This window comes from Lissotriton helveticus, chromosome 6 (genome assembly GCF_964261635.1).
Source record: "Lissotriton helveticus chromosome 6, aLisHel1.1, whole genome shotgun sequence".
Lineage (NCBI taxonomy): Eukaryota > Metazoa > Chordata > Amphibia > Caudata > Salamandridae > Lissotriton > Lissotriton helveticus.
Genome location: NC_136067.1, coordinates 693,157,405 through 693,301,583, shown reverse-complemented (window position 1 = coordinate 693,301,583; position 144,179 = coordinate 693,157,405).

Here is a 144,179-nt window from a genome sequence, read left to right as displayed (position 1 = left end):
CATATCTCCAAAGCAATAAAAATCCAAGCGATAGCTGCGAAATGTGCGATTATCACTGGAAATGGGGCGATAATCGCACAGTCATAGGCAATAGCTTGATGAGAGGGGAGGCATGTTTAGCCATAATATCATCCTTCCATAGGATATATTGGCTAAGTCAGATTAACCCCTCCCATGCTCATGACGAGCTCAGCTCGTCATGAGCCACGTTGGGTGTGTGCTCATGACAAGCTGAGCTCGTCATAACGGTCAGAACGCTCGTACGTGGGGCTAATTCCCCTGCTGTGCTGAACGTTCTGAAGAAACGGGTGTGGCCGTGACGAGCTCAGCTCGTCATGAGCACACGGCCACCTTGGCTCATGATGAGCTGAGCTCGTCATGAGCACCAGGGCACTGTGCGCGCCCCCGCCCCCCAGCACAATGGGGAATTAGCCCCGCAGGCAAGGGGTTAAAGGCAGGCATAAGGAAAGTAACGATAAGCGTGGTTAGCGCTACTTTTCTTATAGCTGTGCAGGTTAGCGATTGTCTTGATAATTTGAGAAATGTCTGTTAGCGACATTCTCCATGTTAGTTTAGCAGGGTACGCCCACTTTGATGATATGCGCCATGGAGAGCCAGAGCGTTAACTGCAGTAATGTATCAAAGTATTGCAGGTTACCAGGATGAGGTAATTCTCAAGACTAGCCTGGGAAATTCTGCTAATGTTGCAGCTCACAATGTGAGAATGGAAAGGATAATGGAACCTGTGTTGGTGTAATAAATGGGGGTTGCCCAAAGATCGTTTTTTCATATTTTTATTAGGTGGCAAAATAGCAATATAATAGTAAGTTTATCACAAGGAGTGGTATAAGAAAAGAAAAAGAACAATATCTGTTCCCAGAAATAGCAGGTAAGCGAGGTATTAAAATACAACTGACAGACTGACATATTTTCCTCTCCATTTTCTTTTTCCTATCAGAATCTAGCCCAATACCAGATGTAGAGCTATATCCATATTTATTTTAAAGTGCAGAGTGCAAAGTACAGAATTACATACATATATACATATACATATTTAAAGGGTTAAGTGAAAATGTGCAATGAAACCCTATTTATGGGAAGGGCACAACTCCATCCTGCTCAAATAAGCCATGGAAGCTGAACCACGCATTCAGATTATAGACAATAAAGTGCATATAGTGATCAAACATAGTGCAATATACAATGTGCAAACGTGTCTAAAGTGCAGTGAGCAATATAAAAACTAAAAAACTTCAGAGCAGCTGCAAGCGAATCGGTCTCAATACCAACAACTACAAATTTCCTATTACTCTTCCATATCACTGTCCCCTACTGCACTCTGCGGGAAATGCCCCCACAACTGTCCAAATCTCTCAATTTGTTTTTTCCTTTTGGCATACGTATATTCTAGATTTTGTGTCCCACTCATTTTAATTTGCCATTGGCCAAAAGATGAACATCTATAAGATTTCCAGTACTGTAGAATAAGTGACCCAGCAATTGACGCTGCCATGAAGATAAACTCTGTTCTGATCGTGTAAAAAATTCATTAACCATTGATACCCCGAAAAGAGATACTAATAAACCGGGCTCCACCTTTTAAGATATTCTATGGGATGAAAAGATAAATATAGGGTGGCAAAATTAATACAGGGCGTGACAAGTAAACAAAATATGTGCACAATTTCCCTGCATCATTATAGTGCATCTAAAAAGGTTGTTTGGGACATTAGGAAAACATACATTTAAAACATGGGGGGTGTAGCATCGTGCTACAATAAACACAGACACTTGGTATCATCTAAGCTGGAGCTTTATTTAGTACATCTAGCTCGTACCCTGTCCCTACTCTAACTGCCCTCATCCTGTCCTGACTCCTCCTCTTCCCTCAGCCCACCTAGCTCCTCCCATCCCAGCTACTAGACTGTCAACTATATTACATCTCCCCCCTTCTTAACAAAATGAGCTTAATGTCTTCAGTGTTCGCAATTCTTCAATCCACCACACGGGTCGGCGGACAGCCTGTTTTTCAAGCTTCAGTAGTGTTGAATCAGTGGTGGGCTTGGCTTTGGTCAATCTTTCTGTTGTCTTGATCAAGGCATTCTTGATCACGTTGCGTGTAAACTGTTGACTCTCGCGGTCCGCAGTCCCCATGTTTCCTTCCGGTGGTGTAACTACGGTTGGTTCAAATGCTCGATCTCTTTCACGAGTGGATAATGTTCCGGTCCTCTTCCGAGCGCCCTCATCTACTTTTGCTTCCTTTTGTCTTGTCCGGCCGAGGGCAGCACTGCCCTCAAATTCAGAGTCATGTATATCAGACAGTACGGTGTTACCTGATGAGACAGTCTTGGTTTGGTTTGGTAACTCATTCGCCACATCTACCCTTACTTCTTTTTGGCTAGTCCGGTCGAGGGCAACACTGCCCTCCAATTCAGGGTCATGTATGCCGGACAGTGCGGTGCTATCTGATGAGACGGTCTTGGTTTGGTTCGATAACTCATTCACGGCCTCGGGTTGTCTGGCGAGCCTGTGAGCTATCGGTGCATGGGCATGTTTCTCTCTCATCCGATGATATTTCTCTACTGACACGTCCGGCTTTCCTTGCGGAGTGACTGGCTGGTCCTTTCTCATCCGGTTACTGAGGTACACTGTCTCTGTCTTCCTTTTGTAGGTCCTGTGAGTCAGCCTTGCGGACCCCTTCAGGGGTGACGGTGTCTGATCTGTGTCTGAATATACTTGTGCCTGACATGACAGGTTATCCTGATCTGTGTCTGAATATACTTGTGCCTGACATGACAGGTTATCCGGTGAGGTGGCTAAATATTCAGAGACCTTAGTGTGTGACATGTTGCTCTTGACGGGAAAGATGTCCTTTGGTTCCATGGTGCGTTCGGGTGGTTGACGCCATGTCTGTTGTCGGGACCATGACTTGGTCGACTCACGGGATTGGACAGACATGTTCTCTGGGTCAGAGAAGTCTTTTGTCGACCTCCAGGATCGGGCAGATGCGCTCTCTGAATCAGAGGAGGTCCGGGCCATACCCCTTTTAAAGGATCGGACAGATGTGCTCTCTGAACCAGAGGAGTTCCTGGCCATGGACGTGCTTTCCGGGTCAGAGAAGTCTTTTGTCAACTTCCAGGGTTGAATGGATGTGCGCTCCGCATCAGAGAGATCCTTCTTCCCATTCCTTCTCAAACATTTCTTTGAAACTGTCTTGGGTAATGGATTTTGGAAGTCCGTAGTCCGCGACAAATTGCTCTTTCCCTTTGAATTGTCTTTGATATGCTTCTCCGTGTGCCTTTGTTGGAGCATCTTCAATGCTGTCTCATTTGGGGGTTCATTTGATGACCCCGTGCTTGTTCCTTGTGCTTGATCCCAAGCTTTTGCCTCTTTGTCCTTCTCGCCTGAAGTTAACGATTTCCTCTCCGTTTCTTCGTTGTCGCGGGAGCCAAATATGCATGGATCTTTTCTGATTCGTTGCTGTGGAAGATCAGTCCGTCTTGTGCGATCTGTTTCTCCTTCACGCTTGTTTGATGCTCTAACACCTCTGATCTGGGGGTGATGTGGTCTCCTGCCAGATGCTTCCTTGGCCTCGTCTTCACTGCTTGACGACTGATGTTCCTGCGCCGACTTCAGGTGTTGACCAGTGCGACCCCTTCTTCTAGGGTTTGTCTTTCTCTCCCACTTGTTGTGCAGGATGCCCTCTTGTCCAGGAGTGCGATCTGTCCCATTAGACTCTCTTTCCTCATCAGAGTACTGTGTGTCATGCTTTGAATGACTCCTTGAGGAACTCTTGAGGGGTGAATGACTCTTTGGAATTGTCTTGTGGATGGTTGACTCTGAGTCATCTGACTGAATAATCCTTGGTTGACTTTGAGTAGTCAGACGCTGAGGAGTCTGACTCTGAGTAATCCTTGTCGCTTTCTTTGTCGCTGTATCTTTTCCGTTGTCTTTTTGCTGGTCTGCCTTCCCTCTCTCTCCTTTCAGTTTTGTTTGTTTTCTGAGTTCTATCTTCCCAGGTATCTTGATGGTTTGCTTTCAGGTGCACGTCCCTGAATCTGTCTCTTGCTTTTATCTGCATTCCAATTTCGGCCTTCTTGATGATTTCCTTTAACGACCAATGCCCTTGCAGGATCTTGCGCTTGGTGTCAGGGTTTATGCAACCTTCAACGATCCGAAGTCGGACCGCATCCTCATTTGTAAAAGTGTTGAAGTGGCAGCCTCGTACCAGACTTTGTAACCGAGTGATGAAGTTTGGCAACGGTTCGCCTGGTTCCTGCCGTGCTGTATTGAAAACTATGCGATTCTGATCCACATCTGTCTGTGCGTTGAGATGGGCACAGAGCTCCCTTTGGAGTCTTTTGTAGATATCTGTATCCTCTTTGGAAAATGTCCTGATTGGGCAGCGGCCCTCAGGACCCACCAGACGGAGGAGTAGTATCAGACATTTTCTCTCTCTTTGCTCACCATTGGCTTTTAAGAAATCTTCCAACGCTTCGAGCCACCAGTGTCGTTTGAGATCCGAGATCCACTCATCAGTCTGCACTGTTGGGGGCGGTACCTCAGTGTCTGGAGTGACCCGCTGTGCTACGTCTCTTCCCGCCATGAGAGAGGGAGATTCTGGTCAAGGTCTTTGGTCTGGTTGTTTGCTTAGAAATTGATAGTCTTTGTAACCATCCCAGTATGCGCTGTATGAGCTGGTGAGCGAACTTGGATGGTTCTACTTTCTCCGGGGTCCTCTGTAGGACTGCCCTCCTCTGGGTCTTCTGCAGTTCTGTCCAGCAGCTCTTCTCTCTTCGGCGCTTTTTGGTTTGTGCTCAGTGTCGTCTTTATCGGTCTCTTGCATTTGCTTATGCTTGTTCCATTGTGCTGTTGTCTTTGCTTGGTCCTTGTGTTTGCTTGTGCCTCTTTTATTTTAGAGACACGTGCTATTTCATTGCATTCGCCACTGCGTATTCGCTTGCGTTTCTCAATGTTCGCGTTTCCACCCTTGCTGACATTTGTTTTGTCAATGCATGTTTGTTTATTTGCATGCACCAATACTTGTTTGTTTCCTTTCGCCACTGCTTGTTGGTTCCTACTCGCCACGGTTTGTCTGTTGGCTCTTGACAGTACTTGTTTGGTCTTCGCCAGTGCTTGTTTGGCCTTCGCCAGTGCTTGTTTGGCCTTCGCCAATGCTTGTTTGGTCTTTGCCAATGCTTGTTTGGTCTTCGCCAGTCCTTGTTTGGTCTTCGCCAATGCTTGTTTGGTCTTCGCCAATGCTTGTTTGGTCTTCGCCAATGCTTGTTTGGTCTTCGCCAATGCTTGTTTGATCTTCGCCAATGCTTGTTACTAAACTCAGTTTGCCTGACCTCAAAATGGCCGCCTACAGTTTGCACAGGGAGGATGTCCCAAAAGTTGCCTGACTCAAAGATGGCCGCCGTGGTTATCTGCAGGCACTACTTTCTCTCTCTTCATTCAACCCAGTTTCTTCACACAGGACTCACCGGCAGTTGCTCCCAGGGTCAGCATACTCCTGATTTGGCTCCCTCTGGTCAAGGCTACAGTCAGGTGAGGTTGGGGTGGGCTCCCGCCTTACTTTGCAGGGTCCTTCGGCGGCGGCGTGTCAAAACCCACGCATCCGGCGTGAGGTTTTCCGACGCTGGGCTCTAATTTTACAGCGCTCGGCAGCGCTTGGCAGTGGACCTTCACGGGGGCAGTCCACATCAGGATTCACTCTCTCTCGGCCACAGCAGACATCAGGTGAGCTTGGGGTGGGCTCCCAGCTCGCTTTCGCAGTTCCCGCTCTCTTGCACCGATAGCATGCCAAACCTCACGCATCGGGCGTGAGGTTTTCCGACAGCATGCCAAACCTCACGCATCGGGCGTGAGGTTTTCCGACGGCATCCAGGCTCCGGTTTCGGCGCGTTCAGCCGCGCTTGGCAGTTAGCTCTCGGGGACAGCGTCCTCTTCACCAAGGCACCTTTTCTTTACTTTGAGGTTGCTGGACAGGGTCGGAGTGGGCTCCCGACTCCTGTTTCTTCACCACGGCTGGGCACCACGTATCCACCGGGACTCGCGCTTTCGGCGCGAAATGGTTCCTGTCACCGAGCGTTTCAGTGCTCAGTGTCGTGACTCTCTTGGGGCTCCCCAGCGTCGCTGAGGATCGGGGTCACTCACTACTGACCTCCTTTGCCTGTTATCAGCTTTACTCGGCAGCGGAGCTCTTCTCTCGACGCTGCAGGGACAGGGTGCCTTCACACGATCTTGTGGGCTGCATTCACGCTGATCCCATCCTCGTCGCCAGTTGTAGCATCATGCTACAATAAACACAGACACTTGGTATCATCTAAGCTGGAGCTTTATTTAGTACATCTAGCTCGTACCCTGTCCCTACTCTAACTGCCCTCATCCTGTCCTGACTCCTCCTCTTCCCTCAGCCCACCTAGCTCCTCCCATCCCAGCTACTAGACTGTCAACTATATTACATCGGGTATAATAAAGAGCCCATCTGGTAAAAAATGAATTTGTTTACAATTGACTATCCTAAACAGTTTCTGCCAAAAACACAAATGTCTGCCCACTGAAATTGAGAAATAGCACATCCAGTACCTGCTACAACATTTCGGAAACACTTTGGAACACAGCACTGTTGAAGTGGCAGATGCAACACTTTGTACCAACTCCCAACGTCCATCAATTCATGCTTGTAAAATAATTAAAAAAAATTCACAGACAATGGATCAAGGTCAGAATTAGCATTCCGGAGCCAGCTATAAATTTGGGCACAACTGAACCCCCAAGATTGATTCTAGTATTCTGACTGACCTAGGGCAGGGCAGTTATGCGCTATACAAATGCAATTTTTCATTTTTCACCTAAATGCTGCCAGGTCTTCTATCTACCATTAATACTAAAATCAGGTAGAGTAACAAACCCCAATCTATTTCATAATGCCGTTATAACTTGGGGGATCCGAAGACCCAAACTATTGTAATCTTGTAGAAAATAAAAAACTGATGAACATCAAAAACCTTATATTTCAACCGCAATTATTCAGGAATCAGCCAGCAAAGCTTTACTCCAGTGGCATGGAGAGCACGGGACCCACGTCTGGGCATACCCGTCCCACTGGGGGGTGACAAATGCAAGAAGAGCAATTGATACACAGAATGTAGAACAATGTCATACATTCACCCCAGTGCAGAGATCTGAGTCTAAATCCGTTGTTTTTTTGATAACCCTGCCATTCCAGTCTGGTTAGATATCTAATTGGGTGTGTGGGCTCCCACGGTTCTGGAAGATCCTCGGTGGAAGCATTAAGCAACAGGATTTCCAATTTGTTACGGTTGATAATATAACCCTCAAATAATGTAAATTCAGTAAACCTGTTGAGTGTTTTTTGGATATTGGCTTGGTATACATACAGATATATAATATTATCGTTCACAAAGAGCTTTGTATATATTGAGAACTGAAGGTAGAATAGAATCGTCATTTCGCAAAACACTAGCCAATGGTTCAATAAAAAAAGTAAATAAAACTGGTGAAAGCGGACACCCTTGACCTGTTCCACATGAAATGTGCACTTGCCCTATGTTGTTAGAATGGATAATGATTATGGCTACCACTCCTGAATAAACATTCTTGAGCAAGCTTACAAATTGTATGGGAAACCGAAACCTCCTTAAAATCTCAAACAACTAACTAGGTCAAAAGCTTATTCTGCATCAACCTTTATTTTGGCAACCTTAGTTGTATTACCCAAAAATGTAGTCTATGGCCTGGATCAAATAATAAGTATTAATTACCATAGACATGTTGGACAGAAAACCGTTTTATTACCTGTGGATTAATTTCTGAGCAGTAAGAGCCAGCCGATTGGTTAAAATCTTGATAAAACGTTTATAGTCTGCATTTAACAAACTAATAGGCTTTTTACGAATTAGGATTGAGAGCCAATTTATCTTTTTTCAAAGAACTTACTACAATAGATTGAATAAAAGATGGAGCGATAGTTCCACCTGCAATTATCTCATTTAAAAGATTTAGCAATATATCTTGAAGTTGCATAGCAAATTATTTATGCATCTGAATGGGAATGCCAAATGGCACTGCTGCCTTGGCGTTGGCCAGAAATGTCAAAGCTGTCCTGAATTTCTCTTCTGATATTGGATTACCTTGACTTTCCTGCTACTGAATTGATAATTGAGGAAATGGAATTGAATTAAAACAAATTGTGCTTAAAAATATTTTCTAGATATCTTCATTGTTAACCGTAATACTGTTAGTATCAGGATCCATTAACGCTGATATCCGATTGGCATTGGCCCTAGATTTAGCTGACCAAGCCAAGACGCAGCTCAAATGCTCATGTTCCTCATAAGCTTGCTGATATGCTGTCTTCTCATTCACTTTTTCCTCTGCCAAAAAAAAATCCAGAAAATTACTTTTGCCCAGTTGTAAGGATTTCCTAGGAAACAAAAAGGATGAACTTAGACAGCCCTTGATCTCACTCTCTATAGTGGCCTGCATTCCCTCAATCAAGGCCCTATGGGTCTTCTTTAAGTTTGCTTTAACCCCTTCTACGCTCATGTCAAGGTCAGCTCGTCATGGGCGTGACCTGCGCTACGCGGATGACGAGCTGACCTTGTCACGTAACGCGGGATTTTTAGCGGGAAAACCGCTAGCACGCATGCGGTTAAACGCGATAAACTGACTACCAAAGCAGGCCTTAAATGCTTCCCAAATACTTAATAAAGAGACTTAATTAGCATTAGGTCTAAGAAAAATCTCAATAAAAATATACACCTAATTTTTCCAATGATCAAGCAATAATAAGGACCTATCAAAACCCCACCTAGTATTTGTAGCATTTACTGACCGAGTTTCCTCTTGGAAGGAGACCTCAGAGTGATTCAAGAAGCTATTTCCAATAATTTGCAAATCAAGTCTGTTGAACTGAGGTGACATTTTTTAAAAGCCAATCCGTGATGCAGATTTAAAGTGTTTAGAAAAGCATGTATAAAGTGTAGTCTAGCATCAGGGTTCGCTGTACACCATAGATATAACAAGCTATACGTGAAGCCTCAAGCCGGGGATTCTGCAACAAATTTAAATCTCCCCCCAAAAAGAATTAGCCTTCTTACATCCATCAATGATGAGTACATTTGTATAAAAGGGCGCATCTCATCCTCAATCGTGCCGTAGTAGTTAATAAAATTGATAAGTTGGGAATCTAAATGTGCACCCACCAATAACTATTCTCCTTGACTGTCTCTCCTTTCAATTACCTACATAAGAGATCTAGAAAAGAAAATAGCTACTTCCATACATGACGGTCCCGCAGATAAAAAAAGCACAAGAAAATTATGAGGGATTAGATAGCTTAGGACTATTTGATTTCAAGAGAGTTTCTTGCCAAAAAATAACACTCAGACTATGCACTTTTAGCCAGAAAACTGCAGCCAAATACTTTTGTCTATTGCCTAATCCCTTTTAATTGCAAGAGATCATCTTCAGAGTCCTAGCTATTCTCACCTTAAAATATGCAAGGTTTTTACCACTTCCTGTGACAAACCTTCAAATTGAACAAAAAACCCACCATTTTTACACAGAACCTTCCTAGTGCCAAACTCCTCTCCTCTCCTGCTGGAACCCCAAGACCCACCACTACCACAAAATCAGGGACCTCTAAGGCCCCCATACTAAAAGGAAGCTTTCCTGTCAGCTCCCACCTATACCCTAAACCCCCGTTATATGGGTGCCCTGGAATTGCACATTGACTCTGCCAAACCTCCCTTCACTTCCCTCACCCCGCCCCTTCTCTGCCGCTCAGCCTGCAAAAAAAAAAGAATCATAATCACATTTGTCAACACTTAGATGGGAACAAAGAGGGCACTGTTGACACATACCAAAATTTCGAAACGCCTATGTCAAAAAGCATATCAAAAGCTCCTGAGATCTCCCCCAATCTGAATGTGCTTTAACAAATCATTTGCCTCACTCTCATGGGATAATGTCCAGAAGCGACCCTTAAAAAGAACTTTCGGTTTAGTTTGCTGATAGAAGGCCGCCTGTGCTCCAGCCACCTTAAATAACCTGTTCAAACCTTTAAATTCTTTCCAGCGGCGAGCAGAAGACAGATTTGATAAATCTGAGGCTTGACGCTTTCTTCCAGCAGAAACACCTTCAATTGGATTGCTTTAGATAGGATCTGCTCCTAGATCCTGAAATTCCAAAAATTGACTAATACAGTCTGTGGCTGCTTTAAATTTAAGAGTGCATGAAACGGGACCTGATGAGACAGTACAATGGGCAGATATGTAGGTGAGTTCACAAGAATATACTTTTTTTTCCGAATCACATTTTTATTAAGTTAGCAGATAAAATAGCCACATTTCTAAATGGAGGAGAACAATAAAAACTGATCGGTATGATAGCATTCAGGCTGGTGACTTCTTTGTGACATTTACAATACAGAAAATTAAACATTTTTGGCCTTTGAACATCAGCCCATAACTTTATAACCAATCGTGCCATGAAGAATATGCTTTTTGATCAGAGACTACTAGCATGCCCACACCTACTGCCAGAGCCTATTTGACCTCTGGGACACCAACAAATCTTAGGTTAGAGTGTCTAGAATGGTTGTCTAATTCATCTAGCTTCACTCTAAGTGAAAGGATTTCCTTTGTAGCAAACTCAGCTGATTTCAATTGCATGTTCATATTGTCCTCAAGGTCCGAGACCCTTTGCTCAGCCAGGACAAAACACTCCGAAAAGAGAGTTAACTAGTAATCTGTTTTGCTCATCTGCTCATTTAGTGATGCAATCGCCAAAAGTTGTGAACTTTTGAGATCTATAATTTCAGTTAACCCCTTGCATGCTGGTGACGAACCCCAGCCGTCACGCTCCGAGGTGCTCGTGTGCGGATGACGGCTGGGGTTCGTCACGGCCCCGCCCTGTTCGTTTGTTTACCGCACAGCGGCGAAAACGGGCCAGCAGCGAAGGAGTTAAAAGGATTGTGAACCAAGTATTAGGAGGGATTTCATCCTCAGGAGATGTTATTTGCTGACAATTTGATTTTGATAGCAGCATTGGTAAAATGAGATGCTCGGTTTCCATGAAAGGGGGCCTCTGCTTGTTAATATTTAGAGTGCGGACCACTGATTCGTCCCCTGATTTGCCCCTAGCTAGCTGCCTTAGCTTTCGGCTGTTGGTTGGGGTACTGTGAACGCTAGGCGAGTTTTGTAGTTAGTTCTGTTCAACAGGTTTTTTTGCCCTTTCCTCTCCCTATTTTCTGGCTCTGCCGTGGAGGGTTAAATAGTGGGTAATGGTGAACTGGATTCACTGGTGCACATTCCTCCGACTCATGAGGTAGTATCTGAACCTGGAGTTGTAATATCAAGGGGGAAAGCGTCTGGCTAGTACAGTTAGTAAAGGTTTCTTGCTTCTGGTGCTGAAGCAAAGAAGAGGTCTCACTTAATCCCACCACAGGGGCGTCCTGCCTTACTGTTGTCAACCCATCCCCCGAATTAAGGAGATCTGAACCTGCAGCCTTAGCCACCATTGAGATCTGATCAACTGAAGTTCCATGTTAAGGCAGGAGGGTGAGGTTGAGGCTCGCCTCATAGTGCTTTTCCCCTGGTTGATTTTCCCTTTGGGGCTAAGACAGGGTTTTGGACTTTGGCTTCTTAGGTAACGCCTCAACAAATTGGGCCGTATGAGTCCAGCTACCACCCAACCCCTGCAGCAGTAGCTTTAACTATTATTCACCGCTAAAGTATTGAAACGGGGTAAAAAAAACCTGGTCAAGAGATCTTGCCACAATACTTTATTGTCCCGGGAGTCCTGGGGGTCCTAGGTCTCACCCTCAGTATGCTATCACGATTTAGGAGTGAAACGTTTGATCTGCTAAAGTCGAACAGTTCCACAAGGAGCTCACCAGGGGTGTGGGGGGCTACTCTGGCGAAGGCTAGCTTCTGTGTCTTCTTTTATGATACGTCTATCTTCTCATCTCCCAGCTCAGCATGCGGCTCACAAGTGCTCCTGGGTTACCAACTTGTAGCTCTTGCCAATATTTTTGACCCACTCCTACACGAGCTCACCAGGCTGCCCACTATGGTGAATGCTTCTAAGCTAACTTTCAGGTTACTTGTGGCTTTCATCGCTTAGCTGCGCTGGACTCTGTCTCAGCGTGTATGGCAAGATCGCCGAGCTCCCAATATCATGCTAACTCCCAGGATCCCCAGGGGATGTTATTGGTCTCGCCCTTCAAATTTACTGGCCCACAGAAGAGGATCCCACTACAACTCAGACCGTCATCAAACATGAATCATCTCCGCACTTCATCATCCTGCTTTCAGTCGCTTTCAATCGTGATGGGCTCCATTTGGGGCGTTCGGTGTGCGGCGTGCTGCATCCATCAATTATTGTCTCACTTCAGCCATTTTCAGCCATTGTGCATGCGGTGTGCTGCACACAACAATTTTCACGTACGATGTGCAACTTGCTCCATGCATAATTTTTCCTCCCACACCTCTTCCCCATCCCGCTTAAGCCGCTTTCAGTTGCGTTAAACTCCTCACCCATAGATTCTTGTGGTATTAACTAGTGTTCCCAAAGGTTGATGTTGGCCACTTTTCTTTTAACTTTGAGATGTGCAGACCTCTATGCTCACCCCTTTGATTATTTGCTGAGTGTGGCTTAGGCCAACACTTATTTTGCTATCTTGACCGATCTTCTGAAATACTGACACCTTCAGCATACTTTTCCCATTTTTCTTTTTTTCCCATTTTCCCTACCTTTTGAGACTCTAGATTAATCACACATTAATAATTTCAGATTCTAAACTAGAGGACTTTAGAGATTACTCATGTTTTGGAAAGAACATTGAAGACTCTTCTGTGAAAACCAGATTCCGCTGTTAATTCTTTGAATTGCTGTGACTGAACTTCTTGTTTGTCTCATAACGAGGATCCTAAACTTCTTCAGGAGGTGTGGCTATTCAGTTGTTATTCTGTACCTTTACAGCATGGTGTAGAGATTTATTTGCATTAACCTGACTGCTAACTTGTAATAAAACATCTTGATTTTATTTACTGAATAATGTTCCTTATTGTGTAACGAATTGGGTTAAACTGTTAATTATATGTGTTTGACCAAGTGATAACTCCAATGATCTCTCAGTTGAATAAAAAACACATTGGATAACCAATGGTAAGTGGTTGGCCCAGCGCTGGATCATCACTTTTACACCAGCAAAATCCATACACTATGAAAATCATAGTTTTTCATTCCATATATCTTTAAGTTTTGAGAATTTGGTGAATGTAAAGAAATCTTTGCATTTTAGATCTATGCTTAAGCCTGCATGGGTGTTTGCTAACTCTGCATTGGCTTCTGACTGAAGCAAAAACTCATTAAAGATTACCTGCATCACCCACCAAGCCCTTCGTGGCTCGGCCCCCTTCCTATCCGGCAGACAGGCTAAAAATGTATAGTGTGCATGGTGACTCAAGGAGTGCATGAACTAATTCTTTCTCCTAAAGTCTCCCACCTTCAAATGAGAATTGTATATGAGACATGCCTTCTCGGGAAGTGCAGCAAGTATTTAAAACTCTCTTCTGCATTTACTTTGCATGATCCCCACCTCACACCTTTAAAGAAGAGCTCAAAAGTATTCTAGTTGAAAGACATTTTGACTAAGTTGCTGAGTGTACCACCAATTTGTCCTATTTGTTGCTCAGTGGCCCTGACTGTCCTATGTTTATTGTTTATTCGATCAATTCACATGACTATTGTTTCCAGGTTCTCTTGTAAAATGGTCATGTTTGTGCTACATGAAACAGAATTATTAAAATAAATAAATAAATAACATGTCAAACGCTTTACAAAAATCAGACCCATAGAGGTGCCCTTCTGGACTCCTCCCTTTAAATTCAAATCAGCCCCCAAAACTTCTATTGAGATCCAACAACTACTGTCTGCTCCTCACTTGATGTTAGGTTGTCTACACTTTATTCTTTTTAGCAGTTTGCTCTACTTATTTTCTAAAATGATGGCAAGCAAAGACCCATAATCAACTAGCATCTCCACTTCCTGACTACTGCCCGAAAGCTAACATAAGTCAATTTGATTACCTTACATAATACTGTGAGTATAAAAAACAATGAAAGGTACGCTGTTCCCCAAGGTGATTTAAGGTGGATGAACCGAATAATGGGTAAAGACCCCAACAACAGAAGAAAGGGAGGGGAATTCTCCCTTTCAGGACTAAAACCCTCACACACCCAGCAAGCTAGGTGTCATGCTTTATCATCTGGGTTTTGCTCCTCGTCAAACTGGCGGTGCAATGTCTGACGGGCACCCATAAAGGGGCTCTTTATCGAAGATCTTTTGTCCCTGCCAGTTGGTGCTGTGGGTGTGAGGGCCCTAGGGGAAGTATAGATGTCGGGAAGTGGTGATGGTTAAAATAGGTTAGGTAATCCACTACGTGACTTTAATGGTGTGGCTATCTACCTTATTAAAAACAATGAGGAGAGACTGCTACCTGGTACAAGGATCCAGGAGAGTACGCTCTACTTATTGATCAACATGGTTCATGCTATGTGTTCGTATAGATACAATGCAATTCATCAGGACCTAAATAGTGATTAACTATCTACACGCTGTGGTAGGGGGAGTTACCTACTACACAGGAAACTGAGGAACAGGCAGAGAGTCTTGCCACTTCTTAGTGGGACCCTACTAAGGAGAGGATTATAGTTTCAACGGTCTTCTCTTGTGTTGAGCACCTCAAGAGTAGGTACCCTATCCGCAGAGCAGAAGCCGCCAGTTCACCTACCCGCAACGTCACGGTGGTAGCGAGAAGCTGGAGCTCTACTGAGAGTACCACATCCTTAATAACTCCACTAACTCCCAGTGGTCCTTGAATGTGTAGAAGTTTTTGTAAGACTAAAATCTTTCTGTAGTACATATACATCAAATTCGCTGCAGGGCAGTCCATGTAGATGGCTAAAGCTAGCGCACTACACACCAGCCATGTAATCTTGTCATAGGTCTTTTCTTCCCATACAAGACATTGTTTTTCTTGCTCTACACACTTTTGCCCTTCTTCACTGATGCCATCTAGACAAATGCAAGCATATTGTACTGAGGCTTTTCAGATATGTTACTACCAATTCCCTCCCAATTTGTTGCATGCATGCCAACATCTGCAATTTCTAATGCTCTCTACAGAGAAAGACCCTCCTCAATTAAAACTCTTCCTTTACTTTTTCCTGTACTTCATTGTAACATGAAATACTCACATATTTGGTCAAATCACTGCTCCTCAAATTCTAGTCTAGATCCCAAGATTGTGCAGAAACCTTCCCAACTTCATTTTGCACCCTTTTATGGAAATCGTGGCATTCTATGAGAACAACTACATGGGATGCCAATCAAATGTCTTAATAAAACAGAATCATTCAACTTCTCTTCTGCCAACAAATGTTGAAAGATAGCTTGCACCTTGTCCTCTAAACAATGGAGAAGTAATGACTTCTTTCTGTATAGACATCAAATAACAGCACTTCCACTACCCGTTGTAGTACTGGAAGTTCTTTCCTGAGTCCTTCAATTTTTCTATCCCTTGTTTATTTACAGCTTTTATACCATCTGTCCCTACACACATTTGAAACTCATGCTCAATATGCTGGATAGTAAGTGATGCTTCACATCCGTGGAGGTACAGCACTCAGTTAAAGTGAGCTGTACAGTGCATCTTGAGGTCCACCTCACAGTTTAGGCCCAATAAAACTTAAAATTGTCTGAGGTTGGGTATGCATCCAATCAGAGATGATGCAGCCTAGTAATTTGGGATTGCTTGTCCCTCTTTTTGGGTGGCCCCAGTGTATTTCACATACAGTTGACCCCTGCCTGCAATGGTAGAGTCAAGAAAATGATGTAACAGCATATTACCAGGAGAGATTACCAGTAGTGAAGTTTAATTCAAGCATTTATTTCCATGTCTTGGTTTTTTCAGCGACTGACGGGTGTATGTGAAACCTGCATATCACAAGCATACTTGCAACACTGCCTGTTGATGATTTAATCATCCAGTGTGAGTAAATGGGTGCTGTTAAGCTGGTGTGTAACATCATTAGGTGGTAAAGCATGATACATACGTAAATCACAAAAAGCAACTAGTTGCAGATTGATTGTGTAAGATGCATGAACTCTATGTTGTACCGTTAAATAAATAGAAAATACAATTTGTGCAACAGAAATATTTTAAAAATGTTTCATTTTTTAAGTGTGTCCACACATATTTTAAATTGTACAATAATGTACCAGGTACACCACACCATGTATCAGACAATTGTGTACATGCTACCTCTCTAGAACACTATGGGGCCAATTACAATGTCGCCATCTGCTGCTGCAGTCCGACCGATGCATTACAATGTGTGCAGTCGGAGGCAGCAGGCGGAGGGACCATCTTACACTTTCTGACGGGCTCAAGGAGCCCGTTGGTGCATCGGAAACACTTCATAATCCCTTAATGACGGCTTCTCTACCATTGGGATTATGATGTTGGTTTCTGACAGCCATTCCATGTCAGCTTTTCTGACATGTAAAGACTGTTGGAATCGACATTGGGGGCACCTAGCAGGGCCCCCTTCCCTCCTGTCACTCTGCTCTGGGGCCTGAGGTGTCCCCCTAAACATACATTCACTGTGTGCCACACGATGCAGGGATGTTTGAAAAAAAAATCAATATTTCAATGGCAGTATGTGCTGTGGGCCTTTTATGCTTGCCTCACAAGCTTCCATTGAAAAATGGATGTTTCCAACTGCCCTATGGGTGGTCACATCCAAATACTGTATTCGGAACCGCAGCTCCCAATCTGCAATGGTCATGTCCACCCGACATCGTAATAAACCCCTATGTGTTGTTTGCTTTGTTGTTTAAAAAATGCAAACAAGCATAAATTCAAAAAGTTATTTGTTCAGCCAGTTGTATATAGCACGTTTTCTTCTTGTGCCACTATATCAATTCAAATACAAACTGATAACTATAGTAAGTATGCAAAAAACCTCCAACCATCATAAGCCACCAAGCCTTAGCCTTCTGAAGAATACAGAAAGTAAGAAGCCTGTGTCAAGTGTGACCAAGCACTGGTCTGCAGTTGACCATTCAAGTACCCACTCTCTACAGGGAGTAAAAGACTGTTTGATGACATGTACCAGCATGCATTTGAAGAGGCCTGGAATAGTTTTGCAAGAACCAGTGTGCAATTTCACCCCTTGTTAACCAAAAACGGTGTTTGGCATCTTGTATTTTTCTTGTCACATTAGTGCTTTGAAAACATTTTTTCCAATCAGAGAATGATTACTTTTATTATTTTCGCACAATGTGATGTATTTAAAATCCTAAAACATGTTTTTAACTCATATACATTGTTATTACTGTTTGACCTGTGATATGCTCCCAGAATCTTTACCGAGTGCCTGGCACCAGTGGCAGTCATCTTAAGAAATGGTTGGTCAAAGATCCCACATTCCAATCTGCAAAAAGATCCAGCTTGGTCTGTTGGCAGCTCTTTCAGTTTATGGAGCTGAATTTGAACACAGAAAAATGATCTATGATGCCATCCCAAGTGCTGTGTTTCTAGGTGCCTTTCTGAACACCACGGTCGCCTAAGCTTACTCGACCGCAGAGTGTAAAAAACGTAATGGAGATGGCCACTTCCCTTGCAAAAAGAAGGTCTTCAGTAAGAATGTTCAAGTCAATGTTGGGGATGCTGTCTTCATGCATTCCATTAATGCAACATTGTCGACTGCACATGACAGTTATAGGAACAACTGGATGGACAATAGATACAGATGCATGGTTTATTCAACATGATCGATATCACCCCCTACGATGAAGCAAACTTTGTCATGGTGGGGAAAATAAGTCAATATCTTTCCAGGTCTTTCTTCGAGGCAGCACAACCATGCTTCATAATGTCAATGGATGCTTCACTGGAAGGTTGGGGGCTCATCTAGAGGAGCTGAACATCAATGGAAAATGGTCTATTCAAGAAGCACAAATAAATAAATCTTCTAGCACTAAAAGCTGCAATCCGGGGCCTGGAATCGTTACTACCCAGAATTCGCAATTCCTCTGTCCTGGTGGGAATGCACAACACTGCCACCATGTTGTATCTTGCCAAACTAGGGTGAACAAGATCAAAAGGCCTCTCCCTGCTAGCCCAGCAATTTTGGAAATGGTTGGTAAAGCCCGGCATCTCTCTCCAAGTTGACAAAGAATGGTGGGCGGAGAATCTCAGCAGAACAAGTCAATGCCACAAATGGGAAAGAAATCAGACTCAGTTTTCTCGAATCTTCAAATGATGGGGTACCCCAACTCTGGATATATTTTCAACTTTGGCAAACAAGAAATGCAAGCTGTTCACAAGCAGGCACCCAGAGAGAGGATTATGGTGGAATGCTCTTCAAATACAATGGACAGGAATGTTTACATATGAGTTTCCTCCCTTTCCCTTGATTCCCAGGGTCAATTCGCAAGATGAAGATGGAACCAAGCCATCTCATTCTCATACCCCCTGCATGTCCAATCCAATAATGGTACACAAAGCTTCCTCTCCTATCTATGTGTGCACCCCTGCAGTTTCAACCAATGGAAAATCTCATCTCTATTACCAGCGGCCAGGTGCTGTATCCTCAAGTAGTCTCTCAATTTGCTGACATGACACCTCATGACAATGAGCTTGGATCTCTGAGTGTCCCAGTGGAATGGAAGTCTATCCCGGAGCAGTCATGTGTTTTCGCCACAAATCCTATTTGGCAAAATGGAAAAGATTCTGTTACTGGTGTCTTAAAAACAATAGACATCCTTTTCGCTCTTCACCGGAGCAGCTTCACGTGGCGAAGTCATGTTTGGTACACTCTTCAATCAAAATGCATTTCCACCGGTGAAGCATCCTGCAATATCCTGGCAGCTAAATACCGTTTTTTCCAATGCATGAAAGCCCCATTTGAACCAATTCATAAAGCTGATATGAAATAGGTTTAATGGAAAACAGCTCTTCTATTGGCTCTTACGTCATCCAGAAGGGTCAGCGAAATTAAGGCCTTTACAGTTGTGGAGCCTTTTTTACGATTCAGGAAGGATAAGGTGTGGATGAGAACAAATGTAATGTTCATCCCGAAGATCCCAAATTCTTTTCAATTGAATGAGCCAGTCAATCTATCAACATATTATAAAACCCTTTCTCCACTACAAAAAGGGCTCTCCACTCTCTGGATGTTAAACATTGCTTGAAATTCTATATTCACAGAACACAAGCTTTGAGAAAATCACTCCACCCAGGAAGATTTACTCACTTTCTAGAAGTAGCATAGACGGTTGTGTCTATTGCTTTTCTATGGCTGCTATGTACTGCTTATTTGAAAGGCTATGGGACTCCCACCATGACGATGGGGAAGATTCAATCATGTGAATCTATGAAAGATGTCGATACTTGAGAACCACTTTGTACAGGTAAGTAACTTGTGTTTTACCAACTGTTACCACCTCCATAACGGTAATCTTTGAGACGCTATACCAATGTTCCGCTTCTAGTCTCTACTACCACTGGTACCCGGATTGCTGGAACCTGCTATGGATTTGTTTCTGACACCAGCTTCTGTTAAGGCTGCTGCATTCCACCTTCAGAAGAAATTCATGCCTTCAGATAAAGATCCTTCTTTCCTACGTCCAGACTCTGTTCCAGACTCTGTTATAGTCTCTGCGACCCGTAGGTTATATGCTACAGCCCCTTCATCCACTGTTCCTGATGACAAAGAGTAAAAATTTGGATCTGGGGTGAAAGGTACGTGTGTACTTCTGCTGTCTCAATGAAAGCAGCCAGCACTACTGCGCTTCTGAGGTGTTATAACAGATCTCTTTGAGATTCCATCCAACAATTCAAAGAGGGCACATCAAGACTTCCAGGAGATCATCAGCGAAAGCATAATTGTGTTTAATCAAATCATCGATGCTGCAGCTGATACTTCTATTCGTGGAGCACATGGATATGGTCATAGCCTAGCTCTGTCGATCATTGTGGCTCAGTCTTACAGGGTTAAAACCAGAAGCATAGCACAGTATCCTAAATCTCCCTTTTTCAGTGAATACAATATTTGGATCTTATGCTGATGATGGAATATCTCGCATGATGACTGAATTGAATGTGCTTAAGGCTGTTGGACTGGAGAAAAGAAGGGATTATAGAAGACACTCCTCTAAACCTTATGATTGCCGGTACTATCATCAGAGGGTTCAAACCCCTAATTGGCCCAACAGCATCAGCAGTCACACAGACCCCAACAGCACAGATGTCAGTGGAAAGGCAGAGGCCAGCAACCATCTGCCCAAACCAGTAAACTAACACTGCATGAAAAAAATGTAGTGTGATCTTTTCCCTCTTCCATTATCCACTCCGGCAGGGCCATGCATAACATGTTTCAATCAATCAATCAATCACTGTATTTATAAAGCGCGCTACATACCCCCGAGGGTCTCAAGGTGCTGTGCGGGGGGCTGCTACTGATCGAAGAGCCAGGTCTTGAGAAGTCTTCTGAAGGTCAGCAGGTCCTGGGTCAGTCGTAGGCTGGTAGGGAGAGTGTTCCAGGTCTTGGCGGCGAGGTAGGAGAAGGATCTGCCGCCAGCAGTGGTTTTCCGGATACGAGGAACTAAGGCGAGGGTGAGGCTGGCGGAGCGGAGGCTGAGGGTGGGGGTGTGGAAGCTGAGTCGGTCGTTGAGGTATGTAGGTCCGGTGTTGTGTAGTGCTTTGTGTGCATGGATGAGGAGTTTGAAGGTGATCATCTTGTTGATGGGGAGCCAGTGTAGGCCTCTCAGATGGGGTGTGATGTGGCTGCGTCGGGGGACGTCAAGGATCATTCGTGCTGAGGCGTTCTGGATTCGTTGTAGTCGTCTCAGGAGCTTGGTGGTTGTTCCTGAGTAGAGGGCGTTCCCGTAGTCGAGTCTGCTGGTGACGAGGGCCTGGGTGACGTTTTTTCTCGAGTCGGGGGGATCCATTTGAAGATCCTGCGGAGCATTCGGAGGGTGTTGAAGCAGGACGCGGAGATGGCGTTGACTTGCTTGGTCATGGAGAGGGCGGAGTCGAGGATGACCCTCAGGTTGCATGCGTGATCGGTGGGTTCCGGGGCGGTGCCTAGCGATGTGGGCCACCAGGTGTCATCCCAGGCTGATGGGGTGGGTCAGAGGATGAAGACCTCCATTTTGTCTGAGTTCAGCTTCAGTCTGCTGTCCTTCATCCAGTTGGTGTCTGCCTTCATTCCTCTGTGGAGATTGGCTTTGGCGGTGTCGGGGTCTTCGGTGAGGGAGATGATCAGCTGGGTGTCGTCAGCGTAGGAGATGATGTTGAGGCTATATTGTCGTGCAACGTGGGCGATCAGTGCCATGTAGATATTGAACAGCGCCGGGCTGAGGGAGGATCCCTGAGGGACGCCGCAGATGATCTTGGTGTTTTTTGAGCGGAAGGGTGGGAGGCGGATGCTCTGGGTTCTGCCGGGGAGGAAGGATGAGGTCCAGGCCAGGGCCTTCTCTTGGATTCTGTGGTAAATAAATTATTATTTACACTATCATCATTTCTATAGATGCAAAAAGGATCAAATATAAATGAGGAGCAGAGTCCGTGGTGTTAGAGTCAATGGGCTTTATTGCATTAACTCGAGTTAAGGGAGAGCTCCTTTCACCAAGCAGGTTCAGGAGAGTTCTGGGCTTTATTCACAGAGTACAATATTTATACATTCTTTGCATACATAGGGAGGAGCCCTCCAAGCAGAAGGAAAGAAAAAGATATGAGGATGTAGGCGTTCACTGTAATGAGTCATAGGTGGGTGGGTGCAAAGAGGGGGCAGCAAGGTCAGCAAAAACTCGCACTGCCTGTTTGCGTAACTTTATCAGACTTTTACATGAGGGCTGTTTCCTTTCTGTTGGTCAGGGAGGGCCCTGGGTGTCAGAGTGACTAGCATGTCTGGTCTTATCTCTAGCTCGGGGCAGCATGCAGATTGCTCTCATCTGTAGAAGTGTTGCTGCTTCATACTAGCAAGTTGGTTTATCCCTTCCTGTCCACCCCTTGTGTAACTGTCTTGGAGGTTTCCCTTGACATGGGCCCCACTTATCTCTGAGAGCCGACAGCAAAACTGGGCCTTATCTCTGCAGAGGGGCTTCTGCTCGCCTCCTGCTCAGGGCCGGAATGCAGCTTTATCAGGTCGACCTTTGTATGACACTGGTAGGACACCCCGGGCTGGGCCTCTTCTCCGTGACTGCTCAGCAAAATATCTAATGTGCTGCAGAGAAATGTAACATGTGCCTTTTTCAGGGTCTGGCATGGAGGGGCCTGGTGACAGAGAAATAAGGCCTCTGAATGTGAAGTAATGCAGGGGTTTTTATTCAACATGGCAGATGGTGAGAGGGTAGCGCGTGGGGGCACAAATACATATAAATATGTCATTTTCTTCCTTCCCTCCTTGTCCCCAAGCGCACCCCTCTAATACACCTCTATTTTCATCAGGCCGTTAATGTGTTCTTGCAACATGATCTTTTCATTTTTTCTGCTCTGCACATGTGGACGGGGAATGCAGGCAGTGGCGCACAGACCGCAGATGGCCGGGCCACATTGTATGCAGAGGCAACAACTGAAGATGATAAACAGTATTGATCCTACTACAGTCAACACTTTCCATCGCCATGTTGATACTAATCCCCACAACCAGCTGCTTAAGGACCATTCTCCTTTATCCATGTCTAGCTGACTTGACATCTTGTGTAGCTTGGCAATGGCCTGGTATACCGTAGGTGCGTTATTTGGAATAAACACACAACAACTCGTGGAGATCAATCTGCATACACCACCACGGTCAGCCAGAACGATGTCTAAAACAATGCGATTTTGTAGGTTCATGAGTCTGTCCGCGACCACCTCGGCTGTGAGATTAGAGAGGGCACCTGCCGTTGCATCTATCGTATTTTGCACCACTCGTGTGAGGTGGCGGATGTTCCTGCTGTTTACCATTGGACCCCAAAATGGAATGACTCCGGCAAAGAAGTCTCCCGCCTCCTGCCCTGCTGTATCTTCTGTATCTATGACCCCCTTTCGCCGTCTGTTATAGACAGTCAGAGGCTCAATTTCATGATAGTCCGCAGGGACAGTGTAGGTGGGGGAAGGAGAAAAGCAATGTAACAAGTGCCGGACCAGCCCTGTGGGAGCCATGTATAACCTTTATCCCCACATATGAAGTAGGTGCCCTGTGCGGCTATAAGCCGTGTGTTGTTTGTTCCATTCAAATTTACTGTGTGATTGCAGATGCTATCACCCATACGTATCTTTCCTTTACTTTGGACACAAAAAGGGGCTTTCGTTGATGCCACAAAAACAGGTGAAACGGATCTTTTTCTCCTGTCCATATACTGATAATATAACTTATTAGATCTGTTACCGTGGTCAGCATAGGCTTCCTGCTCTAGTGGGGTACCACATGCCCTGTTCTTTTCACCTCGCCAACATAAAATGTATAGGTGATATCGGAGCTGAGACTGCTCTTTTGTGTCCGTGTTGGCCATATAGGAAGCTTTGTTTGTTTCCCACCAACCAGTACAAGAGCCTTCATAAGAAAAAGGGAGAGTGATGAAAGGCATGCCTTTGGCAACTGTGTGGGGAAGAAGACCGCACACCCAGCAGTTGGATGTGTTTATGGCCAGTTGATGTTGTTGTAAAAGGGTGTTGAAAGTATTGTTCTTAAATTCATTTCTTCTGTTCTCTAAGTGTACTGGGAGCTCAACATGTGAGTGTACTGTGGTGGCGTTCTGTGAGACAGCAGGTGGATAGAGAACATGTAAGAACCAGCCAATACTTATTACCACAATGCTCATAAAAATTACAATAATCAGAGACACTATACATCTGCTGTGTAATAGCTTGCAGTATTTCTCTCTCATATTAGTCCTTTTTAGGTCTCGCCTAGACGAAAGCAAAGCGAAGCTTTGCTGTCTAGGGCGAGACAACTTATGTAGTTACTTTTGGGGGAATGTGGACAGCAGAGTTCCGCGCGCTTTTCCTGGCCGAGATTTAACCTCGGGAGCGCGCACGTCGCCGTGCCTCATATTCCCATTCGCAAACAAAGCCACTCTCACGCATGCGCACATACACACACTGCATACACACACGCACCCCCCCTTAAACAGACACACGCTGCATACACACACGCACCCCCCCTTAAACAGACACACGCACGCACGCACGCACAGACACACTCAAACAGACACACGCGCGAACACCCCCACCCTCAACCCCACTCACCGGGCTCCTCTCCCCTTACGCATGGGAAGGCACTGTGGAGCTCTGTGCCAGAAGGAGCCCTGTTTGAAATCACCGCCGCCTCCCACAGCGGCATTGTAGGGAAAATCAAAGTTGCCTCCCCGTAAACACCGCCGCAGCCCGGGAACCTCGGGAGCCTCAGAAATCCCGAGCGCAGCTCCTCTGACGTCAGACGAGGAGCCGCGCTGGGATTGGTGCCGGTGGGGCCGTTGCCTAGAAACGGGAGACTCGTCGACGCCGGGCGGGAGGGGCTTCTCCGCTCCTCACCCGGGCAGCGCCTGCTTTTTTTTATCAAGCTACTAGATTTGATAGTACTGGCGCTGCACTACTGCTCGGCTGTGTAGTCGGATTTACAAACACGGCTATTCATCTTTCAAAACGTTTTTATTTTTTTCAGAAATGCAACGTTTTCGCTGACAGCAAACTACAGCATGCTCCCAGCTTTTCATGTATTTCAAATACAGCAGATGCGCAGAGACACGGCAGAGGTTGGGCGCCCGTTTCACACGTTTCCGTCATTTTAAATGGGCCACAATATTATGCGCGGGATCTAACAGTGCCCACCAGCTTTCTGCTTTCATGTAACTGTTTGAGATTAAGATTCAATGACACCTTTCCGTCATTCATGCCAGAACAGGGGGCACCAATAGAATGCTACATGTACAACTATATATATTTATTGATTGTACCTGCTTGTCCAGTAAGAGATAGATGCAACTGTGCATGCTGGTACTTGCTGTGTATGCACTGACCCAGCTATGTGTGTTGCTGTTGATTGTACCTGAATTGTTCTGTAAGGTAGATGCAACTGTGCATGCTGGTACTTGATGTGTATGCACTCATCCTGCAATGTATGTCGCTGTTGATTGTACCTGAATTGTCCAGTGAGAGTGCCATATTTGTTTGCTCATGTTTGTAATTTTGTAGCCAATCCCGTGGAGCTGTATATCTAAACCACTGGGTGTTGCGTATCCAATCCTGCAGAGGTTTTTGGAAAGGAAACAGTCTTCAGCTCACATCCTTTATCACAAAGGTAAGTAAGTACCAAGCAGGCAGGCATAAGTAAGTACCAAGCAGATCTACCTTCACCATGCAGTACTTTACCACGAAGGTCAGTTTTATTTTTTAGATAACACCATTTTTATTTTATTTTTAAAAGTGGTTTAGATGAGGGTAATGGTAAAGGGAGGTAAGGGTAATGTTAGGGTTTAGGTGTGAGTAGATAGAGGGAAAAAGGAGATAAGGATAATTTTAGGGTTTAAGAGTGGGAAGAGGTAAAGTGAGTTGAGGATAATATTAGGGTTGGGGCGGAGGGGGAGTAAAGAGAGCTCAGAAATATACAAGCATTGAAAATGCAATAGGTTTCGCCTTTAATTAAGTTAAAGCCATTTCCTTTGCTAATGGTATTGTATAGCAAATCAAATGGTTTTAACTTAATGAAAGGCGAGACCTATTGCATTTTTAATGCTTGTTTCTTTACTGTTCACTAGTTTATTCAAGTCAGACATCATGTTCAACCGCTTCACCACCAAGTGGACTTAGACAATCAAACGTCGACTGACCTTCTAGATCTCAGTTTGGAAGTGTACTCTTGCTGGGGAGTCTTTTCCAAAAAGGGGGGCTCAAAGTCTGTACTGTCTTTGTTTTTAGCAAATGTTCCGGTAGTCCCAAAGTATTTTTTACAGTGACTGGCATGCAGCCACCCCTTTCTTCCCTCGACTTTGATGGCCGTCCTCGTCGTCAGCAGGACTAATTTTGGTGCCTTCCACCTGGGGTCCAGAGGGCTCGTCCGGTCGAAGTTCCTCACTAGCACCCAGTCCCCTGGGGCTATGGCATGGTCCTCGACCTGGGTGTTGTCAGGGAAGGCAGCGGCAACCTGCGAACGGCAAGAGAGTAGTGCAGACATCAAGGAAGCCATGTAATCTGTGAGCATAGTACTGTCAACATCAGTTATTCTTTTAGGCATTGGTGTACCCCACATATTCGGCGGTCTTCCAAAGACCACCTCATATGGGGATAGGCCGGTTCTAGAATGAGCTACCATGCACATGTAAAAGAGGGCAACCGGTAAGGCTACCATCCAAACCACGCCCTTTTCTACACAGATTTTAGCTAATTTTGTTTTGAGGGTCTGGTTATGTCTCTCTACTAAACCTGCTGCTTGGGGATGCCTTACACAATGGAACTTCCAGGTATATCCCAACAGAAGGGACACCTGTTTCATGAGCTCAGAGGAGAAGGGCTGGCCATTGTCTGAGTAAATGACACGTGGCAACCCGTATCTCGGGAAGAACTCCCTCACTAACTGTTTGGCTGTTGTAACTGCAGTATAATCTGGGACGGGGTAAGCTTCTGTCCATCTGGTTAGGGCACACACTATTACCAGGACATACTTGTAACCTCTACATCTGTCCATTTGGATAAAATCCATTTGGAGAACCTCAAAAGGGTGATCAGGGGGATGAAATCCACCCTGTTCCATTGAGATGCCTTTTCCAGGGTTGAATTTGCAACAAATCATGCAAGTCTTCACTTTCTGTTTTGCTGCCGCTCGCAAGTGTTTGTTAAACCAGATATTCTGCAGGCCATCCAACATTCCCTTCTCTCCCAAGTGTGCCGGGCTATGTGCTGTCTCTATTATCACCTGTACCATAGAATCTGGGAGGAACCATGGGACAGATTTATGAGGCCCTTGCGCCACGTTTACGCCGCTGTTGCGTCACGCAAGGCGGCGTAAACGTGGCGCATCCCTACGAACGATTTACAACGTGACGCATCTAGGTAGATGCGTCACGTTGTAAAGCCCTGCGCCGCTTGTGGGCGTTCCGGCGCAGGGTGAGCGTTCCGGGGCAGGTGCGTCTCGCAAAAGTGGCTGAGTGAAATCTATAAGATTTCACTCAGTCACTTTCAGGCCAATGCTGCGTCAAAAGCCTGCGCCTGCTTGAAGCAGGCGTAGGTCTTGACGCAGCATTGTTAAGATGGGGCACCCCCGAGCCTTGCTGGAGCTGCGTCGCGCTTGCGACGCAACTCCAGCAATGCGCCACCTTAACGGCACAGATGCGTGACGCATCTGTGCCGTTTTTGCCCCATGGTGCGCCGCATTGTAAATGCGGCGCACCATGGGTGGCGGAGCTGTGGCGCACTGTGGCGCACATTAACTGGCGCATCCCTGGGGATGCGCCAGTTAACATAAATCTGCCCCCATGTCTTTTTGTTTTTAGTCATCCAACCCTGGTCAGTCTGGACCCCTCCTTGTTCAGTCCATTTCTTTATTTCATCTGGAGTGGCATGGGTCTGTATATCTTGTACATCTTTGGAGGGATCCCTGACTGTCATAGTCCTTGTCAGTGGTAATACCTGTGAGTTTGTTATGTCAATTGGAGTCTGAGCTGTCTGTTTAGCAGTTCGGTCTGCCAGGTCATTACCTTGGGAAATGACATCTGTGGCCTTGGTGTGTGCTTTGCATTTCAGGATCACTATGGCTGTAGGTAGGTGTATTGCTTCTAACAAGGTCTGTATGAGAGGGCCATGCTGTATCTTGGCCCCGTGTGAGGTCAGAAAACCTCTCTCCCTCCATAGTACCCCAAAGTCATGAACTACCCCAAACGCATATTGTGAATCAGTGTAGATGTTAACCCTTAACTGTTTTGCTCGTTTACAGGCTTGCATTAAAGCAATGAGCTCTGCTGCTTGTGCTGACAGGATATCTATTCTTTGTGTCTCTATGATCTCATGGTCAGTAGTTACGGCGTATGCTGCCACTAATTCTCCTGCCCCTGTTCTCATGCATGATCCATCTACATAAAACGTTATGTCAGGGTCTGGGAGTGCAACATCTGTCAAGTCTTGTCTTGGCTTCGTCACTACATTTATTACTTCCACACAGTCATGGGGTGTGGTGTCATCTGTGCTTGAGGGTAAAAGAGTGGCAGGGTTGAGTATGTTACATCTTTTAATCTCTATGTGGGGTTGAAATAGTGTCAGCTCGTATCCTGTCAATCTTGCTACAGTCAGGTGTTGTGTCTGTGTCCTATTCAGGAGAACTTCCACTGTGTGTGGTACTTGTACTGTCAGGGAGTGTCCCAGCACTATCGAGTCACTTTGTCTTATGGCCAAAGCTGTGGCCGCAACAGATTTCAAGCATGCTGGCAGAGCCTGTGCTACAGGGTCCAGTGTACTAGAAAAATAAGCACATGGCTTGTGTTTCCCTGCTTGGTCTTGTGTGAGAACAGATAGTGCTGTTCCATCCCGCTCTGTCACGAACAGGGTGAAGTGTTTCTTGTAATCAGGAGTGGCTAAAACTGGCGCTTGACATAATGGCCGTTTTAGTTCCTCAAATGCTAGGGTGTGCTCTGATGTCCAAGGGAGGACGTTAGAGGTGGCCGCCTCCAATGTAGTCAATTGTATGAGTGGCTTGACTATGTGGGCATACTGGGGAATCCATTGTCTGCAATAGGAAGTAAGGCCAATGAATGCACATACTTCTTTCTGTGTTTTGGGTTGTGAAATGTTGGAAATCAATTTAATTCGTTCTCCTACCCTCCTTGGACAGCAAGTGCCCTAAGTAAGCCACTTGCTGTTCACAGAACTGTAACTTCGAAGGGGACACCTAGTGCCCCTTGTTCGCCAGAAAGTGAAGGACCGTGAGGCAAGCCTTTTCACAGTCAGGTTATGATCTTGCTGTGATGAGAATGTCATCCACGTACTGTATTAATGCTGTGTTGGTAGGCATACTTATACTGTCAAGTTGTCTCTTTAATGCCTGACTGTAAACACTGGGGCTTTCTGTAAAACCTTGGGGAGCTCTTGTAAATTTGAAGCTGCGTCCTTTTAAACTGAATCCGAAAAGATATTGACTGTTAGGATGTATTGGAATGCTGAAGAATGCATTCTTCAGGTCAATGACCGTGAAAAATGTTGCCTCAGAATCAATGGCAGTAAATAATGAGGAAATGTCTGGGACCACTGGGTATTGTGGGACCACACATTTGTTCAGTTCTCGAAGGTCAACTACTAGTCTGTAAACTGGGGGTGCTTGAGGGTCTGTGCGTTTAAGAACAGGGAGGACGGGGGAGTTACACACATTCGAGTCTGTCTCCACCACCACCCCTGTTCAATGAGTTCTTGAATTATTTTTAATAAGGCTGTTTCAGCCTCAGGTGGAATCCTGTACTGTCGTATTCGGGGTAGGACTACTCCTTCCTTAAGAGTGACCTCGTGTGGTGTTATATCCATGTAACCTACGTCAGTCGAACCTTGTGACCATAGATACTGTGGGACATCCTGAAGTCTGGGATCAATATCTCTAACCGTGAAATGCCCTTTGAAATCACGCAAAAACAGTCTTACTCCTTCTGTTGAGCAACAGATAACTGCTCCCAGTTCTTTTAGGGTCTTTATACCTAGTAAATTTTCTGGACATGTTTTAGTGAGTAGTAGGTCTGTGGTGCGTGTCAGTGGACCCACCCCTAAAGAGACTGGTTCTGATACTTTGTTGACAATTGGCTTTCCAGAAAATCCCAGGGATATATTCTGTGAGCCCGAGAGAGGTGCCCCTGGGACCTCGTCATGACTGATGGTAGTCCTGCTTGCCCCTGTGTCAATCAGAAACTTTCTATCTTGGCCCAGCAAACGAGCATGTACATAAGGACCCTCTTGGTCCACAGGAACTGGGATAAGGGGCAAGCAATCTTCCCTCTCGAGGCTGTTTCATGAAAAAGATTGGTATTCTGGGTAGTCTGACTGCGTATACTGATACATTTGAGGTGCAGCGCCAGCGGGCGTCTAGACCTTCTGCGGGGTGGGGGCTTGTGTCTGCTGAGTGTTGTACTGTCTAGGTGTATAGGGCCGTTCCTTTGTTTTACCTGTGGCTATATTGTGCTTTAGGACGGGGCATTCCCTTACAAAGTGACCCTGTTGTTTACAATAATTGCAGGTCCCTTTAGTGGGTGCGGTACCATTCTTGTTCGTGTTTGCAGGTACTGTTTGGGCAACTAGCACCTTCATTTTTGTATCCTTCATGCGCTTCTTTTCTTGTTCTTGTTCTTCCCTTATTCTATTTTGGTGGTATTGCAACATCTGTAACATTTGTGAGGGGCTATTTGCTTGCCAAGTACTCTCAACCTTCAGCACTCTATTCCTAATCTGAGGAAGGGCGTTATCTACCAGTTTGGTCACAAAAAGGTGGGGATAGGCTTCACTACTGTGTTGTAAACCTCTGTTGACAGCGAAGCATTTCTCCAACCTAGTGTAGTAATCGCTCGTGTCTTCCTCTGGTTTCTGTTTACATGCTGAAATTGTATCCCAGTCTTCCTTTTTAGTCGTCAATAGTCTTGGTAAAATTTGTATAAGGAGTTCGGGGAGCTCCTTACGTTTTTTCACCAAGGCCATCCCCCGCGGCCCTACCTGCATCTTCAGCTTGCAACTCTGCCCATTTCAAAGTTTTATTTCCCACATCCCAGTCTTTCTCTTTAAGTTTCTCGTAAATGCCTGCTGGTAACAAGACCTTTAGTAACCTTAGGATATCAGGGTAAGTATAGTCTCCTATACGGAGTATATCTTTTATTTCTCTGTGAAACCCCCCCGGGTCTTTATCATGGGAAGGTAACAACCTCTTCATTTCCAGTATTTCTAGCTTGGTGAGAGGATATAGACATATACCCGCTGGACAGAGCCATCTTGTTTTCTTATGGGGTGGACCTCTCGCAGAGGGTACTGTCCTCTGGGGCGAGGATCGGGTGTCATTGAGGCGGACATGAATTGTTCATATTGGAGACGCAAGTCTAAAATGGTGTTAATCAGTTCTGGGCCCTGTTTCATCCATCTATCTAGTATTACTTTTTCCAGTATTTTATATAATTTGCCAGGGTGGTGATATTGGCTCTCATACAACGTGATCAAGTGTTGGACCATATAGATGCTGGCCAGGCGTTGTTCGAGTGGTGGGAGGCTCAGGAACATCTGGGCCACAATGTCGGGATTATATACATGATGTTGGGAAACCCACTGGGTGGCCAACCGAGCCAACTCCCTCTCATGTGGCGTGAGGGGTGGCTCGTCGTCCATCCAATGGTCTAGGGCCTTTTCAGTTGTTTGAAACAAATCCTCAGGAGAGATGTGTGTTTCCTGGTTAACCCTTGTTTTCTGAGGTTGATGGTGTTTGGCGCCATTACAGTGCCGTGCTATGCCCAGAAAATTCATTTTGTCTGCCGGCTCGTTGTTATCCCCTTCCTCTGACACACTATCCCTGCCTTCCTTCTCGACGTTGCGTACTGCTAGTATTTTCTTTTTAATCTTGTTCGTCATTGCTTCTGTCTGCGCTGCCTTATCATGTTTACCGTCATTGATGTTGTCGCTCCACTCTATTAAACTAGCCTCCACGTCCCCATCACCCCCATCAAGTTCCCTGATCAGACAGTTGATAATAAAACGGAGGATGTTGTTCTTAGCTTTTACTTTTCTATTTTCCATAGCTTGAGCTACGCATTCATGGTTCCGTCCTGTTCTGATGAACTCATACAAGGCATTTAAATGTGTATTCATATCAGGCAGTCCATCTAGCTCTGCGATGGCTTGCCTTACTCGTATTGATATGGCGCGCATTGGACCAGTAATACCTGGCTGTAAATCATATATACATCTAGGGAGTTCGACGTCATCCTTTATTTCCTTATCCCCCCCCTTCCGCACCCCCGGAAGCCTGTTGTTGGTTCTGGACTGGCTGGGGCACGGCCTCTGGTGGGAGCGGGGGAAATGGTGTGTCTATGTAGGCTGGGGGTGGCTCTGCTAGGTAGGCGGAAAGGAACGCCTCTGGTGCCGTTGGTTTAATTTTAAGGGGTACATCTTGGGGAACTTCCTCCTTGATCCCCTCTGAGAGTACAGGGTAGATACCAGTAACAAGAGCGTTTCTCTCCCTATCCATCTGTTCTGATCTGACCTGTTCACCCTCATCTGGTAACTTCTTTTCTTTAGCCTGTTCTGACATCTGTCTACCTTTCTCAGCTTTGTTGAGTTCTTTCTGGGCTCTCCTATTCGCTTCTTTGCGCCATAAGTCAATGGCTTCTTTTTGAGAAGGCCTTGATTTCCTTTTCCATAGTTCCTCTTCTACTCTCATGATACATTCTGCATCCCATGTTCCCGTAACAGGCCATCTATACATTGCCTCTAAATCCTTTGTATAATCTACCCAGAGATCAAGGTATAAAACGGCGCCTATGCCATGTTTGTTATACATAAAATGGCCGGGGGTATCTCTTGGCGGGACATTAACTGCCTCTTCTAATATTCCCTTTTTAGTGCCTATTTTACGCAATTTTGAAAACAACGGCATGCTGGAACCTAACTAAAACAATTTCAAACTCAAAACATATACAACATATACTTATGTACTGAAATACAGTACAACCATACCGGTCTCGTGAATGAGACACTTCTTTACCGTGTTCATTAAATGAATCCGTCTTTATGCGTTCTCAGTGGTACTCACCGGGAAGCAGAACTTGAAGACCTGGTCATCGGACGCTTGACGCTTGCGCAGGAATGGCGGACCTCTGAAGACCTCGGACTAGGCTCTCTCACGGGTTGGGCTCTGGGTCAGGACGCTCCGCAATCTTCCTCACCGCCTCGTGTGGATGTCTGGTTGCAGTCCGCCTCCTCCGTGGGCCTGAGGGAGTTGGCGGGAAGTCCCGCTGGCGTGTACACTTGAGGTCCGTCTAGGCTGTAGAAGGGGGCAGGGGCCGGACCTACATTGCCGGCGCGTGGGGAAGGGGATGCGTCCCTATTCGGGCGCCAGAAAATGTGGTAAATAAATTATTATTTACACTATCATAATTTCTATAGATGCAAAAAGGATCAAATATAAATGAGGAGCAGAGTCCGTGGTGTTAGAGTCAATGGGCTTTATTTCATTAACTCGAGTTAAGGGAGAGCTCCTTTCACCAAGCAGGTTCAGGAGAGTTCTGAGCTTTATTCACAGAGTACAATATTTATACATTCTTTGCATACATAGGGAGGAGCCCTCCAAGCCGAAGGAAAGAAAAAGATATGGGCATGTAGGCGTTCACTGTAAAGAGTCATAGGTGGGTGGGTGCATAGAGGGGGCAGCAAGGTCAGCAAAAACTCGCACTGCCTGTTTGCGTAACTTTATCAGACTTTTACACGAGGACTGTTTCCTTTCTGTTGGTCAGGGAGGGCCCTGGGTGTCAGAGTGACTAGCATGTCTGGTCTTATCTCTAGCTCGGGGCAGCATGCAGATTGCTCTCATCTGTAGAAGTGTTGCTGCTTCATACTAGCAAGTTGGTTTGGCCCTTCCTGTCCACCCCTTGTGTAACTGTCTTGGAGGTTTCCCTTGACATGGGCCCCACTTAGCTCTGAGAGCCGACATCAAAACTGGGCCTTATCTCTGCAGAGGGGCTTTTGCTCGCCTCCTGCTCAGGGCCGGAATGCAGCTTTATCAGGTCGACCCTTGTTTGACACTGTTAAGACACCCCGGGCTGGGCCTCTTCTCCGTGACTGCTCAGCAAAATATCTAATGTGCTGCAGAGAAATGTAACATGTGCCTTTTTCAGGGTCTGCAAAAAGGGGGGGTTTTACCTATGCCTCTGAGCTTCTTTATGCCATTTATTCAAAAGGAAAAAACTAAAAATCAATTAGTTATCCTGACATATGTATGTCTTTTTATTTGAATATTATTAGTGTTTTCTCTGGTTAATCGAAGAAAGAACAATATCAACTGTACGTATTGCCATACAATTAAACACAAAATTTAGACATTTCAGGGTCTGGCATGGAGGGGCCTGGTGACAGAGAAATAAGGCCTCTGAATTTGAAGTAATGCAGGGGTTTTTATTCAACATGGCAGATGGTGAGAGGGTAGCGCGTGGGGGCACAAATACATATAAATATGTAATGTTCTTCAATTCCGGCGTCATGAAGGCGTGTTGTTAGGATGCGGTGGCAGACCCTGTCGAAGGCTGCTGATAGGTCCAGGAGGATGAAGGCGGCTGTTTCTCCCTTGTCCATCAAGATCCTGATGTCGTCGGTTGCGGCTATGAGGGCGGTTTCGGTGCTGTGGTTGCTGCGAAAACCGGATTGGGAGGGGTCCAGGATGTTGTTGTCTTCGAGATAGTGGGTTAGCTGTTTGTTGACAATCTTCTCTGTCACTTTTGCCGGGAACAGGAGCAGGGAGATGGGACGGAAGTTCTTGCATGATTCCTGCAAGACTAGCACGCCATAACCACTGAAAATTGGGTTCTGAATATTGTAGAGCATGGCTACTGTCTCCGATTTAAGTGTCCACCACCATCTGTTTTACCGAAGAAACCTTCCCTTTACCAGCGGGAAGAACTGCAACAAGAAGTATCCATCTTCTTGAAGAAACACACTGTGGAGAAGGTTCCCTCTCACCTGAGAGGAATGAGAATTTATATACGTTATTTTCCAGTTAGGAAAAAAAGTCCCAAAAACTAGTACAGACCAATTTTAAACCTCAAGAAAGCAAACAGATGAGTTTGCAAAGAAAAATTCAGGGTGTTGGCTTTTCATTTGATCTATCCTCAACTCCATCGAGGTGTCTGGCTATACTCAGTAGCCCTGCAAGATACCTATTTTCACATCCGATAGCTATAAAACATTGAGAATTCCTGAGGCTAATTTTAGGAAAAGACCACTATCAATACAAGGTCCTTCCTTTTAGCCTAGAGCCGGCACCAAATCTTTACCTGGGTACAGTTACTGACACAGTACACACAAAAGTGTTTCCTTCAGAGCAGATGATTATCTCTCTTTCAGAATTGTCACAATCTGAAGAAAATTTCCAATCCAACAGTGAGACAAGTTTCTTCCCTCCTGGGTTCAATGGTGTTGTGCATCTTCCTAGTCCCGCAATATTGTCTCTTCATGCGCCCTCTCCAACAAGGTCTGGAAGATCAAGGGGATCAGATCTCCGGAAGATGGGAAGACAGAGTGCTTCTGACCCCTCATATGAAACAATCGCTCAAATGGTGGTGCCACTGAGAATCTCATCAGAGGGATGAATTTTCACCAAGATATTGTGGCCCAAACCATAGTGACAAATGCGTCCTTGACAGGTTGGGGTGCTCATATGGACCACACACAGATTTAAGGCTGTTGCTCTCTAAAGGTACAGTCTTACCACATCAGCCTTCTGGAACTGAGGGCAGTACACAGTTTTGCCCTGTACAGAAAATACGTTGTGAATGTGAGAGCCAAATCTTGCCATCCATCCCAATCCTTGGTCAGTTTTGCATGTTTACTTCAATTATCTGTAACGTTATCTAAGGGGATCAACATAACTTGAGCTTAATTATTGTCCTGTTCATACATACAATGTGCCAAATTAGTGTTAGCTCCGTTCCAGATTTTTATGTTGCATGCGTCAACAATGTATCTCAGGCATCTCCTATAAAAAAATCTCAGTAGCATATTGGGTGAGGTAGGCAATCACAATGGTTGCTTCCGAGGCCCCGACCAGTTCCTGACATTGTTTTTTATTTAGTATTTGTATACTGCTTTCCTATGTTTTGTATTTTGTATTTGTATACTGAAGGACTGGACTATTTAAGGCCCAGCGGTGCCAGGGAACAACACCTAAAACCTTCGTGGGATACCTGTTCTGGCGCACTAAAGACAGAGACACGGGAGACTTCCTTCGGCGTCAAAGATCAGCGTTTATTACTGCAGGGATGCAAAAGTCATGGGAAGTACAACAGAGTGTAGGTTCCAAGAGTCTGCTTCAAATTGTGTTTGTGGTTCGCTCTCTTTTATACAAGATCTTGTCATTGCACAATATGTAAGCAAAAGGTTACAGCTCAGTTCCCACACTAAAATTCAAAAGGATCGCTTTCATGTATTCAGAACCCCGGAACATAATTACATTAACACCAACAGTTCCAACTGTAAAAGCACATCTTCCCATCATTAGGTACATTCCACTTGAGTTGTAAATGAGCAAGAGTAAAGAGACAAGAACAGCTGCTAGGAAGTCAGGCACACCTAAAGAAAAGAGTGTGGGGGTAATATTGGAAACATGAACATAGGATCAAAGAGCTTGATCCCAGCACGTGCATGGCTGAAACAATAGGCTGGTACGGCAAGATTACCCTCAAGCTGAGCCATTTGCCTCTGCAGTGTCATTCCTCCGGTCATAAAGACGCATGAAAGGAATATGCGTCTTCCGTATGGCTTGGGAACTAACAGGTCACGATGCGGACAGTTGCCTGTTCACTGACTACGTGAGGGCAAGAAACAAAATGGATGCCGCATCCGAAATGGAACCCAAGGGTCCAGATGTAGAACCACGTAAATGAGGCGAACCATGCCAGGTAGTGTAGTGAAAACGCGTACACTTACCGAACTCGCCATTTACGGTTCATAGATATCAAACTCGTCCAGATTCGGCAATGCCCAAAACACCGTAACGATTTTCACGGAACCTCAGACGCTCCTTTTGCCCTCATGTAGGCAAGCACTAGTCGAAATCAGAGTCGATCTCGATATTCATCAGATCATTCAGGTGTTGCTGGAACATTATTCTATCCATCAATGCCTCTCTGGAAACAGATGGCCTTCTTATACACGTTGTAGCACAAAGGCCACATAAGGCAGGACCACACTGTACACAAAGACAACACGTGAACAGAAATGTCATGACAACCCCTATAATCATCAGAATCTTCCAACCCCAAGTTGACATTAGACCCCAAAACCACCCTAGAAGCGTCCAATCTCCCTCGTCCACGTGTATGGACTCCGAGATTTTGTGCAACTGGGAGATGGCTTGATAAACCGTTGGAGCGTTGTCAGGTATGAATATGCAGCAGCTCGAATGGATGACCTTACACACACCACCTCTATCCGCTAGAACAACGTCTAGAACCATACGGTTCTGTAACGTCATGAGCCTGTCCGCCTGACGCTCTGCTGTCAGATTACCAAGGGCACTTGCAGTTATGTTAGCAGTTGACTCTACTACACGAGTTAACTGTCTCAGATTCCTGCTATTGACCATAGGGCCCCAAAACGGTAGGAAACCCTTGAAGTAGTCTCCTGCTTCTTGACCGGAAGTATCCTCTTTACTAATGACACCTCTCACAACTCTGGTTTTGTGATAGTCGGCGGCAACAGTGAAAGTCGGGGGCAAGAGATTTGCAATATAGCAGGTACCTGAGAAGTCGTGTGGTAACCACGTATATGCTCGGTCATAACATACAAAATAGGTACCCTTGGCAGTCAGAAGGACAGGGGAAGAAAGCATCGGTAGAACGTAAGTATCCACACAAGCACTCTTCCCAAGCTGGGCTCTTGGATTTCGGCCACGACCTTGCAGACAAAAGTGGCCTAGGTGAGGTACAATCCATATTGGAGGTGAGCTTTTAAGCTGTCTATCAGCCACTGATATACTATACTCAGCCTCACTAAGGCACTTGTAGGCCTGCACTTCCTCCTTTGGGATGAGCGTAGCATCAAAAATGTCTCTATCTAGATCAGCAATCGCTGTCGCCAGAGACTTATGATACGGGCCAGGACCAAAGCTTGCTGAGCGTGGCTCTCGATGGGGGTAGGAATCTAGTGCACTACGGAACATGATTTGGAATGCCCGAACTGACCCTTGGGGGCTGTACGGGAGAACCAAATATGGAATACCCCTGTCCATGGTATGCGGCATTAGCCCACACACCCAACAGTTTGTAGTATTCACCAACTGATGCTGATGCAAAAGTTGCACAAAGGAATTGTTTCTAAATTCTGCACGTCTGACTTGTTCATGTTGGGGCAGGAGATGAAAGGAATGTGGAGAAACAGTGGAAGCGAAATTCAGGTTGTAGAAAGGAGGAGTAGGTGAAATGGAAGGTAATAATAATTGAATCCCAAAATATACTCCACCCACCAGTAGCATTGAAACGGTTTGGAACAACATAAAGATCTGAAATAGAAAACACTTTGTACGAAACACTTCTGATCCTTGCGCCAACATTCTCTCTTTTTCCGACAGCTTCGAGAAGTCCATCCTCTAAACGAAACCGTCTGTGACGTTCTTGACGCACTTCGTTCTGAGTAGCGATTGCCAATTCCCAGGATTCCCAGAAATCGACAAAAGAAACCGACCTAGTGTCGATAGCTGCTAAACAGAAGGAAGTACCCGCACGGCCCTACGGCCAACCCAGATGATAGGTTAAGTGAATTAGAATCACTTCAATAATAGTCTCTTAGCTGTCTGAAAGGAAAAGGTAAACACAATATAAAATGTCCACAATGTTCATGACAACGGTAAGGTGTACTGTAAATTCCAAAAAAAAAAAAAAAAAAGGGGGGGATCAAAACAGTACTCTTTTATTTGTCCTTAGCGCGCGGTCGAAGAAAGTATCGACTTTTCCCGGGTTGAGTCTGATCTTCAAACAGTGGATTGGATGGTGAACAAGTGTTCGATGGTCCAGGCAATTGTTCAGTACTTCTATTCCCCAGTGTTGAAGGAAGGGAAATTGTTTGAGAGGAAGCAACAGGGGTGTCAGATAACACTGAAGTGTTCCCTATGGTTTGAGCTTCGCTAAATGGGACAAAGCGTTGGGGAACGTCAGTTTCAGACGAGGAAAAGCCTTTATGTATCCATGTGTCTGCCGGCAGAGGAAGCGGAACCTTCTAGGTGTGGGTGGCATGCACCCAGTGTTTCCGTCCCTCCAGTCGAACCGCCGTCCTCGTTGCTAGTAGCACCTGGAAGGGTCCCACAAATCTCGGCTCAAGATGGCGTTTTCGTCCGAAATTTCTAGTGAGGACCCAGTCCCCTGGTTGGAGCCGGTGACCAGGACCCTCTGTTTGTGACGGCAGAGCCTCAAAGACCTGTTGATGAATCAAACTCAATTTAGCAGTCAGATCATATAGATAGTCGATTAACATTGGATATTTAAGTCTGTTCAATTCTTTATGCCTTGGAACCCCCCAAATGTTCGCAGGACGGCCGAACACAATCTCATATGGGCTGAGCCCTACTCGAGAGTGTACAGTAGCCCTGGTCGATAAGAGAGCTAGAGGCAGAGCGTCGGGCCATGATAAACCAGTTGTTGTCTGAATTTTAGCAAGTTTTAGTTTCAGGGTGCCATTGTATCCTTCCACCAAACCCGCTGACTGAGGATGATTAGCACTATGGAATTTCTGTACTATACCCAAACCACGACACACACTCTTCATCACACTTCCCACAAACTCACTTCCGTTGTCCGACCATACAATCCGAGGCATGCCGTATCTGGGAAAATACTCTTTGAGCAGGAGGGGCGTGGCCAACAGCATGGCTGAGTAGACGTGCCTTGCCGGAGCTCCGGCCGAGCGGCACTTTTATCCGACTTTTCATATCCCCCACGATCCCAAAGAGGCACTGTGTGGACGACAATACACCCTGGTACCTGGTTGGAGTACATGCGGAGTGGTGTGCAGCCGCCTTTGCTGACAACCAGACTGTGCGGTGTCCCCGGCGGCTCTCCGGCGGCCATGAGGGCGCCTGCGGCGCTTGGCAGAGCGCGGCGCTCCTAGTGCCCCACATGCGGTCTTGTCGCACACTGCCCAGCAGACGGTGGCTCCGCGACCCGCCTGATCGCCAAGAGTGACCGACGTCTCGCCGGCAGAGGAGGGGAGGTGAGCCGAGACAGCCGCGAACCACCGGCTGCCTGCACCAAGATGGCGGCCGGCGGTGTGTGACGGCGAAATCCCCCACCGGCTGCACTCCCCGGGTCGCGGTTTGCCCGAGAGTGCTCGTCGAGGCGGAGCGGAGGTAAGCCCAGAACAGAGGAATCAAGGGCCGTCCTCCTGGCAAGCTGAGAGCAGAGACCGGCTCGAGAGCGGCTCCCGCCTTTACCAACATGGCGGCGGAGCTGCGGAGGCGCCCGACCTGAAGGGCACTGGAGGGAGAAAAGTGGCTGAGAGCCTGAGACCTGACTACCCAAGCCCCACCATTGGAGACTTAGTCTGCAGGACGACAGACACGCGAACCCCTGCCATCGGACCTCACTGTGACACTTGGGGGAACTCAGGACTGCGACGGGAGGTGAGCCGGGGAGACCGCTGACGCGGTACTGCGGACAGTGACATCCGGAGAATCTAGCGTCATTGGAGCTACGCGACTGGGCCCCTCCGCGCCTCTGAGACAGGACGCCTGCATAGGGAGCCTCCGGCCTGCAGACTTCATCATCATGGGGAAGGGTGACCCGGCGAACAGGTCTGCGAGGCGGGGACCCATGGACGACTTCACGGCAATGCGTTCTGGGGCGGCGCAACACTCTCTGCAGCCTGACATGCGCAATGACACGGCCATGTTAATGGAGGTCATCCAAGCGTCCAGGACCGACATACAAGCGTCCCGGACGGCCCTAGAGACGAAAATTGGAGAGGTAGGGTCCGAGGTGACGCTACTGCGGCAGGACTTCCGAAACCTGACGGAACGGGTAACGGCAACCGAATCTAGGTTGACTGACAATGAAGACTCGATTTCTACTCTCAAGAAGGACATGGCGGAACTACAGGCCTCTCACCGTCAACTGCTGTGGAAGGTGGACGACGCGGAAAATAGGTCGAGGCGCAATAACCTTCGCTTTGTAGGCTTTAGAGAAGGGATTGAGGGAAAGAACATGTCCGCCTTCCTCCTCACATGGCTGAAAGATACCTTCCCAACAGCGCAATTCTCCCAGTGCTTCATCATCGAAAGGGCCCACAGGGCGCTTCTAGCCAAACCTCCGGAGGGTGCGCGACCGAGACCAGTGATAGTGCGCTTCTTGAACTATGCAGACAGAGACCTGATCTTACGGGAGGCCAGGAAAATGGGGGAGATCCGTTTGGAGAATACCACCATAATGATCTTTCCGGACTATAGTCAGGAGGTCTCGAAGCAACGCCGCTCGTTTGACTCGGTGAAGGCAAAGCTGAGATCTTTGAACATTACTTACATGCTCCTTTTCCCCGCCAAACTCAAGGTGATCTATAAAGACAAATCCATCTTTTTTGCTCACCCAGAGGATGTGTGGCAATGGCTCGAAGAGCGACCTATTCTAAACAGTAGAGAGGCGGCAGGTCGAGCGGCGCTGGACAAATCGGTCCGGGAGAGGACGCCCTGGGAGATGCCGAAACCACAGCGACGGGGAGTACGGAGGACGCAGAAGAAAGCACCGGCGACACCCTACAGGCCACGAGACAAGGAGGGTGGGAGAGGCAGCAGATCCACATCCCCGGGCACGGACTCCGTGGCGGGCTCGAGATTCCACTGCCTGCGGAATGGAACCCGTTCAGAGGGTGAAGACGTGGAGGACTTGGAGGACCGCATATCTGGAAGAGAAGACGAGGAAGCAGTGAACGACTCAGTACACCCGCTGGTCACAGTAATCCAGCATTTGGAACAAGACTCCTCGGGTCAAGGGATGAATATGGACACTCAGGACTCACATTCGTGATCGTTGCTGTATAGGGATCGGGGAAGATAGCGGCTCGGCGCAGCGGAGCACGCAAGTTGACACACCCCCCTACTGTTCCTTAAGTTTTCAGTACTGGTTACTGTTTAGTGTGGGGAGGGATGTAACTGTGGTATACTGGGAATGGGAAAATGATGGCGGCTCGGCAAAGCGGAGCAAGCAAGTTGGCACACCCCCACTACTGTTTTTTGTGCTTAACACTGGTTGCTGTTGATTGAGGGTGGGATGTGTGGGAGGGCGACAGGCCTTCTCCCGCGGATAGTTGAGACCCGGATTGGGATGCAACTGGAAGGGGAGGGAGGTGGGGAGGGGGGTGCGGGAAGGGGTTTGGTTACAGTTTACCCCATGTTGGGGTGTTGGGATGTTGGGAAGGGAGGGAGACAGGTGTGCATGCAGCAGCAACTTCGGGAAAGTTTACCCTTGCTACCATCCCGGCCCTGGGGCCCGGTACTGGACAGTCCTCAGGTGATACAATGGCGAGTACACTAGCTACACCGCACGGTGAAGGCGCCGGGGTTAAGGCGCTAACCTGGAACGTGAACGGTCTGGGGTCCAAAATTAAGAGGAGCCTGGTTACTGCATATATTAAGCGTGTAGCACCTGACATCGTTTTCCTGCAGGAAACACATTTGAGGGGGAACCGCTGTGCTTTCTTGGCGCGCGGGCAGTACATAGTTCTGGCACACGCGGGGTACACCATGGACTCACGGGGCACGGCAATACTAGTTAGGAAAACAGCACCTTTCACAGTCACACGTACATGGTTGGACCCACAGGGCTCGTTTGCCGGGGTGCAGGGGACATGGAGGAGGCGCAGGTACACTCTGTTGTCGGTTTATGCTCCACCCAAATTACAAACACGAACAATGCAGGAGATCACGACCATTCTGCTAGACACGGCGGACACGATACAGATTGTGGGGGGGATTTCAACGACGTGATGTGCACAATGCGCGATCGTTCTGGGAACCCCCACACAGTGGCTGCAGAGACGGCTTTGGCGCGTAGAATGGACACGATCGGTCTCACCGACGTTTGGCGGTGGCTTCATCCTACCCACGCAGCTTACTCATTCTACTCTGGGGCCCACAAGGTCTTCTCTAGGCTAGATTACATTTTCACATCGAGACAGGAACTTTCGGCGGGGGACGAGGCAGACTACAGGGCGAGGGGTATCTCGGACCATTCCCCGCTGTTCGTACACATAGGTCGGGGAAGGGGGAGAGGTCAGGCACAGTGGCATATGTCGCCATGGGATTTACAGACTCCTGAAATTCTAGGGGGCATAAGAGCGGATATCAGAGTTTTTTTGGCGGAAAACGAGGGATCGGTACAGTCCGGGGTGACACTATGGGAAGCCATGAAAACGGTGTTGAGGGACCGCTTCCAATCCAGGGTGGGAGAGGCCAGAAGGAAACGCACGGAAGCCATAGCGAAGGAGGAGGCAAACATCTTGACCCGAGAGGCTGAATATCACAGAACGAAGGAGGAGGTAGATCTCAGAATACTGCTAGACACTCAAAGGCTGTATAGAGAGCTAAGCACGGACGAGGCGCGTACACAGGTGCTGGCCACCCTACATCGCTTGTACGATGTTGGAGACAAATCTGGTAAACTCATGGCATGGCTGAGCAGGCGCGAGCAAGCTGCCAGGTGGGTGGATTGGGTTGAGCTCCCCAGTAAGGCGCGGGCGTCCACAGACGGCACTATAGCAGAGGCCTTTGCGACCTATTTCGAAGACTTCTACAGGGCGAGGGACCTAGGGGACTGCGAGGTGGTGCAGTCGTTCCTGGGTAGCGTGGAAGTTCCGCAGTTGACCCCCGAAGATAGTGAGGCTTTGGAAGCCGACCTGTCCCTAGATGAAATCGCAGAGGCGATGGCTGCCCTGAAACCGGGGAAGGCTCCGGGACCAAATAGTTTCCCGGCGGAGTTCTTCAAACGAACGGGGGACCTCCTTTCGCGTCACTTGAAGTCGCTATATGCGGACGCTTTCGCCTCGGGAGGCCTACCGCCGGACCTGGCCCTAGCTACCATAATCCCGATTCACAAAGAAGGCAAGCCCCGTGGCGACTGTTCCTCCTATCGCCCAATCTCGCTGCTAAATATTGAGACTAAAATCCTGGCCACTATTCTGGCACGACGCTTACGACAGGTAATAACGGGCCTGGTCCACCCAGACCAGTCCGGGTTCCTGCCGGACAGGGCCACCAAACTCAACCTGCGGCGCACCCACAACTGGCTCCAAGAAGTCGGTGACAGGAGTGAGCCACATTGGTTCCTCTCCTTGGACGCAGAGAAAGCGTTCGATGCGGTCCACTGGCCTTTCCTAATGGGGACCCTTGAACGGTTTGGGTTTGGGCCCACCTTCCAGCGCTGGGTGAAACTTCTATACTCGAAACCTAGGGCTAGAGTGCGAATAAATGGGCGAATGTCGAGAGAGTTCGCGATAGAGCGGGGGACGCGACAGGGGTGTCCGCTGTCCCCACTTCTTTTTACCCTCACGATCGAGATCCTTGCGATCCGTATCCGGCTTAACCGAGAGGTGACTGGCTTCCACTGGGGGGAATCGGCCACTGAACAGGAGAAGATCTCCCTATACGCCGATGATGTACTGTTATACGTGACCGACCCGGCTACGACGTTACCGGCCATATTCAGGGAACTAGACGACTTTGGGGCGGTAGCCGGACATGCTATAAACTGGCATAAGTCGGTCCTCTACGACCCACAAGGTGCCCCGCGAGGGGAGGAGCTGCCTGAGCTGCTCATCCACACCACGGAAGGCTTCCGGTACTTAGGGGTCTTTATCACCCGAGATAAGCGGCGCTCCTACACGGACAATGTCGACCGAGTTTTGGTGGCAGCAAAGGCGGAGATGGATAGATGGAGGCCGCTCCCGCTCACCATGTTGGGCAGGGCTGCTCTATATAAAATGATCCTACTCCCGAAGTTTTTATACGCCCTGCAAAATGAGTATTATCCCCTTCCGGCTCTGACACTGCGGAAAATCCATACCGATCTCCGCTCTTTCTTGTGGCTGGGGAAGCAGTCCCGGGTGGCACTCATGACTATGCAGCGTCACCAATATAGTGGAGGTCTCTCATTGCCTAATCTGGAGGCCTATTACTGGGCGGAACACCTCACCCCGATCAACGATTGGATACACGCCCCGGCTGACCACCCCACCTATGCACTAGAGAGATCTAAGTGGGGCAATAAGACGGTGCTCCACTTTTTATATGGGGGGAGGGGGGGGCGCCAGCTTCTCCCTGCGACTAAGATTACCCTGTCGGCGCGGCGCAGAGCGTCGGTTAGAATGGGCTGGCATGAAAGGCCACCCAAACACCCTTATGGTCATGTAGGTGGCTGACTGAACTAAACAAGCTGCGTGGGTTTCAAAGGTGGGATGACATTGGCATCTCCACAGCTGGTGATGTCATAGCAAAGGGAGAACTTAAAACCTTTCAGGCACTGCAGCAGGAATTTGGACTCCAGGGAACCCAATACTACAAATACATACAGCTGCGACATGCATGGGGATCCCAAAACATATCTCTCACTGACATTCCCCAGTTTGCACCACTTGAGGGCCGTCTACTGCAAGAACAGATACAAAGGGGGGCGGTATCCATGACTTACAAAACACTGACAAATAACATGTTGGGTGATCTACAGGCCCTCAGTGAGAGGTGGGAGGCAGACGTGGGTACGCTGGAGGACCTGGACTGGGAACTCATACTCATGCACCCCCGAGAAGTGGCCATAAAATCGAGGCTTCGCCTCATCCAGTTTAAGGTCCTTCATCGGGCATACTTTGACAGAGTGAGGCTTTTCCGGATGGGGAGGGTTACCAACACCGCCTGTCTACGATGCCAGCACCTAACAGGCGACTTCTTCCACATCATTTGGGGATGCACAGTGATACAGGAATATTGGGACGAGGTTTTCAATGAATTGAGTGCGGTACTGGAGGTAGAGATACCTAAGGACCCCAAACTGGCGCTCTTGGGAATGTCCACGGAGGTGGATATCACGCGATACTTACTCATCTTTCTGCTGCTGGCCCTGGTGGTCGCAAAAAGAGACATTGCAAGATTGTGGGGGGCGCCTGGGAAACCAGATCTCGAGGAATGGAGAAGAGGTCTAGATATGTATATGGCAGCTGAACGAGCTACATATAAAGCTAGAGGGTGCCCCCGCAAATTTAGAAAAATATGGGCCAAGTGGAGGCACTACCATGGGTTGGAGTAGTAGGGTGGGACCGGTGGGGGAAGTGGGCGGGTGGTAGGATGAATCACAGAGATGGTGCATATGTCGCTGACTCCAGCATTTTGTACCCTTGAAGATTTCGGGACGGGGGGTTTGCCTATGCTCAATGTCACACAACTTAGAGGACCGAGAGAGCCGCGAGGGTCGGGGGGGGGAGTGGTTGAGGAGGGTGTTATGCTGCTTGGGGGGGGGAGGACGAGAAGGGGGGCTTCGAGGAGAGGTCTCTCAGTTACTGCCTTTACTTATAGTTGATGGGGGGGGGGGGAGTTCGGGGTGAAAATAAAAAATAAGTTCGTCAGGGTGAATGCAATGTAACTGCCTATTTTCAAAAGTTGCGTACAGGCGGGTAGAGCGGAATGTTGATGCTCCCCCGCGCTGTCTTGTTCCTAGTACTTATGATTCGCCTGCTGCAACAATAAAAAGAATTTTAAAAAAAATAAAAATACTCTTTGAGCAGAATTTTTGCTGTGGACAGGGCAGTATTATCCTTAAGGGGGTAAGCCTCAATCCATCTGGAGAACGCACATACTACAACCAAAACGTACTTCAAATTGTTGCATCTCTCCATATGGATGAAGTCCAATTGGATAACTTCGAAAGGACATGCAGGAGGGGCAAAATGACCAGGTGGAGTGGGGGTGCCCTTGCCGGGATTATGCATCAAACATACCATGCAATTCTTAACCACTCTCTCTGCACATTTAGTAATCCCATCATTCTTCCATACAGGAGACAACAACTTGCATATGCCCTTCGAGCTAATATGTGCTGTGCCATGGGCCATTGTAACAACAGCAAGCACGTATGCATCCGGTAACATCCATCTCTGTTTCTCTGACAAGTCAACCCAACATCCATTCTCGTCTAACTTTCCCGTGCTTTCTTTCCACTTAGTCTTTTCCATTTCAGTGGCCTCATTCTGTATTTCCTTCACACTCTCAACCGTGTCCTCACACATGCTAGTCTCTGCTGGCCATCTTACTGAATTCGCAACGTACATTCGATTTGTCAGATCTCTAGCTGTCTCTTTAGCAGTTTCGTCGGCAAACGCATTACCATGACCAATATCATCTGTCACCTTTCGATGCGCACTACATTTAATTATGGCCACTTGCTTAGGCAACGTGAGTGCATCTAAAAGGTCATTCACAAGCTGTCCATGCTGAATCTTCGTACCATGCGACGTAAAAAATCCTCTTTCTTTCCACAATCGCCCAAAACTATGCGCCACACCAAAAGCATACTGGCTGTCGGTAAACACATTCACCCGTTTCCCTCTGGACAACACACACGCTCTCGTCAAGGCGATCAGCTCAGCAGCCTGGGCCGAATTCTGACCCAATCTTGCGGTTTCTACAACCGTACTCAATGTCACTACAGCATACGCGGTCGTCACATCACCATTCGGCAACTTAAAACAGGAACCGTCCACATACAAAGTACCATCGGGATCTACCAATGGAGTATCTTTTAGGTCAATACGACCCTTTGTTTCCTCTTCAGTTCTTAGATAACAGTCATGCGGTACTACATCACTTGACTCCGTGTTGATCGGCAATAATGTTGCTGGATTCAACACATTACACCGTTTTATCCGTATGTGACTAGCCAGTAACGTCAGCTCATACCCAGACAACCTTGCGCTCGTCAAATGTTGAGTTTTCGTTCGGTTCAAGAGAGTGTCAACTGCATGTGGAACCATCACCGTAAGCATATTATCCATGACCAGACCTGCGGACTGTCGAATGGACGCCGCGGCTGCCGCTGTTGCTCTTAAACAACTCTGCAAAGCTCTAGCTACTGGGTCTAAGGTCGAAGAAAAATATGCGCATGGGCGCTGTTTGTCACCAAATTGTTGCGTCAGAACACTCAACGCACAACCATCCCTCTCGTGAACGTACAGTGTAAACGGCTTTACTGTAATCAGGAGTACCTAACACAGGAGCCGAACACAACGCATCACGTAATTCAGAAAAACCTTTTTGACACTCTTCAGTCCATGGCAAAGGAGTCGGAACATCCTTGCACGTGAGAGCTAACAATGGTTTCGCCAATAGTGAAAAATTTGGGATCCATTGTCTGCAGTATGACGTGATACCTAGAAAGGCACGTACATCTCTCTGAGTTTTTGGCACAGTCATTCGGGTAATCGCTGCAATTCTCTCTGGGGTCAACCTTCTCCCTTCTTTTGACAATAAGTGACCTAAGTAGGTTACTTCTTGGCAACAATATTGCAGCTTGGAAGGTGACACCTTGTGATGTAAGTCACATAAATGCCGCAACAACGATACTGTAGCAGTTCTACAAATATCTTCGGTATCAGCAGCTACCAACAGGTCGTCAACGTACTGAATCAAGGCTGCGCCTGCCGGTAATACGAATGAATCAAGTTGACTTTTGAGGGCTTGACTGTAGATAGACGGACTCTCACAATAGCCCTGTGGTGCACGTTTCAGTCTAAAACTGCGACCACCTAATGAGAATCCGAATAGGTCTCTGCTTTCCTCAGCAATCGGGATACTAAAGAAAGCATTCTTTAGGTCGATCACCGTGAACCAGGAGGCAGAAGCTGGAATCAGGGTTAGCAAAGTGGTGATATCAGGTACCACGGGAAATTGTGGAATCACGATTTTATTCACCTCTCTCAAATCGATTATGAAACGGTACACAGGAGGTTTAGATGGATCAGTGCGTTTTAAAATTGGTAGTACAGGACTATTACACACATTTCCTCGAGTTTCTTCAACTACATCCTTTTTGATCAGGTCGTGTACAATCGCCAATAGCGCCCGTTCTCCCTCAATGGAGATACGATACTGTGGTATACGTGGCAGTCGCACATTTGGTTTCAGCTTGATCATATAGGGTGGAATGTCCAAGAGACCCACGTCATTGGGACCTTTGGCCCATAGAGACGCAGGAAGGGAGCTCAATTCCGGTGGGAGTTTATCGATCGACAAGTACATAGGAGAGATTACTCTTCGACCTAATGTAAGCTCCACTCCTTCAGGGGAGCAGTACAATGTCGCATATAACCGTTTTAACAAATCCAAGCCCAAAAGATTCTCACCACAACCAGTAGATAGAATCAATGGAGCCTCCAACTCACGAGGACCGATAGTGAGGGGCAAAGGGCTGGAGACAGGATTTCTAACCGGGGCCCAGAGAATCCAACGGAAACATTTGTTAAGCCAGACAAAGGTGCGCCAGGGAGTTTCGAATGCATGATAGAACTTTTCGTCGCACCAGTGTCTAACAGAAAAGGCTCGACTACGCCAGATGTAGCAACTGCGACGTAAGGCCCGCTCTGATCAACCGGAACTGATACTACTCCCTCTCTTTGTCGGTGGCTGTCCTAGTAATGATCGTTTGCAACAGTCTCATGTTCAACGTAGTAATCGTCCACATGATATTGTGTTGATCTAACTGACCCCGCATTTCGCTGGTCAAAACAATTATTCGTATCTGATGAATTCTGAGGGCGATCGTTCTGATTGTGAATGGTACCGCGGCCTCTACCTCGAGATGCCTGCTGAGGACCACCACGGCTTCCTCGTGATGACACACCATTCAGACGGTCACGCAAAGCGGGACAGTCGTATTTTATATGTCCCTCTCTTCTACAATATGCACATTGGTTATACCCAAGCATAGATCTAAAGTCAGAGGAGTCAGGACGTGACTGTATTCTGGAGGATTGTGATTGTGGTCTATATTGCTGTTGTAAATCAGTGTGATTTGAAAGCGGAGGATACGCTTGCTGCAACAAAACCTTCGTTTTCAGCTCCTTCGTTTTCTTATCTACACGATCACTTTCTTCTTTTTCCCTATTCTCATAATATTGAGCCGTCGCTAATATCTGTGCCGTGGTTGAAACAGCCCATGCACTTTCTGAATTTTTCAATTTGTTGCATAGTTCTGGCAACAAATTCAACACGAATTTGTCAACAAACAACCGTTGGCCTCCCTCAGTGCCCATATCCTGACCACTATGATCGACAAATGCCTCTTCGAATCTAGTAAAGAAATCGGAGACACTCTCGTCCTTCTTCTGCTTACAAGCTGCTAATTTATCCCAGTTTACCCTCATCGCCGGCATAAGCGTTTTCATGAACGTAATTATTCTCTGGGGCAGATCCGAAATTACCTGCTCTGGCTTAGCCCCACCAACTTGTCGGCCATCAGCCGCTATTATTGCAGCCCAATCACCGCCTAACTCATTCGCATGATTTTCCTGACGAATTTTCGCCCAAACGGGCTGTGGTACAACATTACCGAACAGCATGTCGATGTCGGCAAGGTTCATAATAGTAGCATCTACTAATTGAGACAACTCCTTGTAGTAACCCGCCGGATTCTTGCGTGGATCAGGTAAGGACTGTTTGACTTGTAAGACTTCTGATTGCTTCCATGGGAGGTGTATCCACACTCTTTGGAAATGCGGAGGGATCGGAGGGGCAGCACCAGGATCACCTGGCATCCATACTGGCGGAACCTCTCTCATAGGGTACTGACCAGGAGCCGCTTTCCAATTTCAGAGTCGTCATCAAACGCCACTCGGGAATGCACTGTCGACCTATGGGCTAACAGTCGCTCTAAGGCACGTCGTACATCTCCACCTACAATCATACCGCTCAAAAATTGACTCTGAATTTCAATCATATCGGGCGGTACGTTATCTAAATTGTTATTATACCATTCTTCCCTCAAAAAGTTACACATTTCTTCGAACACGAATCTCTGTGTAGGCTCATTAAACTGAGAAAACGTCTCGAAAACCATGCGTGGAGGGTAGTTGGCAGGATGTCTTATCCACCTATGTGCCATTGTCACTAGCGTCTCTTTTTCCCTCCCACTAGGGATCTGACTCCGTCTTTGGGGAGTTTCAGAAGTATCGGATGGAAATAACTGACCAGAAAGCGGTGAATAAAGGGTAGCAACAGTGTTAGGGATACGATTACGAACAGAAGGAGAAAGGAGAGCAGGAGCCACAACGTTTGAAGTGAAGGCAGACACAGCAGAAGCAGGCAAGGTAGTCGGGGTGGCAGGGACAAGAGGCAGAGAGGGTACAGTCAAAGGAGCAGTAGGAATAGAGACAGGTGGTGCGACAAACGTGGGACCAACAACTGGCTGACCCGCAGCCGCCGGAACAACAGGAGGGACAACCGGAGGAACAACGGGCGGAACTATAGGAGGAACTACAGGGGCCATAGCACCCTGTGCATAAGGGGGTGGCGATTTCATCAAATACGCTAACAGGGGATCCTCCTTCGAATCCTCTTCTTTCTTATCCTGACTAGTTGGTAAAACCGGATAACATTTGTCTATCCTCATATGATGTAGTCTAGTGGAAACTTCTATTTCTTTTTCTTCTTTATCTCGCTGACATTGTTGTACAACTTGCATTATCGGAACGAAACCTTCTCTTCGATCCTTTTTAAGCTATTTGATTTCTTTCTGCTTGGCCTCTTTACGCCACAACCGAAAAGAATCAAACATAGCTGGTCTAGCTTTCCTTTTGAATAATTTAGCTTCAAGATTATCTAAAATCGTAAGTTCAAAACTTCCATGCGGTGGCCAACTAAGGACACCATCTTTTTTCGTGTAACGGACCCAATATTTATTATAAATAATAGGACCCACACCATGTCGACTATAGAGCTCGTATATCGGAGTTCCAACTGGAGGTATCGGACACGAGTCCTCCAACCGGGAATCCTTGTTGCAACATTTAAAGAGACCAAGAAATCCACTATGGCTAGGCATCGTGCACACTAACCTAGTATCAAACTTCAAGGGTTACCGAAGCACTAATCCTTTGTGGAACACAAAACCCTCGGTTTTTGGCAATTGCAATTGTCAAATAACAACTAAGAACCAACAACTAAGAACCACAAATGCAATGGAACCATGCATACAACAAAGCTTAAAAAAGCTCGACAACAACTAAGGACTGGGAGCGACCCACAAATACTTAACTGAAAATACAATGGTGTCACCCGGAAGGCCCGTCTATCGTCTCGCTTGTACGAAAGGTCTACGCCAGGCATCGAAAACAGGTCGACAGTCAGGGCATCAGTCCGCCGCAGCCGTCAGGAGGCGGGAATCTTCGCGGGAAAAATCTTCGGACCACTTATTTCGACAACAGGATCGATGAAGCGGGGTGCACCTTTTCCTCGGAGATTTCACACGAAGTTCCTCACAATCGTCAGGCTTTGTACCGGTACCGCCGATGTCGCCCCGCGTTGGGCGCCAACTGAAGGACTGGACTATTTAAGGCCCAGCGGTGCCAGGGAACAACACCTAAAACCTTTGTGGGATACCTGTTCTGGCGCACTAAAGACAGAGACACGGGAGACTTCCTTCGGCGTCAAAGATCAGCGTTTATTACTGCAGGGATGCAAAAGTCATGGGAAGTACAACAGAGTGTAGGTTCCAAGAGTCTGCTTCAAATTGTGTTTGTGGTTCGCTCTCTTTTATACAAGATCTTGTCATTGCACAATATGTAAGCAAAAGGTTACAGCTCAGTTCCCACACTAAAATTCAAAAGGATCGCTTTCATGTATTCAGAACCCCGGAACATAATTACATTAACACCAACAGTTCCAACTGTAAAAGCACATCTTCCCATCATTAGGTACATTCCACTTGAGTTGTAAATGAGCAAGAGTAAAGAGACAAGAACAGCTGCTAGGAAGTCAGGCACACCTAAAGAAAAGAGTGTGGGGATAATATTGGAAACATGAACATAGGATCAAAGAGCTTGATCCCAGCACGTGCATGGCTGAAACAATAGGCTGGTACGGCAAGATTACCCTCAAGCTGAGCCATTTGCCTCTGCAGTGTCATTCCTCCGGTCATAAAGACGCATGAAAGGAATATGCGTCTTCCGTATGGCTTGGGAACTAACAGGTCACGATGCGGACAGTTGCCTGTTCACTGACTAAGTGAGGGCAAGAAACAAAATGGATGCCGTATCCGAAATGGAACCCAAGGGTCCAGATGTAGAACCACGTAAATGAGGCGAACCATGCCAGGTAGTGTAGTGAAAACGCGTACACTTACCGAACTCGCCATTTACGGTTCATAGATACCAAACTCGTCCAGATTCGGCAATGCCCAAAACACCGTAACGATTTTCACGGAACCTCAATACTGCTTTCTTGCACATTGTGAGGCCCAAGCACTTTCTGAGTGATTTAGGAAGGTAGCTCTGCAGTTTGTATCATCTACAGGTGTCTCCAACAAGTGCCTCCTGAGCTGCTAGCAGCTCTCTAGCTCCCTGTGAGTAGCTCTCCTGTGTGCAGCCCAGCCTACTAATATTACAGCTTTTGCTTGGTTGAATTATTATATGTATAACAACATTTAAAAGCCTATATTTAAGAAGGAAATGTGTGAATTTTCATAACTCTAAAGCTGATGTTTGGAGCAAAATGGTTGCATCTTCAAAATGCATTTAAAGCTAATATTTGATTTTGAGATACTTTTTTTTTCAGAGATTAATATAGCGGGAACTTGACCCGAATCGGGTATCAGAGCGATTTACATAGCAACAGTTACGTTACATGAGGACACACATTCATTTTTGTTAGGCACAGGAGATTAAGTGATTTGCCCAGGACGTTCAGCGTCATTGCTGAGACTCGAACCCATTTCCCCAGATTCAAGGTTGACCGCCATAGCGGTTAGGCCAACTCCTCACCCCAATTACTAATTACTCACTTTATTATCTTGGTGCCAGTCGGGTTGCAGCTGTGGCTGTTACAGAGTAGCGTGCTACCCCCCCCCCAAAAAAAAGTGCTTTAACACCCCATCAGGGGTAACAAGCGCTATATAAATGGAAACATTTTCCATCTTCTATCCCTCCCCTATCCTTCTCAATCCAAATAACTGATTAATATCCACCACGGAAATTACTTTCATATTTCACTATACTAACTCAACACTAAGGGGCATATTTACGAGTTCTGGCGCATCTCTGCATATCAGTAGAGATACGCCAGAACAAATGCGTCATGCAAAACTACCCTTGCGTCACGGCAGATGCGCCACATTTACAATGCGGTGCGCCGTGGCGCAAGGGTAGGCAGATGCGTGACACATCTTGCGAGGTAAGGACGGCGCATCGCTGGAGTCGCGTCGCAAGCGTGACGTAACTCCAGCAATGCTCAGGGCCGCCCAGTACTTAACATGCTGCGTCAGTCCTTACGCCTGCTTGAAGCAGGCATAAGGAATTGACGTAGCAGAGTCGCGGAAGTGCCTGCGTGAAATCTTGTAGATTTCACGCAGGCACTTTTGCGAGGCGCACAGGCGCCGGAACGCCCACCTTGCGTAGGAACGCCCCCATTGTGGCGCTGGACTTTATAACGTGACGCATCTCCCTAGATGCGTCACATTGTAAATGCCTCGCAGGGATGCGCCACGTTTACGCCGCTGTTGCGTCACGCAATGCGGCGTAAACATGGCGCAAGGGGCTTGTAAATCTGCCCCCAACGCTTTATGGGTTCCGCAGTAGCGTGCTACTCGCCGAAAAAGCACTTCAACGCCTCGTCAAGGGAAGTAAGTGCTATATAAATGCAATCACAATACAATACGTCACAGAGGGGCGTTGTGAAAAACAATGTCACTGTCTCAGAAACTTACATAGTATTCTAAGGTGACTGTTTTCATTTTATTTATTTTATTGTTTTATTCTTTCAAAACATAACAATCAAGAGCATAAATACACCACAATTTACATCGATAGGATCATTTTCTTGCTCTAAGATGCCTTGTAATGTCTGTTTCAGATCCTGCATGGAGTCTCACAACAGGCCTCTTGCACATTATTCCTCCTTCGGCAGTCTCGTGCCCTGCAGCTCGGTCACAAAGGAGTGGTTGAGTGCTCCAAGTAATGTAAGTGCGTCACTTTTCTTTGGCTTTGACGCCTCTTATCTCCCGCCGCTGTGTTGTTCTGACACCCTGCAGTCTGTCCTGCATTCACCTCATTGTCAGATCGCTCTGACGCAGATTTATGAGGTGCAGCAGTGTCTGTGGAGACAGAGGCCTGGGTTTAACGACCTCTTTCGCTGATAATCTTCCCGGCAGCTCTTTAATTGTTCTCTGCGAGAAGCGTGATTGATCCGCGCACTGGCCATTTATGAAAAGCACTTCTAAAGTGATCGAGGGGGTCCTATTTTCCTGTCGGAACCCTTCAAGTCTGTTTAACACCGCGTGACCCCCACGATGCTGTCAACACTTGCAGATGTTTGCACTTGGGGTTCATGTACTGTAAGCATCTGCCCATGGGTGGACTCACCCAGAGCATGGTTCATCACAAGACAGCTGTGTGACATAACTAAGTTGCTGAGTTAGAGATTTACATGACTTTTTCCGAGTACAACCGGGTAGCCACACTCTTGAAGAAGTACAACAGGCGCACAATTATATCAAGCCACCAACTAATTTGTTATTTTCCTGCTTGCATATGTACTTTCCCATAATGTAATGTGGCCCCATTCAACTGACATCTAGGATGAAAACTTCGTGATGTCGTTGGGGCAACTTTTATTTGTTTAGGGGAAGAGGTTCAGGTTCAAAACCTGTTTCTGAGGTGTTTCTTGCAACTGTTTACCCCTTACAAATCTCTTTCGCCTAGAAGGGAAGAGTCCTGTTAACTGGCTCACCATGAGTTTAAGCTGGTTCTAAATCTATTCCTTCCCTGCTCCCTCTGAAAGACTCACCTATAAGCCTCTTCTCTCCTGTTCAATGTGACTCGTTTTGCCAGACTATGGGAGATATATGCAATAAAATGTTGGAGTGCGATGTTATTCTAAAATTGGTAACACTGCGCTCTGACATGCTTTAAATGCAGGGATGCACTGTGTTTATACAAATATGGCACATCACTGCGCTTCCCTTAGCACTGGCACCAAAAAAGCTGCCTAGCACCAGTGCAGGCACCCTTGTGCCTTGTTGCGAGGGTACCTGCGCTGCAGGGGCGATTGTTTATGAGTGGAGGTAGAAAATCCTTCAGGCACATAAACAATCTTGAAAGGCGATTTGCTGTTTCTACATGTGCATAAATAATTTCTCTTCATGTCTCCATCACTAAAACCAGGTTTTACCTGGCCTTAGTTTTTGGCGTTGCCCCATCCTTGTAAATATGGGGGAACATCAAAAAGCAATGGAACACCCACTGCAACATCCACTGCAGGTCCCTTTCTTGCTAAGTGAAGCTTGAAAAGAGGCCTTATTTGCAAGGTGACGTTAAGCCACATTAAGGGGAACATTAGAATGGCGGGTGGACATCTGGTCGTAAAAAGGACCGCCCGCCATAAGTCAGGAGGTCCCGTGGGTGCCATGAGGATGCGCCCGCCACAGTGGTGGCGCATCCTGCCTTCCTAACATTGTGGCGGGTGGTGCACTCAGCACCACCCGCCACAATGCCAGGAAGGCATGTTGTGCATCGAACAGCAGAGGGGAACCATAGGTACCCCCCCATGTGCACCCCCACCCCCCTGGAGTCTCTGGGGGCCAAAACGGGCCCCACAAGCAGACTCCGCATGCCTTTACGTGGCGATAATGCCACCACGGAAAGGCATTTCAAAACCCACATTCTAATTTGGCTGGCGGTGTCTTTCAGACACCGCCACCATATTGAACCCTGGTCTTTCCGTCCGCCGCGTACCCCCCAGCCATTGTGATATGGCGGGGTAATTTCTGCACAGATGGAGGGCGGATCGCCCCCGCCGGGCCGGCAGTGACGACCGCCGGCCCGGCGGGGGCGATCCACCCGCCATCCTTATGCGGCCCTAAGTGTCTTAACGCCCCTTTGTAAATAAGAAGGGTATGTCACCACCAAAATGTCACTAAAGGTGACGTTTTGGTGGCGATATCCCCCTCTAAAAATGCCCCTATGTCTACACTTGAGTCTGGAAGGACAGGAAAAGGGAAGAGGAATCTAGGTGGAGGGGAAAAGGAAGCAGACTTGGTCAAAGAAGGAACAGAGGAGGTCAGGGGATGCACAGTAGACATGAACATCATTTCTACAGGTATCAGGCTTTGGGTGATGAGGATATCACTTTTTTATTGATTCAACTGCATGCCATATTCTCAAATGTCAGACTGAAGGTAGAGGTACATTGGCAGAGCTCTATTGACGTTTAGGAAGATAATGGAAAAGGCCCATATCCAAGGGCTCAGGATGAAGGTGCTTTGGCTGTGATGTGCTATGCTTAAGACGCAGGGGCACTGGCATCGCTCTGCCCCGGGATACTGGAGATGCATTGACACCAGATATGTTGTGCAGAGATTCAGAGCTCTGCAGAACTCTGGCTCAGCGTCAGGGTGGTAGTGAGAGGGTGACCCTTTTACTCACCATCATCATGCATCCGCGGTCACTATTACCTTTGTTATTTATTTATTTATTATTTCTATTATTTTATTAGTGCTCTTGGTAGTTCCTGTACGCATCGAGAAGCACTGGACATGCAGAGGCAGGTGATGTTGAGGTACGCTCAGGTGGATAACTTATCACCGAGTACACCCTTGAATGAAGGCTCATTCATGAAAGTCCACACCTTGCCTAGGAAAGAGGCAAAATAAAGTCCTTAGACAGAAGTTTTGCAGACATACCCAGTTGAGGAAGCAACCAAATTGTTAAAGGTGCTTCTAGATTCAGCCCACTGTCTTCCATCCAGGATTATCTTCACTGGCTTTCTATTCAGAACATTTTTTGTTCTAAATTACTTTTTCTGGTATATAAAAGCTGGTTCAGCAGAAGGTTTAACATTTTCAGAGGTGTGTAAACTGGAATATGATCAACGTATGATGGCTCCCCTCTTTAGGAAGGCCAGATGGGATGGAAGAGCTATCTCTATTTTGGTACCTACTTTATGGATTCTCTGACTCTGTAATTGATAATCTCAACAAACTTGACATCTTTTGGAAGGAAATGTAAAACTTATTTCTTTTACCTGCTCTTGCAGTTTCCTTACTATATAACTCAAGAAGAACACCCTAAAATGCAAAAATACAAACTTATATTAATTAGTAAACAAAGTCTTATAGGAGGGTTTGGCCTCACTGATTGCTCTAGACATTCCAGAAGGGAGAAAATGTATTAGATATAGTTCATTACACAGGATTGCTCATAGGGGGATATTCACAAGGACTTATCTCCGATTTATCTCCACCTTAACGCATCTAAATTGGAGATTGATTTAACACCCCACTAAAAAGCTGGTGCAAACTGCAGACGTCGCCAGCATTCCCGCAATAACTGCCCCAAAATCCATCTCCATGGTAGACACCGCCAACTAACCCTAATGAGATGCAGTGTAGGCGTACCTGTGCAAAAACACACAAAAAATACACAACATCACTTTCACAACGAACTGCCAGATCTGCGAAGCGCAACAAAAACAGGTGATAAGCCGCAATAGCACCAGGGATTTAACACCTGCCTTTTGCTGGTGCTAAGCTGGACGACAACCCACAGCATGAAAGGGTGCCCAGCTAAGAGCCACACCTGAAGACCCACAGATGCCATGAAGACAATGATCATGCAGCTCCGATACCCATGAGGGCCACAACACCCCCCGCCACCACCCCCAGCCCCCCGGACATACACATACAATGCACAACACAGGAGCCACAAAAAACGCATGATGACGCACATTGCCAAAATAAATACACAAATGTGTGGCCAGAAGAACGAGAAACAGTCACACAGCACTGAAGTAACAACCAAAAACTTTATTGAAATACAACACAAAACACCAATGCGGAAGACTCCTGTCAGGTCCGTCAGGGACAATCTCGACGTCACAGCCTGGAAAATAAAGCACAAAATCAGGACGTGTGTCATGCGCACATCAAAGGAGCGAGACACAGAGAAACAGAGAAGAAAAGTAAACCAGAGAGAAAGAGAAGGATGGAAAGGAAGGGAGAGAGAGAGAGAGAGAGAGAGAGAGAGGGAAGGGAGAGAGAGTGAGAGAGAGAGAAGTAAAGGAAGGGAGAGAGAGAGAGACACCGCCGTCCCTACGCACACAGCTTCACTGTTCACCTGCTGCCAACGGTGTGTCCACCAGTAGGCACATCACGTGCCCGTGCAAGCTCCAGGCCCCGGTCCTGCCACCATTGCATGGTCCACATCATGCGGGACTGCCCCGCGGCCCAGCAGGTCCACTGACGCTGAGTTCCGAGTCATCAATGATGGAGACCACATCAGTGCCCACTACATCAACGCAGGCTGCACACCCAAACGGCTATTTCGGTGCCACTAGCCCTGTGCAACGCCCGTCAACTCCACGTGGTGATAGGCCTGTGACGGCTGCAAGGCTTTGGGTGCCACTTACCCTGTGCAACACCAGTCAGTGCCACATGGTGGTAGGCCTGTGATGGCCGCAAGGCTTCGGGTGCCACTAACCCTGTGCAACCCCAGTCAGCGCCACGCAGTGGTAGGCCCGTGATGGCCGGAAGGCTTAGGGTGGCACTAACCCTGTACGCAACAACTCCTGGGACCTTTATGAGTGAGAACTGGGGAGCGTCCGCCATCCAGTCACCACCGTTAGAGGGGAATGTGACGTTGTCGGCCCCTTATATTTGCAGGGTCACATGGCCTGTGATGCCTGTGCCGGATGGGTGTGGTGTGTGTGAAAACCTGCCCTCAGGGAGTGGCCGTGACATGCTGACAACTAGACCAGTGACCTGCACACCAGTACGAGTACGCCTGCGACAGGTAGTTATGTGGGCCCTCCCTCGGGGTGTAAGACGCTGTGGTCTGGCCTGGCGTACGCCGAACCAGCGCAGGGCTTGCAAAAACGACTCGGGACTCTGGGCGTTGTGCAGTCCATGTCTGGACAAGGAAGTGACTAATGCGTGTGTCCCTGTTGTAGTGTCCATGGCATCCGGAACACAATAGGCGGTGTAGCACACTGTGACTGGCATCCCACTAAATGAGCATCATTGACGTAAGGGAAATCACTGTCCCTACATTCATCCACACATTCATACATGAATGATGAAAGGCATGATACAGCAGTGCGTTACTGGATGTTTATTGCACATCCACTGGAGTTTTGCAGCTGGAGCGGTACAGGGCCATGCCAAGCACACTACACAATATGGGCCAGTGGAGGGTCAGCCAGAGTCCATCCAGGGATGACAAGTACTGTGGTGGAGGAAGGTTACAGTCCGCAGTCTGGTCGCCGTGTCATTGGTCATCAAACAGGATATGGCAGTCCATGTTGTGGTACAAGGTGAGTGCAGCGTAGTGTATCAGGGGTCAGTGGAAGCTCATGGGGCCTTGTGCGGCACCAAGCAGAAACAGACAGGTGGCAGAAATGAATGCTAGTGCCTCCTTCTGAACACAATCCCATCCACGTCCTCATCCTCGGATGTGTGCTCTGCCCCATCTGTTGGTGTTGCAGTACCGGCTGTGGCACTGTGACACATCAGGGGCCAGAGGAGGATTGTCGACTGCACTGTGTGGCAGTGAGACATCAGGTGATGGAGTGGATACGCCTGCTGCTCTGTGAGACACAGACACACCAGGGGGTGGAGATGTGGACAATGTGAGGGCGGCAGCATTCATCAGCGCCACGCCTTATGGCAGCAAGGCCATGATGAGGATCTGCAAGGCATGGTAGATCCCAGCTCCATTTGGCTGGTGTGCAGCTGTGGCTGCCATCCTTTCCGCCTCTATCCGCGCCATGTCCTTCATGAGCCTCCGCATGTGTGCCAGCTCACCGCTGGGATTGCTGGAGCCAGTCTGGGCAGACTGGGGTTCTTCTTTCCACATCAGGATTCCAGCGATGTCAGTCAGGGCTCATTGGAGACCATCAAGCGTGCCGTGGTTGTCCGTTAGGGACTGGAGCTGGTCCCTGATGGGACCTAGACACCCATGGATGGTGTCCAGTTTGGTAGCCATGAGGTTGAACCCCACCCGCTCAGCCGTCTCCCTGTGGCCCTCCAGCACACAGTGTTGGAAGACCATGTGTTGTTCGTGGGTGTCTTGGGAGACTGCCGGGGCTGTTGGTGCCTCCTGATGGGAGGTTTGGGTAGTGAGTGGGGTCTCCTTGATGCAGCTGAGCTTCCCTGCTCCTGGAGGTGAGTTGCAGATGATGTCAATGATGTGTTGGAGGGCTTGGGTGTCGATGCTGGGGGTGTCCTCCTCATCATCAGTAAAGAGTGGCTTGGACTGCTGTGCAGGAGGTGTTGACAGTGCCTCTGCAATGTGAAAGGGAGATGGTGTATTACAATGTGCCCACATGTATGTAGCTGCATGGTACATGTTGACATTCAGACAGCATGGCATTGTACATTGTCACAGTCTGTAGATCAGGGCCATCACCCAGAGTCATTGTGGGTGTGCACTGGGCTCTGCTTGATTGTGCATGTGTGCCATTGTGGACATTTCTACCCATCCCCCCAGTACCTGGTGGCCACTCACCCTGTTGCAGTTGTGTTGTGTCCTGTCAACCAGTGTCTGGTTCCCCGACTCCGGCCACAGTCTCCACACTGATGACTGCTGACACCAGCTCCTCCATGTCATCCAGCACGAGCTGTAGCGCTGGGCTACCACCCCCAGTCTGCATTGCTGCCTTCAGGTTGGTTGCAAGTTTCTCCTTGGTCTTGCGCTTGATGTCAATCCATCGCCTCTTGGCCTCGTCCATTGACCTCTTGTGCTCTCCGACGGCATACACCTTGTCCACGTTGTCCTGCCATATCCCATTTTTGGTGCCCAATGACACAGTCGGAGGTGAATAACAGTTGTTGATGGTGTTCCATCTTCTCCGTGGCCAGGTTCCTGTTTTATTGAGGACTGAACTTCGTCTTCCTCTTCTTCTTGTCCTTGCCTTCCCTGTTACCGAGGTCCCAGGCTGGTCGTCTGGGGTGCTTGTGGGGTTGCGCTCGTCCTCTGTGCCTGCTCCAGATGCCTCCATTGTGCTTGGGTGTTGGTCAGTTTGTGTTTGAGTGTTTTTTCTACTTTTATAGTGATTTTTCCCACCTGCCATGTGTGTATTGCAGGTCTGGCGCTGCTTATCGCTGATTTCCTCATCGCACTTTGGCCCATCGCATGTTTTTTCGCGTTGAGGTTTGTGTTTTAATCTTCGTTGAGGTAGTGGTATCGTGGACATTGGCCGCAGTTTCGGCAGACTATCGTATGGTACTAATACACGATATATATCCCGAAGTCTAATTATGAAGAGCAAAGAAATGCCAAAAACAAACCAAGACTTCTCAGAAATACAACACATTTGTATGGATTCCCATCACTCACCATTCCAGGTGACATGCTTCATCATCTGGGTCTCCTTTAACAGGGCTACCACTCCATCCTAATGATGGAGGAGGCCAAGGATGTTTTCAAAGTTTGTAAAAACAGATGTGAGCAGGTGTTATTTGTTGAGTGTATGGGAGGATGGTGCAGTGCAAAGTTTTAAAGTGAATTCTAAAATGAAGCATAGTCAGACTCCTATTTTATTCATGTCTGATACGAACAATAGTTAAAAACAGTGCAAAAGGACAGTTTTAATAAATAGCCATCCATAAGTAAATATTGGTCAACATGTTTCAGCACTAAGCGGTAAGAAGGATACCAAGTGCTTTCATCAGGACCTTGTAGATGTTAAATGCTACTGCAAACAGTGAAAAATTAAACAAAATAAAGGATACACTGTGAAACAAGCTTCTCACAGTCAGGATTCCTTAAACCTCTTGGAAAATCTATAAAGGAAACAAGAGGTATGTACAAATAAAGTCTTGAAAAGAAAAAGCATTTAGGCCTTCAGAAAACTATGTGGCTAAAAATAGCCATCCAGTATGCCCTCATAGTGGGTTAAAACAAATCATCCACCCTTACCTCAAGAGTATGGAGGAGAGGCCTCACCCCACCTGGCAACAAGCTCAGGACAAAGGAGGCACCGCTCTAGGAAGAAAATACATAACACCAAACCTTGATTTTGTTGGTGGGTTATTCCTCCTACTCATTAAAAACACAAAGCCAATTGCCCACGAAAATAGTTCGAGCCCTCACCGCTCAAACCAGCTCACTCATAGCATATTCAAAACCCCACATTTATATTGCAAGGGATAGTAGTTAAGTAGTATAAGCACATCATATGTATATCGTGCTATATATAAGGTCTATAGATATTAGATGCCTTATCTCTTTTCTGTGCTCAAAAAACAGACATTTACTCACACCACCTGATGTTTTAGGTGTTTCACTCATACTTAGAAATCTCTTACTAAATCATAAGTATGAATAAGAATTTTGGCCAATTTTAGATGTACTTAGGGCTTTAGCTAAAACATGTAGCTACTATCTTTTCAGATCCGTTCATGTTATAGAATCAAGAAGAAAGCGTTATGCAGACTCATAGTAAAGAGCCACATCGTACCTTCATGCAAATGTGATCCCTAACTTGGAAAAAACATTTCCCCACACTCTTAGCGTAACCGGGGCATCAGGATCACCCAGTGATGGCAGCAAACATACTAAAAGACACTCGAACCCAACAGGTGTCAGCAAAAGCCAAAGCAAAAGCCGCCAAGCGCCCTTACCTTCCCGTCGGTACCTCACGCGGTCATCTAAGCCATCGGGGAGGTACCGACTACAGGAATCGGGTCTGTTTTAAACTCTCCCCATTGTCAGCAGAAACCTCCATGGCGTCATCACGCGTGATCTCGATACGGCGAGAATTCGTCCCGCCTCTCACGAGATCACGCGTTGAACTACAGATAACCTTAGGAATCATGGGATATGTAGTTTCACGACGCATTTCTCCGCCGTCAGTGAGATATCTCCTTTGGGCATTGGTGCTGTATATGAATCCTCATTACTTTTTACACAAATCGATAGTGTTATGAGGCGTGATTACAATATAATGAGAGTTCGAACAGACTCTCGCAAAATCACGTAATGAACTACAAGTTACAGCAAGAGTCATGGGAAATGAAACTTGCAGTTCCCATATCGTGTCAGAAAACACCTGACCATCAACTCAAGCCCTTGTGATTTTGGTAATTGCTAAAAAATGATTACACTGGTTCGGATTTCAAGATGTACATTTAGCCTTGCAATCCTTAATACACATTTATGGCATCACTCTGCCTTCCTGCACTAAGAAAAAAACACAAGTATATTAGCACATAGTATGCATATTAGGAAAACAAGTTCAAATAAATGACATATGTCTTCATAAAGTAGACCATGGAATTAAGTCATTCAGTCCCTCTGTGTCACTCTTGAGCCTAAAAACCCACTTCTGCTCCCTTAGTAGTAGAAACTTAGAGATGTCAGTAATGTGTTGTGGGATGAACGGTTGTTCAAGTATGGTCCATATCATATCTTCTGGACGATGGTTCTTTTCTAAATAGTGGGAGGTCAAACGTGTCGCTTGCTTCTTGCATCTTATGGTACTCATATGTTCCATAATTCACAATTTTACTTTGCGAGAGGTCATCCCCACATACCTCAAGCTGCAAGGACATGAAATCAAATAGACCACCTTTTCACTATTACAATTAGTGAAGCTTCTTTGTGTCCAAGGACGATCTGTCCCAATGTCCACTGTTTTAGATTTTTTAGTCAGTGGGCAAACTTTGCACATTCCACATGGAAAATGTCCCTGTACAGGTGGTAAACCCCACATGGTATCTTGAGTCTGGGAGATTAAACTGTGAGGTCTGGTATGTACAAGTTTATCACGCAGGTTACTATTCCGTTTCAATGCAAAAAGAGGTTCTGGCAGAGTTTCTCATCCAATGTTTAGTATCCTCCAGTGGCGACGGATAGTTTTCTTTATCTCATTTGACTCCGTGCTAAATGTATTTACAAATGTCAATCTCGACGTTGCCTCTTTTTTGGTGTTCAGTTCTAGAAGGCTGTCACGATTATTGTTTACAGCATGTTTAGCTGCGCGCCGTACCAATTTAGCCGGATAATCCCTTTCTAATAGATGGGATGTTAGTTTCTCAGCATCTTTATGAAAACTATCATTTGTGGAGCAATTTCTGCGTAACTGCAGAAATTGACCGAACGGTAAGTTCTCTTTCATGGCTCCCGGATGATGACTTTTGAAGCTCAACAGTGAGTTCCTGGCCATGGGTTTGGTGTATAGCTCTGTCTCAAGGCTGCTTGGTGATGCAACAATAAGCAGATCCAAAAAGGATAGTCTATGTTTGTCCACTTTGATAGTGAATTTAAGAAAATTGTTGCGACTGTTGAGCCAAACAAGGAAGACATTAACACTGGCTATATCCCCTTATCAAATAACCAGGATATCGTCTATGTAACGCTTCCACAGACGTATCGACTCTAGATAGGGATTACTTTCACTCAGCACATGCTCCTGTTCAAAGCCATGAACATAGAGGTTTGCCAAACTTGGGGCAAAAATACTTCCCATACATGTACCAGATGTTTGGAGGTATATGGTCTCTTCGAATCTGAAAAAAATATTTTTCATCGCAATTTGGGCTAATGCCATGATGAAATGAACGGGCGTTATTGATTCCAAATCCCGTTGTTCTAGTAATCCATTGATTGTATCTAGTGTCTCCTCTTGAGGGATCGAAGTATATAACGACTCCACGTCGAATGAGACAAGAAGATCAGTCTCATGGTTGTACTCAATATCGGGTAACAATATCAGAACATCCTTGGTGTCCTGGAGGAACGTTGGCATTTCTTTCACTATAGGATTAAAATGTGGATAAAGGTTCAAGAAGCGAACCAATGCCCGAAATGATTGGTCGTCCCACTGGTGGTCTAGTGGGCTTGTGGACTTTGGGGAGGACATAAAAGTAAGGCATTACGGGATGCTTGGTTTGTAAAAAGGCCGCCTCATGTGTAGTGATCCACCCCTCATTAAGAGCTTCTTCAATCAAGATGGAAATGTCATTTTTTATTCTTCCTTGAGTGGGCGATAGGCATTCCTCATTCCTAATTGTCTTAAACATTCTTCTCGATAAACATCAGAGTCCAAAAGGACTGTGGCACCACCCTTGTCTGCCAGTTTTATGGTAATTAGAGGGTCAGACATCAAACCTCGCAAAGCTATCTGTTCTTTCTTAGGTAGGTTTGAAAATCTCTTCTGTTCTTTTCCCAAAATCACAGAGCTATCCTTGCTAACTGCCTTCTCAAATGTCAGAACTTGGGGTGACCCAGATGATGAAGCATGTCACCTGGAATGGTGAGTGATGGGAATCCATACAAATTTGTTGTATTTCTGAGAAGTCTTGGTTTGTTTTTGGCATTTCTTTGCTCTTCATAATTAGACTTCGGGATCTGTATCGTGTATTGGCTATTGTTTTGTGGGGCTGCATATCCCATTGAGTCTTTAAATCTTGGCCTCTGACCCTAATTAAAATATAGTGTGTTCTATCGTATGGTACTGCCTTCTTGTGAATTCCACGTTGACAAAGGGTTATTTTCCAGCAATAGGCTGTGTGTAAAGTTGTGTTAGCATTGTTTGGTGATGTTTAGCACAGGTTCTTCTGAATATACCTCTCAGAGTCTTTAACAACATTCTCTGACCCCATAGGAGTGTTCTGCATAGGATTTGGTGTGTTGTGAAATAACACTGGCACATTCTGCAGCACATACAATTCTCCTGGCAACATTATCATTTTGGAAAGTGCAAAACGCCCCATTAGTGTTATAGGGAGAATTAGCGATTTCTTGATTGACCTTTCAATTTTTTTCGGCATGCTATCTACATTAGTAGCGAACATGTCACACGTATCACAGCTCATGCATGTGCCAAACTATCAAAATGAGTAGGAGACCACAGTAATTGGGACATCGTTCAATCACTCAGTAGTTCAGTTCTCTGTCAGCTATAATATGGTATTTGTTAAGTGTAAAATACAAAAAGAGCTCTGATTATTAATAATCTTGTATATGTTGGACATAGTTGTTTCGAGGGATTCGTCGTCAGCCTACGTAGACATAGTCATGGTCCAAATCTCCCCTTCCTACACCCACTTATGTATGTCAAAGGTACAGTAATCTTCGTAGCAGTTCCATTATTGTTGTGATTATCAAGGAAACTGTTTCATTCCATAATGCAGTGGCTAAATAACTGAGATCATACTGTTAGTTTGAATTCTTGCCATGCCCAATATGAAGTGGCATGATGCAACATACAACCTGTTTGCTCTATGAAAGGGGAGTTCGTTGGAATACAGTTGCATCCCAATTGTGCTTATTTGATTGCTCGCTTACTGGATATATAGATTCTTCGCCTTTCTCCAGTCCTTGCTTCATTGCTCCTTGTTTTTTGACCTGCTGCTTGGCCTGACAGTTGGAAGGTTTTTCAGTCTCCAGTTGTTTCCTTCCTACCGGATATTATTTACTAGAGCAACACTAAACTTCCTGTCAGCATCCTGGTGTCTGGGTTTGTTTCCAGAGATAGTAGACTGTTCCCACGGTAAACACCCACAATATATAATCAAAAATATCGAGAGAACACAATATTGAATCAAAAATATCGAGAGAACACAATATAGAATAGACATATTATAGTTGGAAATAATATCGACATATAGGTAAGTAATATTGAATGTTATTATATAGAATGTCATAGTATAGAATGTCATTATATCGATTTTCTTTAATTGTATTATTTGTTAGTATATGTGTTAAAAGTATATAATATTTTTTTAATGAATGTTACAGTTTTTTTAAGATAATGAATTTTATGTTAATTAGTTTTTGCGTATATTAGTTCCGTAGCGTGTTGTGGGTTTATAGGGGAATAGGCTGGCAAGTAATTTAATTTAAATATTTTTTTTTAAAATAATGTATTCATTAATAATTTATTGTTTAATAATTAATATTGGTAATTAATTTTTGCGTATATTAGTTCCGTAGTGGGGTGTGGGTGTATAAGGGAATAGGGTAGGAAGTAATTTAATTTAAATAAAAAAAATAATAATGTATTAATTTATAATTTATTGGTTAATAATTAATATTGTTAATTAAGTTAATTAATTTATTATTAAATATTTAAAAGTTATTAATACAAGTTTGCAATTAATTGTGAAATATGTAAATTGTGTACATTTTTAATAATTAGTAATTAAATACATATTAATTATTAATTAATATAGTAATATGTCAATTATGTTCATTTTTTGAGGAGTGTGTAGAGTGTTTATGGGGGATTATGGTGTGTATTAAATGATTTGAAAATAATTTTTTATTAATATTTATATAATATTTAATCAAAGTTATTTTATACTGTTAACTGTGTTAATTAATTTAGATTTCATTGTTATAATATTTTAGACTATTGGAGGTGACATTTATAGTGGAAAATAGTGGGAGGTAAATTAAATTTAAATAATTATTTTTTTAAATTAATTTTAATTAAAGTGTAGGATTGGGTCTACTAAATTATTCCTCTACGCTATCCAACACTTTCCCTACTGTTGCACTCTCTGGAGTGGGAATAGTAGTTTTACCACTACGCTATCCAACACTTTCCCTACTGTTTCACTCACTGGAGTGGGAATAGTAATTTTTACCCCTACGCTATCCAACGTTTTCCCTACTGTTGCCCTCTCTGGAATGGGAATAGTAATTTTTACCCCTACGCTATCCAACACTTTCCCTACTGTTGCACTCACTGGAGTGGGAATAGTAATTTTTACCCCTACGCTATCCAACGCTTTCCCTACTGTTGCACTCACTGGAGTGGGAATAGTAATTTTTACCCCTACGCTATCCAACACTTTCCCTATTGTTGGATTCACTAGAGTTGGAATATTAATTTGTACCCCTACACTACCCAACTCTTTCCCCTCTGTTGCACTCACTGGAGTGGGAATAGTAATTTTTACCTCTACACTATCCAACACTTTCCCTATGGTTGCACTCTTTGGAGTGGGACTAGTAATTTTATCTATCCGCTATCCAACACTTTCCCTACTGTTGCACTCACTGGAGTGGGAATAGTAATTAGTAATTTTTACCCACCCGCTATCCAACACTTTCCCTACTGTTCCACTCACTGGAGTGGGAATGGTAATTTGTACCCACTCGCTATCCAACAAATTCTCTACTTTTGCACTTGTTGGAGTGTGAATACTAATTTTATTCCCTTAGCTATCAAACATTTTTATTTTTGTTATATTTAATGTAGTGTAAATTATTAATTAACATAAAAAGTATTACTTTACTTTTTAAAATTATTATATATAATGTATGTTTATATTTATATAATAGGTTTATTTATATATATATTCACTGAAAAAACCATAGGTTTCAGGGCTGTTATAGTTAGCTGGACATTTCACTCGTACAAAACCATTGAAGTTCCTCCATTATAGTTAGTTCTGCTAACTATAACTCACCCGCCCGCAATCCACTGCTGACGATGTCACATTTTACATCATTCATGACATGGTCAGTGACATCACTGATGACATCTCAAATGACATCACTGATGACATCACTGATGACATCATCCAGTGAATGTGGTTTGGTTTGTTATTTAAATAAGTATTATATATAGCAATGTGCATTGAAGAATGAATGGATATATAAATATAAATATCTAGATGGAGGATTTAGTAGCAGTGTGATTGACTGTTTACTTGGATAGTGACTACACTGTGTGAATATCTGTATCACTTTGTCAGTTGGTGTGTAAACTGCTGCACCAGTTGATTACTAGCAATGTGAAAGTCTATATTAGTTATTGATTAGTTAACTGAGTAATTGTATTGGAGAGTGAATGTGTGTGTGGTTTGGTGGGGGGTGTGTGACTGCCCAAAGATGTGTGAATAGTTGATTCAGGAGGTATATGAGGTTAAGACTATATGTTATAACAGTTGTTTGGGTGAGTGAATATCTTTATGGGTGTGGTGATGAGCAAATATATCTCTCCATTTTACAAGTCCAACAAACTAGAAAAATAAAAGGCAGTGTATGTGACAGTTGTAGTATATAAATAAGTATACATAAGGCACAGTGATTGTATGAGTGACTGTATAGATAACTGTATACTTGTAATAGTGATTTTATAACACACTAAGGGGCCTATTCTGATGTCGGACTGACTCAGGTCCATCCGACATCGGTCAGGAGCAGTAACCCACCGACCAGCTGTCGTGGGTTATGGCCCTACTAATACGATGCGACCGAACAGGGTTCAGTCGCACTCGTATACTTCACAATGCAGGCAGGCATTCCGAGCTTAATGCATTCCTACATTGAGAAAAGCAGAGGTGCAGTTCATCCCTGCACCCTGCGGCTGGCACCCCAAGGCACCGGGTGCAGGGATCTACAGGCAGCCTTGCAACCATGGGGGCCCTGCTGGGGGCCCCCAAAGACAGTTTCCGACTGCCTTTTCATGCCGGACAGACCGGCATGAAAAGGCAGTGATAAACTGCCATTGTACTCCCTCGGTCGTAAAGAGGCGACCTGGGGAGTACTGAAGGATTTCCAGATGTCAGACGGGCTCTCCGAGCCCTTCGTTGGTCAATCGGAAATCCGAGTCGGATTCCATTCCGACCGAGCCCATCTGAATGACTCGGTTGGAATGGAATCGGGCCGGCACTGACCAATTCGGTCAGTAGAACTCCGTACATGGTTTGGGGCCCTTCTAACCCGAATCGGAATCGGCCCCTAAGTATGAGTTACTATCTATATGAATAAATGAAATGGTGTTTGTATAAGTGTGCAGCTGAGTAAATGTAAGTATGATCCATTGTTTGCATTAGTGAGTAGGATGACTGCATAAGTGAATAGGATGTGTGTTGGTGTGTAATGTCGATATGGGTGTATACGTATATTTGATAGGGTTATATTGATCATTGACAGCATGTATGAGTGATTCTATAGGTAAGTGATTAGCTGTGGGTATAAATCTAGGAATCACTGAGTGTGATTTTAGAAACTTGTATTGGTGTGTCAATGGATTCAAATATGGTGCTCTGTATTTTACAGTGAGTGATGAAAGGTTATTCTACTGTATGATGAGATGTATCTGATTGTCACATGGATGATGTCATCAGTGATGTCATCAGTGATGTCATTTGAAAAGTGTCATCAGTGATGTCACTGACCATGTCATGATGATGTAATATGTGACATCATCAGCAGTGGTTTGCGGGCGTGCAATTTATAGTTAGCAGAACTAACTATAACGGAGGAATTTCAATGGTTTTGTACGAGGAAGTTACATTTAAAAAACCTTCGAAATTCACTGAAAAAAACCATACGTTTCAGACATGTTATAGTTAGGAATTATCTTTTGAAAAACCCTAGAAATTCACTGAAAAAACCATAGGTTTCAGGGCTGTTATAGTTAGCTGGACATTTCACTCGTACAAAACCAAGTGATACCAGTCAATGTTAGCCTATGGAAGGAAATTCAAGTTATTGGTTAGTGTGGTTAGAATGACTTTTAAGGATCAGCACTGGGCTCAAAGATGCAGCACTGAGGTCTCTGCTGATAACAGGTGAGTAAATCGGAATTCGTAGTTCGGCTGATTTTAGATGAATATTTTAAAGTTCCAAAACTCCACAATAAGGGGCCAATTCCGATGTTGGGTGGACTCAGGTCCGTCCGACATCGGTCAGGAGCCATAACCGACCGACCTGCTGTGGTCGGTTATGGCTCTGCTAGTACGATATCGTACGGTTCACAATGCAAGTATGCATTCCGACCAGAAAGCATGCTTGCAATGTGAAATGCAGGGGTGCAGTTCATCCCTGCACCTAGTGTCCGGCACCCCAAGGTACCTGCCACCAGGTGCAGGAATCAACGTGCCCCCCAGGCTGCCATTCGGTAGCCTCACACTAATGCGGGCCCTGCTGGGGGCCCCCGAGACAGTTTCCGAATGCCTTTTCGTGCCGGATACACCACCACGAAAAGGCAGTGAAAAACTGCCATCGTACTCCCTCGGTCGTAAAGAGCCGACCGGGGGAGTACTGGAGGATTTCCGGATGGCAGACGGGCTCTCCGAGCGCCATCGGGAAATCCGAGTCAGATTCCTTTCCAACCGAGCCCATCGGAATGGCTCGGTCAGAAATAAATCCGTCCGACACGTACCGATTCGGTCGGATGGTTTGGAGCCCTTCCTACCTGAATCGGAATCGGCCCCTTAGAAGAATTTCCAAGTGAAACCAGTCAATGTTAGCCTATAGAAGGAAATTCAAGTTACTGGTAAGTATGGTTAGAATTACTTTTCAGGATCAGTACTGGGCTCAAAGATGCAGCACTGAGGTGTCTCCTGATAACAGGTGAGTAAATTGGAATTCGGAGATCAGCTAATTTTAGAGGAATATTTTAAAGTTTCAAAACTCCACACAGAAGAATTTCCAAGTGAAACCAGTCAATGTTAGCCTATGGGAGGAAATTCAAATTACTGGTAAGTACGGTTAGAATTAATTTTCACGATCAGTACTGGGCTCAAAGTGCAGCACTGAGGTCTCTCCAGATAACAGGTGAGTAAATCAGAATTCGTAGTTCGGCTGATTTTACTTCGGTCCAGTATACATGGAGCCACTTTCCTACACCATCCCCTCCCTTGACTACTGTGCAAACACGCTCTGTGGTGCGTTTTAAGTTGGGGAAATAATTCCCCTTCAATCCTGAGCGTCCCTAGAGTACAACTAGCCCACTAGGTTCATCCAATAAGCGCCACAGAGCTGCGTAGCAGAGAGATGTAAAAAGGGGCACGGCCTGCACCACCTCTCTGCAACGCAGCGCAGTGGCGCTTCCTGGAAGAATCTGGTGGGCTACTTTGCCCCCATGGTCCCTCAGGATTGAAGGGGAATTTTTTCCCCAACTTAAAACGCGACATAGGGCGTGTTTCCACACATCACCTCAGGCCCCGTCCCCTCCCTTCACCACTGTGTAAACGCGCCCTGTGGCTGTTCTAAGTTGAGAGATTAAGTCCCCTTCAATCCTAAGCATCCCTAGGGTTAAACTAGCCCACTAGGTACCTCCAATAAGCGCCACACAGCAGCGTTGCAGAGAGGTGTAAAAAGGGGCATGGCCTCTGAACTCCTGTCTGCAACGCAGCTCCCTGGCGCATACTGTAGATACCTGTTGGGATATTTGGCCATTGGGGACCCTCAGTATTGAAAGATAATTAATTCCCCAACTTAAAACGCACCACGGGGGTGTGTTTGCACAGTGGTGAAGGAAGGGGGCATGGCCTGAGGTGACATGTCTGCAAACACGCCCTGTGGCACGTTTTAAGCTAGATAATTAATTCCTCCTCGATCCTGTGGGTCCCTGGGGCCCAACTAGCCCACCAGGTACCTCCAGTATGCACCAGGGGGCTGGTTGTAGAGAAGTATTCAGAGGCAACGCCCCTTTTAACAACACTCTGCAACGCAGCTCCGTAGCGCTTACTGGAGGTACCTGGTGGGCTAGTTGGCCCCCAGGGACCCTCAGGATTGACAAGGAATCAATTCCCAACTTAAACCGCTCAACAGGGTGTGTTTGCACACATGTGAACTCAGGCCCCGCCCCCTCCCTTCACAACTGTGCAAATGCGCCCCAGGGCATGTTTTAAGTTGGGGGATTAACACCCCTCCCTTGAATTCTGATGGTCCCTGGGGTGCAACTAGCCCACCAGCTACCTCCAGTAAGCGCCACAGAGTTGCATTGCACAGAGATGTAAAAAGGGGCGTGGCCTCAGAACACCTCTCTGCAACGCAGCCCCCTGGCATATCCTGGAGATTCCTGGTGGGCTAGTTGGCCCCCAGGTACCCCCAGTATTCAAGGGGCATTCGTTCCACCTCTGCAAAGCGCCGGGGGTGCGTTTGCAGAGTGATGAAAGGAGGGGGCGGGCCTCCAGCACGATGCCAGTCTTTTTTTTTTTATGAAGGGGGTCTGTGTAGAACCCTTCTTCTTTTTATTTTTTTGGCTCTCTGGACCCCATCCCCCAGGGCCTGCCACCTAATTTTTTTTTAATTTGATAAAAATGTGGAAGGGGGCCACATGGCCCCCCTCCCGAGGCCTTAATCTGCACGGGTGACCCCCACCCCCCGGGTATGGCCTTTTCCTTCTTTTTTTAAATAAATTGTTAGGGAGGGGGCCGCGTGACCCTCCTCCTGGGCCCCTTGTAGCCCCGGGGACCCCACTCCCCGGGGCTGGCCCTCTCCTTTGGGTACCGTGGGGGGTCCCCAATACCCCCACGGTTACCAGCCAGCTCCCCGCATCCTGCGGGAGCCAGCATTGCTTTTCAACATGGGGAGCAGCTAACATGCTCCTCCCCATGTGGAAAAGCAATCTGCTTTGCTTTATTGAAGCGAGAGCAGGTTTCCCTGCTCTCGCTTCAATGAAGCAAAGCAGTTTGCAGTGACAGGGTGGGAGCCGCGAGGCTCCCGCCCTGTCATTGCAGACTACAGTGTCCCGGGGGTGGGCACCCCGGGACACTGCAGGAGGTTGCAGGAGGGTTGGTGGTCCCCAGGGCCATCAATGGTTCCAGGAGGGGGACCGCGTGGCCCCCTCCCATATTTTACAAAGCCCCGGGGGGTGGTGGTCCCCTGGGCATGTGGGGGGGGCTTGAGGCTCCCCACACAGGGTATTTATTAAAAAAAGCCCCGGGGTGGTGGTTGTCGGGGCTGTGGGGGGCTTTGTGACCCCCGCAAAGTCAATATAGTCAAGCCCTGGGGGGTGGTGGTCCCCAGGGCAGTGTGGGGGGATTAGTCCCCCCTTTATTTTTAACATGCCTACGGGATTTGGCCCCCCGGGGGATAATTAGCATTGAAGCGCGTTTTTTTTTATCTGCAAGATCCGCGCACCCTGCACGGATTTTGCAGATTTTTAGAAAACGTGGTCACATGATAACGTGCTGACGTAAAACAAGGGGCACTAAGATAAGTCCTGATGAAAACCGGCCTGAGTTAATGTTTTTCCCATCGCACAGGGTAAAAGCCAGCCTGTAATTGTCGATGGAAAAACAAGAAGGGATATTTAAATACCCCGGAGGAAAAATAAAAGGTACGGTGTGTAGTGCAAAAATAACGCTTTCACTTTCAGAGGCGACAGTATTACATACAAGCATCATTTCTAAAGTGCGTACTCTGAGTCTCCCTTTCAAGGATAATAGTTAGCACACAGCAGGTCAGGGCAATGCAGACGGTCAAGGCAGGCACCACTGAGTGAACCAACCTCCATGTAGCATACCTCTTTGACACAGACAGACAAAGCAGATCTAATTTTATACAGCAAGCCACATAGCCGCAAATTTACATGAACTGCTGTCTGGACTCTGGCATAACAATACTACTCTGGCTCGACCACTCCATACCACGACTAGACAAACATGTAATTCTGCTGTGGTTGTTGTTGACTTGTTTACCTGTTTGCCCTCATGAAATGGCCATAGTTCTTCCATAAACCGACGATGATGATCCATCCATCCCAGTAAGTGACTGTAAAGATATTATGTAACTTTGATCATCAAGACTCATCATCATGGTATTGTGGCAAACTCAATGTTGTTCATGCAGTCACAGTCTACACACAGTGAGTTCAAGGACATTTTCCATATTAAATAATGCAATGTAGTGGCCCCTGCAGTAGAAGTACAATTTGCATTAAACAAGGTAAAACAGAGTAGACCAGTTACATTTAGTATTTAAACGATTAAATAATAACAGAACACATAGGATTCATTTCACGCACAACAAACAAACAGCAAATGCTTTCATCAGAGCCAGAAAGCCAGTGTTGTCCACTGCATGCCATCTCATCATTCATTACCTGTTCCACTTTTTGTCAGCATCTTATCCTTAAGTGAAGGGCCACAGGGCAGTCTCTCGTGTCAATTTCAGAAGTAACAGTCAGCATAGCGACAGTTTCTTGATTCTGCGTAATCCAGCCATCTGCCATGACGGAAACAAATGGATAGGGGGAGTCTGGAGGAGGAGGATAGAGGAGCATGTCTGAGTTGTGAACTTGTGAACTTCAGCAATGCAGACAGCGTCACCTTCAGTATGGAAACAAGACGAAGACAGTGCTGCTGATGGATTTGTTGTGATTAGAGTTTTGTTGTGCTAAAAGTTGCAAAACAAAGAAAGACACACAGAAATAAAAGTGAAAAAGGATGAAAGAAAAAAAGTAAGTATTTCAAGCCTAGGTGTCAGGGAAGTAGAGCACGTCCTCAAACTCTGTGAATTGAACCTGGAGTAGGTCAGCTAACAGAGAAGAACTTCCGTCACCTAAGTCGGTGTCCTCTTCTTCCTGCGTGGATTCACGTATTTTGTAATCTGGTGGTATGAAGTGCTAATTCATCTTGATCATTGTTAACCTCTCCACATTTTTGGGTGAGCGGTGGGTCCTTTTTGAAGTTACAATGGAACCAGCAGCACTGAAAACACGTTCAGAAAACACCCTTGCGAGTGGGCAAGCCAAATAATTTATAGCCAGCCTGGTGATCAGTGGCCATTGAGGCCTTTTCCCATACAAATACACCAATGGGTTCTGATCAAAGAAGACTTCTGTTGGGTCATCCAGATAGGCCTGCACCATCCACTCAAGGTCCTCCATGGGTGCTCCACTTTGCATACCATCTGTTGCCTTTGCATCAACACTGGAACGAGCAAACCCATGATGAGTTATCCAATCCGCTTCCGACAATATTATGGCTGGGCCTAGTGCAGGTGATGATGATGATACGGTTGTTGCTGTCGGTAACGGCTTGAGGGAAAGTGACTGCCTTCGGCCACAGAAGTGGGCCTTGACCCCAGATGGCCTGCTGATTCAGTAGTACTTCTGCCGGTTCTTTCAATTCCCTGCCGCTCTTTTTCAAACCGAGTGGCTGACAGAGCTAGCCAATGTTTGTACTTGATAACATCTGCTTCAGAAAAAGGAATGATTGTATTGCTGGCCAGTGCATTCTTTTTAAGGTGGATCCAGAATAGTGGCATAAATGTAATGTTGTTCTGAATGTATTGCTTTAATCCTTTCATTGTCAACTAGGTGGCTTAATAAGCTCTCCACCAACTGATATGCGTCTTGTTTTTCAGCATCAACTTGGAACTTTGAAGACACCGCCTTCAGTTGGTGCTCTAGCATGCGCAATAATGGGATAGCTTTGCCCAAAGTACAGTCCTCCCTGCTGACTTCACACGTGAACACCTCAAAAGGACGAAGCATGTCTGTCAGGCTTTTAACTAGGTCCCATTCATCCACCTCTAGCCTCATGTCTTTCATAGAAGCCCCCCGTGAGTTCAAGAGATACTCATTGATTACTAAGTACTGTTCAAACAGACGCTCAAGCATGTAGAAGGTTGAGTTCCAACGTGTTGCCACCTCCTGGATGAGTCCTCTGACTGGCACTCTACGGTCATGTTGAATGATCCTCAGCTGCTTCCGGGCCTTAAAAGAATGGCTGAAATGTGTGCAGTTTCTTCGGCAGGTGGTCAGTAACTTGCTGACTGTGTTTTCTTTTTTCAAGAAATCTTGAACAACAATGTTAATACTGTGCGCCAAACATGGCACTCTGAATTAGCCACCATCAGACATGGCCTTAACTATATTACTGCCATTATCCGTGGAAACATAACCAATCATGTGCTTTCTTGGATGCAGCCATTCCAAGACCTTACTGTTAAACTCCTCCAAAATGTTTACTGCAGTATGAGTTTTTTCCATGGCAAACATGGCTACTGTTGCATGTTTCCGAGTAGCTTGAAAAATTGTGACACTGTCAACACCTGTAGCTGTCTTCTCTCTAACCCCCGCAAAAGAGACCCAGTGTGCAGTGATGCACATGTAATCAACGGCTTGGCAACTGGTCCACATGTCTGTTGTCAGGTGGATAGTCTGAACAGCACTCTTCTGCAAAGCTGCCCCAATCACGTCCAGCACATCGTGATGTAGTGCTGGAACCGCAACTCTGGCAAAATAGGATCGGCTAGGAACCTTCCATTTCGGGCAGACTGTTGCCACAAATTCTAGAAAACACACCCCTTCCATGAAAGAAAAAGAGAGGAGGTCCAGGGCTAACATTTTAGCCAGCATTGCATTATACAGATGTGCCATTGGGTGGTTGCGTTCAAATGGCGCCTCCGTCCAAAACATGCTTTTAATGGTGGTCTGGACCGTTTTCATATGTGATGATGATCCAGACTTCTTCAACCCAGTTAGACTCATGGATGTACTTTTTCGCATTGGTGTCTCCACCAGACTCTTACTGTGCCTCCTAGATGTTGCTGGGGTTGAGGGTGTGGGCGCTACCACTGCAGTGTTGCTGCCAGGGGTAAGGTGTGTCCCAGAAAAAATGTCTCTCGCTTCTTCACCTCCCCCGTGCACGATCAGCTCCTCGTCATCAGATGCAATATCAATGGATACATTTGGATTTGTACTTTTGGCTTTCCGGATGTTACTTAGGTGCGCCTCCCACTGGATAATGTGGTGTTTTTGGAGATGACCTCTCTGGCCTCCGGTACTATAGTTGGTACCAAGCTTATCCCAACTAACTACTTGTTTACAAATCGAACAAATTACTAGGTTTTCCGCCTTTTTGCTAATACTAAAGAAGTCCCAAACTGGGGAGTTGAGATTTCTGGTGGTGGTGGAGGTGCTACTTTCAATGCCAGATGAAGTGGAGGATGGGCATGGCGGAATTTGACTCTGTTGTGCACGTACAGCACCACTACTTGAGGTAATGGAGGTCGAGCTGGATGGAGGTCCCTGCCGGCCCTTGTGACGAGAAAATATGGAAGCTGTAGGTTGTGTTGGTGTAGTAGTTACCTGTGTTGGTGGTGATACCAGTGGTGCCACGCCGCACACATCCTGCACTGCAGCATTTTTGGATAGGGTAAAAATGTCTGTCTGCTGCATGCCCGCTGGAGTGACGACTGTGAAGACTGGGTCGGCATCGTCAGACTGTTCATCAGCAGCAGAATACACCACTTCTACTTCTTCTTTGTCATCACCCATTACTGAAAGCCTTGCGGGAACCTTCCTTTTACCTAGCTTTGTCGGCTCATTCCGAGCCTCCCTTTCAGACTGCATTGGTGGGTGCCAATCAAGATCTAGATCATCAGAAGGAAGGGGCTTGAAGAAGAACTTGTACTAGCCCTCCTTTACCTTTTCCTTGCTTGGGATCTGGAAGACAATGGATCACCAGGAGGAGTTGCTTGCTCATCTGATACCTCCGCATGAATCTCGATTTCCTGATGTGCCCCTACTTCTGGAGGAACAAGCATTGTGGGCAGTTGTGCGTCTCCACGCTCCCCTCCATGCGCCTCTCCATGCGCCTCTCCTTGAGCCTCTCCTTGCGCCTCTACTTGCGCCTCTCCTTGCGCCTCTCCTTGCACCTCTCCATGCGCCTCTCCTTGCGCCTCTCCTTGTTGCACCTGTGGTTGTCGTTGCACCTGCGGTTGAACACTCATCAGATGAATTACACCCTGCGTTGATTGGATGCTATTTTGCGATGAGTCAACGCCAACATCACTGGTCGATGGTGAAAGAGCAATTAAAGTGGCTGCCTCTACGGCACTCATGGGCTTGGGCCTAACTTGGCGTGGTGGCACTGAGACCAATGTAGTGGAGGTGCTGCTCCCAGCTTGGTCTCTGGCGGACACCGCTGCTGCAGGCGTAGTTTTTTTTCTTGCAAAAAAAGTGGCTGTCGGCATACCAGTCTCCTTGGTAAGTGTCGCCACTTGCTTCTTCTGCTCCTTCTTACTGGCATGGCACTGGCCACCTTTCTTTGGGTCCATCTTCTTCAGATGTCAGAACCGCAGGATGCAGTTGCACGAGTTGCAGAGTTGTCTGTGGCCTCACGTGACGTCACGTGACATTGTGCACACACTGCAGCAGGACTTCTTCCTGGCACAACAACAAGTAATGATGAAGAGGATGATTCCTGGTTCTCAGTCATTGTGCACCTAAAAGCAAAGGAAGCCAGAGGAACATCAGTTAAATAAATGTTGCATATGTCGTGCTTCAATTAATATTTGCAACCAGGCATTTATTAACAACACACCCAAAAACGGAAACACCCAAAATAAAAATTGCAATTCTAATCCAAAATGGATGTTTAAATTAATAGAAGAGAGACCACACAGAGAGAGTTGTTTCATGCACCACTGAGTACCCTGGGCATAATGGATGAAAGCAAGGCAGACTGGGTGCAGGCCTATGGCACAAAGCACACTCCCTGGCTTCAAAATGGCCCCTAGACCCACACCTACATGGCCAGGCCGTGGACCAGGCTTCAAAATGGCCCCCACCCACATGTCAAGGCCCTGGACCAGGCCCCAACAACACCCAAAAAAATCTAAAGACACACAAAAATCACCCCAATCCAATGGCATCCATGCCCTAAATGATGTTTAAATTCAAGAGACCCCACAGAAAGACATGGTCCATGCACCACTGAGTACCCCTGGGCATAATGGATGAAAGCAAGGCAGACTGGGTGCAGACCTATGGCATAAAGCACACTGCCTAGCTTCAAAATGGCCCCAAGGACCTTACCCACATGGCCAGGCCCTGGACCAGGCCTCAAAATGCCCCCCACCCACATGGCCAGGCCCTGGACCAGGCCCCAACGACACCCAAAAAATCGAAATACACACAAAAATCACCCCAATCCAATGGCATCCATGCCCTAAATGTTGTTTAAATTCAAGAGACCCCACAGAAAGACATGGTCCATGCACCACTGAGTACCCCTGGGCATAATGGATGAAAGCAAGGCAAACTGGGTGCAGGCCCATGGCACAAAGCACACTGCCTGCCTTCAAAATGGCCCCTAGACCGCCACCCACATGGCCAGGCCCTGGACCAGGCCTTAAAATGGCCCCCACCCACATGGCCAGGCCCTGGACCAGGCCTCAAAATGCCCCCCACCCACATGGCCAGGCCCTGGACCAGGCCCCAACGACACCCAAAAAATCGAAATACACACAAAAATCACCCCAATCCAATGGCATCCATGCCCTAAATGTTGCTTAAATTCAAGAGACCCCACAGAAAGACATGGCCCATGCACCACTGAGTACCCCTGGGCATAATGGATGAAAGCAAGGCAAACTGGGTGCAGGCCCATGGCACAAAGCACACTGCCTGCCTTCAAAATGGCCCCTAGACCCCCACCCACATGGCCAGGCCCTGGACCAGGCCTTAAAATGGCCCCCACCCACATGGCCAGGCCCTGGACCAGGCCGCAACGACACCCAAAAAATCAAAATACACACAAAAATCACCCCAATCCAAGGGCATCCATGCCCTAAATGATGTATAAATTCAAGAGACCCCACAGAAAGACTTGGCCCATGCACCACTGAGTACCCCTAGGCCTACTGGCTAGTGTGGCTTTAACACGCACCCCAACATTACAAAAAACTTCCACATAGATACAACAGTGATCTATTCAATTCCATGCCATCCATGCCATAAATGATAATTAAGTTCAACAAAACTCACAGAAACAGTTGTATCATGCACCAATGACTAACCCTGGGCCTACTAGATACTGTGGCTACCCACATTATATTTTTTTTAAAGTTGTAAATAAGTTTATAAATTGTAGTTGCAGCAATTGCAATGCCCTAAACAAACAACACCAACTTACTTGTAAAATCCCAACTCCAAAAGTGATCGAAACAAAAAGTCCTCAAATACAAATATCCAGCACAAGCCACAAAGAGTAATCCTTCCAGCTCCAGATCCAAATGAAAAGTGACCAGGACATGGACAAAGCACTGGGAGGAGCCTGCTGGACAGGAACAGGAAGTTGGAGACTCTGGGGCACTTCTTTCCTCCCAACCCCCAAAAATGCACTCCATGCACAAAAAAGTGCAGCCAAATGTCAATCAGAGGAGTTATTCTGATCCAAATCATCAATTTCAGAAGGTTTATGCTGCCAGCGATAGATTTCTTGTGCAGAATTGCAATTTTTGCGATTTCAAGAGAGCGAGATGTTCAAATCTCCCGCCGGATGTCAGCTGCGTGGAGCATCTACATATTCGCTATTGTTTACTCTCGCAATACGTGATCGCGGGCCCTTATGACGTATTCGCGTTCTGAAAGTCTCGCATTGCAAGATAGCGGGACTCCATGACGTACTCGCTGTCGAATAGTCTCGCGCGATCACGCCATGACGTACTCGCTGTCAAAAAGTCTTGCACGATCACGCAGCAAGACCGAAAATGGCGCACGCAAACCGGGAGGAAAACAACTCGGCGAACTCAGAATCACGGTAAGTCAATGCCGTGGACGCGAGATTGTATTTTTGATGCGCGACCAAGCAAAAAAAATCCGCCAACTCGCAAATTACGTGACCTTGTATATATGTTTTTATATTTTGTAGATATGTCCAATGAACTGTCATTAAGGAGCCCTGATGAAAGCTCGGAGAGAAAACCGCATAAAACAGGCAATGTGTATTGATTGATTTGGAACAATAGAAACACCAATGCATATCAAGTTTTGTGATATCTAAATGCCATATAAATTTGGTGCTAGAAGTCGTAGGACATATTGGTTCATATTGATGATGGTAAATGATATATGTGTTTGATAATGTCAAGAGTTTTTGTGATATATGTTATATAATTTGTGTATGTTTCCTATATATGTTTTTCTAAAAAGGATATGAGTTTCCTTATGATAAAAAGAAGAAATTTAGGTACAAAAAAATAGGGTAAATAAATAACCCCACCACAAAAAGCATATAGTGTGGTCGATAATTTGAATCTATACTACTATAATAAAGCAGAAACTTTCAGGCTTTGAGGCGGGTAAACTCGGGAACCACTGCGCCAATCTACACACCAGATACACCGTTGAAATCGGCAGGGTGTGTAGATGGTTAGAGGCTACATAAATTAAAAAAATAAACGTTATTTAAAATGTTAGATAAAAAAAAAACAGTAGTCCCTCAAAAGTCGCGTCGGCCGCAACGTGCTTGGTCACGTTAGGAGCACGGGGAGGAGCGGCGTCATGAGCAGAGGACCGGCGGCGGAAGATGAGCGTCAGACATGGCGCAGGGGAGGAGCGGTGGTGCGTGCGGACAGGCAGGAGCAGCGCCGGTGGAGGTAAGGGCACTCATGTAGGGGTAGGCGGGGGTCAGGGCAGGCAGGGGACAGGACGGGCCAGGCGGGGGATGGGACGGGACGGGCGGGGGACGGGGAAGCCTGAGGACAAGAAAGAGGAGGCAAACAGTGCACTACAAATGTCAGACAAACGGTGCATTATTACAGGAGGAAAAGGAGGAAAAAGTGACGTGTAGCCAGAGGGGTTTTAGATGCTGTAAACGTGTGGAGGGAAGGGGGTGGATGACGTGTGCACGAGGAAAAAGTGACATGTGCAGGTTACAAAAGTGGGGCGGGCGGGGGCCCGGAAGCAAAGTAAATTACAGGAGGAAAAAGTGACGTCTGCAGGTTACAAAAGTGGGGCGGGAGGGGGCTCTGAAGCCTAATTACTCCCGGGCAACGTCGGGACGGGCTGCTAGTTACGTTATAAAAAGGGGGGTTTACCCAATAGAGTCACTGGGACCTGGGTGCTAAATGGTACATACGAAGAGAGGTCCCAGTACGTAGTATCAAAGTCATGTATGAACATTTGCTACAAACAGTAAAATTAAAGATTAGAATGGAAAATAATTTAATTAACACACTGTTATTTAATCACAATGTATTATAAAGCTGCATATATCATTTATAGTAATACAGTTACATAAGTGCCCCAGGAATTGGAGGGTGGGATGGGGTGTTATGTGAGAAAGAAGAGATGTGTAAAGTCGGTCATAGTGCAAAAGGTAACATCAAAGCATAGATACAACATCATTCTGGCTTCAGGGCGAGGAGCCAGTGTACACAATAGCGCAATTAATGCTTTACAAATTTTCAGGCCACCATGCTGTCAGCGCTTTAGTTATTAGTCTAAGTGTTGGTTGCGCCAGCTGGTGTGGGGTTGTATCTGTCGATGTTTCGACCCCAGAGCGAAGGGTTAGGTATACGTGAGACCTTAAAACAGGGTCTTCATCAGGACAAAAGGGATAAGGCGGGGCGAGTGATTCTGTAAAAATGAAGTGAAATGAGTCTATGATCGTGAAAGTGTATAACTTAATTAAAAACGCGCTCTAAGCACCGCAAAACAAGTTGCAACATACTAATTACCATGTGAGTTAGGCCGTCCGGCTCCAACGTAGGACTGGAGAACAGGGAACAACCTGTGAGCAACAGGATGAGAGTACGATTTAGAACAAGTAAGGGCAATTAATGGCAACCTATACATGGTACAGCGTGAACACTGGCTCACTTGTAAGCTCAATGTGGTGGCAACGACGTAGGTAACAGTACTAATCAATTGCCTTTGTGGTCCTCTCGTTACTAAAGGGGATTATACAAAAAGGGATATCAATGTAACAGAAACAATTGTGGAATTAAAGAAAGGGCAACGTCAAATGGCGTGCATATCCGTCAACTCACATGCACAGACGATTCACTTGAAACCGTGCTTCAAAACAACGAGCCGCCGCCGCGGTCTTCGTGTTCTACAGGAAAAATTGAACGAATTAGGAAACTAGTACAAGACTGCTGTCTCGTGCGGACATACTATTAGGCACACGCCGGTATAGATTGGCAGAGTGCTTACCTCTTGTACGGAGAGAACAAAAGGAGGCCATCTAGAGGCAAAATTACCTCTCGAACAGGAGGGTGAAGGCGACAAATCATTATTGAAGCATAGAGCTCCGTTTCTAATATTAGCCCTGCGGGTCCCACTCAGTACCTATTGAGATCTATGCTTCAATAATGATTTGTCACCTTCACCCTCCTGTTCGAGAGGTGCGCAATAGGCATCACATGGGGCCCCGTAGGAACAGAGTTATGTGAATAGACGTTTCTAACTTTAGCCCAGTTTACTCAGTTCAGTTCAAAGCTTTATTCGAATTGAATTTACAATTCATAAAAGAATGCAGATAAAATCACAATTAAAATTCCATCTTTTTCAGTCAAGCTTAAAACAACACGATAAAAGGTTAAAAGAGAAATATAAAAAAAATACAATCGAGTCACATACATATTAATTATTTATTATAAAGTGGCTATTGCTATTCCATAGTTATGGTCCTTCTCACTCTTAAGATTGTGTTCAAATAGGAGCTCACTGTGCTAATAGTAAGGCAATTGTCTAAAGTCCTTAATCTATTGTAAGCATCTCTGGCTTTTCTTAAACCCCAGGCTAATAGAAGAGGTTTCAAAATTTGTCGCCTGGGGTGGCTGTATAAAGTACAAAAAAGAATGCAATGAATATTTGATTGATATGATTTATCATCACAAGGACAGCGTCTTTTTTCTCTTGCCCAATCCTTACATATCAGGAATGTTACAAGTCTATAAAAAGTTTCCAGGCGGAAGTACGTCAGGAGCCTACGGTGATGCAGGGGTTGGTCTAATACAAGATACAGCTGAATGCCCCTTTGGGAAGTCACCTCATCGTGGCTCATGACAGTTATTTTAGTCCTTTCACCCTTCCGTCTTTGTAATTCCAAATGTTCTAAAAGGGTCTTTTTCAGCGTGGATCGCGAGAGCTGTTCCATTGAGGCCGGATTGGAGAAATATTCTGGATGACCAATCTCACTGACAAAATTCTTGATGTACCTGAACCATTTAATGTTTTTTGCCCCATCACAGGCTAAACAGTCCTCTATGATGAATCTATTCAGTTCTGTAGCTGGGTTAGACCAGACATTATGCCAAAGTAAAACAGGGGCTAATTTTATAATGTCTGTGATATGAAGGAGGGCAACTTTAGCATGTAGCACATATATGGCGGTACTCTTTGGTGTGGCTGTTAGGAATCGCAGAAACCTGTTCTCGATTCGCTGTATTGCATCTACTTGCTGCCAACCCCAAATACCCGCCCCATAAGTACCAGTGGCCACACATTTAGATTTGAATATTTGGAGGAGCTCCCTGACTGGCCTAGTCCCTATTTTTTTTGCAAAATTCACAAGAGCACCAGTTGCTCTATTGAATGCTATGGCCCTTGCGTTCACAGCGGACTTCCACGTGCCCGCCTATCAAAGTGCACGCCTAGATAGCAGAAAATATCGGCTAGCTCCACCCGCCTATCATCTAAGATAATTGGGCATGGTGTTCTTTGTTTGTTTGGACCACATGACATGGTAAATATCTTAGATACATTTACGCGTAGGCCCCTGAGCTTCATAAAATTTGAGAAGCACTGTACTGCTTTTTGGAGGCCCACCTTTGTCTGCGAGAGGATAGCCGCATCGTCGGCATACAGGAGGATGGGGATGGGTTTGCCTTTAATTACAGGATAATCATGATACTGTTGTGCTAAGCAAGAACCCACCCCGTTGATATAGAGGTTAAACAGCAAAGGGGCTAATATGCACCCCTGCCTTACCCCTCTACTGATCTTAAAAGGCTCTGTGCATTCCCCTCTCCTGCCGTATCTTACGCGTGCACCTGCCCCAGCGTAGAGTTCTCTAATGCAATGTCCCTTAGAGTTTGCCAGAGATTGTCATGCTAAACGCAATCAAAAGCAGAGCTAAGGTCTACAAATGTCACGTATAGGTTTTTGTTTTTTGCATGTATGTATTTGGAGACAATCATGGAAAGATTTAACCCTTGCTCAATTGTCCCCCGTCCTCCCCTAAAGCCATACTGGAAGGGCGATAACACTTCCTGTCCTTCCAGCCAATCCTGAATACGAGCGAGAATGACCCTACCTGCCATCTTCATAAAACCATCTAACAATGAAATGGGCCGATAGCAGGCAGGATCATTCCTGTCCCCCTTTTTATAGATCGGGACCAAGATTGCCTCCTGCCATGTCGAAATAAAACCTCTTTTGTTTAAACAGTTTAAGACTCTAGTGAGTAAAGGGGCCCACAGGTCCGGGAGCATTTTAAAGACATCAATAGGGACACAATCGGGTCATGGTGCCTTAGAAGCTGAGCTTTCCCTTAGAGCCTTATAGACCTCTTCCGGTTCAAACTGAATGTCTAAAGGGAACGGAGGGTCTGCTCCCTCAACTACTGTTGATGATTGGGAGGGGGTGCTGGTGAAGCTGACATGCCATAAAGGGCTTGGAAGTGAAGCACCCACTCCCGAGCCGTAATAGCGTTGTCTATACGTGGGCCCTGGTCATCTTGATAGAATTGAGCATTCACAGCCTTCCAAAAGGCTACAGTGTCCTTTTGTACGGAGGCTGCGTGAAACGCTGCCCAAGCTTCAGATTTTATATCTTTCTTCCTTCTAGCCAGGGCAACACGATAGTTTCGCCTTGCCATTTGTACCTGTAGTCTATCTATTGGTGTAATGTGCAAAGCTTGTTTAAGTTCCCTCAGTGCGCTAGTGCAATTTGGGTCAAACCACCCGGGGGTTCTCTTAACTACATTGTACGGGTTTCTGGTCAAAAGCTGTTTGATTGAAGAGCAGATTTTTTTAAAGGAATCCAAGACGAGCTCTTCATCTTCTTCTAGGGTCAGGCACGTATTAATTTCTTTTAGGGAGCAACTTACTAATTTTTTAGAAAAGTAGCTGGAATTACCTTCTTCCATTTAATGCAGAATCCATTTTGCTGACCAAGGATTGGATTAAGGTCATAGTTACAGTGAGTATTATGGGATTGCACTTCCCAGTTTAATTTAAAGGTAACTAAGATGGCATAATGATCACTTATACCACTGGTGAGTGTCTCCCAATTAGTGACCAGTGGAACATAACGGGACGAAAGTAAAGTAAAATCAATGATTGTTTTTACCCCTCTTGCGTTGAAAGTGGGGGTGAATAATTTAGGCAGGGAGCAAGCCTCATTAATAAATGCAAGGGAATGATCTGCTAGTAAATTATTAAGCATATCCCCTAGTTTTGTGTGGGCAAAATGGCTAGACGCCCCCTGATTTTCATCTTCCCAACCACACACTCCATGTAAACTCATTGGACATAATGGGCAATTGAAATCCCCTACCCACAAAAGAGCCATGTCCCCGGACAACTATCATCGATGTTCTTAAGGGTGCCTGACAATTCCTTAATGACGGTTTCTAGGTGTGCCATGGGGATGTTATTATAGAAATTAACAATAGCCACATTTTTTAAAAGGCCCCATGTTACCACTAGTATTTGATAATAAACACTATCCAAAAAGCTCTTAAGGACAGTGGGGCCAGTGTGAATCGACGAATATATAGACAGCCCTCCCTTATGTCTACCCCTTTTGCTAGGGACTGCCGAAGTAAAAAAGGTTTTATATCCTAACAAATGGGATTGCTCAATAGACCATGTTTCCTGAAGGGCTATGACGGAGTGGGTCATAGTTATTGATTGCCAGGCCGCGTCATTAATTTTTGAGGCGAGGCCCGCTGTATTCCATGAGATTATACTAAAAGGAGTTTCAGAGTTAGTTAACCATGTTAAATTAGTAGATGTTAAAGAAGCCAACTCCGATGGAACACTGGGAGTTATCTCCGGAGTGTTTAACCAAATGTGAGGATGATGATATTTCTTCCCCTGATGCTTGTGTTTGAAGCTGAGGGACTATCTCCTTGTAAGATTCCTGTGTACGTATAATTTGTACAGGTACCAAAGGTTGTTCTTGGGAGTTTAAATTAGCTTTTATATCTTTATTCTCACCAGTCGGGGACATGTTGATAGAGAACCCCGTCCGTCATTCGCAGTCATCAAGACCTGAAATGGATTCGAATCTGTTAGCGACTTCCAGCGGAGTGAATGGCAATAAGTGATCCATTGTCCTGTTTTCTTGCAGATGGTCCATATTCCTAACACCATTACTATGTCCCCTGTAAGGTACAGTGTCCCACCCAAATAAATTTTTAGCAATCATAGGATTGGACATTATAGGTGCCACCAGGGATCTTGGGTAGAAATAGGTCAGTTCACAGGGAACGATGGAATTACCACCGTTCCCTGGGATCCAATTTAGGATGTATCTGACCACTCCAGGATCTCTAAAGTTTATAACTATTAAATCACCCTTGATATCTTTCTTTCGACTCCCCAGCCAGGAGACTCGACGAACATGCATAATCTCACCATCGATGTTAAAAGGGAGCGGCCTGTTCTGGCTGAGCCAATGCATGGTTTTGTTTTTTAACTGGGTGAACCCTTCCCTCCTGCCCTCCTCTAATGTGGGAACACCCGTGAGCACAACTACAAATGGGACCGCTTCTGGGGGTTATTCAACTTGACGGTCCCTGTGGTTCTCTGCTCTAGCTGGACTTGCCCTCCCCCTTACCTCCCGCTTATTCCCAGTGACGAAATTTTTCCCCCCCTTCGGGGTTTCGCTAATAACAAGCGGCACTGGATGATGGACTGTTTTAGGAGGATTTTCCCTATGTTGGTTTCGATTCATGGGTTTACTAGTTGGATTTAGACCCTTTTGGGCAATAAGTATCTCTGTGGGTGCAGGGGGTAGGACTGGTTTCACATTATCTTTAGATAACCTGGCTTTGTTGCTAATAGCCATTTCCAAATCCCCCAGCCGTTCCTCTACCCTCTTCAACCTCTCTAATATAGGTAGTGTGAATGACCTAAATAGGTATTCAATACTTTCGTGGGAGACAGCAGACAACGGTTCATTGGACGTACAATGCAAAGAATTTGCTGAGCCAGACGTGGGTGCAGTCAGTGTAGGGGTTTTTGGGGTTAATGCTATTTCTTGGGGAACCATTTGGATAGAATCAGGTATTGACCTAACCTTTGGTGTAGATACGGATGTTACACTGAGCTTTGTAGCTTTGCCGAAGTCCGAATGACTGATCTTACCTCTTTGTGGGGCACCACCCCTCCTCCGTCTTTTGTTTGGTGGTGGGCCATGAACTTTGGGCACAACTAATTTCCCGGTCTTCTTTTTGATCGTCTCAATTACTACTCGAGAGGGCTCGGGTAGGGTTACTAACGATAGCTACATTGTTTGTGTCCATGTTATTGAGGGCATCCGGTGTGGGGGACGTATCACGCAGAAGTATGGGAATACCCTGTGTATATAAAGGATCCTCATTTTCTATGGCCAGGCCTGCACCAGATGGGCTAATCTGAGATGGTAGGGCCAAAGGAGGTCTACTTTTAATACATTCAATAGAGCGGCGTCGCTCCGCCCTGCGCTCGGCCAATGCGCACTCCCTTTCCGTATCAGAGGCAAACTTTATAAAATAGTTATCAAGTGTGCCTTTACTATTTCCCCCTACATTTGCGGGTGTAGTTATTTCAGGAGTAGTAGCCATAATAGATAATCAACCAGATGTTATTCCCAACTTAATTTTAGAGCGGCGTTAAAGATGTTTTTATACTTCTTCTAGGTTACATTCGTCTAGCACAAGCCCCATACAGTGATGGCAAATCAAGACCCCAAGCGATGTTTCCTCAGCGACGACACTCGGCTTGTGGAATTTACTCAGAAAAGCAGCAGGGGAAGCGAACAGGGAAAATGGCAACGGTGTAAGAAAGTCTTTGTTGATTAATTTCCTCAGATGGTCGTATCAGGGCAATAGCTTGAATAGGAGCAAAGAGAGTGGGCCCAGCCCGGCCTCCTTCGGCCAACGAACGGCCCGCCCTTTGCCCGTGCTTATCCCCGGGCAAACCCGCGTGCGTCCCGCTGCGCGTTGCACCGGTGTCGATTTTAAAGGTCCCAGGGGGCGGGGCTTCCGGCCGGCACCTCAGGCGAGACCGCACTGCCTGCTGGATGTTGTAGGCAGGCAGTGCGCGGTCCGCGGGTGACTCCAGGCACGGGTGGTCAGCGGCGGCAACAATCTCCCAGCTCTCCCCCAGCAGGCAACAGGCAGCAGCGTTCACCTCTCACGGCGCAGGCTCCAGCAAACACGAAAATCTCCTCAACTTCCAGTCAGGTTGGTGGCGTGTCCCGCTGCGCGTTGCACCGGTGCCGATTTTAAAGGTCCCAGGCGACGGGGCTTCCGGCCGGCACCTCACGCGAGACCGCACTGCTTGCTGGGTGTTGATGGTAGGCAGCGCGCGGTCCGCGGGTGTCTCCAGGCACGGGTGGTCAGCGGCGGCAACAATCCCCCAGCTCTCCCCCAGCAGGCCACAGGCAGCAGTGTTCACCTCTCACGGCGCAGGCTCCAGCAAACACGAAAATCTCCTCAACTTCCAGTCAGGTTGGTGGCGCGTCCCGCTGCGTGTTGCACCGGTGCCGTTTTTAAAGGTCCCAGGGGGCGGGGATTCCGGCCGGCACCTCACACGAGACCGCACTGCCTGCTGAGTGTTGTAGGCAGGCAGCGCGCGGTCCGCGGGTGACTCCAGGCACGGGTGGTCATTGGCGGCAACAATCCCCCAGCTCTCCCCCAGCAGGCAACAGGAAGCAGCGTTCACCTCTCACGGCGCAGGCTCCAGCAAACACGAAAATCTCCTCAACTTCCAGTCAGGTTGGTGGCACGTAGCCAGTTTACTCTACCAACAGTAATATCTAGATCTGAAATGTCTTCATCCACTACAAGAGCCATTTGTGCGTGTATTTTACAATTATGTGTGCATATTTTTTATTTGATTTTTTCAAATATGTGGCCAATAATGCTTCCAATAACTACTTAAAGACTGATGATTTGTTGCCTACACCCTGCTGTTTGAGAGGTGCGCTATGTGTATTCCGATGTCTTATGCTTCAATATGGTGGCTGTCATTTTGCCTTCAAATGGCTTCCTTTTGTTCACAAAACATACATGAGTGCACACACTGACAACCCTCGCACCCCCATTCCAAAGCGGTGCGCGTTATAAAATTCGGATTATGATTTTGATAGAGAGTTGCACCTCTTTTAGTGTTTTGTTGAATTCATCCCAGCAGTCTTTTTTCCATGGCCACTCACGCATTCGGCGTCATACCACGCAAGTACGCATCAGCTTATCTACGCGTATACACGGTGGCTCGGGTGAATGCTGTTAACGGAGGCGCTGCCAGAGGACTGTTTTGGAACCGCTCTCCGTTCCAGAGGTAAGCACTCTGCAAATCTATACCAGTGTGTGCCTAATAGTATGTCCGCACGAGACAGCAGTCTTGTACTAGTTTCCTAATTCATTCCCTTTTCCTGTAGAACACGAAGTCCGCGGCGGCGGCTCGTTGTTTTGAGGCACATTTTTGAGTGAATTGCCTGTGCATGTAAGTTGACGGATATGCACGCCATTTGACGTTGCCCTTTCTTTAATTCCACAATCGTTTCTGCTACATTGATATCCCTTTTTGTATAATCCCTTTAGTAACGAGAGGACCACGAAGGCAATTGATTAATACTGTTACCTACGTCATTGACGCCACATTGAGCTTACAAGTGAGTCAGTGTTCACGCTGTACCAAGTATAGGTTGCCAATAATTGCCCTTACTTGTTCTAAATCGTACTCTCATCCTGTTGCTCATAGGTTGTACCCCATTCTCCAGTCCCACGTTGGAGCCGGATGGCCCAACTCACATGGTAATTAGTATGTTGCAACTTGTTTTTTGGCGCTTAGAGCGCGTTTTTAATTAAGTTTTACACTTTCACGATCATAGACTCATTTCACTTCATTTTTAGAGAATCACTCGTCCGCCTGATCCCTTTGGTCCTGATGAAGGCCCTGTTTTAAGGTCTCACGTATACCTAACCCTTCTCTCTGGGGTCGAAACGCTGACAGATACAACCCCACACCAGCTGGCGCAACCAACACTTAGACTAATAACTAAAGTGCTGACAGCATGGTGGCCTGAAAATTTGTAAAGCATTAATTGCGCTATTGTGTACACTGATGTTTTATCTATCAATCAATCAATCAATTTATAAAGCGTGCTACATACCCGTGAGGGTCTCAAGGCACTGGGGGGCAGGGGGGCGCTACTGATCGAAGAGCCAGTTCTTGAGGAGTTTTCTGAAGGCTAGCAGGTCCTGAGTCTGTCGTAGGCTGGTGGGGAGGGCGTTCCAGGTCTTGGCGGTGAGGTAGGAGAAGGATCTGCCACCCGCAGTGGTTTTCCGGATACGAGGAACTGTGGCGAGGGCGGGGTTGGCTGGGCGGAGGCTTCGGGTGGGGGGGTGGAAGCTGAGTCGGTTGTTGAGGTATGTAGGTCCGGTGTTGTGTTGGGCTTTGTGTGCGTGGATGAGAAGTTTGAAGGTGATCCTCTTGTTGACGGGGAGCCAGTGCAGGCCTCTCAGGTGGGGTGTGATGTGGCTGCGTCAGGGGAGGTTGAGGATCTGTCGTGCCGAGGCATTCTGGATTCGTTGTAGTAGTCTCAGGAGTTTGGTTGTTGTTCCTGAATAGAGGACGTTCCCGTAGTCGAGTCTGCTGGTGATGAGGGCCTGGGTGACGGTTTTCCTTGTGTCAGGGGGGATCCATTTGAAGATCCTGTGGAGCATGCAGAGGGTGTTGAAGCAGGACGCGGAGACGGCATTGACATGCCTGGTCATAGAGAGGGTGGAGTCGAGGATGACCCCCAGGTTGCGTGCGTGGTCTGTGGGTTCCGGGGCTGTGCCTAGCGTCGTGGGCCACCAAGAGTCGTCCCAGGCTGATGGGGTGCGTCCGAGAATGAGGACCTCCGTCTTGTCTGAGTTCAGCTTCAGTCTGCAGTCCTTCATCCAGTCGGCTATGGCCTTCATTGCTCTGTGGAGGTTGGCTTTGGCGGTGTGGGGGTCTTCGGTGAGGGATATGATCAGCTGGGTGTCGTCTGCGTAGGAGATAATATTGAGGGTATGTTGTCGTGCGATGTGGGCGAGCGGTGCCATGTAGATATTGAACAGCGTTGGGCTGAGGGAGGATCCCTGTGGGATGCCGCAGATAATCTCGGTGGATTTTGAGCGGAAGAGTGGAAGGCGGACACTCTGGGTTCTGCCGGAGAGGAAGGATGTGGTCCAGGCCAGGTCCTTCTCTTAAATTCCGGCGTCAAGGAGTCGTGCTGATAGGGTGCGGTGGCAGACTGTGTCAAAGGCTGCTGATAGGTCCAGGAGGATGAGGGTGGCTGTTTCTCCTTTGTGCATCAGTATCCTGATGTCGTCAATGGCGGCAATGAGGGCGGTCTCGGTGCTGTGCTTGCTGCGAAAACCGGATTGGGAAGGGTCCAGGATGTTGTTGTCTTCGAGGTAGCGGGTTAGCTGTTTGTTGACGATCTTCTCTGTCACTTTTGCCGGGAGCGGGAGCAGGGAGATGGGCCGGAAGTTCTTGAGGTCCTTGGGGTCCGCCTTGGGCTTTTTCAGAAGGGCGTTGATCTCGGCGTGCTTCCAGCTTTCCGGGAAGGTTGCTGTCTCGATGGAACTGTTGATTGTTTTTCGGAGGTGGGGCGCAATGGTTGTGCTGGCTTTGTTGAAGATGTGGTGATGGCACGGGTCGGATGGGGATCCGGAGTGGATGGAGTTCATGGTTTTGATGGTGTCTTCGTCGCTAACGTTGGACCAGGCGGTCAGGCGGCTGGTGCGGGTGGTGGTCGCAGGGTTGGTGGCCTTGGTGGTGGGTGCAGGGGTGTCGGAGTTGAAACGGTCGTGGATGTCAGTGATCTTGCGGTGAAAGAAGGTGGCCAGGGAGTCGCACAGGTCTTGTGATGGTGGGATGTCGTTGGTGTTGGAGCTGGAGCTGGGGTTGGAGAGTTCTTTCACGATGCTGAAGAGCTTCTTGGTGTTGTGTGCGTTTTTGTCTAAGCGGTCCTCTTGGCGGTCCTCTTGGCGGTCCTGATGAGTTGGTGCTGTCTGCGGGTGGCGCTCTTGTGGGCTGTGTGGTTTTCAGGTGTTCGGTCGTTGAGCCATTTCTTCTCCAGCTTCCGGCATGTGCGCTTGGAGGTCCGGAGGTCTTTGGTGAAACAGGCGGCTTTCTTGTTGGCGTGGTTGGTTGTGGAAGTCTTAAGTGGGGCGAGGGTGTTGGCGCAGTTGTTGATCCACTGTTTGAGGTTGGTCGTGGCGGTGTCTGGGTCAGTGGGGTCGGCGGGTGGTCTCAGGGCGAGGGTGGTAGTCAGTTGGTCCTTGGTGACCTTGCCCCAGCAGCGGCGTGGCAGCTGTTGGGTGCGGTGGTGTGTGGTGGGTTTCCTGAAGGTGAAGTGGACGCATCTGTGGTCGGTCCAGTGGGGTTCAGTGGTGTGGTTGAAGGAGACGTGGGGGCTTGTGGAGAAGATGGGGTCCAGCGTGTGTCCAGCGGCGTGGGTGGGTGTCGTCACAAGCTGTTTTAGTCCGAGGTTGGCGAGGTTGTCAATCAGGGCGGTGGAGTTGGCGTCGTTGTTGTTCTCGAGGTGGAAGTTCAGGTCCCCGAGGAGGATGTAGTCCATGGAGGTGAGAGCGTGGGTGCTGACGAGGTCGGCGATGACCGACTTTGCACATTCCTTCTTTCTCACATAACACCCCATCCCACCCTCCAATTCCTGGGGCACTTATGTAACTGTATTACTATAAATGATATATGTAGCTTTATAACACATTGTGATTAAATAACAGTGTGTTAATTACATTTTTTTCATTCTAATCTTTAATTTTACTGTTTGTTGTAAATGTTCATACATGACTTTGATACTACGTGATGGGACCCCTCTTCGTATGTACCGATAATTTGAATTAAGCAAGACACCAGGTCTTGTCACGTTTATACTGTTATATAGGCCCTACCTGGTTTCTGTCTATTGGGTCTAACCCCTATCGCGGTTCAACTATAGTGCGGGTTTTTACTCGCGAGTGTTTTTGGGAGACACAGAAGTGATTAAATTAAGTATAAACACTTGTCTCTAAGAGGTGGTTGTTTTAATCACCTAAATAAAATGTCAGAAAAGGATACTCTCTCCTTTACAAAGTAACATATTAAAAATTTAGTTTCAGCCCTCTCACCTTTTTCAGAGGTTACATTGAGTACCCAAGCAAAACAACAAAGTGAGGTTGATAGTCTAACCCGGCTAAGCAAAAAGCATATTAGAACTGAGATACGTGGTCATTTCCTTTTACTATATTTGAAAGCGGGACAATCCCGTGGGGACTACAAGTTAAACACACTCCAGTCATCTTTATTGATGATCCAGAATATAAGAAAGGCTTTAGCAGAATAAGCACAAAATGGAGCAGGGACCTTATGGTCCACACAATAGAGACAACACAGAGGTTGTGCAAAAAAGAATTGGAAGAGCTTTACAAGTTGACACAGGACTTGAAAAATAATCATTCAGACAGTGTAGCTAAGGCATTGCTTGAGAAGATCGAGAAGGAAATTGTGGCATTTAAAGACAACATGATCAGTTATAAAACATCTAAATTTGAAAAAGACAGTAAAGCATTTAGTCTAGAACAAGCATTTCCATATTTGAAAAAAGATTATTATTCATCAGGAGAATCACGTAGGGCACTCACGAATTATCAAGGCCGCTCCAGGAATTGATTTACTACTTTTTCTGAAATCTCTTCATCTGAATCTTCAAGTGACTCGGATCCTAGACCCGGACCACAGAAGAGGTAGGGTACCTTTTTAGACAAAGGCGAGCAGAAAGGAAAAGTAAGATTCAAACAACAACCCTGGGAAATGTGGACACGGAGACAGTTTTACAAATCATGAATGAAAGTTCGATTGTCAATTTGTCACAAAAAGTATTAACAGAAAGTGAGAAGTCCGTGCTCGAATTAGGGTTAAAGTTTGCTCCAAACAGAGCAACTGATTTTACAAAACTAAAATTAGAAACCCTAGAATTTTGTAGGAAAATTCATCTCAAAGCATTCTTTGCCGATAAAGACTACAAAAGAAAGGTTGAGGTAACAGGTCTTGCCAATAAATCAAAATTTATTCCACCCACATATACGAGGCCCAAGGAGATTATTGCATATGAACATGTAGTTATGTCTTCATTGACTCATTAGGAGAAACAGGGAAAGTACTTCAAAAGAAACATCACCTTAAACCAACAAAAAGCTCTGTCTGAATTAAAAAATGACAGCTCTGTGATTTTCAAACCGGCGGATAAAGGGGGAGCCCTAGTTATCTGGCCAAGGGAGATGTATATGAGAGAAGACACATCTCAGGTTGAGAATGAAGAGTGCTACAGGATGATACAGGAAGATCCAACAAGAGCTATACAAGAACAAATCATGATCATCCTGAAGGACGGTTTGGAACAAGGAATGCTGGGGCCCAAGGAATTTGAATTTTTAACTAAAAAATATCCTACGGTCCCAGTCATTTACTTTCTCCCCAAAATCCATAAGAGGCTGAATGAGCCACCGGGACGTCCTATCGTCTCCGGTTGTGACTCAATACTTGTGCCTATATCAAAATACGTTGACATCTTTTTAAAACCATTCCTTGTGGAAATACAATCGTATCTTAGAGATACAATCGATTTCATCCAAAAGGTGGAAGGGGTAGAATTTGATGAACAAGAACAGTGGATGGTGACCTTTGATGTCACCTCCCTGTATACACAGATACCTCAGGACGAAGCACTTGAGGTGATTGAATTATACCTTGAGAAAAGAATAAGACCACACAGGGTCACAACTGATTTTATACTGAGTCTGGCAACAGTGGCTCTTAAAAAGAACTATTTCAAGTTCGACAATGCCTTTTACCTCCAAATGAAGGGGACCGCCATGGGATGTCCTTTTGCCCCAGAGATGGCGGTCCTCTTCATGGCTCAGTTTGAGAGTAAGTTTATTTTCAATGGCAATCCCTTCTCGAGCAACATCAAGCAATGGCTTCACATTGATGATATTTGGTGCCTATGGACTGGCCCGATTCAAATTCTGGATGACTTCTATGGATGGCTTTAATTCTACACATCCGGACATTAAATTCAGTTATACCAAAAGTAAAACCAAACTGACATTTTTGGATGTGTATATAGCCCCGAAGGAGAAGGTACTCACAATGTCGCTACATCAAAAGGAAACAGATAAAAACACGATCCTACACTTCAAGAGTTCACATCCAAAAAGCCTAAAAGAAAACCTTCCATATGGCCAACTAAGACTGATTTTGACTTCTACGCTGGTAACTTCTGCACTCAGATGCAAGTGAGAGGATACCCCAAATTAATGCTAAAGCACGCGATGAAACATGTGTGGTACACGACTCATGAGACTCTTTTAGAGAAAAAAGCTAAAACACCACTAGAAAAATTGGTATGTGTGTCCACTTTTTGTCCAGGGTCAAATAAATTCAAGCAAATTATATTGCGTAACTGGCACCTATTAGAAAATCTTGGGGTTCCTTTCCCACGGCCACTGTTTGCAATGAAAAAAAGGAGAAGTGCTGGCCAAGAAATAGTTAGGGCAGATATAGTCCCTAAAGAGACACAAAAAGATTTGCAATCACAGTGGGGCATGAAACCTTTGGAAGGCCACCATAAGTGAGGAAACTGTGTTGCATGTGAATCGACAATTGAAGGATCTGTGTTCACACATAAGAGTGTGAAATGGAAGCATACATCATTCACTAACTGCAAGTCGAAAAATGTGGTTTATGCTGAAATACCCCTGTAGTAAAATCTATATAGGCAAAACCAATCAGCAAATTAACCAAAGGATCACACAGCATCGGTCTAGAATAAAAAAGAAAGTGTGTACAGCCCCTATGGTTGACCACTTTTTGAAAAGAGGGCCACACTGAGCGTGATTTTAAATGGACAGTGTTGGCTGCACTTAAAATGTCAAAGAGCACGGTTGATATTGAATCTTTGATGTTGTCTAAAGAAGCCTACTTGATAATGAAATTCAATAGTGTTGCCACAGGACTAAATGAAATGTCAGAATTGTCAAAAGTGTGAATACTTGACAAATAGTGAAATGCATGAAAAGTGCTTGCTGAAATATGTACATATACTCCTCTGCATTGTTTTGATTTTGATTTAGAAACCGTTCACATTCAAATTTGTGTTGATACGTCAACATGATGTATGTATCACCCGGGAATAAGAGTATCAACCTCATGATAATTAAAGTGACAACTTGTATATATAGCATATTAGCCGGTAAGCCAAAATGTGGCAGTAAGTGGTGTGCACCCTAAAGGGTCTGTTTGACTTTGGAGAAAAAGGAGAAAAAACATGGGAACTTGACATTTTAGGGGCGCATTCAATTCCTTTTCATCTAAGTAAAATCGGAATGGTTGGCTACAACAACCAACAAAATTGTTTTCTACTTCTTAATGGCCAATTTATCCCTGGTAAATAATAATGTATAGCTGTTTGTTTTCAGTGTAATACGCAAACCAAGTTATAATAAATAGAGTTGCGCCTACAACATCCAGAGGCCCGCAGTGCGTGACAAACAGGAAGCGCGATTAAAGCTTCCGGTTCAAAAGATCATGTGGTCGTGGAATTGACTTTTGAGTAACTTGCTACGAGACGATCGTTTCCTCTCTTAATGTAGAAGACACTACGAGTGAAGTTCAAGCGCGGAGTAAATGGGCCAAGTTAGAAGCGCGAGTTGGGGATAAACGAGTCGCTATACGAACAAGGATCGAAACGCTAGGAATTACATTGTTTGCCACCTCTTCCTTATAGCGAAATACTGGAAAAAGACGAAAAGGAATAGAATGCGCCCCTAAAATATCTTCAAAAATAGAAAGAGAAGAAAGGTATGATATTCATGTTGTACCAGCATTTGTAAAATTTAAGAAGCAATGCCGAAGGAAGCTTTAATTAAGATATCGCTTTCTTCCAGATCCATGAGGGTAAAATTAGGCGCGCTGACAAAAAGAAAATGAGTCACGACCACAGAATAAACAATAGCCCATAAATCCAAGGTATGTGACATTTTGCAATCAGAAATTGTCATGAGCAGTTATGAGAAAGTAAACAAAATACAGATTGGATCTAACCATACTGTTTGTTTACAGTTATTTCCCTGCCTATTTTCATAGGCTGAAAGGTCATTCATGAATGGCTTAAAGACAGAAAATACACAGCAGGTATGACAAATCCCATGAAGATGGGTAGGATAGTAATTATGATGGTTAGAGGCTGAATAAGTGACCATGTATATATGTTTTTATATTTTGTAGATATATCCAATGTACTGTCATTAAAGAGCCCTGATGAAAGCCCAGAGAGAAAACCGCGAGGCTAGAAACGTGTCCGCAATGTCAATCTATGACTTTATAATAGTTTGTCTTGCATAAAATAGGCAATGTGTATTGATTGATTTGGAACGATAGAAACACCAATGCATATCAAGTTTTGTGATATCTAAATGTCATATAAATTTGGTGCTAGAAGTCGGAGGACATATTGGTTCATATTGATGATGGTAAATGATATATGTGTTTGATAATGTCAAGAGTTTTTGTGATATATGTTGTATAATTTGTGTATGTTTCCTATATATGTTTTTCTAAAAAGGATATGAGTTTCCTTATGAAAAAAAGAAGAAATTTAAGTACAAAATAAATAGGGTAAATAAATAACCCCACCACAAAATGCATATAGTGTGGTCGATAATTTCAATTAAGCAAGACACCAGGTCCTGTCACGTTTATACTAGAGTTAGATAAAGACATTTTTAGACCCACTATTTCACTCACCAGCACCATTGTTTCGACTAACCTGCTCCACTGTAGTCACGTGTTGAAGCACACCCGGGTAGCATTCGGCTACTCGGGTGGGACCACAATGATGAAGCATGTCACCAACTAGGTTGGTGAGTGAGGGGTCTTCCTAAAAAGGAAAAATATTTCCTTTGATATCCTCGCCGTACCTCATTGATATTTTTCATCTAGGGGTATACTCCTTCATTTGTTTTTTTACTTTAAATTGTTCCCAGATCAATCCCATTGAGTCATCAGAATCTTTGTGTTAAACCTTTCCTGTAATGTTTCAGCAATAGAATTACAAAATACTGCATCTAACAATGCTCTAGTCTATATACTCCAAATGTAGATTGGCAACGTACCTCCCTGTGGAAGCCAGAATGGTCTTAATGGGGCATGGTCTGAGATGGAGCTGTCAAGATACTCAAGCTCTCTAAATCTATTTACATTGTATGGCCTTATACATCATGTCTTTAAGATCAGTGGATGCTCTACCCAGTGGTATACCATTAAGTAGCCTAGAACAATATAAGTTTATATTTCATATACAATGAAAGTCCCCCATCCAAATTATTTGATAGGATAAATAGGATATAAGAAGGGTATCCATGTCTATAGAAAAACTGTTCATTGTCAATGCTGGGTTCATATGTGTTGAGAAATAGTGTCTTCTTCCCATGCTTGGCCTACATAATTCTATGTATAAAATTGATTAAAACTACTGCAACAAGTACTACAAAAAGAGTTTGTAAATAGGCCCCTGGGTATATATTATAGGATTCTACCAGGCCATACCTAAAGTATAAGGAATATTTGTCTTGCTTACATTTATAATAATCTCCTCTAGTCATACATTACTTATTACCATAGTGGACTGCCATGTTGCTCCTCTAGTATAGTGGATGATAAAGAATTAAAACTAGTGTATTGTGATAGTACTAGGCTACATAGTGCCCAAGACTCAGGGGTGGCATGTAAGCAAATAACCATACCAGAATTTTGGTCAGGTCTGCAGGAGCCTCATTACCCTTGCCTGTTTTTCCAGAGCTGCCAAGTCACTAGCTATCTACACAAGTGTGAGGGTCATGGGTGATGTAGGCGGGGGGACAGAAACCCATGGGGTCATACCAGCAAGCCCTCCAATCATTGTATCTGCTCATAAACAATCCCCATTACAATGTGTTTCAGGGATGGTAAGAAGGGTACACATAGTAGGCAGAACCTGATAAAAGCTAATATTAGGATGAATGATAAATGCAACATGAAGCCTTGTGTTTAGTATTTACACTTGTGCCCCTCCTTGAAGCATGGCAGGAGATTCTACCCTCCCATGCACCCCTACTTTGCTTCATCCATGCTATGTTCAACATTCTGCAGGGACGAATGAAGAGGGTACTCTTACCAAACAAACAAATGAGTTTGGATCTATAAAAAATGACATTTTCCCAGTTTATGTAGAATATTGAAAAATATCTGGGCAATTCACACGAAAGAGCACCTTTTTGAAAGATCCCCAGACTAATCAGAACAAATGTTTCTACATACATTTTCACAAATCCTATCAGAACTCAATAGGCACTTCATAAATTAATAGTGGCCGGGTGCACAAAACATTTTTGTGGCTGTAAACACTTCAATTCAAATGCTTTCCGTAATGTCCTAAACCCATTATAGGAGTCTGTAATTTGTTTCAAACTCCTAAACTTGATTTTGAAATGTATAAGGAGTCAATCGCTATTTAGAAGAGGCATGCTGTAGGCGTTCCATCCTTAAAGCAATTTCTATAGAACTGTATCAATGGGTTAGGGCTGAAATATCGGTTATAAGTCATTGAAAGGCCATAGGCCCCAATTTGGGGTGGTAACTCATTTGCACAAGGGATGGGGTCCACTTTGACCCCCTTCTCATGTGTGAATATAAAAAAAACGAGTTTGTTGGGGAGTAGGCAGTGTTTCATGGGACAATGGGCAGAATATAGTATATCCTGCCCCCAAATCTCAGAAGCCATTATTCCAAAAAAGTATGCATCACAGGAAATTAAGTGAAATTAACATGACAAATTAAGCTTAGAACCTTGAGTAATTAAACATATTTAAGGATAATATTTTTGGCACTTATATTACAGCTGAAGAAAATCAAAGTGTATGTGGCATTCCCTTTACTGAAGTCTTCAAAACTTCAAATTTTCAGAAGAAACGTTGTAGTAGAGTTTGCTTCTGAAGAAGGACCTGTAGTGGGACAGGTCCTGAAGTAACAAAACGACAGATCCCTCAGATGTTCCATCAGCATAGGGTGATGGTGAGATTGAAGAATTTAACTTGTTAGGGAAGAGAGTTGGGTGCCAGCCAAGACAGGGCTATGTCAGTGAGTAGAGATCAGAAATGTTTGAAAATGGAGTGAGAGGGTAAAAGTGCCTAGAGCGACTGTGAGGTCAAGGAGTGCTAAAAAAAACTATCATGGGCCAGATCTCGGAATCGATTACTTGCAAGTAGAAGAAACATTTCAATGAACTTGGCAAAGGAAAAGGCAAGAGAAAACTTGAGACAATAGATACGGGTTAGATGAAAGCAGTCAGTGGTAAGCCAATAACATGCTTCCCTGCACTGGTCTGTAAATGGATAGTGTATTCTGTTAATAAATACCAATGAAGGCTTCAGTGTCAATATAGGTGAAATGATATTGTGAAATGCCCCAACTTTAAATTATAAAAATATAAGAAATCACAATGCATTGTGCATACACAGATATAATCAAATCCACGCCTCTTCTTGTATGACTGTGTTCCAACAGAATCCAATTTATTCTTGAATTTAGGCAAACACAGGTACATTGCTATATGTATATTCACTTTTCTGACCTCATTTTTTTTCTTGTCGGTATTCAACAATTACCACAGTTCCACATTTAGTCTCTTTTAGAGTCCGACTGGCCTGTAGTGCAATCAGACAGTGCCGGAGAAGCTGGTCTGACAGGTCAGTGAGTGTCTGCCATTTTTAGGGTGAGCTTGGGCAGCGCATGGGCTGCTCTGCGAGGCATGCTGTATTGAGGAAAGGAATAAGAGCTCTGCCCATTTACCGCCCATCTTTTCAATTGCCCCCTGTTACAGCCCCTTCAAAATCGTTGCTTTTCATTCGTGAATAGGCCTACTAGTCCCTCCTTGGTACTGCCTTGTCTGCATTTGTAACCTCCCATAACGACTGGACTTTTTACTTGTGGTCTTATATGGTCTGCTTTATCTAGTCAGTGAACACTATTTTCTTTACGTTTTCCCCTATTCCACCCACGATGTAACAGTACACTTTTGCATTGGCATTATTAATGTATTTATTTTTTAATTTGTAGCGTGGTCTGCTTTCACTTTAGTGGCCGCGCTTCATTTTTTGTTTAATTTGCAGCGTGGTCCGCTTTCACTTTAGTGGCTGCACTTCTTTATTTAATCAATTTGTAGCATGGTCCACTTTCACCTTAGCGGCTGCGCTACAGAAACATGCTTTCATTCTTTTTTAGGCCTCGCCTAGCTATCGCGTAAGCGATGCTGTGCGAGATATTTAGTAAGGGGCTCTGAAAGTGCTCCCAAAGGCTGCAGGTGGATCGGGTACAGTGCATGTGTGCCGGGCGTGCGCACCATTTGTCAGCCTATGTGATCACCTTCGTGGCCTCTTTGATGTTCTCAGTGAGCCGCGCGGCCACTGAGAACATCAAAGCGGCCGCGAAAGTGATCAAAAACAAAAAAAAACATCCAAGTTGCTCTCTTCCAACTGGGTTGAACATATCTCAATCTTTTCCTACCACATATTTTTTTAACTGAAACTGGTAAGTGTTTTGTTCCAGGCAAAATAATTTAAACTAAATCCAGGCCTCAATGTCTGCCTCTGACTAAACATTCCGTCTTCCAGGACACATACCTTTTCCACAAACTCCGTCTCCATCCCTCATTGTTGTCATCTTGTTCACTCATCTGCAGCCCCTTCCCAGCCCACTGCTCGCTCTCATCTGTTCCCACTCTTCATACAAGCCTCTCTTGCTCACCCATCAGTACCCTGTTTTCATACACCTACCTTGCTTACCTGTACCCTTTTAATATAAATCCATCTTAGCTATGTTTTCTGTGTACACCTCCATTTCTTACACAAAGCCTTTCTGTCCATCTCCTTCATACGCACCATCCTTGTACACGTAGAGGTGCTTTGTCCAATCATGTGACCGTTAACTCTTGCTCACATGCGTAATTTCTTTCCATACTCATCATCTGTAAACATAGTATGGATCCACCGGCTCATGTCCAACTGATTCATTGCTCCACCCCCACGCACATCTCTTATCACCCCAGACCTCCCTCTTCCCTAGATACCTCATCTGTGCTCTGCCGGGGGACTCCCTTGTTCTCTCTAAAGTGCTGTTGTGCAGCCTGATAGTCGAATGGGCCCTTATTTCCAAATGTTCCCTTTAATAAATAAATGGAGGCTGCAAACTTCTCGCTCACCTCTCCCCCTAAAAATCCCTTCACACCCCAAACTGACTGTAGCAGGCTCAAGTTCAGAGGTCCCTGCGGGACACTGTCCTCTTCACACGAAGTACATTATGGCGTGTAAGTGGCATTTTGTCAAAAGGGCCAGAGCCCTCTGCTCTCAACAACCCCCCGCCCCTCACACGGCTCTCAAGTACCACCTGCTTAATCATTCAGCTAATTAGGCCGTAGACAGGGCCCCCTCAGAGGGCTCCCCAGCCCCCCTGAACAAGGACCAAGTGTCTGCTTTCTCACTTTATCCGTGTACCAGGCAGATGTCAGAAATGAGACACTTGAAGGGCTGCCCCTGGAAGAGGAGACCGGTCCAGGAGGGATCTCTGAGCTCCAGGGGGCAGATCCGAGGCCCTTTTAAGCGGGAGCCATATGTTTATTCATTCATTCATTTATGTGCTCTAGCGCCGCGTGCGGATTGAAGCTGCTCCAGAGCGCGTGCACGGATAGCGTGACATGGCAAGAAACACCTCATGAACTTCTCCTAATAACCCCACGCGGAAATCTCAGCCTCGGTGGAAAGTTGCGTTATGTTATCTAAGCATTTGTATAGCGCTCAACTGCCACTGGTGTGGCTTCGTAGCACTAGAAATGTCCTGAGCGATTACAGACGGATGTGTATGTTTGCTTGTGAGAGTGTGCTGTTATATTCTGTGAGGGAGCCTATGTGCACTTGAATTGAAATGTGTGTCATTATTAGGCACGTTCCACTCACATCAGATGTGTATGCTGACGTGGAGCTGACGCAATTGAAACAAACTCGTTATGATGTGTTAAATTGAGTTTTCCTTGCTTAAACGTAACTAGGCCTCAATTGGCCTCAAAGTCATTTTGTTCAAAATGGATGCCGAATCATGACGCTCATTCTGTGTTTATATTGGATGTTTACCGACACCACGCATTCACCAGTAATGCATGCCGAAACAACGCAGCCTGTGCAACGTGAATGACATTACCACACACAACCACACACACAACCACACACACACAACCACACACACAACCGCACACACACAAACACAACTACACATACAACCACACATACAACCACACATACAACCACACACACAACCACACACACAACCACACACACAACCACACACACACACAACCACTCACACAACCACACTGTCAGTGCACACTTTCAACAGACACCATCAGTCGTCAATGCACGCTTTCACCGGGCACAAACACCACCAGCCGTCAGTGCATGCTTTCACTGGGCACAAACACCACCAGCCGTCAGTGCACGCCTCCAACTTGCACACACCACCAGACGTCAGTGCACGCTTCCACCGGGCACACAGCACCAGACGTCAGTGTACGCTTTCACCAGGCACACACACACCACCAGCCGTCAGTGTACGCTTTCACCAGGCACACACACACCACCAACTGTCAGTGCCCGCTTTCACCAGGCACACACCACCAGCCATCAGTGCACTCTCTCACCAGGCACACACACACCACCAGCCGTCAGCGCACACTTTCACCAGGCACACACACACCACCAGCCGTCAGTGCACGCTTTCACCAGGCACACACACACCACCAACCGTCAGTGCACGCTTTCACCAGGCACACACCACCAGCCGTCAGTGCACTCTTTCACCAGGCACATACACACCACCAGCCGTCAGTGAACGCTTTCACCCCACACACAACCACACACACACACAACCACACTGTCAGTGCACACTTTCAACAGACACCATCAGTCGTCAATGCACGCTACCACCTTGCACACACCACCAGCTGTCAGTGCACGCTTCCACCAGGCACACACCACCAGACGTCAGGGCACGCTTTCACCAGGCACACACACACCACCAGACGTCAGTGCATGCTTTCACCAGGCACACACACACCACCAGCCATCAGTGCACACTTTCACCAGACACACACACCACCAGCCATCAGTGCATGCTTTCACCAGGCACATACACACCACCAGCCGTCAGTGCACGCTTTCACCAGGCACACACCAAAAGCCGTCAGTGCTCTCTTTCACCAGGCACACACACCACCAGCCGTCAGTGCACGCTTCCACCAGGCACACACACCACCAGCCGGCAGTGCACACTTCCACCAGGCACACACACCACTAGCCATCAGTGCACAATTTCTACATTCAAAATATCAATAGCGGGAGCGCCGTATTCAACTAATTATTTCCACAGGTTCAACGTTGTTGATTCCAAGTCTTCTTTTATTGAAATTTTGGTCATATAATGCAGGCGACACTTATTTCATCAATGTCCAATTCTCCACATCATATCCAATCGTTACATAACAAAACAGGTTCAATTACAATTTCTACAGGCACACACACCACCAGCCATCAGTGCACACATCAATTGTTAATGCATCCACAATTAACTATTGTAGCAATCACAGTATGACGCACTTTACTTTTAAACATATTCATCTAAAGCGCAGCATGCCACCATTGCTACAAAAATAAATACATATTTTTTTACCTACAATATATAGACTTTTGTTGCAATTGGTGTTGCAATATTGAGCAAAGCCAAGAACTATAACTTAATTAATGCTAGACCTATTGCATTACAAATGCTTGTTTGAAAAGTGAAAGTGCCACATACCACGCTTTCACTTTAATATTGGACGCGCCCCTTCCTTTAGACGCTGCTCACTGTGGGCCATATGTATGAAGCTAATTTTCTGTTGCAAACGCTGCGAATCGGTAATAATAGCGTTTGCGACAGAAAATTAGCAATTTCCAATGTATGAAGGAAAAAATGGTCGCAAATCAAGGAATCGCTATTTGGCGAGTTCCAAACATTGCGAGAGCCTGAAATTTGCGAATTCCAGAGCGATTTCCAAATTTGCGATGAAACCAGTTATCGATAATCGCATATCCGGAAATCGCAAATAAGGATTCGCAATGATATGTATCAAAAATTTGCAAATTGCGAATTGACGAAAATCGCATTTTAAGGAAGCGCAATTACCACCAAGTGGGAGCAGGTTGTGACCTGGTGCAAAGTATTTAAGGAAGCCCAGAATGCAACACAATCTTTTCCACAATGTCTGGGCTCTACGTGATAGCGAGGAGGGGAAGAGTGAGAGCTGTGGTGCAGAGGAGGAGACGGCAGGAGAGGATATTCCGTGCGTGCACCACCATCTACCAGGGCACTGAGGAGGACATCTACACCCACTACAGACTAGAGGAAGAGAGCATACTTGATTTAATAGAAGAACTCAGACCCTATCTAGAATACCCCACCCGCAGGACACAAGCCATACCCACACACATCCAGGTCCTGTGTTCACTACACCTGCTGGCCTCAGGTAGTTTTCAGGGGGTTATAGCCACAGCAGGAGGGGTGTCACAAAGTGCCCTGTCGCGCTTTTTCCATGCGTTCCTCGATGCCATGACACATTGGATGCAACACCACATACACTTTCCCAGCACCCCACAGGAACTAGCACAGACCAAGCAGGACTTTTACAACATTGCCCAATTCCCCCACGTCATAGGATGCATCGATGGGACACATGTTGCAATATCCCCCCTCAAACGGAGAGTACGTATACAGGAACAGGAAATGCTACCACTCACTTAATATACAGGTGGTGTGTGATGCCAAAAACATCATCACTGACATAGTGGCAAAGTATCCGGGAAGCACAGATGACGCCTTTATCTTCCGTCACAGTGGGCTATACCGTAGACTCTCAAGAGGTGATTTTGGTGAGGGATACCTACTAGGTTAATGCTCAAATACATAGGCCACATTTCCACTGACTAGCATGTGCATTACAGTGACTAACCGTTAACATTTCCAACCACAGGTGACAGTGCTTATGCAGTCCGGGATTTCATCCTGACACCCTACCTCAATCCTGCTACTGCTGGGGAGCGGCGCTACAACCGGGCACACATTTCAACAAGAGGCACCATCGAGAGAACCTTTGCCATATTGAAGAGCAGATTCAGGTGCATTCATAAAAGTGGAGGAGCTCTCCAATACAGCCCCGAAACGTGCTGCAAAATTGTTGTAGCTTGTGCCATGCTACACAATATCGCTACCAGGAAAGGGACACCAGTGGAGTTGAGCGATTCTGAATCCTCTGACGTGGAGGACCTACACCTGCACGCACGGAAGCTGGCGTAGCTGGTGCTGCAGCTGGGCGACAGAGGCGTGATGAGATTATGCGCAACTACTTCTAGGTGAGTAATAATGACACAATGACAACTTCAATCTTTGCAACTGTGTTTTAATAGCTACAGCAACAATGCCACACATCCTCATAGGCAAGTACAAACACTCCCAATGTAATGCACATGTTCAATTCACAGTGCAACTATTTAACTGGAATGACTGCAAAGTCAACACTGTAGTTGTCCATATTTTGCCCCTGTAAGTCATTGTTATTTGGCTGCACATCCTATTGGTATATAGCAGGCCTGTTGCTCCTGCCACTACGGCGCCTCTCAACAGTGGGTGGTGGAGCTCCGCACTGACTGGGAGTCCTCCTCACATGGAGTCAGCACTCCTGGTCCTGTGGTTCGTAGGGCACGCAGTTCATCCAGGGCATAAGTGGACTGCACAACGACAGTGGCGATGTCCTGAATGCCGTGAGAGAACTCACGCTGGGTTTCAATGGTACGCCTGGACAGAATATTGGTTGATGAGGCCAGGCGGTTGATTGCGCGCGTGTACCGGTCCATGCGGGCCAGCTCTTTGCGCCTAGCAGCGCGTTCGGCACGCAACTCCGCAGTGAGCACTTGCACAGCACCCCTCATTTCTTCATGCATGCCCCTGAACCCTGCCCTCATCTCACACTGTATCGCCTTCATGTGTTTGGCTTGTAGGCGCTGTACTTGGAGCATGTGCAATTCCAGCCCTGCGAAAACCGAGTCTTCCTGCTGATCAATGGAGCTGCTGCCCGTGCGGGGTTTACGCCTGCCTGTGACCTGTGGACCCTGTCTGTGTTGTGACCTTGACTCCTGCTGCGAACCTAGGGCATCAGACTGCACAATGTTATTGTTGTCCTCATCATCATCCTCCATGACTGCCAATGGCCTCACAATCTTCCTCCTGTGTCCCTTTGGTGGAATAACAGGGCTGTCCTCCCCATCTGTGTCCTGCACCTGGCTAGCGTCTCCAGAGGTCCTGTGTCTCTTCCACTGCCTGTGGGCTTATTAGTTGCAGGTGCTGTGGATAGAACAGCACACATTAATTTGATTTGCTAATTTATGATGTGAAAATAAAATATTTCACAGTTTTCCCTTACTTTACTTTTGTTATTCCCCTTTCCTGACCTGCACATGGGAAAATTGCCTAGGATGGATGCTACTTCCAACATTCATTTCTAATATGACTACATCTCCCACAATGCATTGCTGTGACTGCCTGTGTACTTCCTCTAGCGTGACATGTGGTTCCCCTAGGTTGCTGCAGGGGGGTCGGGGGTGGTTTAGGGTGTGAAGACATGCTTCTTACCTGGTCTGGCAGCTGGTTGGTCGGAGCTGTCTAGCACGGACACGCCCGCAACACTCTCTGGAGCCAGTGTTCCCTCTACAAGTTCCTCCAGTGGTGTAGAATCTGGTACATTGGAGGTCCCTCCACCGGTGAGCTGGGACTGCTCCAGCCTGGCTGCCAATTTTTCTTTGGAGCGCTGGTGCAGGTCATACCAGCGCTTGCGCAGTACTTCCACACTCCTGTTTGTGACTCCAAGGGCATTGACTTTCGCCTGTATGCCTTCCCAGATGCGTCTTTTTCTTGCTTCAGGCACCTTGTGTGAGCTTTTCCCAAACAACAAATCATGGTTTGGCACCATCTCAATGATGAGTGTCTCAAGTTCTGCTTCTGAGAACTTCATCTTTCTCTTCCTAGAAGTTTCTCCTTCTTGCTGCTCCTGCTGGGTTGCAGGCAAATCCTTGTTCCCACTCTCAGCCATGGCTCCTCAGTAGCAATCCTCATTCTCACACTCTCTCACAATCAATGCTGTTGCAGCATGGGTAATCAGTCACTTCCTGGATGGTGATGTCATCAAACTGCATCAGGATTGCGATTGGATGAGTCTAGAAATTCGCAATTTTGCAATTTTCCCGATGTCAAATCGCATTTTTGCGATTTTTCCCGATGTCAAATCGAAATTTTGCAATTTTTCCCGATGTCAAATCGCAATTTTACGATATTTCAACATTAAGGAATTGCTATTGTATTTATCGCAAATATTTAGCGATTTTAAGCGAATCGCTAAATATTTGCGATTGTGTTGATACATTCCGATTTGCGATTCTGAATCTGCGATTCGGTAAAAATCGCAGATTCCGAATCGCAAATCGGCTTCTTCATACCTATGGCCCTGTAACCTGAATTTGGCATGCAGTCTCTAAACAAAGGGGCGTGGCCACCATCAAAGTGGTCTCGCATTTGTGAGAGTATGAGCTTTTGGCATTAGAAATGACAAAGCTTTCTAAATCTGTGTTGCTTTTTAAAAACACATAAATAAAAGGCGTTGTCATTTACAATGCCAATAGCTTAAACTCTCGCAAATGTGATACATATTGCATTGATATGGCAGCCCTCTTACTGGACTTTCGGACCTGGACCTCTGAGTTTCCCGCCATTTTCTTTTTATGACTCGCTTCTTCTTCTACCTTTCTCCTCCGCCACTTTAGCGATCTGTGACCTCCCCCTCTGTCCTAACGACCTTTCTATTGTCTCTCCTGCTGCCTCTGACACACTCCTCGCTGTCTTACTCGTTACTATCTGCTTCCCTCTCTGGTTTGTCTCACTTTCCTGCCCTTCTCTGTCCCTCCCTTGGTGCTATGACTGCATCCCCCCTCCGACCCCACCTAATGGAACTCTGCTTTTCTGTATATAGAGATAACTCTAATCACTAGTATATGCCGTAGACCTTTGTACTCTCTACCATTCCTATGTGACCCTTAGAGTATATCCATTTGTATCCCTTCCTTATGTATATAGAGATAACTCTAATCACTAATACATGCAGTAGATCTTATACTCTCTACCATTCCTGTGTGACTCTTAGAGTATATCCTTTTGTATCCCTTCCTTATGTATATAGAGATAACTCTCATCACTGGTATATGCAGTAGACCTATATACTCTCTACCATTCCTATGTGACTCTTAGAGTATATCCATTTGCATCCCTTCCTTATGTATATAGAGATAACTTTAATCACTAGTATATGCAGTAGACCTTTGTACTCTCTACCATTCCTATGTGACTCTTAGAGTATATCCAGTCATATCCCTTCCCTATGTATATAGAGATAACTCTAATCACTAGTATATGCAGTAGACCGCTGTGCTCTCTACCATTCCTATGTGACCCTTAGAGTATATCCAGTCATATCCCTTCCCTATGTATATAGAGATAACTCTAATCACTAGTATATGCAGTAGACCGTTGTGCTCTCTACCATTCCTATGTGACTCTTAGAGTATATCCACTTGTATCCCTTACCTATGTATATAGAGATAACTCTAATCACTAGTATATGCGGTAGACCTTTGTACTCTCTACCATTCCTATGTGACTCTTAGAGTATATCCAGTCATATCCCTTCCCTATGTATATAGAGATAACTCTAATCACTAGTATATGCAGTAGACCTTTGCACTATCTACCATTCCTATGTGACTCTTAGAGTATATCCATTTGTATCTCCTCCTTGTGTGACTTTACATCTTGTACATTTGCAATTTTTTCTGTTTGTATCCTTTATGTAACGCATGTAATCCTAAGTCCTAATGTTTCTCAACTGGTTCTTATGTAAAGCGCTCTGACTGACACCTTCGGGTAAAGTTCGCGCTATAGAAAATCGCATACATAAATAAATAAATACATTGAAAAAGCTTGTTTGACTGTTTATGGGCCTGTCTTATGCTCAGCTTCAGCGGTCTTTACTGTTGGTTTCCCTGATACTAAAATTAATCAAATCTGTGCAGTCTACCATACCTTGAAAAACACTTAATAGAACGTGTCTTTCCAAGGGGCATATTACCAAGCAATAGCGATAATTATCGCTATTGCTTGGTTAGAGAGAAAATTTTACCGCTAAGCTGCGGCGATTTTTATCGCAGATAAACCTTGGTATTACCAAGGTTTATCGCAAATGCGATAAAAAACGGCCGCAATGCATGAATATCGCTGAAAAGTCAGTGATATTCATGCATTACCGAGCTAATGCTCTTAGCCATGTTATCCACCTCCCATTGGATAACATGGCTAAGAACTGCTCAGGGCAGGTGTTAGCTTTTGGAGATATTCGCGCTTAGCGCGAATATCTCCAAAAGTTGGTAATAGGAGATAGCGATGTTAGCGACTGTTTCCAGTCGCTAACATCTTGGCACGCCCACTTTGCATGTCATTAGTGATAAAAATCACTGACATGCAAAGTGAGGCCCAAGATGGTCGCTATCTCCTACTAGCTGTCGCTAACTGGTGTTAGCGACAGCTAGGTAATAGGGAGATAATTTTATCTCCGCTTTCTTGGCTTTTAAAGCCAAAAAAGCGGAGATAAACCCCCTTGATATAATGCCCCTATAATCGGCTACTTTCTTTAGCACTAATGGGGGCCACTGTTAGATCTGTGTCCGGGACCATTTTCTGTCCCAGTCCGTTCCTGGTTTTCTTGAGTACATATGTCGCTACCCCGAGGCTCTGAGTTTGCGCAGATTCCGTCCTCTTAGCGAGACTGACATTCTCTTAATAAGCATCAGTCAAAAGAACGTTCGTCATCGCCGGGTCCCAGTCTCTTGTTGGCACAGCAACGGGCGTTTTATTCTTATTTTTGAGGCTTTTTTTACAATCCTCATTGTGGCGAGCAGGGAAGGGGTTTTCTGCTCGTTCCAGCAATATGGCGACAGGAAATATAGTCTCAAAGTTCAAACCACTTTCCATTAGAGTGCCATTCCCGATGAATCAGTCTTCCCAGGGACAAGACCGCCTGACACTCGCTCTTGTACTTTTGCAAGCACGCTCTGCACGGTTTGGGAAGCAATTCACGGGTCTACAGGCAAGGAACATTTTGACTAGCCTATTAGCAGTCTTTAAAGCCCACGGAAGGCAACAATTTGGCATTGTTGCTCAAATATTTACTTTGTTGTGAAGACCAGCATCATTTATTTTGGCAGTTATTTCATATTAATGTTTTTTTTATACAGCGGGTTGTCGTCAAAGGCAGGGCATGGAAAGGGCACGGCATGCATGTGCCTGCTTTCCAGCAGAAGTGAGGTGGTGATGTCGGTTAAAAGTGCCTGGGAACGGATACTGGTGAATAGACCTTGTATGGTGATAAACTGGTTTAATTGTAGCATCATTATGTTTTCTCTGTAAAAATGTATACTGCTACATCCTTACCCAGCTTCTACGTTCTGTATCAGGCACACAACAGAGTGACAGAGGACGTACGTTTCGTTGATTAATTATGTCTTTACATTTTTGACAACATATTTTTTAGACTGAAGTCAGAGAGTGATTGGAAAGATGTGGCAAGTATAAGTGCATGGAACAGTACAGCATTTCCCCCCATAGTCATTTTCCTGCATTATATGACTGACAGCGTTGCCCATCAGAGGAATTCAAATCTCTGCATACCAATTTAGTACATTTTCAAATAGGAGAGTTGATCAACCAGAGAGCCTTGTAGCCTAGTGTGGATGCTTGAGATATGATGGGCTCTAATCTTAACGGTTAATGTGGTCATAAACACAAGTTAACCGAATTTACATGTTGTACGCAATCCAGCAATTCAGACAGGAATTTCTGATAGGTGTAATTCTCACCAAAGGGGTGGGAAACGGGTGGTCCAAGGCCATCAACCTTGGAAGTTTGAGAATGCCCACAAACCACATTTGTGGAATCTTAAAAACTCCTTTCATTCCCTTTTCCAAAGTGGATACAGTAGGATTTTTACTCCAGCCTTGGGCTGGACGTAAATCTCTTTCTGTGATAAGTAGCGGAATCAGTCACCCTCAGATTGGGTTGGGAGTACAGGAAAAAGGTTTCTCTACAGGAAAACATATAATCCACGTGGAGCATTTGCGCTGGAATCCTATTTCCCTTGTATAGAGTTCCATGGGAATAGGACCCCCGTGACACAGCTTTCCAGGCACACTTCTGCACCTTGTACATCTTTCTTGATCTAGGTCTGTGACCGATAGTGAATCCCTGCACATCAAAAACTTACTCCCAGGTGGAGATGAGATCTCTGCTCATATTTTTCTGAGTTTCCTTGTTTATCAGGGCCCGTTACTTTTTTATACACGACCCAATGTACTTTCCACTGCATTAATGAAATGAGCAGGCTTCTAAGTCAATTACTTTGATAAATATCTTTCAGTTATATACAGTATATTTCTTAGTTTCTTCGTATTCCCTAAGTTCAATACATTACAGTAATATAAGTGAGCATTGAGTGTCTTTACTGCTGTAGTCCCCCCTCCTTCAGATATTGTGGTATCCTGCTAAGGAGGCGTAAGAGACAATTGCAATCTTGCTATATCTGCATTTATTTTTGCCTCCATAGACAGAGCAAGTTCAAAAGCTACTCTCAGTTATTTGACATCTAGGAGAATCACCATCACATTTGATTCTATGTGAAATCACTTGTATTCTGGGCTGAATTAACTCCACAAAGCTCACAGCACATAGTATTCCCCAAGTGTGCCTGATTCAAAAAGAAAAATGTAAAAGTCCTGGTGGAATTCTCAATGTACTATTTGACTTTTGCTAATTCACAAAACAGGTGTAAGAATACACCTGGAAAGCCATGTCAGGTACAATAATATCTTTTTCCCAATGCAGAAAGAACTTTACCTACACCACCACCAAATCGGGAGAACTGTGATTCGACTCCCATAGTGTAGTGGAAGGGGTCTAAATCCAGCTCTTAGTTGAAATGAATTTCCAACAAAGTCCAGGGTGGAAAGGGGTTGGATTTCAGTTTGTGAATGCCAACAAACATAAATATTTTTACTTTTGAAACTGCTGAAGTCTGCTGCACAGGCACAATAAAATAAAAGCACAGATTCTTTCCCAGACATGAAAACCCCTCTATATCTGGGCCAACAGCACTTGGCATCAAAATGTTTGGTGGAGGCACAGTCTGTTAGAGACTATTTCAATTATTAGCCACTTCTAATGATCTTAATGCAGGGACCTAATATAATTTGCTGAAGGACAAACAGTTAAAACTACTGAAACAGCACATTGCGTAATCAATTCTGAATGGGTGTCCTATGATCAATCGATTCCTAACTTTTCTTTGTGAATAGACCATTTTGACTGGCAGAATGGGGATGGTACCAAAATATTGGCAATTCATGACAGGATAAAATGGATACGAATATCACAGTGGGCCGTGACACAATGTGAACCTCTGCCGGATATAACCCATTAACCTCATCACTGCGGCGCGAATTCCGCTGCAGTGCTGACATTCTAATCGCGGGCGTGGTCATGACGGCTCCCGGCCGTCATCAGCACACGCCCACCGTGCCTCATGATGGCCGGGAGTTGTCATGAGCATCGAAGAGGTTAATACCATGCTTTCTTTTTAGGTCTTGCTAGCGGATGCAGCGCATGCACTGCTTCACCTTGCAAGCCTCTATTGTTGTCGCTTTCTGTGCCGAAAGGAGACAGGAGATGGCACGCGTGGACAGGAGATGTGCACGTGTACGGACAGGAGATGTGCACTCTGTATGCGTGCACATCGCCTGTCCCCAGAGACTGACAGCGCGCACATCGCTCGCTTTCAGTTTCCCTCCCCCCGTTGGCTCCACGGAGCCAACTTGTTTATATCGCCGCATAAAAAAGAAGAAAAAAAACCCTACATACCGCCCACAACTTTCCTGTAGAATTCAGGCAACAGACTCGGATTCCCAAATCTTAATCAGATCAAATGCTGGGCTAATCCCAGAAAGAAGGAATTTGTTCAGCTATCACATGGATCTTTGCTGTTTCCATATTTCAGTGTTTAACAGCGTTTCTATTCAGAATCTGCACCTGTTTCTACGGGGCTGTCGATGAACTAGATAGAACTGTCTATTTGTCCAGTCCTCTTTCCTCTGCTATGCTGCCGCTGCAGGCAAGCTTACCGAGGATGAGTCTCTAGCTAGTACGCGCGCCGAAAGCCCATCCTGCAAATTGTCCAGCATTTCATGATAATAGTAGGATATTTGAGAGCTTACTCAGCTCGTAATTTCTCGCTCTTATTTCCCAGGGCAGTAACTCTTAGCAAAGCACTTTGGATTAGGCCTCAGGTTTATGCAATGGTGCTGAAAAGCATATTAAAATGGAATTAAGCAAATGGAGAAAGCTGAATGCAGATTAAGATGGGATGACAGCTTTCAAAACGTGACAGAAATCCTGCCCGGCTTCGAGTGCTGAACAGTTCCTGGAAACCATATATTCAAGAATATTACATATTGTCGCTCTGAAAGGCGTGTTCTCAGAGCGGACTGAAAGACTAAAGGTTTTTGTGGCAGGACCCAATGGTAATTATGCCCGTGGGCTGAAGAGAACGTCAGGCAAAGAGAGCTAAAACACACTATACACACGGGATGTGCATCAAACATTAACTACACAGCGTTTTATTTTGCAGTTTTTATATAGCGCAAAGTCAGCCCAAGGGCATTGTGGCGCTTTGCCTGAGCTTTGCATGAGCACTAGTTACATTGCACTAAATGGTATTATTATTACTATTTTTTTATGGAAGGGAATATTTTGTGATTTCTCCAGAATCAGAGGTAGGGCCGGACCGGGAACCCAAAGCAGCCCTGACAATTTTGTAACACCCCTGCAAAACCAGGCCCCAGTAACGAACAAGCATTTACAATGCATTGACACAAGTTTGAGCTATTGGCATTGCAAATAACAATGCCTTTTATTTTTGTTTTCTTTTTAAAAACATAAATAAAAGGCATTGTAATTTACAATGCCAATAGCATAAACTTGCGTCACTGCGAGACCTATTGCATTACAAATGCTTGTTTTCCGTGGTGCCAAAAGCAAAAGTGAGGAAAAGCAGATTAGACCAGGAATCTGCTTCCTGATTAGGTGAAGATAAAAAATAATTGCCCACTTTCTGCAGTTTACAAATAACTTTAATACACTTGAAGCACCCCCTAATTAGGGATGTCCCTTAGGGCACAGCGATGGAGCCAGATAAGGCTTCTAGTTTGTTTCTTCAAATTGCATAAATAAAAAGTTAAAAATCAGAAATTTGAATGTATATTTTAATTAGTATCTTCCAAATCTTCAAATGAGTATTAAATCCATGAATCAATCTTAATTCATCCTGTGCATGTCCTTAACATTTAGTTCTGTTTTACACATAACTTTACCCATCGTGAATCATAAAATGAACAGTAAAATGTTCAACAAATCTGAAAGAAAGCTCTCTTGCACCTTGCCCATATGGCATCATGCCATACACCCAAGTTCTGTCCCAATCTAGAAATATGTATAGTGGGCAGACTATGGCATTAAAAAGCATATTTCATTATCAGTCCCCTAATCACAAGATAAAATAGTCACTGGGTCGGTGTCTGGATGCACTTAAACTATGATGAAATGAACTTTTATGTTTCACTGGAGCAAGTTTCTTTGAAAATAAACCTACCTCAGAGTGCATCTCACCATGTGGTAACTCTTTATTTGTCAAGTATAAGGCCCACCAGGTCAAGAGATGCCTCCCTACGATTTCTCAGCGGGTCTGCTGCTGCTTATTGGGGTGGTTGGAATGCGGACCAGGCAGTGTGGTGATTTGGAGAACCACTTTGATGAAAGTTGAACTAAAGCAAAGAACTCTTTTTTTCACAGATGGGAAGACAACAACCCACATGGGTGGTGAAATGGACTTCCAGTCCCAGCATGCAATGGCAATGAGCGGATGTGCGCCCATGAGCGTGATCGTATTTAATTGGGAAAATACTGGAAGTAAAGTTGGTCGCCATTTGCACAGTACGCTTTTGAGGAAGGGCGCCAGGCCCGAAACGCATCAAGCGAAGAACTGTAACCTTTGTGTTTCACTGGAGCAAGTTTCTTTGAAAATAGGCCTACCTGAGAGTGCATCTCACTATGTGGTAACTCTATCTTTGTGAAATGAATTTATATACAGGTCATAAGAGAGAAATGAAATTTGGATATGATCTACTGTTCTGGGTCGTGTCATGCACTGTCTCCTAAAGCAGTAGCTATTGAAGTTATTGAAGTATCTGTGAATGGTTCTAGCTAACTAAGAGACAGTTTGGCACCTATGCTGACAAAATTAGTGGCCTATGATTCTAGGAAAAAATATGAGCATCTCTGGTGAGGGCACACATGCTGATTTTGATGACGCATCATTTTTTTCTGCTTCACCTTATTCGTAGTCAGTGGATTGGATGAATTTTGATTTTGCCATTGAAGCCGTTGATGTGAATGAAGTTAAGCACAGTAAAAGTTTGTGGAAACCATTATTTCTTACCGTTTAGGTGCCACACCAACCGTCCTCCATTTTCGAATTTTTAGACCCTTGTTCCTTTTCTTTTGCCTCACCTTTGATCCAGTTTTGCACATTTTGCTCTGAGTCCCTTCATTTACTTCAAAGAAATGAGCACAGCATGTGGGAGTTGATTTCACATAGTATGGACAAACAGACCTATCTGCACAAGGAAGAGGTGAGGATCATTTTTCCTGAAGTGGAGGTTGATTCTTAAAGAAGTGGACCCAAAGATGTTCTGGTGTCAGCAGCAGGTGGTAAGGAAGCAGTATGACAAAGGTGGGTGAGGCAAAAACACATTAAACATTGTACCTCACGGAGCTGTGTGAGTTGCCATTGATAAGGCTGAGGCACTGATTAGTGTCTGAAAAATGTGAGAACATATTACGTCTGTGTGTGCAAAGACACTGCTATTAAAAGTGAAGACATGATGGATTTGTCCGCCACAAATAGCATAAGGAATTTGCTTAGAGGGATGATTAAAATTGGGTAAGAAAACAGATGGCTGTGACTCAAATAGACCTATATGTATGTTCAATGTCTACATGACCCCCGCCTAGCATCATCATAAACCGCGGACTGAATATCATCTCCTATGCAGATGACACCCAGCTCATCCTCTCTCCATCTGAAGACCCACCCACCATGAGGGACAACTTCCAACTGTGCATGACCAGCGTCACCTATTGGATGCTAAACAACTGCCTCAAGCTTGGCACAGTCAAGACAGAAATACTGATCTTCAGGAACAACACATCCCCATGGAACGCATCCTGGTGGCCTGCTGAACTGGGACCCTCTTCCACCCCCACCGACCACGCCTGGAACCTTGGCATCATCCTGCACAGCAAACTCACCATGAAGAACCAGATCAACGCAGTCTTCATCGTCTGCTTCCTAACTTTGCGAATTCTCCCAAAGATTTTTAAATGACTCCCCGTCTCCACCAGATACACCATCAGTGATGCCCTTGTCCCCAGATGAGCTTCCACCAACCCTCTAGAGTCCTGCACTCTGCCTCCCTCTATCTCACTCATACTCCCACATCTGCCGAAGCAGCAGTGGAGGATGCTTCTCATCACAAACTCCCCCTCCATCTCTTGACCTCACTCTCTCTTCAGGAATTCAGAAAAGGACTCAAGACTTTGTTCTTCAACTGATGCCACCCGAGCAGTTTGACGCTTAGCACCTGGATACCCTTGTGGGTTATTAGTCGCGCTCTACTTATCCTGCATGATTGATTGACATATATATTTACTGAACAAAACAAAGGTTAAAATAACTTTAAAGCTAGGTGCATTAGTCAATGACAGCATTAACGTTTTGAACAAAAAAAAGCACAGAAATTAACCAGTTATAGTTAGCATCACTAACTATAACATGCGCCCGCCATGCACTGCTTATTGTATTGTATTGTATTGTAATTGCATTTATATTGCGCTTACTACTCCTGACGAGGCGTCGAAGCACTTTTTTCGGCGAGTAGCACTCTACTCCGGAACCTATAGAGGATTAGTGTTGATAAATATAGTGAAACATGCAAGTACATTTTATGTGGTGGATAGATTAGTAAGTTATTTGGATTCGGAAAGCTAGAAGATGGATAGAAGAGGAAAAAAGGTTTGCATTTATATAGTGCTTGTTATCCCTGATGGGGTGTTGAAGCACGCTACTCCGAAAACCCATAAAGGATTGGTGCTGAATTAGTATAGTGAAATATGAAAGTAACTTGAGTGGTGGATATTAGTCAGTTATTTAGAGTGAGAAGGGTAGCTGAGGGAGAAATGGGAAGAAAGGTTTGCATTCATGTAGCACCTGTTACCCCTGATGGGTGTTGAGGTGCTTTTCTGTCGAGTAGGGCGCTACTCTGAAAACCATAAAGGATTAGTGTTGAAAATTAGTATAGTGAAGTACAAACTAATTTGAGTGGTGGATATGTTATTCAGTTACTTGGCTAGAGAAGGGTAGGTTGCGGGATAGAAGAGGGAAAGAGGTTTGTATTTATATAGCGCTTGCTTCCCATTGATGGGGTTTTGAAGAGCTTAATTGGCGAGTAGCATGCTACTCTGGAACCTATAAAGGATCAGTGGTGAATTAGTAAAGTGGAATATGGAAATTGAGAAGTAAACAGGTTAATATGTTATTTTGATTAAAAAGGATAGTGGAGGGACAGAATTTTTTTTTATTTTTTTGAGGTCATAGCAGTAGGAGAAGGCTTTTGGATGAGTAAAAAGGGGTTTTGCAGGGGACGAGTTAGAGGGAAGAGTTTAGAAAGGTTTGCTTTGGGGGATCGGTAAAGTAAAAGAGGTGTCAGATGATGCAAGGAGGGATAGAGTAGGAGAGAGTCTAGAAGGAGGGGAATTGGGATAAATAAGAAAGTGGGTGTAGATGATATATTGATAGATTTATAGGGTGAGAGATAGGGTAGTGCATTGGAAAGAGTAGTAGAAAGAAGTTTTAGATGAGTCAGAAGGTTGGGCCAGAGGATATATTGAGAGAAGTATAGTCTGAGAAATAGGGTAGTGCATTTAAAATGCTAAATTAGAAGAAAGTGATAAATATATAGGTCCATAAGTACATTGAAAGTATATAGATGCATAGAGGAGGTAAGTATATATAGAAACAAACTTGGTTCCCGAGCAATATAGATACAATATTTAATGAGAAATATCAGTACAAAGAAGGTTCTCCAGATCGTATCTTTCAAAAAGAATTCTTTATTTCCAAGACACAGATTTCAATTGGTGATCCAGCGTAGTTGGGATCATCCAAAGTAGCCAAACTAAAAACAGCCAACACGTGTTTCGTCTTGGGAAGATACCCACAGACTTCCTCAGGGCCAAAGAATTTTATCAAGATCAACTCAAAATTGTTTCACCGTATTATTGTGTAGTCTCATCTAGTGATATTCTCAGATAAACAGTATAGTTCCAACGTATATAGTACATTCCATATAACTTCAAGTTGAGGTCTGATAGAAAGGTTTCATTGAAGGACTGGAAGGACAGGTCCAAAATAAGTTGTTGATATGAATTCTAAATCTGCTAGACTGTCAATGATGATTTATGTCTGCGCTGCGCCCTTCTCTCTAAGCAACTGCCATTACGATCGTAAGTCTTTGGGTATCTTCCCAAGACGAAACACGTGTTGGCTGTTTTTTGTTTGGCTACTTCGGATGATCCCAACTATGCTGGATCACCGATTGAAATCTGTGTCTTGGAAATAAAGACTTCTTTTTGAAAGATACGATCTGGAGAACCTTCTTTGGACTGATATTTCTCATTAAATATTGTATCTATATTGCTCGGGAACCAAGTTTGTTTCTAATTAGTTTCTTCTGTGTCTACAGAGGGAACGCTTTCTGGCACGTTAGTGGTCGTTGCCTGTTTGTTCCCCAGAGCACCTGTTTTTGTCAATTGGTTCTTTCTTTACTTTTATTGGTTTTGCGCAAGACGCTACCCAACCAGATATCGCAGAATTTTTTTAAATTTTTTTTTTAAGTATATATAGATTAAAGATATTGATAGAGGTACAGGATGAGAAATAGGGTAGTGCATTGGATATGTTTTTTCAGGAGAAAGGTAACAGACACACAGATCCAAGTACATGGAAGGTACATAGATGCATAATGGAAGTGTGCTTTTTATTTATTTATTTACAACAACTTAATAATTCTACATGTTTATACAAAGCAATACACAAAGGTAGGTACATATCTATAGTGAAAATAAATGCTTATATACAGAGGAATATGCTGTAAATTTCTGTTTGCGTATGGTGCTTATGTGGGGAAGAGCCAATTTTTGAGTAGTTTTCTGAGGATAAGGTGGTTGTCGTGGATCTTTTGTTGGGGGTAAAGAGCTCCATAGTTAGGCCGCTTGAACAGAGAAGGATGTGCCACCCATGTTTTTTTTCTTGTATCCTGTGATTTTGAGGCGAGATGCCCCTTTAGAGTGTAGGTTCCATTGTTGAATGTGTTTGGTGATTTTATTCCTGATGAAGAGCGGTCCCATTCCATGTATTGCTTTGTGTGTAATACAAAGTAGCTTGATGTTGGATCTTCTGGCAACTGGTAACCAATGCAATGCTTTCAAGGCAGGTGAGATGTGGTCTCGCGGTTTTATATGCAAGAGTAGTCTGGCAGCCGAGTTCCCAATCTGTTGTAATCTTTTCATGGTAAATATTGGCGTAATCAAGTTTGGACAGAACAAGGAAGATAATAGCTTGGACCTTGTGTGGAAATTCCAAATGAGGGAAAAGTAGTCGCAGTGTTTTTATAGTGACAAAACTTGGTCTTGCTAGTTTGTCCACTTGGGCATTCATCGACAGCTTGGAGTCTATGGTCATTCCGAGGGTTTTTACTTCCTTCGATACTTTAGGTGGTGATCCCAGTTCATCAGGCCAGGCTGCAAGCGGGTCGTAATGTTTCCAATCGCCACACGTGACTATTTCCATTTTTGAAGCATTCAATTTGAGATGGCTCCAAGTCATCCACTGATCCACGTCTCTTAGACAACTGAAACTTGGGGATTTTTTCAATGTCTTTAGGGCATTCCAGTTGAAGGAGCATTTGCGTGTCATCTGCATAGTTATAGCACGTGAGGTGAAATTGATTGTTCAGTACCGGTAACGACTTCATGTAGATGTTGAAAAGCATGGGTGAAATTTTAGAACCTTGAGGGACCCCTGCTTTTGTGGAGTATGATTCGGCCGAGAAAGGTGGGGTATGGATGACATTAGTTCTGTTTTAAAGTTAGGACGCCATCCAGTCTAGAGGAGTTCCCTCCATGCCGGCTTCATACAGTCTTTTTTTCAGAGTGTCATGGTCAACTGTGTCAAAGGCAGCCGAGAGGTCCAACAGGAGTAGCTCAGCAACCCCGCTGCGGTCAACTGTATTCTTCAGGTCATCCCTGATAGCAAGGAGTGCCTCTTCCCGGACGGAATCCTCTTTTGAGGTCTGAGAGTATGTCATTCTCTTCAATGAATTGTGACATCTGGGCGAACGCTGCTCTTTCTATCAGTTTGCCCAGGAAAGGTACATTTGTAATTGGTCTGTAGTTGTCAGGGTTCAGTGGGTCCAAGTGTGTTTTCTTAAGTAAAGGGCGTATGTGTGATTTTTTTTTTGTTCTTCTGGAAATATTCTGGTAGTTAAGGAATCATTGATGATTCTTCTTACAGGAGTGGCAGCAGAGGTTGTTAAACTAATTGTCTTGAAAGTTTTGGGTGGACAGGGGTCAGAAGGGCTGCGGCCAGGCCTACTTGCTTTGACCAGGTCCATAAGTTTATTGTGTGAGATGTGTTGGAAGGAACGGAGAGGTTGGGTTAGAGTATTCTTGGATTGTTGTTTTGTACAGGGGTTAGTGCTGGCTCTTTGTTTCTGTTTTAAGTATGAGTCCAATGTGTCTGCTTTGTCTGTGTAATGATTTGCCAGTTTGTTGGTGAAATTTTGAGTAACAGGATGAGTTCCTTCTAGGCAATTTGGTTATTGAAATTCTTTGAGTATTTCATAGAATTCTTCATTTGTACATTTAGCGTTTTGAATTCTGTTTGAATAGTACCTTTTATTAGCTTTTTTGATAGCTGACTTGTATAATGTGTTAGTTTTTTGTAGGTGAAGTTTGTCTTGTTTGGCGTTTGTTTTTAGCCAGTTACATTGCAGCTTTCTAATTTGTTGTTTTATGTCTTTTATTTCTAAGTTTCTCCAAGGTGCTTTTTTCTTTTGTGCTGTTGTATGGTTTTGAGTGGTATCAGGATGTGAAAAGCTTCCTGTAGCCACTCATATAGATTTTGAACCGGAGTTATTGTTTCATGATTTGTACTTGATGTTAGTTTTGTTTCTAAGTGTTCCAAATTGAGTTTGTTCCACGGCCGATAGGTAGATGGATGTAGGCCAGTTTTAGGTCAGTCCCTTAGTGTTGTTTTATGTTGGAAAGCAAGCAAGTGGTGGTCTGACCATGTGACTGGAGTTATAGTCTGAAAGGTAACTAGTTCAGTATTAGCAAAAATGACAACTAGGATATGTCCAGCTATGTGTGTAGGTTTATGGACAATCTGATGCAGGTTCAGTGCATCTAGGCCAGTGATTTTAGTTTTTGGATGGGTCATATTGGGTTTGTCAAACCAGGTTTGAAACTGTGTCTAGAAGTGCGTCTGGGAATGTCGCCTTGCTAGGTGGAGGTCTGTAAAGGAGCAAGAAGTTACAGGATGAAGACGGTGTAGTATTGCATCTTGTTAGAAGAGCCTCACAATTCTTTATGGAGATGTCATCAACTTTAGTGATATGTAATACAACAGCTAGCCCACCTCCTTTTTTGCCTATACGATTGTGGGTGAACATTTGATAGCCTAGAGGAATGGCTTCATGCAGGACTGGAGCCAAATCATCGCCCAACCATGATGCAGGTATGAATAGTATGTCTGGTTTTGCATCTGTGAGAGGGTCGTAGATGTGATGTTTGTTTTTAGAGAGGGATCATGCATTTATTAGTAGACAGTTTAGAGAATGGCCTTTGGTGATAGTGAGACTTTGTTTTGTAGTAAAGTGGACAGCATTGTGTGTGTTTGTAGCAGGTGTGTTTTTAGTGCTGGCATTAGCTGTATTAGGATAGCAATCGTGAATGTGTTCTGTATCATGTTCCTCATCTAGCATGCTAAGAAGGCATTTTGATGGGTCTGCGTGTGTATGTGGTGGAAATGGTGTTTGAGAGTGAGTTGGTGTGCTGTGTTGTTTTCTTGGTGTAACATTGTTGTGCAGTAGACATGGGGAAGCAAAGTTGTGTGGTGTGGTGTGGCATGCCACTTATGTTGTTTGCATGTGCTTATGCTGGAAGGTGTATGAGTCAGGGGTGGTGGTGCAGCATGTGGGTCATGTAGGAAGGTTCTAAATTGTACAATGGATGAGAGGTGGTTAGAAGACAGTTGCTGTGTTGCTGTATCTGTGTTAGGTGTGGTGGAAGAGGGAGAGCTTGGCATTGGAGTTTGTTCCTTCGTATGGTTTGAATGGTGGGTGTATGTTTGTATTTTGTGATGGTAAGTATTTTGACGTGTTGTGCTTTGAAGATCTTGTTGTGCTTGTGTGTGTAATATGTTTTGTTTTTGAGTAGTAGTGAAAAGGGGTGCTGGTGTATTTGCTTCATGCAATGGATTTGGTTGTATAGCATTGTTTGTGAGAGGAGGTTGTAAGGTAGAGGGGGTGGTGATGTGTTTATGAGTAGAGTGTATGTTATGTGTAGGAGGGAATGAAGTAGAGGTAAGAGTGTTTGTCTTAGACTGGTTTGTTGCACGAGTTAAAAAAGTGTGGTGGTGTGCAGTGTGTGTGTGTGCATTAGTATTATTATGGTAGTAGGGAGAGGTGGGTGTTGGTTGGACTAATGATGGAAGGATGAGTATATGTTTGTTAGTGATAAAAGGTGGTCTGTTAGGTGTAATTAGAGCAGGGAGTGTGTGTCTGGATGGGATGTAGTTATGTATGGTGTTGAATGGGGTTGTGTTAGTGATGAGTTGATTCATTAGTGGTATGGGATAGAGTTGTGTACTGTGTGTAGTTGATGGTGGGTATGTGTGATAGTTGGGATAGAAGGGTATATAGATGTGGTTTGGTTTGGTTTGTAGTACATGCTGGTATATTGGTCCGTGCATAGGGTTGTGTGCAGTGTACATTTGGTGCTTATGTATTACTATGTTTGTGGATGGTGTGTGGTAGCTATTACTGAATGGGAACATGGGCAGCATTTCTGGCCCTAGTCCCGACCAGTCTCGAACAGGGTCAAACAGGTAATTGCCCTTGTCCTTTCCACCCTTAGCCTCAATGCCAGGGCTGAGACGCCCAAGCCTCGCCTTGTATAGCCCTAGTAATCAGGTGACCCCTTCAGCCAATGGGAACCCTAGCCCTAACCCTATCCAATCACAACACTAGTCCTAAAATCTAGAACCAATAGGAGACCAGGACCTTAGAGACAATCTTAGCCCTAGTCCAAGCACCCAATAACTTCCAACAACCCTGATCTCTACGTCCAATAGCGGCCCTAGCCCTACCAGTAGTTACTATCCAAGCCAAGCAACCAATGGCACAGGAATCCCTAGTCCCTACTTCCAATAGAAAGCCTAACCCTACTCTTAGTACCACACCTAGTCCAGCAACCAATCACACCAGAAGCCCTAATCACTACTTCCAATTAAAGGCCTAACCTTGGCCCTAGTCCCACCCTAGTCCAGATAACCAATAACAAAGGAAGCCCTAGTCCCTCCTTCCAATAGAAATCCTAACCCTAGCCCTAATCCCAACCCTACATTGATTGAATTACAGACCCAGAAACCAATCAGAACCCTCAAATACCCAACCAATGAGGACACTAACCCTAATCCAATAGAAACATCAGATACAACCGCCAATCAGTGTATACATGTACCAACGACTAGCAGACTATATAAGGTCCCAGCGACCTCAGACAAGGTTTGATGGCCAAGGAGTTGGGAGCTGCTTCTCTTGTTCACAATCTCCTAGGAGACAGACAAACTCGATCCACACTTTGGACTTATGCAGCTAAGGGCCTAACTTGTCCTCTGAAAATAGTGTTTGTATAAAACTTTACTCGCTCTCGTGCCCTAAAAATGAATTGCACAGTCCCTATTAAACAGAGTTTAAACAGCACACAGAAGATCACTGCTGCCTCAAAGCACCCTCTGATGTAGAAAATCCCTGTTGCAGGGGGGAGGGGGAAGGAGGGGCTGGCTTCACTGACTTGTTAGCACAAAATGGGGCCTGGGATGCACTGCTTAACATACAGAGACAAGAGGACATTTGGAGGGAAAACTGATAGTCACGGGGAATGAGAGGGAAAAACTACTGAGATTTAGGACTACAAATCCCGCAATTTAATACGTTAAATGGAAGCAATCATGGGCAGGAAAAACCACAAGTTTGAACACAAAACAGGTGATTAAATATGCAATCACGGGCAGGTTAAAACTACGATTTTAAACCCTAACAACCACAGGCAAAGACAGTAATCACAGATAAGGAAAATTGTTTTTTTAACTTTTTTAGGAAAGAGACAGCACTAGTCTGCCTCCTTATCACTTCATGGAATCTGCTCACTGCAGTCTGGGGCACATTTAGGCTGCAAATCACAAGATGGAGGAGAATGATTTGGGGTGCACCCAGCAAAGCCTTAAGGGGCCTGGGCAGGTGTGAAGGGAGGGCTCAGAGTTGCCTGGGAGCTGAATAGCCAATCACCAGTCCAAGCTTTTGCTGGCCTGGGGATGGGGGCTGGCACTGGGGAGCTGCTTCTCCTGTTCAGACTCTCCTAGAAGACAGACAGGCTCAATCCACACTTTGGACTTCTGCAGGTGAGGGCCTAACTTGTCCTCTGAAAATAGTGTTTGTTTAAAACTTTACTCCCTCTCCTTGCCAAAAAACGAAGTGCCCAGTCCCTATTAAACACAGTTTAAGCAGCACACAGAATATCACTGCTGCCTCAAAGCACCCTCTGATGTAGAAAATCCCTGTTTCTGTGGGGGAGGGTGAGAGGGGCTGATTTCACAGACTTGTTAACACAAAATGGTGGCTGGGGGTGCACTGCTTAACATACAGGTCTTGGAGGGGAAACTGATAGTCACCGGGAACGAGAGGAAACTATAAGTATCACAACTGATAAATACATCTACTCTAGTCTGGTTATCAGACAGGAGTAGTGGATTTGCAATAGATCCTGGTTGGCAGTAAAAGACCTTTCAACACCTGCTCGATTTGTATGTCATTAGTTTTGAGACAAGCATCCACTTCCAGGACATTTGCACTGTACCAGATTATACATCTAGTCCTGTCATCTGACGGGATAGGCGATTTTGTAGCTATCCTGGTTGACAGTAAAAACTTTCCAATTTAGGGAGGGGGTAGCACCGCAATCACAGCGTTATCTTCACTCTCACTTTATAGTTATTTATTTTTATATAAATAATTTGTTTTTCACTAATACACACAAGTGATGGATGAGAAATCATAGCGAAGTAGAGCAGCACAAAGCCTATTTTCAAGAGCTCCCAATAAACAACAACAAACATATATCCCAACAAGAAAAGATACCTCATTACATGACAAACTCAAAAGGATGTAGAAACTGAAAAAAACAGAGATCTCGTAGTGGTGGGAGGCCATATCCTAACAAGATTACATCAATAAGGATATGGTCCCACGTGGGCTAGGAATATACCCTATTCCATCTTATGAATCCCCAAATCCAAAAATGCTCGAAGAATGGTCACAAAACTCTGCACAGAGCTCCAAAAATATGCTGACAATCCTTGTCAAGTAAGCATGGGAAGACAGGGAAACAATATTGAAAGAACTCAAACTTCTAGAAGAAGAACTAAGAAACCACAAGGAACAAGAGACAATCAAGCAATATGTGGATGATCTGGAAACACGAATGAAGGGAAATGAATACGATATAAAGGCATGTAAGCAAAGGAAACTCCACCGGGACTGTATTGATTACGAATCAGGGAGACTTCTTACTTACAGCCATAAGTATGACTACCTTTGCAAAAAACGGATGCAAGTTGAACCAATTGGAAAAGTAACGAACATGACAAGTGGAACAGACTCAGTGACAAGCAGTGATGCAGATGATATCCAAAACCAGGACACCGACAGACAAACAAACAGACAAGGAAAAACTGGAGTCACTCCCTACGACATTTTTAGACAAGTATCGCCTGCTGAGAACAGGAAGGCACACTCAGAGGACCACACCAACACCGAGAACACGAGGAAGAGGCAGAGGACAGAGGGGGAGAGGCCGGGAAAGAGGCATGGACAAAACAAGCGGAGACGAAAGTGAGACAAGCAGAGGGCACAGAAGAGCAGAGGACGGGAAAAAAAGCCAGTGGGAACAATGCAACCACCTCCAAGAAACAATGATGGACAACGATATGGTAAGCAGAACAATTGTTAACTTGTCTAATAAACCTCTTACAGAACTTGAGAAAAAAAACGCTCTGCTTAGGTCTATCCTTTTGTTCTACCAAACACTTTGATTACCCAGAGACAAGAATCAACATATTTAAGTATATCAGAAAATTTAAATAAAACAAATGGTACAAACTATACAAACCCAACCAAGAAAATATGGGGAACACTCCCCCCTCGGTACCTCGACCTATACCCCGGAAATCACCATAAGGGAGAACTACATAATCAGCATTAGAGGCGCAGATACTCTTGCCGCACTACAGGGACTTTTGGTAGTAACAGGCATAGAAGAGAGGGCAACATGGGAGAGTATGGACATAGTCACCGACCAACCACCCACAACAGGCTTTAAACCTAAATCAAAATTCTACCCCAACCTTTCGCACAATAATATCAACACATTCCATGGCACCATGATGAATGACCTGATTAAGACCAGACATCAGAAGAACAAGAGGACTTCACACTGGAATATATCTCAAGCACAACAAGAGATAATCAAATCCCTATCGGAAGATGAGGCTATTGTGATCATCCCTCAGACAAGGGAGGAAACATAATGATATGGGACAAATAACTAAATATACAGGAGACAATTCAATCAATCAATCAATCAATCATAACATTTGTATAGCGCGCTACTCACCCGGAAGGGTCTCAAGGCGCTTGGGGGAGAGGGTCCGCTACTGCTCGAACAGCCAGGTCTTGAGTTGTCTCCTGAAGGCTAGATGGTCCTGGGTCAGTCGAAGGTGGATGGGGAGGGAGTTCCAAGTCTTGGCCGCCAGGTAGGAGAAGGATCTGCCTCCGGCGGTGGCTCTTCGGATGCATGGAACGGCGGCGAGGGCGTGGTTGGTTGATCGTAGCTGGCGGGTGGGAGTGTAGAAGGTCAGGCGGTCCTTGAGGTACCTGGGGCCCAGGTCGTGGAGACACTTGTGTGCGTGGGTGAGGAGCCTGAACGTGATCCTCTTGTTGATGGGGAGCCAGTGCAGGTCCCTCAGGTGGCCGGAGATGTGGCAGTGACGGGGGATGTCCAGGATGAGTCGGGCGGCGGCGTTCTGGATGCGTTGGAGTCTTCTCTGTAGCTTGGCTGTGGTTCCGGCGTAGAGGGTGTTTCCGTAGTCCAGACGGCTGGTGACGAGTGCCTGGGTGACCATTTTCCTGGTTTCGGTCGGGATCCATCGGAAGATCTTGCGGAGCATGCGTAGGGTGTGAAAGCAGGATGAGGAGACGGCGTTGACTTGTCTGGTCATCGAGAGGCAGGAGTCCAGAATGAAGCCCAGGTTGCGTGCGTGGTCTGTTGGCTTGGGAGCGGTGCCCAGGGCGGAGGGCCACCAGGAGTCGTCCCAGGCGGAGGGCGATGGTCCCAGGATGAGGACTTCCGTCTTGTCTGAGTTCAGTTTCAGGTGGCTGGTCTTCATCCACCCGGCGGCGTCTTTCATTCCTTCGTGTAGGCTGGTTCTGGCGCTGTCAGGGTCCCTGGTGAGGGAGAGGATCAGCTGGGTGTCGTCGGCGTAGGAGATGATGTTGAGGTTGTGCTGGCGTGCGATGGCTGCAAGAGGTCTCATGTAGACGTTGAAGAGGGTGGGGCTGAGTGATGATCCTTGCGGAACGCCGCAGATGACTTCGGTGGCCTCGGATCGAAACGGGGGGAGACAAACTCTCTGTGTTTTTCTGGCGAGGAACGAGATGATCCACTCCAGTGCCTTCTCTTGGATGCCGATGTTGCTGAGGCGTTGAATTAGGGTGCGGTGGCAGACCGTGTCGAACGCTGCAGAGAGGTCCAGGAGGATGAGTGCCGCTGTTTCCCCGTTGTCGAGCAGGGCTCGGATGTCGTCGGTGGCTGCGATCAGGGCAGTCTCGGTGCTGTGGTTTGCTCTGAAGCCAGACTGTGAGGGGTCGAGGGATCCGTTCGTCTCGAGGAAGGCGGCCAGCTGTCTGTTGACGATCTTCTCAATGACTTTGGCTGGAAAAGGGAGGAGCGAGATGGGGCGGAAGTTCTTGAGGTCGGTGGGGTCCGCTGTAGGTTTCTTCAGTAGGGCGCTGAGCTTGGCATGCTTCCAGCTCTCCGGGAAGGTGGCGGTGTTGAAGGAGGAGTTGATGATGTTTCGGAGTTGGGGTGCGATGGTGGAGTCGGCCTTGTTGAAGATGTGGTGGGGCACGGGTCGGTCGGAGATCCGGAGTGGATGGTGTTCATCGTGCGGGCGGTGTCTTCGGTGGTCACTGTGGTCCAGGTGCGGAGGGCGGTGGTGGGGGGTGTTGGTTCGATGGTTGGGTGCGTGGGTGGTGCGCCGAAGCTGTTGTGGATGTCGGTGATCTTGCGGTGGAAGAACGAGGCGAGAGAGTCGCAGAGATCCTGTGAAGGAGTGATGTCGTTGTTGCCGGTGCTGGGGTTGGAGAACTCCTTGACGATGCTGAAGAGTTCCTTGCTGTTGTGGGCGTTGCTGTCCAGTCGGTCCTTTAGTGATTTCTTCTTGGAGGTGCGGATAAGCTGGTGGTGCTTTCGGGTGGCTTGTTTGAGGGCGGTCATGTTGTCAGTGGTCTTGTCGAGGAGCCAGGCTTTCTCGAGGGTGCGGAAGTTCTTCTTGGAGTCCTTGAGTTCGTCGGTGAACCAGGAGGCCTTCTTGCTTCTGGGCCTGCTGGGAGGGTTCTTCAGTGGAGCGAGGTCGTCGGCGCAGGCGGTCAGCCACTGTGTGAAGTTGCGGGCTGCTTCGTTGGGGTCCGTTGTGTTGGCGGGCGGGCTCTGGCTGAGGGAGGTGGTGAGCTGGTCGGCGGTGATCTTGCTCCAATTCCTGTGAGGTACCAGTTGCGGGTGGTGGTGGGTCGTGGTTCTTTTGAAGCTGAAGTGGACGCAGCTGTGGTCGGTCCAGTGGAGTCCGGTGGCGTGGCTGAAGGTGATGTACTTGCTGGAAGAGAAGACGGGGTCAAGCGTGTGGCCGGCGTAGTGGGTGGGGGTGTTCACCAGTTGCTTGAGTCCGAGGTTGGCGAGGTTGTCCAGCAGGGCGGAGGTGTTGCGGTCCTTGATGTTCTCCAGGTGGAAGTTGAGGTCCCCCAGGAGGATGTAGTCGGCGGAGGGTAGGGCGAGTGGGCTGATGAAATCGGCGATGTCTTCGCTGAGTTGTCTGCGTGGTCCCGGGGGTCTGTAGACGAGGGTGCCTCTGAGGCTTGTCTCAGGGTCGGTGTGTAGCTGGAAGTGGAGGTGTTCCGCGGTGGCAAGGGTGTCGTTGGCGTCGGTCGTGATGCGGATGGTGTTCTTGTGTACGATGGCGATGCCTCCTCCGGTCTGGTTGATGCGGTCCCTCCTGATGATCTTGTACCCGTCTGGGATGGCGATGGCGATGTCGGGGGCGGAGGAGAAGTTCATCCAGGTTTCCGTGAGGAAGGCGATGTCTGGTGATGTTGTGTCGAGGAGGTTCCAGAGTTCCACGGCGTGTCTGTGGACGGAGCGGGTGTTGAGCAGGATGCACTTCAGGTGGTTGCTGCTGGTGTTTGGCTTGGCGGGAGCGGTGCTGGTTCAGAGACAGGTGAACTTGTAGCTGTTGCAGGTGAAGGGTCTGTGGGTGCGTTTCGGGGTCGCTCGGCAGCAGGCGGGGTTCCGGCCGGCATTGAGTGCGTTGAGGGCGTCGTCGTCGTAGGTCTGTCGGGTCGTCTTGCAGCGGCGAGGGCCAGGGGTCCTGGCGCTGGGCGCGGGCCAGGCGCGGACGGGCGCAGACGGGCTTGCCTTTGGCGTGCCTTTGGCGCACAATCGGGGCGCCCGCTGCGCGTCAACGCTGCGCGTAAGCATGGGCGTCATAAGAAGGAGCCGGAAGGGAGGAGCAGCTGGGTGGCGGGAGCGGGCGGCGAATGGGCAGGGGGGGCGGGGCCGCAGGGAGGTAGCGGCGGGAAAGGAGGGCAGAGGGCGGCTCAGCGGCGGCTGGGTCGCCCCGTGGAAGAAAACATCAAGAAAATAGAAAAACGGGTGAAATAAAATGAAAGCAGCAGGGGCAACAGAAGGAAAACGAGTAAGCAAAAACACAGCAAGGGCAGAGAGAATAAAAACGAGCGAGACGAAAAGCAAGGCAGCAAAGGGCACCAAGGGCACAGCTGATGGGAGGCAGTAGCAGGGGTGTGTGAGGGCGACCTGGCAGGCGGTCGCTCCCTGCGCCTCTGCGCTGTTCCCTTAAGAAGGAGCCGGGAGGGAGGAGCAGCTGGGTGGCGGGAGCGGGGCGGCGAATGGGCAGGGGGGGGCAGGGCCGCAGGGAGGCAGCGGCGGGAAAGGAGGGCAGAGGGCGGCTCAGCGGCGGCTGGGTCGCCCCATGGAAGAAAACGTCAAGAAAATAGAAAAACGGGTGAAATAAAATGACAGCAGCAGGGGCAACAGAAGGAAAACGAGTAAGCAAAAACGCAGCAAGGGCAGAGAGAATAAAAACGAGCGAGACGAAAACCAAGGCAGCAAAGGGCACCAAGGGCACAGCTGATGGGAGGCAGTAGCAGGGGTGTGTGGGGGCGACCTCGCCTGTATAATTAGAAGATAGACATTTCTTTTCCAAGAGCGATATTGAGGAATATAGCCAAAGCATTGTTTCCATGTGGGAAAAACTAGATGGGTGGAAGGAGAATGGTATATTACATTTGGAAGAAGACAGCTACCTGAAAAGTGACTACCCCAGATTGCCCATTTTATTTTACTCCCTAAAATCTACAAAAATGCAACATTACCACCAGGAAGACCTATTGTCTCCTCCATTGGGAGTGTAACTAAAAACATTTCTAAATATGTTGACTGTTTTCTTAGAAACTTTGTAACAACCTTACGATCATGCGCGAAGGATACTAAGGACTTTCTAGGGAAAATACAAAACATTAAGTGGGAAAATGACTTAATTATGATCACCTTGGATGTTAATTCATTGTACACGATTATTGACTATAATATGGGTGTACGATCTTGTCTTCACTTCCTAGAACAGAGACCCATCAAGTACCTTGAACATACAAATATGTTAGTTGAGATGATAAGATTCTGCCTCACTAACAATATTTGTATGTACAATTATGACATATATATACAAACGCTTGGTACAACGATGGGTACTTGCTTTGCCCCCACTTTGCCAACCTGTTTCTGAGGGCATGGGAAGAGGAGATCTGTGGGGAGCAAACTCTGCTCCCTATGTGGAGCCAAGTTATCATCTGGCTCCGCTACATAGACAATCTCTTCTTGATCTGGAAAGGGAATGAGAACAGTGCCATTGAGTTCATCAAACTACTCAATAGGAATAGCCACAAAAGCAAACTAACTCATAACATGAGTAAGGAAGGAATAGAATTCCTAGATGTAGTAGTAACAACAGATGGAAACAAACTCAGCACAAAACTACACAGAAAAAGTACGGCATGCAACAGTCATCTGCATGCTCTCAGCAGCCACCCAGATGTACTCAAATGGAATATTCCATTTGGGGAGCTGCTGAGAGCAAAGAAAAACTGCAGCCCCACTTAAGCATTTGAGTCGGAGACTAGGGTCATGAAGAAGAGATTTAAGGAACGGGGTTACCCTAACTGGGTTATCAAAAGAACTTTGAAAAAAGTTAAACAAATCACTAGAGTTCAAACCCTCCAAGAAAAACCGACAACCAGGGAGACAGAAAATGTTACAAGAGTGATCCTCACATACTGCAAGGAATTCAAACAAATAGCCAAAATTCTGAACGACAACTGGAGAATCTTAAAAAGTGATCCAGCTGTAGGAAAGGACTTACCTAATCGTCCCATGATAACACATATAAAAGGAAGGTGTCTTAGGGACGTTCTAGTAAATGGAGACATCACCAGCAGGCACAGAGGACCACAACATGGCTTACAGGGATTCTTCCCCTGTGGGCACTGCAAGGTCTGCAGATTTAGCTTCATGGTGACGACTTATGATATTCCTAGCACCACTAAAAGTATTAAGCAAATTCTGACGTGCAGCACCACATTTGTCGTCTATGTACTAGAATGCCCGTGCAGGATGAGATATGTAGGAAGCATGACTTTTGCAGCTAAAAAGCAATACTTGAACATCTCAGGGTCACAAAAGCACGACTTTTACAGCTAAAAAAAGAATACTCGATCATCTCAGGGCCATAAATAACCAGGACAAACACTACTCGGTGGCACGCTATTTTGAGGAATGTCATATCTCTAATAGTTCTTTACTTAGGGACTTTATCATCAAACAAGTTCAACAGAACAGAAGAGGAGGAGACAGAACCCTCCTCCGCAGAAAAGGTGAATCATGTCACATCATTGAGTTGCAAACGAGGACCCCATGGGGCCACATTCAGGATGAGGAACTGATTATACATTTACAGGAAGACTAGGGGGCCCTAAGATCACTTTTCTGAATTTCACAATCATTTTTTAGAGGCAAAGCAAATATGTTGACTATCAAGGCAACATACTTTATCTCTGCCTAGTGTGTTACATAGTGTAATGTTATAGTTTTTATCTTTCTTCAATTTTAATCTTGGTGTATTTTTATCTTTTCACAGGAGGAAAGGAAGGGACCTACTGTTATTTTTACAAACTTGGAGAGGTCACCTACCCTTTTCTTCACCATTGGGAGGAATCTGCACATTACATGTCGGAAGATAAGACCACGTTTTCACTTTTTTATTGAACACTTATAATTGCCCAGTTTAATCTCAATTTGCCAAGCACATAGTATATGTAAGGTTGAGAGGGAACCTGTGATTCCAGGGCTGAAGACTGTCACCACCACTGAGAATAGTCCTCTTAGGGACATACAAGACTAACTGGCTACTGGACTTCGTTAGAAGCATTGGATGTGAGGGAATTCACATTAAAGTATAGCCAGGGAATGACACAGGGCTCACCATAGGCATGACAACAGTCTGGTGTAGGGGGTTAGGCCACTATGGTGCGAGTATTGTCCTAGCAACTGGCAGATTGTCTCATCACAATTAGTGGTGAAATTCTTTTCCAGAGGATGATATTATCCATTAAGGTACACAAATCATCTAATGAAATCAGAACTAGTGTAAAAAATATATGTAGATGTTAACAAGTATAACCTGACTAACCTGTTTCTTACCATGACACACTAGAAAGACAATAACGAACTGTTACTGTTTGTCCACAGACATGACTCCACTTTTCTAACGCACCTTACGTAACAGTTATTTGTACGGGATAGAATGCCACTAGAGCGCATTTACTACTCCCTCATTTTGGGCAAAATTTACCTTCATTAATGTACTATGGGAAGTGTTATCTAACACACGATCGTACTATAATATAATGATTTGAATTATTTTAGGTTGTTTATAAACCATGCATTTATTTACCAGTTTTACATGCATTCCAAGATTATGTGTTTAATAATGTTGTTTTGCAAATGCTATAAATGCATATCATGATAAAAACTTGCCCTTGCTCGGAATCGTTTTTGTCACTTGCAAATTTCCATACGTTCCTGGTTTTGATGGTCTCTTCATGTTTATTCAACCTTTCATGCATTTCCTTCAGACTTTTATCAACCAAATCTTTATTGTTCACGTTGGTGAGCGCATCTATTTCACCCTGGATGCGTGTTATTTCCTTGAGGTCGACTTTCCGATCAATGTTGACATATTTAATTAGCAGGCATACAAGTCCCATCGATGCCTCGAGGTTACTTTCCACCCACTCTTTCAAGAGTAGCGGATTAGGTTTTTCAAAGCTGGGTGCCAGCATGATTCTTCACTCGCCATGCCTGATGGTACTTTTCGAGGGATTTAACCTCCCACCATTTCGTGAGTTCACTTCTTTTGTGTTTCTCCAGCAATTTTGTGAGACTCCTGAGATCTGGATTCTGTATAGTAATATCTGAGTTTTGGACAATCCTTTTATCGACTACAGGCAGATTAAGGAAAAGCTCCTCCGCCGCTTTCTCCCTGTTTCTGAACGTTTCGTCCATCATAACGCACATCAGTTCTCTCACTTGAATGAAATGAACACGTTTAACCAATTTAAGTGGTTAAACACACCAATGCACCTTGAAACACCTCCTCACCTGCTCACGATGATTGTTGTCACTTCCAGACTCACTGCGAACTGCAAACGATGCCCTTTGAAGTCCTCCGGCCTTCCGGGACAACACCGCGTTGTATGCAGTATTTCCAGCGTCACAACCAGGCAGGGGGCTGAACACGAAAAAGCTCTACACGAGATGTCAATCCAATCCAGCTTGCCGCAGGCGTTCAGCCTCAACACGAGAAGGGGTCCGTTGGAGAGAAGCCAAGCTGAGCCTCCCTAATTAACATCATGTTAAACTCCCAACTGCATTCCAGCACGAACGGAGAAACGGACACTTCTCTGGTTTCAATTTGCAGGTATTTTATTATTTGCTTTTTTTCAAGTGAACTGCATGTGCTAAAAGACAAGAGGCGTTTCGGCGAACTCAGTCGCCTTGCTCACTAAACGTCAGTGCATTGGAACCCAACCATATTTAAAGACACCACTAAACCAATCATGTGCTGAGGTGTCACCTGACAGGTAGAGAACATGGTAAAAAGACTTTCTGAACACCAAATTTGTTCTACCTTAGGCACTGGCGTCGTACATATTGTATCACAGAACACCATGTTATGATTGAAAAAGATGGAAATCCACCAATGACACGCAAATTGTAAAACATATATATATTCATTGAAAAAAACATAGGTTTCAGGGACGTTATGGTTGGTGGGAGATTTCACTCGTACAAAACCATATAAATTTGGCCGTTATAGTTAGTAGACCTAACTATTACTCGCGCCCCCGCAATGCACTGCTGATGATGTCACATAATACATCACTCATGATATGCTCAGTGACATCACTGATGACATCACTGATGACATCTCAAATGACATCACTGATGACATGATCCAGTGAATTTGTGTTTCTGTAAAGCATAAAAATATGTTTTATATATATATATATCTATATATATATATAAAACCAAGATTTGCGAGCAATCTGCTCGCAGCGCCTTCCCCAGCAGCTTAATGGCAGCGGTCCGCGATGAGGCCGGCAGCCTCTCACATATGCACCCAAACCGTCGCACAGTAAAGCAGGACAGCAAACACAGACACCAGGTCTGCTGCGATTATCCTCCGTTTATTCAGGTCAGAGAATGGCAATCAACACTCAACGCATTTCAGGATCACTCCCTTGTTCACGAGTGCCTGTCATCGCGCTGTTTTCTTTTTTATATATCCACGTGATTTACAAAGTAACCATAAGTGAAAAAAGACTGACATTTAATGTTACTATGACACACTCAACGTTTCTCAACATATCCAAACACGTTCATTCTTAATTCATGAAACCTGTTCTGCCTTTGCTCTTTTTATATAACGTAATAAACGTTTAAATGATCTAAATGATCTGTAAACAACTCAACCTCAATAGCGTTTTTTGTGCTGGTTGTACTTCCATTTCTACCAGTCATTTCATGACAATATCAAACCCATGTGGGTAAAAATATTTTAACAAATTAAGTCTCATGTTGGTAAAAATGTTTTTGGAACATATAATCATTTTGAGTCATAAATGATCACCTATGATACATTTCAGAATAAAGCCCAAGTGGGCAGGAGCTTGATGATTGGCTTTGAATATTCTCCAAATCAAGAACAATTTCGGTCTTCCGTCAGTCATATAAATCTAAAAAAATAAAATAAATTAAATTAACTATAAAATTATATATTGTGTTTTTAAAAGAAAAACAACCACGACAAACAATAATACAGACATTAATACAGAAAACATATAAACTCATAAAATGTTAATAATTGTTCTACAAACTAAGAACAGCAAAATTCCAGAATTAAATTCAGTTTAAACAAGAGTCTTTATAAACTCATCCCAGATGAACGGCTAATTCCTCATCAAGGTTGTGGCCTAAAGGGGTCATTGTTTTATATTGAATGATGAGCTTGGACTCAAGTCTCCGAAGCTCCTTCAGTCTGTCTCCACCTCTCACATCGTTTTTAACAAAGTCAAGTACCACGAAACTGAGTAAATTCGTGTTTTGTCCATGATGGCTTTGAAAGTGACGTGCTATTGGATATGCTTTATCCATGTTTTTAATAGCACGTAAATGTTCTAAAACACGAACCATGGCCTTATGAATGGTACTTCCTATGTACGCCAATCCGCATGGGCAGAAGAGTGCATACACGGCAAAATCAGTGTTACATGATGTATGTTTCTTGATGACATATGGTCTACATATAGATGACAAAGTACACTCCTTCTTATTTCTACTGTTTTTGCAGGCTTTACAGCTGCGGCATGTAAAGAAACCTTGTATGCCAGGGATTGTAGGTTTCGTTGTTTCTACAGCTCTACATAGAGTATCTCGTAGTGATCTTGCTCTTTTGAAGGTGATTTGTGGATTTGGTCCAATACAACTGGCAAGATCCTTATCTGTACAAAGTGCTGGCCAATATTTGTTCAAACTCTTTCGTACTGCTTGAGTTTGTCTGCTGTACGTTGTTATAAACCTGAGGTTCTGATTGCTTTCATTATTGTTTATACTTTCTGTTCCCTGTAGTTTATCTGTTAACAAAGAGTCTCTCGCTCGTTTAGATACTGCTACCATGGCTTTGTTAATGGTTTTCTCAGTATACCCTCTTTGTAAGAACCTTTCACACATAACATCCGATTCTGCCGTGAATTTCTCTGCCGTACTACAGTTACGTTTGGCTCTTAATAGTTCACCTAGTGGAATACTCTGAATGAGTGCATTGGGATGACAGCTTTCAGCGTGAAGGAGGCTATTGCCTGCCGTACTTTTTCTGAAAAGACTGCTTTCAATTTTATTGTTCTCAACAGTCAGTTTGAGGTCCAGGAATTCGAGTGAATTTTGTGACCAATGTGACGTAAGGTGGAGATTAAAATCATTGATGTTCAGCATGGCAACAAATTCAGAAGCTTCTTTCTCATTCCCGTCCCAGGTACAAAAGATGTCATCAATGTATCTGACATACATCGGGATTTTTTTGAAAATGTTCAACTTACTGACTACTTCTTCCTCCCAGTACCCCATATAGAGACCTGCAAAAGATGGAGCAAAGCAGGTCCCCATAGATGTACCGAGGATTTGATGGTATATTTTATTGTCAAATAAGAAGTAGTTCTGCTCAAGACATGTGGTTATCATTTTTAACAACATTTCCGTGTGTTCCAGGTATGATGCCGATCGATTGCTCAGAAAATGTTTACATGCCTCTACTCCTTTCTTGTGCGGTATACATGTGTATAAACTAGACACATCCATCGTAAGCAAGGAGTATTCATGTTTCCACTCAATCTTTTGTATTTTTCTGAGAAAGTCTCCCGTGTCTTTAACATAAGATGAAAGTTGTTGGACTGGGCCCTGGAGGAAAAAATCCACGTATCTGGATACATTTTCTAAGAAACTCCCACTTGATGACACTATAGGTCTCCCTGGTGGATTAAGTGGCTCCTTGTGGATTTTAGGCAATAAATATAATGTCGCCAATTTTGGGAATTTGCAATCCAGAAATTTGTATTCAGTATCCTCAATCAGTCCCTGTCTCTTCCATTCATATAATGTCATCTGAAATTGTCTGATAGCATGCTCGTATTCCATCCTGTTACTTCTTTCATATTTGTCAGCTTCTGCTAACTGCCTCAGGCATTCATTTACATAATCAATTTTAGACATGACAACTACATTACCGCCCTTGTCCGATTTTTTTTATCACAATTGTGTTGTCTTGTTTAAGGTTATCAAGGGCAGTTCTTTCGGCCTTACTGATATTGTTCCAAGTATTCAGAGTTTAACGTTTACTTATCCTCCACAGTTCATCGTTTACTCCCTTTTCGAATACTTCTATGGCTTCGTTTTTGATCTGTGGCAAAAATATCAACTTTGGTCTAAAGTCATTCTTAGCACTCAGATCAAACTGAATATTTTCAAGTACAAGGCTTGTTGTAGGGTCACAGTCATCTATATTAGTGTCAGCCAATACATTCATTGTATGTAACAACCCCACATCTTTTATCCTTAATGCGCTTTCGGTATTCGATACTTTAACACTTTCAGTATTAACTCTAGTAGCACATGGGCGTAGGAACTGTGGGGGACGCGGGGGACATATCCCCCCAGATTTTGGAGTGGGGGGGACACAGGGGACAAGGGTGGGGGGGGCGAGGGGTCAAACAAATTTCCCCTCTACCTCCTGAGAGGGAGATTGGCAGGCCATTATCGCGCGAAAAAAAGTGCGAAGTGCGAGAGGTGATGTGTGTCCTAATGGCCCTGCATTTGACCTGGCGCCTCTCAAATGATCCGATAGTCACAGCATAAGGTGACGTCATAGGCCACTCGCCCCCCTGCCTCTGCTCTTTTGAAGTCTCTGTGTGGCGCAGCACCCCTGAGGCTCAGGGAATTATTTAGTTCTCACCTCAGCTGCCTGTAGCCAGTGCTCTTGTTGATTTGCTGGCTGATCTGACCTCGTCGTCGGACTTCTCTGTTGCCGGCTTGAAGACAGAAGGGCTGCAGGCAGCAGCACGCTCTGACGCTCGGTTAACTTGTAAGTAGGGGCAAGAGCTGTGACACTGCATTGCCAGGGGCGCCTGGTGACATTTGAAAGTGGTGGGGGTGTGGGGTTTACAAGTTGTGACTGAGTGGAGTCTGGAGTGCAGCCTGAGCCTCGGCTCAGCAGCCTCGCCTTCACCTTTGCTGCCAGTGCTGCTTTTTAATTTTTTTTATTTATAGTGCGTGAAAGCCCTCTCCTAGTCGCATTTTGTTTGAATAGTGCCCACGTATGTTCTGTCTTAATTCGGCACTTTGAATAACTCCCGATAACAAAGGGCCCTTTCACGCCGTGTTTCTGTAATTATAGATTGGAATTGTGTAAATGTCACCGCGGACTAGTGTTTGCAGGCCTGTCTCTAAATTCGGCTATTCACGGGCATTGTGGCTCAATATGCTTGCTTAAATGTGATACTTTTCTAATTATCTGAATGAGGCTTACAAAGTAGATTTAGTTTTATGAGCGCGGACGTGAGAAATCTAACCTCATAAGGACTGGGAATTAATCAGACGGCCGCTTACAAGGCTTTCAAGGGGCGAATGAAATATCTGCGAGGTAGGAAGATAGGAAAAGATTCGTGTGTTTTTAACGCATGGGCTAGGGTTGCTAGCGCTACCTTCTGTTCTGTCATTCTTGTCACTGTCCATTTGTGAGCAGCGTCCTGCACCGTTGTTCTTGGCATGCAGTCAGTGCAGTGAGTGTATACATCGCAGCCCCAGGTCACCCCACACAGCCGCAGCTCCGCACACACCTTTGGTTCTCTGGGCACACCAGGTGCAGGTCTCTTCTCGGGCCCGGCGCGGCGCAGCCCAGCCGCAGATTGGACACTTATTTAATGCTCTGTGTTGACGTGCTGTAGTGTTCTTTAAGAACTCTGAGGAAGCCTTTTGGAAATGTTCAAGACTTTCTTCCTTAAACTACTGTGATACTTAAGACTGTCAATGTTTTCAGTATAACTAGACTCGTACTGACACATCTGACATTAGGTCAAAGGTTTTTTTTAATATTCATTTAGGGGATGGTGCTAGACATTGCTGTATTACATTGTGTATTCAGATTTGTCAGTGTGTGAAATGATATGTGATCACCTTA